Source organism: Xenopus laevis, chromosome 5S (genome assembly GCF_017654675.1).
Source record: "Xenopus laevis strain J_2021 chromosome 5S, Xenopus_laevis_v10.1, whole genome shotgun sequence".
In the NCBI taxonomy this organism is placed as follows: domain Eukaryota; kingdom Metazoa; phylum Chordata; class Amphibia; order Anura; family Pipidae; genus Xenopus; species Xenopus laevis.
The window spans coordinates 17,508,949-17,653,127 of NC_054380.1; the positions used below are offsets into that span (position 1 = coordinate 17,508,949).

Here is a 144,179-nt window from a genome sequence, read left to right on the forward strand (position 1 = left end):
TAACCAGCTGCCCTCTGTAGCCACACGTCCTGGGCCCTAAGTCCCTTCCTTCTAGATATAAAAGGAGAAGTCTTTTGTTAATATAAAATATGGCACATAATGTCGCACTTGTTAAATGTGAGATTAAAGCACCTATAGGAAGGTCCATTTGTTTCTTGCTCAGCCTTTTCCCCCGTGCCTAGTCGCCCTTCAGCTGCAAATTGATCAAACCAGAAAAAACTCTGAAATCTGGTTTCTCTTTCATCTATTTCCAAAGCTTTGTTAGGCATATCCTTAGGCCAATGGCACACTCATTTTTTCCCACCTGTGTTTCTACTGATATTCAAAATGAGCTTTTGAAGGGGTGGAGATCCCCTTTAAGGCCAGCGGCAGACTCAGCATTTAATTGCCCTGTGTAGGAACAAGGATCTACAATAAACTGGCATAACTGTGGGGCAGCAGACCCTGAAGCCTAGTGAGAAACTGCACCCCCTTGCACTGTCTGCTTAACCAACAGATATTGGCCATTAGCGCTGTAAGGGCCGGCCCAATATGTGCGGGTTGGGCAGTTTCAGGCCGTCCTCGCACCCCCCATATGCAGGTGGTGGGCGGGTCCAGGTTAAGCTCTTCTTCCTGCTCTCCCACCTGCCACCTTACACTTTATATAGTTTAAGGCCAATAGTGATGTGTGGGTTGTGTTTTAGCCGAAACCCACCCTCCCACCTCCTGCGCCCACTAGGGTTACCAACTGGCCGGCTGTTCAAAATGATGGTTGATCCCAATGTTATTAATCTGGAAAAAAGATAAATATTCAGGAAGTTCTGTATTTTTTTCCAGAAAAGGTGGCAACCCTAGCGCCCACACAAGCCTGACTTCCAGCTTCCTTTTTTATAGACGCGCACCTGCTCGCCCCGCTCCTTTTGTGACATCATCAGCAGGGTGGGTCGGCGTGGGTCTATAAATGGAAGCCGGAAGTCGGGCTCGTGCGGGCGCGGGTGGAGAGAGGGCGGTTTAGGGTAAAACCCAACCCGTACATCACTATTGGCCTTAAACTTGGTCATATACAGAATCTGAAGTCAGCCTGAAGTCAAGTGAAAAATTGCCAACATCCCCCCTACACTGCCTGCATACACTTGGGGGCAGTTTTATTTCTAAAAACTCCCATCAACTCCCATAAACTTGAAATATGGAAAAAAAAAAAATCCGAAATTGAATCGAAATTTATTGAAGAAAAATAAATTTTAAAATATGGGTGAATAGGATCAAGCTGCAAATTCGAATCGAATTCAAATTGAATCTATTCGAATTTTTTCACCAAAAGAAATTTCAAAATTACACCACACGACTCCAGATTGATTGTAGGTGGTCCCCCATAGCCTAAAACACAAATTCGAAAGGTTTTAGATGGCGAATAGTCAAATTCGAATTCTTAAAGGGACAGTACATGATAAATTTAAAAATTCAGATTTTTTTTAAATTCTAATCAAATTTGGGCTATTCTCCAGTTGAATTACACTAAAATAAACTCGAAATTAGAATTTTCAATTCAACCCTTGATAAATCTGCCCCTTTGTGTAAGGATAATTGGGAGGTGGTGGGGACATAGCCTTCCTCCTACTTGCACACAGTCTTCCATTTTGGGTTTGATGTTCGTGTCTTTTTAGCTTGCTCGCATGATGTCATTGTGAATGGCAGAAAATTCAAATATTTGAAGGCACCTTGTGTTAGATAGTTCCTGGGTGCGCTTATTGTCTGGTTATCTGTCTCAGACCTCTGCTAATTCGCTGCCTGTACCGACCTTTGCTTGTTAATTACCATTCATCCTGATCCTGACCTTGTACTGCGTTACCAGCTTGTGTCCTCGATTCTGATCGTTACTGGCCCCAGCCTGTCCCACAACTACGCTTACCTTTTCCCCGTCCTTTTTGTCACAGGTTTGGTTCCCTTGTCCCTTATGGCATCTGAGTAGCGGAGGGCTCCTCCTGAAGCAAATGATGTTTTTTATAGGCAAAAGTGTGAGCCTTGACCGGAACCTTGGTGTCTGTTCTGGGTATTGGGATGCTGTACATTACACTTGGCCATATATCTATCGGGTAGACAGTAGAGTAGAGTCCTGAAGTGGGTCGAGTACCCACGGGTTACCCGCAAAAACTTGCGGTACCCTTCGGGTTTAAATTCCGGGTGTGGGTCGCAGGTCGGGCCACGGGTCTTCTCAATAGTGATTTTTACTCCTTTTTTCTGATTATGTCTACATCAGATGATGTCACGTCCGGTTTACAATGACAGCACTTCCTGTTTTACTCCTTTTCCTCTGATCACGCCTACTTCTGAAGATGTCACTTCCGGTTTACAATGACAGCACTTCCTGATTCTTGATGGTCAGCGGGTCACGGGTCTGGGTTGTGGATAAGGTACTTTCAGGTCGGGTCGGGTAGCGGGTCCAAGCGGGTAAGAATGTGGGTTGCGGGTCTGGGTTGCGGATTGCAGGTTTGCGGGTACGGGTCGGGTACGAGTTCCAAATAATGGACCACGCCAGACTCTACCGTAGAGCCTAGTAAGAAACTGCATCTGTGAATTGATTCAATCCTTGGTCCCTGCAAGCCTCCGGGACACATGGGTGGCCGATTGGACAATGATAGACTCTTTTGGTGACCTCATCATATGATGGTCTTTACAAGTATGGCCAAGCTTTACTCTACCTGTTAGTGATGTGCGGGCCGACCCGATACCCACGGGACCCACGTGTTTACCCGCGGGTTCAGGTCGACCTTGCAGTGCTCCTCGTGGCCACCTTCAAATGCAGGCATATGACTACCGGTTTTATAGTGTCGCGTCTGCTTGCCCCGCCCCTTTTGTGACATAATTGTGACGTCATTGGTGGGTCGGCGCGGGTCTATAAAAGGACCCCCAGAAGCGAGTGCGGGCGCGGGTATTAGCAGGGCGGGTTGGGGTCGGGAAACCCTGACCCGCACATCACTACTACCTATTGTTTTGGAACTCACCATATCCTTTTAGAGAGAGCTAAGTATATAGATGTTAGTGGTGTTTTTCTACTCACACCAGCATGTCCCTTTGGAGGGAAACTTATGGAACTAATCTGCATAGGGTTATAATGAATGAGACCTGCTTCAAGTCTGATTAATGATCAATTCTTGTGTTTAATGCATGGCTGCATGGGAACCAGTACTACCTGCTTTCTGCATCAGAGTAATCGGAGTAATAATCAGCCCTGTATCATTGGACTTGTATAGTTACTCACTTCTAAATAAGACAGAGAAGGAATTCTTAGGAAGAGCTTTTCTCCATATGATGCCGGTGTCATTCCAGATTAATAAATTTACAATCACACAACCACCGCACTCAATGATTTACTCACTAGAGCTGAAAGATGACAAATGTAACCTCACTTTGTGCTGAGCCAGGGATTGTTGGTTCAGCATGTGCGAGGGTGCGGATCTTTTGGGAAAGGCTGCCTAAGAAAACAAATATGGAAAAATGACTTGGGAAATGGGAATTTTCAATGCCATGGGGTTTATGTACAGGTGGGCCAGTATAGTAATCCTCCCCATACATCAGTTTACATCATTTCTAAGCAGAGAACCTTGCCTGGTTAGAGTGAGACGGGCTAAAATGAGTCAGAAAGCGCTTCACATGCAAAACATGCAACATAAAGCCTTCTGAAAACCTCATTTCTAATAAACCATTTGTATTCTTTATCTTCTATTTGGTCTTTAGCCATTGGGATAAACTTGGATTGAGGCCCAGACAGGCAGTCTGTAGATTCTGCCAAATGCCAGAGCAGCTGCTGTAAGATGCCATAGACAGTTGCTAGGGCTCATTTATATACACTGGGCACATTTGAACCTGGGCAGTTAGCCATGGCAGCCAATCAGATGTTTGCTTTTATTGTTCTCCTTGCAGATGGCTGAAAAAAATCTAATCAATGATTGGTTGCTATGGGTTATTGCCAGGTGCAGATTTACCCAGTGTTTATAATTCAGCCCCTGGGCTTGTGGGCGTCAGTGTACTTAAAAGAACAGTAATACCAAAAAATGAAAGTGTTTTAAAGTAATGAACATATAATGTAGTGTTGCCCTGCACTGATAAAACTGGTGTGTTTGCTTCAGAAACTCTACTATAGTTTATATAAACAAGCTCCTGTGTAGCCATGGGGGCAGCCATTCAAGCACAGGATACACAGTAGATAACAGATACGTACTACTATAGTTTATATAAACAAGCTGCTGTGTAGCCATGGGGCAGCCATTCAAGCACAGGATACACAGTAGATAACAGATAAGTACTACTATAGTTTATATAAACAAGCTGCTGTGTAGCCATGGGGGCAGGCATTCAAGCACAGGATACACAGTAGATAACAGATAAGTACTACTATAGTTTATATAAACAAGCTGCTGTGTAGCCATGGGGGCAGCCATTCAAGCACAGGATACACAGTGGATAACAGATAAGTACTACTATAGTTTATATAAACAAGCTGCTGTGTAGCCATGGGGGCAGGCATTCAAGCACAGGATACACAGTAGATAACAGATAAGTACTACTATAGTTTATATAAACAAGCTGCTGTGTAGCCATGGGGGCAGCCATTCAAGCACAGGATACACAGTGGATAACAGATAAGTACTACTATAGTTTATATAAACAAGCTGCTGTGTAGCCATGGGGGCAGCCATTCAAGCACAGGATACACAGTAGATAACAGATAAGTACTACTATAGTTTATATAAACAATGCCAGGGCCTATTTAGTATTGCAGTCTGGACACGCCTGGATCCTAGCTTTATGAGCAGTTGCTCTGTTGTTTATTTTGCGCTGTGTTAGGAGTGTTCCATCCAAATGATAAAGGTGGCTCCTTAGCTTCACTGGAAGCATTACAAGTAATAATGTAATTATTTTTCCATATCTTAATTGTACTGACCGTTGCCCATTTGAAAGACTTTACAGTTATTCAGCCACATTTTTGGCCTTGGAACTAAAATGAAGATGTGCTCCAGTAGTATTCTTAACATCGGGGTGTAGCTTTAGCCAATCAGAGCACTGAAACTACACTGTTCACAATCACTATCCACAGTGGCATAACTGGAGAGCCGTGGGACACAAGTGCAACTTTGGTCCAGCGACCATTTTTTTCATAATATCCAAAAAAATTTATGGCAACAGAGAAAGCAGAAACCAAAAATTGTGCAGCGAGTTTAGATATTGCGAAAGCACCCGGTGCTGAAAAATATTCTTTCAGGTGTACTTCCCCTTTAAACTTTCCATTTGTAGTAGTGATACATGCAGCTAGATCTTCACATCCAATCAATTACCACCACCTTTGGGCTTAATTTTCTACTCACGAGATGAATATTAGATATATTGCCTGTAGTATTATCAGCAGATCTCAGTCTCCCTCTGGGTCCGCTCTTGTACTCCAATGGAGAGAAATCCAAATCCAAAAATAGTGTAACACCATTTTTTAATTTAAAAAATACTTCAAAACAAGTTTGCACTCACATTTGGTTGTTTGAAGTTAGTCACATATGTATACAGAAGTGTCATGGACCCTGCCGGCGTGTATGTTTCCCCTCGTAGATGAAGATCATCCCATATGGACAACTCTAGAGCTCTCAGAGAAGTCAGATAAAGTGATTCCCAGAATGAACTGCGGGCAAGTGCCCAGTATACAAAATACACCATTTCTGGCTATATTCATATTAGGATTTAGTTCTCCTTTAGGTCCTTTAGGAGTGACAATAATATATACTGATGTGATTGCTACACCATCTCTCTTGAAAGAATTAACATCAGACTAAATTGCAACTCCATTGTGATTAAGACGGCAATCCTCAAGTATACATGGGTATCATATTACAAGGATATCATATTATGGAGCTTATGGTCGCCATCTTTCGGCTCTTCGGTATTCTTTGGGGGCGCATGTGCAGTTGGAGCAGTCTTCCGGTTAGTAGCAATTGCACATGCACTAAAAATGCTGGAAAATTCCAAAGGGAAGGAAGAGGACCCAAAGAATACAGAAGAGCCGGAAGATGGCGCCCATGAGCTCCGCTGCGCTCATTCTGCAACTATAGGTGATTAATGAAATAGGGGCACTGTCACCTATGTGGGGGGGAAGCAGAGATGGGGGACTATGTTGAGTAGTGGGTAGCGGTTTTTATTATAAAGTGGGTTTATTTCTCCTTTAAGGGTTTTTATTTTGGGTTGTGACGAGTGGTACCCAATGGGTCTCTGTTTTTGTTTCTTTGTATTTAGGTAGTTGGTTCCTGGTGGTCTTGGTGACTCTTGGGATGTATATAGAAGGCACCTATTTTATGATGTTTTGGCACGAAGTCTGTTTGGTTTGACTGTGTTGCTGGGAATGCTTTGATTTAGTTTTTGAGTTCTTAGGTATAGGCCCCTTTGGGGGTCACTGTCTAATTCGGTGTATTGGCTGGTGTTAAGGTGGCCATACACGGGCAGATAAAGCTTCCGATATCAGTCGTTTGGACCACTTTGACAGCTTATCTGCCCATGTATGGGGGCTTCCGACGGGTCTTCCCGATCGATATCTGGCCACGATATCGATCAGGAAGGTTTGATTTTTAACCAACCGAACCGTCGGAGCCCCTTGGCGTATCGTAATTCGATCGTTCGGCCATACGGCCGAACATTCGAATTACCCCCGATATAGCCATGCCGTTAGTGGCATATCAGGGAAAGATCCGCTCGTTTGGCGAGTCTATGGCCAGCTTTAGACAGCTGTCTGTGGGCCTCTGTGAAGTTGTCTGTGATATTCATTATGACAACTGTGTCTCCTTTGGCTGTCGATTTTATTACTATATTCTTTTGTACTCGAGGGACTAATCCATTTGTGGGGCAAAATGTCAATCCTTATGCAAGTGCTGTTAGTTCCTTTCGGGCTGGAGTATCATCTGACAGGTTTACCACATGTTGTTTTTGTGGCAGTTTAGAATTTCTATTGTGTTCTTTGTGGAGTCTTAGCCTCTGTAGTTTTTTTTATTCTTGTTCTTTACCAGCAGTGTTTCTTTTTCTACAATTTAAGTCTATACTTCACATCCTTTGTCCCTGTTCTGTTTAATTGATCATTGATAGTGGTGATTTCCTGCTGATGAGATGGGTCCACAGTTTTTTGGGGTTCTGTTGCATAGTTGTTGTGCAAAGTGGGTGTTCTAGGTGTTTCATGCACTTAGGGGCCGATTCAGTAACTTCGAGTGAAGGATTCGAAGGTAAAAAACGTCGAATTTCGAAGTTTTTTTTGGGCTACTTCGACCATCGAATGGGCTTCTTCGACCTTCGACTATGACTACGACATCGAATCGAAGGATTCGTAGTAAAAATCGTTCGACTATTCGATAGTCGAAGTACTGTCTCTTTAAAAAAAACTTCGACCCCCTAGTTCGCCATATAAAAGCTACCGAACTCAATGTTAGCCTATGGGGAAGATCCACATTGGCTTGCCTAACTTTTTTTGATCGAAGGATATTCCTTCGATCGTTGGATTAAAATCCTTCGAATCGTTCGATTCGAAGGATTTTATCGTTCGATCTAAGGAATTATCCTTCGATCGTTCCATCGAACTATCTGCGCTAAATCCTTCGACTTCGATATTCGAAGTCGAAGGATTTTAATTCCTAGTCGAATATCGAGGGTTAATTAACCCTCGATATTCGACCCATAGTGAATCGGCCCCTTAAAGTGGCCATAGACGCACAAATAATATCGTACAAAACTAATTTTCATATGAAATTCAGCGCGTGTATGGTGGGAGACAAGCCGACTAATATCGGCAGAAGACTTGGATTGCGGTCGGCTAATCGACTGGGCCAGCTAAAAAATTTTGATCGGGCATCTTTGAAGGCAATTGAACATCAGCCATTTTTTGTGCTGAATCATCAGATAGAGTTACAATTCTATTGTTTCTACCTGTATATCTGACGATTCAGCTCTACACGTGTGTATTGAAACTAATGATCTTTCTTGGAAAGATCTTTTCCAGGAAAGATCGTAATTGTAATGTCTATGGCCACCATTACACTTACTTTAGAGTGAGACCTTTGTGGATAGGTTTTTATTTTTTTCTATTTAAAGATGTTGCTGTCCAGAAAATGCCCTTAAAGCTTTTATAACTATTATTGCCAAGAATCTTCTCCCCTAGCTCAAGTTTATCATAGGTATCCATTATAAGAATTTATCAGTGGGAGTAGAAAAGTTCTTGTATCTATTCTTCGGTTCCACAATTTTTTTTTTTAAATCACAGATCTCAGACCTGCACAAACATTTTGTTAGGAAAATCCAGTGGTGCAATATCAATAATGCTTTAGTACACAGAGAGAAAATATGAAATAAAAGCCTATGTTGTAAGCCAGGGCACTATCTGAAGTCTGACCAAGGTCACACTGGATCACAGAAAATTCAGGAGAATCCCAGTAGGCCCTTGTCCAAGTGGATTCCTCCACCCTTGGTCTGTGAGGTTGGCACAGGTGTGTGTGTTGGGCAGCTTTGTTCGCAGCAGGAGGCAGGTGGATTTCATGATGTCCCTGTGGAGGTTCAGATCCTCCGTTGGGCACACACAAGGGTCCCCACTCCAGTCAACTGGTCTTTTTTAGGGTTTTTGATGTATCTGTCTAATCTGCTTCTTTAAGACCTACAATGTTGCTAGAGTCTCTACACTGGCGACTACAATGTTGCCAGATAAAATATTTTTATTATTATTACCTATTCTCTTCTGACCGCATCTATTCTCATTTAAAGGCACAGGTTTCCTTAAAGAGATACTGTCATGGGAAAACATGTTTTTTTCAAAACGCATCAGTTAATAGTGCTACTCCAGCAGAATTCTGCACTGAAATCCATTTCTCAAAAGAGCAAACAGATTTTTTTTATATTCAATTTTGAAATCTGACATAGGGCTAGACATTTTGTCAATTTCCCAGCTGCCCCTGGTCATGTGACTTGTGCCTGCACTTTAGGAGAGAAATGCTTTCTGGCAGACTGCTGTCAGACTCCTTCTCAATGTAACTGAATGTATTTCAGTGGGACATGGGTTTTTACTATTGAGTTTTGTTCTTAGATCTACCAGGCAGCTGTTATCTTGTGTTAGGGAGCTGCTATCTGGTTACCTTCCCATTGTTCTTTTGTTTGGCTGCTGGGGGGGGGAAAGGGAGGGGGTGATATCACTCCAATTTGCAGTACAGCAGTAAAGAGTGATTGAAGTTTATCAGAGAACAAGTCACATGACTTGGGGCAGCTGGGAAATTGACAATATGTCTAGCCCTATGTCAGATTTCAAAATTGAATATAAAAAAATCTGTTTGCTCTTTTGAGAAATTGATTTCAGTGCAGAATTCTGCTGGAGCAGCACTATTAACTAATTAATTTTGAAAAAACCTTTTTCCCCATGACAGTATCCCTTTAAAGTGAACTTGCAGCAGAATGTAGACAGCAATATTTGTAAATTCTGCTACAATAGAGTACTGTGACTTATTAAGGTGCTTGTTCAGATATGTAATACTAAAAGGCCACACTGGCTGTGGATATGATTTGTGGCTGACAGATCTGCGTGAGACCCTTATGAGGGGAGGCCGGGAGTTGTCATTTAACATGTGAAGGATAGCAGCTGCTTTGCTTGATTGGGATGGTCTAAACACTCAATATGTGATATGCCAGGGTTCTTCATCCTTTCATTGCTTTAACATTCATCGACTGAGCGATGCAGATACTTAAAAAACCTGTAATGGACCACTTACTGTATATTTCTATAGAAACGCCAAAATGATGATCCTTCAATGCATTTAAATCATTAAATGGGTCTGCCTAGAAAGACCTTCATGTTCATGAGATTGTTCATTTTCATGGGAGACGCGGAGGCTTTGTTCCATATTCGTGCTTCCCGCGGTTAAACAAGTGGCCTGTGCAAGGTATGCAATCTAAAAATAAATGTGCTTGTTATACAAATGGTATTCATTTCTGTAGGGAGCAAGAGACATGGCTGTGCTATATCTAAGAAGATTATTGCATTCATGCAGAAGGAAATTGATTGGCCAGTTCATATTCAGTGCACTGGTGGGGGTCAGGCAGCCATGAATGATAAATGGAGACTTTCATTTGGATAAAAAAAAATTATTATATTATATTTACTCTTTTTTGACCATTGTGAAGAAATGTAATGAGTAATTTGAGTTCCTCAATCTGACATATATCCTGCTACAAACTGCTTACCCTGAGTCACACCCCAGTACAGCAAGCGGATTACGTTCTGTCATGAATCACACATTTGGAATGTTCAGCTGCCAAACCACAAAAAAAAAACAGTTAAGTGAGGAAATAAGTCATTTTAATCTGAAAAAAGTTAAACTTTGCAAAATATATTAAATTACCTATAATTGTGAAAAAAAAGTTAAGGAGAACTTATACCTCAACAAAAAAATTAGGCTAGAATGATTTCTCACAATCCCTAAGTACAACAGCAGCCCAGAGCTCACTGGGCATGTGCATTGCCACTGACTCACAAAAGATGGCCTAACAAGATCCAAGATGAGAACAATTTTGGGGTTATAGGGCAGATGAACCTCTGGGTTGTTACAGTAAGCACAGTATATATATTTTTTTAGGGTATAGTTATTTAGTAAGTTTTATTTTCAATGTATTTTACATAAGGAATTGAAGATAGTATGAGCCTATAACTAGTTATCTGCACAGGCTTTTATTTCCCTCGCACATTGCCTACTTCTTGTCACGTACGGCTCCCTAAATTCAGAACAACTGCTAAGCTCCCTGGTCATGGCTCAATCTTCAGCCTGTAGCAGCCGCCTTTGGCCTCGGGAGGAGCCCTCAGCGACTCAGATGCCACCAGGTCTTAACTTGAGAGGAGCAAAGCAGATGTTATAAACGAGCAAAGGGGCATGTGTGTTTCCAAGTAAGGTTTTGGACAGAAGGCAACAGTTCAGGGAATAGATGAAAAGCGTAGTCAGGCAGGCAATGGTCAATACAGGCGGAGTTCAAGCAAGGTCAATCAGGACAGGGTTGGTAAAGGCAGCGTTCAAAGAACAGGCAGGCAAGGGTCGGGATTGGCAGAGTAAAGAATAGTCAGAAAACTGGAATTAAAAAGACAGAAAATTGCACCCAGATACTAAGCAAGTTAGACCTAACAACGGGCAATGATTACCAGCCAAAAGCCCCTTTAAATATTCAAAATTCATAAAACCCTGGAAGTGAGCGCCGCGCATGCCATAGAGGAATGAAGATGATGACCGTGGCGGGCGTCCCGCCAGCCCACTAGGGTGAGTCCTCACACTTCTGTTGAGATAATCTAAATAGATGTTGATGATGTTTTTTAAAAAAAATGTATTATATCTAGGGGTGTCTGTTATATGACGACATTTCAGACAAGGCTTTTGCGGAGGCAAACAATCTGGCAACTCCCACTGTCTCTACTGTAAATTGCTGACAAATTGATTTAGGACAAAGGAGCTAGAAGTTGACATTGGCACAATAAACTGGATACGTTTAAAGGAAAAGGAAAGGTCTTTTAACTTAGAGGTGCCAAAAGTTAGGCACCTCCAAGTGATCGCATGTACTTACCTGAAACTCCATGCTGGTGTTCCTATCAGAAGAAAACTGCACCGGCCCAGGATTCTTCCAGCAAGCACTATAAGCGATCCTCTTGGGCAGTAGAGCAAAAAGCTGAACTTTAATGAAAAAATGGGCTATTTCGTTCTACTCAGCATGCGTCTGCACGGGGTATTTGAAGATAGAAGAAGCCTGAAAACAATTGATCCGTGGTGCTTGCTGGAAGAATCCCGGCCCTGTGCAGTTTTCTCCTAATAGGTGCACTGGCTCAGGGTTTCAGGTAAGAACAAGCAATCACTTATGGGTACCTAACTTTTGGCACCGCAAGTTAAAAGACCTTTCCCTCCTTTAAGCTTATGATTTGTAAACAGTTTTCATAGTAACCCAAGTTAAAGGACAGGAGGCAAATGGTTTTTTTTTTCAGCTATTTTATTAATTTTCAAATACAAAGCAGAAATTCAACAACTGACAGGTTGTTACTAAATTAACTTTTCTGATATTGTAGCAGTTCTGGCGGTGCCACATAATCATATTAGGATTAATTGTGATAGTAAGGGGTTTATTTATTAAAGTCTGACTTTTAAAGGGGAAAACCACGATTTATTTATAGAAAAAAAAATGTAAACCCAGAAGTCTGAATAAAAAAGTACTCCAACTTAGACCTGCTGAGTTCATGTACAAGTCAATGGCAGATGTTCCATTGACATTTTGAAGATATCCTGATCTGCACTGGGTTTCGATCAATAATCCGAAGATCTTGTGGTTTCTGAAAAAGTTGCAGTTTATGGCAACAAATCGGAGAAATTCGTATGATCTGGATTTTTTCAGTCTTTTCCCACACAAGAAATTTTTGGGAAAATGTATTGATAAATAGGGAGGAAAGTCCGTGCAGATTTGGCCAGAGTGGTTAGATAATAAGAAAATTTCAGATTTTGATAAATAACCCCACAAGTTGAACAACATTCTAACATTATACAAAACAAAACAATTTAAATGAAAAAGTTTAAACAAAAGGGAAAGAATGGAAAGAAGAGGAGAGAAAGAAAGAGTAGTATAAAAGGAGAGGGGAGGTGGTAATATAATACTAATATACCAGACAACATATTTGATTGTGTCTCAGAATTTTTCCTCGTTAGGGCCAATGAGGCAAATAGTTTCTAAATGACAACATTATAGATTTCAAATTGTATTGTCACATGCTGAGGGCAATCTGCAAGGATCCAAAGTTTCAAAGAAAAACCAGCGCTCACAGCACGAGGTCAGGCTCACGGAGAAAAGAAAAAGAGAATAAAAAAGAAGAGAGAAATTTTCGCCAATATGGTGTAGTATTTTCCAAATGTGTTCACACACCTTTTGTGATTAACTTATACAATAAATAAAGTGTCCCTTGTATCCACTCCAGCGTATTTTTGTGCTTTATTATCCACTATCTCAACCTTTGTCCCGTGCGGATTTATATAGAGGGGTACTCACAAACGTTTAAGTGATACTGCACATTAAAGAAGCGTAGATATCAGCAGCGGATTTTACATGCGGCTCCAAAACTTCATCCCACTATAAGAATTCACTAACATAGTGTAAAATTGTAGACATTTTTAATAAAAAATCGATAAAAATACACTCACAATGTTCCAGTGATAAGTTCACATATAGTATAATGTTTCCCATAGTCACCGCTTCAGCGTTCCCAAGAGTCTCCAAACTATTGGTGTATGTGCGAAAAGTCGCTGCCATCTTTTCCCACCGCGTGTAGACCTCAGGCGCTTAGCAATGGCGTATTAGCCTTGACGCGTTTCGTCCTTCGACTTTTTCAAAAGGCTTCCGAGGGTAATCTGCAGCTCAGGGCGACAAAAAAAGTCCAAATTCGATCAGTCTATTTAAACTGAAAAACTTAAATGGCTTTTGAGGTTGTATGGTGCATCAGCACACGGGTCTCTGGGAGGTGCCTCAGTCTAATCATTCAGGCAATTTGAACATCCATGAAGATGTTGGGGATCAGACCTGGTTCAGAGTTGGCATCTCAATTGATTCCGCAGGGGTTCAGTTGGGTTTACGTCAGGGCTCTGTTCAGGCCAGTCATGTTTCCCACTACCATGTCATCAAAACCATCCTGTACAGACCTTGCGTTGAACATGGGGACATTATGGTGCTGAAAAAGGAAAGGGCCTTCCTAAAACTGTTGCCAAAAAGTAGGAATCAGAATTTTAAAAAATGTCACTGTATTATGTAGTCATAAGATTTGCTTTCAGTTTGGGTTGTAGCCCAAACCAAGAACAACAGCCATTGACCATTATCTCTCCTGCATCAAACTTTACAGTCAATAGTATACATTGAGGCAGGTAGTGTTTTGGCATCCGCCAACCCCTAACTTTTCTGTCTAACTGCCAGGTGGTGAAATGCCATTTATAGCTCAGAGGGTTGCATTTCCACTGAGCCATAGATTTTAAAATTCATGGATATTAGTCATTTTTTGACATCACAGAGTGACAATAAAAGCTCCAGTCGTCCTTCCGAAAATCAGTGCTTCTCCAAACATAACAAAATTCATAGAGTTAAACCAAAATATAACAAAGAACTGAAAACGATGAAGCACAATAATACATACAACTGATTTAATGACCCCATTAATTCCTTTCATACTATATAAAATACAACCCCCCCCGAGCTATAAAATAGAAGAATATAATGTATTATTTGTTGGTCAGAAAATGATCAGATAGAACTAATGTTTCGACTAATGAAGTCAGTCCTGGAATGTAAACGAGCTGCCTCATGTACTTGTTGTTCTGAATTGTAGATAACCTATCGAAACAGACATGACACCGGGACTATCATTTTACCAATTCTGTTAAGGATAAAGTTCTGTGCATCCGTTCCAACTTTAATATCTGTACACACGAATGACAGATCAGTTAAGAAGACGCCTGGTTCTTATTATTTAGGAACTCATCGTTTCAAACAACACTTACCCATCTATTTTAAGGGGCAAATTCACGAAAGAGCGAATTTTTGCCAGTGAACTATCCGCCACACTTTGCTACCACTGCGCTAATTCACTAAAATGCAAATTAGCATCTCAGCAGCCGAACGCTGGTGAAGTTTCGCTAGCATTAATTTATCAATGCAAGCATTTTATAGCGATCTTTTGCCAACATTTAATTTGCCTAGCGAAACTTCATTAATACTCTTTCGCTTAGGGCAATTTGAATAGGGCAGGTACATATATGTTTGCAAAACTACTAGGGATGCACCGAACCCACTTTTTTAGATTCGGCCGAACCAGGCCCGGACTGGGAATCTGTGGGTTCTGACAAATGCCAGAGGGGCTGCTATAAGGTGCCATAGAAAGTCACTATTTAGTGGGCTGGTGGGGGCTGTTTTGGACCTCTGTGTTGGCTGAGTGGGCCTCTATGTACCTGAAATGCCAGGGCCTATTTTGATTCTCAGTCTGGACCTGGGCCGAACCCCCGAATCCTTCGTGAAAGATTCAGCCGAATACCGAACCGAATCTGAATCCTAATGAGGGGAAAACATTTTTTACTTCCTTGTTTTGTGACAAAAAGTCATGCAATTTCCCTCCCGCCCCTAATTTGCGAATGCAAATTAGGATTCGGATTCGGCCAGGCAGAAGGATTCGGCCGAATCTGAATCCTGCTGAAAAAGGCCGAATCCCAAACCGAATCCTGGATTAGGTGCATCCCTAAAAACTACGCTAGCGACGGTCTCTTTTGAGATAGGTGGTCTCTTTCACTAGCAAATGGTTCTCTATGTCTGTTAGGAAATTGGTGATGTCCCTGGGATTTCTGGCTAATTTACACGAAAGACGGCCACTTCCCCCTTTAGTAAATCTGCCCCTAAGTTGGGTACGTTAAAGGAGAATTACTGTTTCTATTTCAGGGAATTTTTCCTATAGGTATTTGCCTATGCCTAGATATAAATGATACTTGTTGTGGAGCATCCATCAGTGGACAAATAGATTGATTAAAAGTCAATGATAAACACTTACACCATGGTGAGCAATATTGGCTTCACTAAAACGATCAATTATTTGTAGGACGAGTTAGATATGTTTGTGTATGTGTCAGGAATTTCTGACATGGGGCCCTCCAGCAGTTACTAAACAACTTAACAAGAGTTGAAGAACTACTAGAGGGCCACAGGATGAAGATGGCTGCCACAGAGCTTAGGTGTTGATCCATGTACTCTTCATGATACACTGAATAATAGAACCACCTATTGCAAAATACAAGGATATTATATCATCATGGAACCCCTCGGTGACTTATAAAGGTACAAGGTGTGAGTGTATTTTTATTTGCTTGTATAATACAGCACAACACACTGTCACTGAGCTAAAAGAGATAATGGAGAACAAGTCAGATAATAATGATGCCACTAAGATCTGAAAATTCCTGTGCATTGTAACTATAGAGCCAACCTCATGGGACTACATCCAGTTTGTACTATGCAATCTCTCAATTTCTACACCTTCCTACAAAATCTCCCACTGAGTTTTTAGGCCTAAAGCTGGCCATGGATGCAAAGATTTGGTTTTTGGGCTGTGTGAGGAGTGTCCCGACATTTTTCATGAAATGGCGATCGGTTGTTCAGTTGATCGGACAGGTTAGAACATTTCTGACAGTTACCGATAATATCTCTGCATGTGTTGCCGATTTGACGATAGTGGGAGACTGTCACCAGCGTTTGTCGGACATAACTTTTGTACGAATGCCGTCAGCGGCAGAACATCGCCTGATCTGTTCTTTGACTACTTTATTTGATCTGAATGGTTATTAGCAGGTCAGGAGATGGCACAGAACGGTCGTTATTCCGATATGAAGGTAAATCTACACGTCTATGGCCAGCTTAAGGCACAAACCTCCCAGTCAGATACACACACTGGAACCAGTATGCTGCTCCCATTCAGTTTCATACTTCACACTGATATACACACACTGGGCCCAGTAAGAAATTCCAGTTAAGCCCGTCTCCTCACAAGTCACTGGTTCCAGTAAGAGTCTCCAGTTCTAGCTCAGCACTTTCAGTCAGTCACAAACACTGGTCCCAGTAAGAATCTCCAGTTCAAGCTCAGCACTCTCAGTCACACACACACTGGTCCCAGTAAGAACCTGCAGTTCAGGCTCAGCACTCTCAGTCACACACACACTGGTCCCAGTAAGAACCTGCAGTTCAGGCTCAGCACTCTCAGTCACACACACTGGTCCCAGTAAGAACCTCCAGTTCAAGCTCAGCACTCTCAGTCACACACACTGGTCCCAGTAAGAACCTCCAGTTCAAGCTCAGCACTGTCAGTCACACACACTGGTCCCAGTAAGAACCTCCAGTTCAAGCTCAGCACTGTCAGTCACACACACTGGTCCCAGTAAGAACCTCCAGTTCAGGCTCAGCACTCTCAGTAACACACACTGGTCCCAGTAAGAACCTCCAGTTCAAGCTCAGCACTCTCAGTAACACACACTGGTCCCAGTAAGAACCTCCAGTTCAGGCTCAGCACTCTCAGTCACACACACTGGTCCCAGTAAGAACCTCCAGTTCAGCCCCACTCCTCTCAGCCAGTCAGATCCAGACACTGGTCCCATAAAGAGTTCTAGTTCGGTCAGACTGACACCAGTTCCAGTAGAATCAGCTGCAGTCAGTGTACCTCACAGTAAGCAGAGCAGCAGCTCCAGTTCAGACAGACACACATTTCCGGTCCCAGGGGGAGCATCTCCACTCTGGCCCCACAGCTCTGCCTGTTTCTGACACTCACAGACCCACACACTGACACACAACGCCTGTGCTCTCCTAAGAAGACTCATTAGGGCCCAGCAGTCGGTGTAAATCCCTGTCAGCGGTCACACCCCCCAGCTATGGAAAAGTGCAACCCCACCCACTCACTGACCACGCCCCCTCGCCAATCCCCGACGCTAACATCTCTTTCAGCTGTGTGAGAGTCCAGAGCCGCCATTGTCCCCTTTCGTCGGAGGAGAGGCGGGGCTTCCGAGCGGCGACTGGACGATCCCTCATCCGTTTCGTCCAATCAGGAGGCAGCCTTCTCCGAATGCGAATAGCGCTGGACGGGGATCTCAGTCAGCGCTGCTGGGAGGAGGGGGTGGAGGAGGAGGAAGGCCGTCCTACCCCAGCTCCTCCGACCGACTCTGTCACACACCGGGAAACGGGGGCCCCGCAGGTGAGACGCCGGGATTGTGGGTGGAAGTTATTGGGGTAGAGCGGGATGCGGCTGAGCCGTTACATGTATATGTAGCACTGTGTGCGCATGCGCAATGCCATACACTGTCTTCCAGTGCATCCTCCATCCGCTTGTCTGTAGCCCATTGCTCTCTGGTACAACGGGGCATCTGTGCCCTTGTCTCTGCCCATTGCTGTGCGGACAGCGCTGCTTCTGACGCCCCAGTCGTGCCGGGCTGCGCACTCTACAACTACAACTCACACCTCATCCTGACAATCACGCCTGAGCACCGGGGCATGTGGGAGTTGTAGTTGTACAGCTGCTGAGGCGCACGAGCCTCCCTGTCCTGGCACGTGATCAGACCTATACATAGAAGGATGGATCGCTGCAAGGATTCTTTTTTTGGGCTGGTCACGTGCTGTTCTGTAGCCTCATCATTGCATGCCTGGCATTGTCTCATTAGCAGCACTCTGTGTCTGTCTGTCTGTCTGTAGAGTCACACGTGAGCTGGGCTTGATTGTCAGCTCTTGGGGGCAGGACTGGTTATAGGTAGGGCCGAGAGGTCATTGATTTTGAACCCCTTGTGTGTTAGGGGTACCTTCAGTGACGTAACTACGTGTTACTGGTCCCCACAGCAAATTTATTTTAGGGCCCCCCACTTATACCAATAAATATTGGAATGGCTCATTGAGTAGGGCCTCACGGGGCCCCCTATACCTCCTGGTCCCCCCTGCAACCGCAGGGTCTGCTTCCTCTGTGTTTCAGATTGGGCAACAGCTGCCCCCCAACACGACTGCTATGAATTAGAAAGCACTGCCCACCAGGCCCGGACTGGCAATCTGTGGGTTTTGGCAAATGCCAGAGGGGCTGCTGTATGGTTCCATAAAAAGTTACCATATAGTGGGCTGGTAGGGGCTGTTTTGACCCCCCAGTCCTGGCCTGCTGCCCACTGGAGAAGCATAGCAGGCGCTTCTTTATAAATCAGAGCAAGTTAGGGTCTCTACACGGCCGATATAAGCTGCCGATGGGTTAATTCAGGGGTGTATGGGGCTGGATCTACATAGCAGGAGCCCCTAGGCCTTTTGCCGTTCATCGTCCCCTCATCTTCCTTTGTGCAAATTTTCAGCATCAGGTCCGGAGTACTGGGGATTGGGGCACAGGAAATACTTAAAACTATTGTGTCACCTGCGAATCCAGTGTCAGACTGGCCCACCGGGGAACCAGGAAAAGTCCCGGTAGGCCCAGGTGTCGGTGGTCCCTCAGGCTGCTAAACATTTGGCCTATTTCATGGCCATTCCCTATTTCTATGAGAACGAAGTGGCTAAATAGATGGAATAACAGATTATAGTATGTAAAGAAAAGAGACTAGGAGTATAGAGTTTGAGTGAGGAGTATAATAGTAGTGCGAGTGGGCCCCTGGTCTAAGATTACTTGGTGGGCCCTTGGTCAAAGGTTTTTGGGTGGGCCCATGGTGTCCCAGTTCGACTCTGTGCAAATCCCCAGTGCTTCCGAACCAATGTGGGTGAAGTTGGGCGGCAAATCTTGGCCTGGGCCCTCCGACGGGCTTCCCCAATCGATATTTGACCAAAACTGGGCCAGATGTCGATCAGCAGGTTTAAAAATCCTGTCTGATCAATGACCGCATCAGTTGGTTGTGCATATCCAGATTCTCCTTGATGTGATCCGATCATTGGGCCCTATATCCAATATCGACCACCTCGCCACAGGGTCGCCAAACAAGCGAATCTCTAAAAGTGTGGTTTGCGCCTGTCAGGAACCCAACCAGGTGTGCATTTTTTTGGGTCCGGCCCGTTAAATGCTATTAATGACCCTAGTGAACAGGCAGCATTTAGAAAGTCGGACTGTACAGTGTTGTAATTGAGCCCTAATATACACTATTCCTATGTCTCTGTGTGCTTGTAATCTATAAAAGGTGGCCATACACGGGCCGATAAAAGCTACCGACAGACCGTGTCGGCAGTTTATTGGCCCGTGTATGGGGCCCCCCGACGGGCTTCACCAATCGAGATCTGGCCGAAAGTCGGGCAGATCTCGATCGGATGGGACAAAAAATCCCGTTGGATCGCGGCCGCATCTATTCGTTGATGCGGTCCCGCGATCCGACCACCCGTTAGGCATCGTTAGGATCAGCCCGATCAAGGTGGGCATATCGGAGGGAGATCCGCTCGTTTGGCGACATTGCCAAACGAGCGTATCTCTCAGTGTATGGCCACCTTAAGAATAGTTTGTATAATAATAATCTATTTCCCAGAGCCTCCAACCCAGCCTAGATACCCTTTCTAGTTGTTATTATTATGCCCTTGCTATTGTGGTTGCAGCTTCGTTTGCTTCTTCGCATTGTACAGCAAATGCAATTTTTGGTTGCCGGGGTCAGTGACCCCTTGCAGCCGGTTTGCATTTTTCATTACCCACTAGTCCGAATAAAATAATTGAAGACCAACTGTAAAGTCACCTAAAATAAGTAAATCGCTAACTTATTTCAGGTGACCATTTATGTAAAGGCATACTGTATTTCCCCTTTACAAAATGTTAATATTTATCTTAAAAACCATCACTTGCCTAAAAAAATATATAAAGGTATATAACCCCAAAAATACATTTTGCTAATGATAAAAACTGCCGTTCTAAGCATCTTCCCAATATTCATTCAGTATCTTGTAATAGAAAGTGCAACTGAAAGCGGTGTGTGTGTCTGTCCCTTTCTGCACTGCTGGTTCCGTCTCTTAAACAACGTAGCAGCCTTGCATGTTTCTTCATTGGTCTGTAAATCAGCTGGCTGCTGCTACATTGTTTCAATAGTTAACCTACAGGACAGACGGGTAACTGCTTTCAACAGCAATTCCGTTACAGATACATGTGTCATGAGTGCACGGTGGAAAGTTTTTTGAAAAAGACATTTTCTTTCATTAGGCAAAATTGAACGTTTGGCTTTGCATCCCCTTTAATTCCTTCCCTGCACATTCTACAAATCTTTATAGAAAGGACTCTGCCTCTGCTGCCATATTTCTCTTGTCTATGCACAATATCTTTTAGATAGAGTAAGGGATTTCCCCGGCGACCCTTAACTGGCAGTTGGAGCAGCACAATTGTGCAATCATGCCCGGCAATGTCATACTGGGGATTAAAGTGTTTTTATTTGCACAATCCCCATTATAAATCCTGTTAAAGTGTCAGAGCTAATGAGCATCATAAAAAAAACTCTGTCCCTTTATTTGTTCCTAGGAATCAGGTAGCAGCGGGACATTGTTGCAGTTATACAGCATTCCTGTACCACATGATGCCTGCTGGCAGTTGAGAAGCCACTGATGTTTTATTGACATTGTTTTATGTTCCTTATACATGTTACAAGGTTATTTAATATTTATGTTATTTCGTGAAATTAACACCCATAATCATCTGTATTATAGGACTGGGAGGGGCTTTAGCCAATCATAAGTTGCTTATTGTTCCTGAACAGCAGTACCCACTAGCTGTCGGGGGATGCTGGGATATGTAGTCCAGCAACAGCTGGCTGTGGGTTTCAGACATAGGAAACCTTTCGACCTTTCCTGTCCTGTTGTTATAAACATTATCTATTGCTTTATGCCCAGCCGGACTATAGATCAGAGACTCTGAGAAGCCGGCGGCACATTCCAAAACACTGAATGTCATTCTTATGGTACCCGGGGCAAATGCCCTTGGGGAAAAGGAATGTCTGAATGCCTGTCCATGGAGTTTTGACTGTAGATGTCTTGGGATTTATTCCTGCGCTTACTCGCCTCCCTCTGCCTCAGGCATCAGTGTTAGAGTGTAAGCTCTGGGGGCAGGGTTTTTTCTGAGTGTGCATTTTATAAATAGCAGCAGCAGAGTATTGATAATAAACTGACCGCGTGCAGCAGGCAACATGCTTAAAGGTATGGAACCTGCTATCAGTTAAAGGGGTTAATTAGTGTCCTGAGATTGGCTCGTTTAGCAACCCCAGCACATTTCCTCATGATTTCAGCATGTTCCTGCCCCGTGATGTATAGGGACTGATGGAATAACACAAGTGATAAATTGCACCAGTGGGGAGACCTACAGCAACCAATCAGCTCTTTGCTTTCATTTTCCAACTAGTAGTAGACTGAAAAATTGCTTTTGGGTTGCTAATGGTAACTGTATCGGTGCTGTTTTGCACCTGTGTTAGGAAATGAATGCCATACTGTTCCGGGTAGTGGGATCACCATTTATTTACATGGTTAAAGTTGAGCCGTACCAAAAAAAAAAAAGCTGCTAACTTGGCCTATCCAGACACAGGGTCGGCCTGGGTCACCGGAACACTGGAGAAAAAAAAAAAGACAGTTGGCCCCGCCTACTCATGTCTGCTCCCCGGAACTGTGGGCACATTCCATCAGCTCAAATTGCGGGTGAAAGGAGAAGTAAAAGGCACACTGGGAGGGTTGCTGGGTGCATGTAGGAGGCAGGTTGGGTCAAGTTTGGCTTCTGAAGGAGCTTGGCTGAGGTGGGGGGGGATTCTTGAGGGAGTCCCTGAGCTGGCAGCTCCAGTGGGCCCCAGATACCCCGGTCCAAAACTTTCTGGATGGCAGCTTAGCAGCCCATGTTTGAGGCCCTTGGAAGGTTCTGATCCATCGATATCTGGGTGAAAAAAACATTCAGATTTTGAATATTAGAAATCCCATTGGGTAAGGGCTGAATTAGTACATTGATGTGGGTCTCTATAGGCCCCAGTTATTATTTTACCAATGGACTGAATGAGCTGCATCAATGGACTGAATGAGCTGCATTGTAGTTAGGGAGGCACCCAACCTTGCATTTTAGGATTCATCCGAATCGAGGGTTATAGATTCCACCCCGAATCTGAAACCTTCTGCACCTCCGGAAAAGCACTCAATATTGTCTCTATCGTCTCATTCTCTAATCTTCAGCCATACATATGTATGATGGTCTGCAGTCTGGGAGTTGTAGTTCTGCTTCATCTTGTAAACGTTCTGTTCTCTGGTTCTGACTCCTGTAACAATGTTGCAGCTAATTCACCTAAGGACAAACTGCCATCTGCACCATTGTCAAGATTTAGAGCTAGCGACCAAATACCTATTTTCACAAGCAAATCCATTTCCTAACAATTTGAATATTTTAAGTAACAATTTTGTACATTGATTTTGTCATTCAAAGAAAACCTTTTTTTTTTTTTTAAGATTTTTTTTTTTTTTTATACCTCTTAAATGTGACTCATGGACGTACATTGGAAAGTTGCTAAGAATTCTATTTTCTTTCTTTGTGCCATACAAGAAAATCTGCCCTTTCATTTCCTGCGTAATAGTCCTATTGGATTTGCGTGTTCTCGCTACTTTCTGCTCTTTAAGTGATGGACAGTTGATAGAGGGAAGCCATTGTGACAGTACAGCTCCTGTTAGCAGGTTTTGGCAGGAGCTGCCTGACACCCATTGATTTGGGAATCTGCATTGATCTTTTTGCATCCTGCTGGGAAGTGTTTCATCCCCACCCCAGTAACTTTAACCCCTCAAAGCCAGCGCAGCTACGAATGTTAAACTTTATTTTATACTCAATAATTTTTATTTTTGTTTCTAGGGGTTGCTGACGTTCGGCACAGGGAAGATGGCGATCACAGCGGACAGTACCGGCAGGATGGGATTTCTAATACTTAGAATGGCTCTCCGATTCACCTTCATGGTCGTTAACAACATGGTCGCTATCCCGTCCTACGTATTATATTTAATAGCTCTGCAGCCGGTCAGAGTTATAGACAGAAAACTGTTCTGGCATATTGAAGGAGTCATGTTTAAATGGCTTTTAGCGATGGTTGCATCCTGGGGCTGGTCCGCTGGGTATACAGGTAAGTGGCCATGTAATAGTTATACCTCTCTCTTGTAACGAGTGCAGTTTCTTTGGCACTAACAGCTGAAATGTACATGTGGCAGAAGCTCAAAAATAACATGGTTTTTCTTTTTAGAATCACATTGACCATAGGGCTTTATTCCAACCCCTGCCAGAATTCAGCATCGGCTCCTGTCCCCGGGGTACGAGCAGAATACATGCAAATCAGTCAGGTTTTAGGCAGAAAAGCTCCAAATCATGTTGGTGGTTCATGGGTACCCTTCCTGGGTATCCAGGTAGATTGCAGGCTGTTACCCCCCTGAGTTAAAGGAGACTTTTGTAGGCAATTATGAGTAATATATGGTGTTGCTTTTACAGGGTTCTAAAAATGAATATTATCCTTAAAAATAACCACTTTATTGGAGCTCCTTATAGATGTTCACTGGTCCCTGTTTCAAATGAGTGGTGGGTGTGTCCTACCAGTCCCTACGGAATCACAGCAGGAGGGGGACAGCCAATCACAGCCCCGCAGTTACACAAGCAAAGACATGCTTCAGTTCCCTATCCAGTCCTGCTAGGTGCTGATTGGTTCAGTGAGCTGAGTGCCGCCGGCTGCCCTGGGAATTCTGGGAGCAGGAAGAGAAGGGAGGGATTATTAGGGTTTTTGTAGAAATATTTAATAAATCAGCCTGAAAGCTAGCAAAGCCGTTTATTGCCAATAGATTAGCCACAATAGTGCAAGCTATAACACTATTTATTCTGTAGAATGCTTTACCATACCTGAGTAAACAGCTCTAGAAGCTCTCTTGGTTTCTTTAGGATAGCAGCTGCCATATTTTCTTGGTGTGACATCACTTCCTGAGTGTGTTTCCCTGCTCACTCATAGCTCTGGGCTCATATTACAGCAGGAAGGGGAGGAGGGAGGGGGAGAGAGGAGCAAACTGAGCATGCTCAAGCCCTGCCCTTTAGGTTTAAGCTTAAAACAGGAAGTCTGATACAGAAGCCCATGAGTACACAATAAAAGGAAAGAAATGTGGTTTCTTTTGACAGAGGACTCAGAGCAATATTACTTTAAAGAGTAAGGCCACACGAGGTGATTCGGGGAGATTTTGTCGCCTGGCGATAAATTGAAAACGCATCGCCGCGTGTGCATTAGCGCAGGCGACTTTGCGCTGTAGCCTATGGGGAAAAACACTGAGGCAGTTCGGGGAGATAGTCGCGCAAAAGACGAGGCGTTTAGTCGCCAGGCGACAAAATCTCCCAGAATCTCCTCGTGTGGCCTTACCCAAAGGGTTTACTGGTGTATTTATATAGACCTTTCTGATAAAACTTACTTAATTTTAGCCTTTCCTTCTCCTTTGAGCACAATTTATCTAAATTAGTATAACGCACTGGTACATTCTTATTTTTTAAACAAAATGTCTCCTTTAAAAGATTGTTTGCCACCCACCAACTTGGTTGATCTGCCTCCAGAATGACACTTCCAGTTTTGCAAGTCCTGGGTTCGGATTAGAAGTAAACACCTTGCAGGTAGGGTTGGCATGGGGGCAGTGAAGGAGTATAGCAGGTCGGGTTGAGGGTCCAAAGTGAGTTCTTCAAGAATATTTCCATTGAAGCCTGTCTTCTCTGTGATCTTCAGGGTGTCATGTCAGGGCTTATTACTCATGGATGGTACTGAGGTATAGATATCTGAACATCTGGGCAATGCCTCCTGTATGTCACGGCTAAGAACAGCCAGTAAGCAGTGCCCCTTCTTAACCTGACATCCTGGAGAAGACATATTTGTCATCTAAGACTACATGATCTCTGGTGAATTCATTTGTGCAGGCTCTTGTATTTTATATGTACAAATGAACCTGTATTGGTGCCGTCATGCTCAAACCTACTTTATTTAGAGAAGTGGCACGCGACAATCGTATTGCATTGCTCTGTCCCCGTTCGGAGGTAACGGATCTATATCTCACATGCAGCCGGTTTCCTCATTCATCGATTATTCCTGAAATCTGGTGTGGTTGTGTTTAACCCCCGGGCTGAATCATTACTGTAAGGACAAGCATTTGGTGTAAGTGTCCATGATTATGAAAGTGGGTGGGGGGCATAGCGTTTGCCTCATGTTTTAGTTTCAGGAAAGGGTGTGACCGCTGGCGGGTATTTTTAGAGCCGATAAATACAGAGCAGTTTGCAGTTCATGCCTTTTCCTTTCTTGAGTTTTACAGCCTTTCATTTGAATGAGAAGGAAGCTCAGGTTGGTATCAGGTTGCCGAGCCCACTGTGTTGGCACAGAGGGTTCATTTGTTTGTCTGCTGGATTTCCTGTTTTTTTTTTCCATAGTATGTTGCAAGTAACCCAAGTTTGGTTCAGAAAAATGTACGGTTTTTATTTTATGTTTTTTCATGAGTAAAACATTGATGCTCCCTTTATAATAAAATTATAAAATGTAACTTTTTTTTAAAGTCAAGCATTTCCATTACAGGCTGGCCGCTGACAAAGTGTGACAGCTTTGTAAGATGAATAAAAGGAAGCCCGCACTGCTGCTTAGATAGGCTTTTCGTAGCACTGGAGGGCAGTGTTTCATTAGTAGGGGTTCTCCAACCTTTTTTTTTACCCGGGAGCCACATTCAGATGTGAACAGATTTGGGGAGCAACACAAGCATAAAATATGTTCCTGGTGGTACAAAATAAGGGCTATAATTGGCTATTTGGTAGCCCCTATGTGGACTGGCAGGCTGCAGGAGGTTCTGTTTTGCAGTACAACTGGTTTTTATACAACCAAATCTTGCCTCCAAGCCAGGAATTGAAAAATAAGCTCCTGCTTTAAGGCCACTGGGAGCAACATTCAAGCAGTTGGTGAGCAACATGTTGGTCACAAACTACTGGCTGGGGATCACTGCATTAGAGACTTGTTTGTTCTATTCATAAGACACTACCTCTACAGAGAATTTGTACGGTTAAACCTGCTTTAGGCTGGGGCTTCATGGGCACTTAGGGATAGTGCTTTTGGAGTCAGGGTTGGTTGAGCCATCACAATATCATTGTAGATGGTAACTGAAGGGTCTGCATCGCCAATTGGACTGCTAGTAGTGTCCATCTGTTTTATGTACAGAGTTTGGTGGGCAGAAAGATGTTTATAGACTTAAGTGGGAATCGCCCTCCCTGAATGCCTGGTGATTATTTCACGCTAGGTGATCTTTTTACCCATGCATCGCCTGACCTGTGGATTAGCCAGCACAGTCCAAGCAATCACTAATGAAGTCTCACCTACTGTCTTGACTCATGGTTGCCTGTGAATAGGCAAAATTTGCCACCAAAATAAGATTGGCACGTGTCTAAATGCTCAAATAAATAAAATCCGAAAATATCTAATTTATTTCTGAAATATACTCCGACCAAATCCACACAGGTTATTTCCCCTTATTTATCAATAAATTTTCCCGTAAATTTCCTGTCCGGGAAAAAAAATAGTGAAAAATTTAGATTGTACAAATTTTTCCGTTTTTTTTTTTTTTTTGCCTGAAAACTGATTTATTTTTTTTCATACTTTTGACCGAAAACCACAAAATCTTCGGATTATTGCACGAAACCCAGCGCAGATCAGGAAATCTTCGGGACTTCTCCCATTGACTTATAAGATGGTGGATTTTTGGATTCTGACTTTTTCCATCCTCAGAGTATAATGAATCCCAAAATCTAGAACTAGAATCTAGAAACTTTTTGGCATTCGGACTTTAATAAATAACTAGGGATGCACCGAATCCACTATTTTGGATTTGGCCGAACCCCCGAATCCTTCGCGAAAGATTCAGCCAAATACCAAACCAAATCATAATTTGCAGAAGGGGAAAACATTTTTTACTTAATTGTTTTGTGACAAAAAGTCATGCAATTTCCCTTCCACCCCTAATTTGCATATGCAAAGATTTGGTTCGGTCAGGGCAGAAGGATTCGGCCGAATCCTGCTGGAAAATGCTGAATCCTGGATTCGGTGCATCCCTATAAATAACCTCCCCAAGTGTCCCCAACCTTTGGCCATTTTGTAGCCCCTATGTGGATTGTCAACCTACATTGAGGCTCTGTTTGGCAGTGCACCTGGTTTTTATACAACCAAAACTTGCCTCCAAGCCTTGAATTCAAAAATAAGCTCCTGCTTTGAGGCCACTGGGAGCAACATCCAAGGGGTCTGAGAGCAACATGTTGCTCTCGAGCTACTGGTTGGGGATCACTGCCTTAAAGCATACTGTATCTTTCCCAGAGTGGCTGGCACCTACCCATATGACTTGTGCTTAGCTTCGCCCTTTCATTTTACTGGACTTTTTCTAACCCAACAATCAACAGCTCTGAGCACACAACTCTGGTGGGTTCTTTTTTGCATCTCTTGGGGAAAATGGGCACATTTCATCTTACTGAAATGTTTAATATCTAGAACCAGCACTAATATGTTTCAAAGCTTGTCCACAAAACTGTAGCTGGAACATCTGAGGATGACACCAGGGGGTACAATTTGGCTGCATGTCCATAGGCAGAATGAGTCGATCGTATCAGTCTGATTGTTAAATGGGCTTTATTCCCACAGTGATCTCCTACTATGGGCAATATATCACCTTGTTTTACCTTTGTGTTGATCATTACAATCCCATGTCAGTTTGATGGGACTCATGGCACTGAAGAGGATTCAACACCTAGTCCATCAGTCATGCAATTTGGTCAGAAAATTACTAAATTGAAAATTTAATGGAAAATAGAAAATTGTCAATCTTTAGTATTTCTAGATTGAACCCTCTCATGCCAATGTTATTTCCTACTTTATGTTGAAATTGATGTGGCAATTGATTGTCTCAGGGCCTGATCAAATTGAATTTTGCGTTTGTTTGCCATTTGTTTCTATCTTTGTTGTATTCTCTAAAGATTTGTTTCAAATTGTTTTCATAGGAAGGTCCCCAGCAAGCAAGCAAATGTGCACTAATTCCCTTGCTGACGAGCTGCCTCCGAGGACAATTTAATCAGTGTTTCTTTGCAGCAAGCTGAACATTTCCCATGTGCTTTAATATAAGGTGTGGAAGGAGCAGAGAACAGATTTGGTTACACCATTGCTGATCCTTGTGTTATGTTTTTAGGGGTAGTAGTGAGAACTGGAATGGACTTGCGTTTGGACATTGCTTCTGTGGTCTCAAAGCAGGAGCTTATTTTTGAGTTCCTGGCTTGGAGGCAAGTTTTTGTAGTATATAAACCAGATGTACTGCCAAACAGAGCCTCCTGTAGCAAATTACAGCCCATATTTGGTACCCCCACAAATTGTTTTTGCTTCTCCAACTTTTTCTTTACATTGAAATGTGGATCATAATTTTGGGGACCCCTGTTCTAGAAGAAGGGTTCTTGTTGGACACCTGGGTGTTGAGTCATGGCTTGGACCGCGGCCATTGAATGCAAATGACACAACTGCTGTTCATGGCCGCGGGCTTATCATTCCACGTAGTTTGGGATGGAGACCTTCTCTAGTCTCCAGAAGTAAGAAACTGAATCTTCCCTCTGTTTGAAACGTCTCACAAATGACGTCTCGTCTTTTATGGTTACTTGGGCATTTGTGAAGCAAACGATAAGGAGGGACTTGTGGGACATTCTGTTCCCTTTTTGGATGCCCGGGGCACAAGGAGAACCCTCCAGATGTGACTATAATTATATGTAGGTTTTACAGGACAACGTAGATGAAGGTCTGTCTCAAAGGACTTTTGGTGGCAAAAAAAGGACTTTTAACCTGCATTCCATAGTTCTTCCTCAATTAGTGTATGAGATGAAAAGATATAGGATATGCCTCCACTTGCTTTCTGCCACATTCCTTTGTCTTGGATTGTTTGGGCTAATTGAGCCTTTCTTTGCCCCAGGGTTATCTGGCCAGTGTAAATGGACAATTTAGTTGATGACGGTATAAGCAGGGTTGCCCTGTGGCAAAACACATATTTTGTGTTTTGTTGACAGTTGGGTTGGGATCTAGCATGTGGGCACGTGTCTGTAGCATGGATAATTACCTGAAGGAAAGGCCGTGTCCATCTGTCTTGCGCTGTCATTTTATTACTTATATTCCACCTTGCCCACTGCTCCTCACTGCTTCTTGTAGTTTGGAACTTGCCGGAGAATAGGTTTGTGGATCCCATACCTTTACTTTTAGAATAGATCAAGCTAGACCTAGCTTTCACTGTATCCATACTGTGCAGATCATGCTAGGCCTCATGCTCTTATGTATTTAACCATTGCTGGTTGTGTTGGGCCTAACCTTCCATGGAGTAAACATGGCTAACCAGCATATATGTTGTTAGCCGTTCAGATGACTCCATGCCTGGGTATAGTCCGCTACAGTAGGAAACGGGAGACTCGCTAGAACTGAACCTGACACAACAGGTGCCACTATAGAAAGGGAAGGAGGTTGCAGTTTCCATAACAAGTAATAATAATAATAGCACATAGGGGCTGCTAGAGCAAATCTTTTGATCCCTCTGAACTTTTCTGCTGAGCTCCTTCCCTCCTTAGGAATGAACTGACAGGTCTCCCTGCATAACATAATTTTAGTGCCTCGTGGGTAGAGGCCTTCTGTCCTTGGGGATAGAATAATGATTGTATTGTAATGTACAGTGGGCACAAGCTTGGTACCTGCCGCCTTCATTCCCTGGCTGGGATTTAGTTAATTGTATATCTGTATAACAGAGTATTCTGTCCCAGTGGCTGCACAGATCCTATCTGATCCCCATTGGAAGCAGCAGTCCTGCCCTGCTTTATGGCAGCTGAGATTCTAGCTATTTTTAAAAAGTATGTTGTATGTTTGATCATCATGGTGGTCACAAGGGAGAGAGTGAGGGGTTAAAATCCTCACTAGTTTGAGTATTCTTGAGGGCTCTCATATGTGGCATGTTCTCAGTTCAAAAAGTGGGAAGTGGCTGCTTATTTGTAGAGTGTTTGAAAGACACTGGTTCTCTCCAATTCTAGGGCATTGTTTGCAAATTAGGGGTGGGAAGCAGAAAACATTTTTTACTTCCTTGTATTGTGACAAAAAGTCACGTGATTTCCCTCCCCACCCCTAATTTGCATATGCAAATTAGGATTCGGTTTGGCCGGGCACAAGGATTCGGCCGAATCCTGCTGAAAAAGGCCGAATCCCGAACCGAATCCTGGATTCGGTGCATCCCTACTGATAACCACTGTTTTCATCACTGGATTAATTAGAAGGAATGATTGAGGATTTGGGTCAGTTGTAATAAAATTTCCATATGAACAAATATCTGCTAATAGTTACACAATATGATTAAAGGGGTTGTTCACCTTTAAATTAACTTTTAGTATGTCAGAGAGTCATATTCTTAGACAATTTGCAATTGGTTTTCCTTTTTTTTTATTATTTGTGTTTTTTAGTTATTTAGCTTTTTATTCAGCAGCTCTCCAGTTTGCAATTTCAGCCATCTGGTTGCTAGGGTCCAAATTCCCCTAACAACCATGCACTGATTTGAATAAGAGACTGGATTATGAATAGGAGAGGCCTGAAAAGAAAGGTGAATAATAAAAACAATAAATGTCTAGCCTTACGGAGCATTTGCTGTTTTGATGGCCCCCCCATTTTAAAGCTGGAAAGAGTCAGTAGAAGAAGGCAAATAATTAAAAAATTATAAAAAATAAACAATGAAGACCAAGATGCTTAGACTTGGCTATTCTATAACATACTTAAAGTTAACCTAAAGGTGACCCACCCCTTTAATTGTTTTTACACCATTATTATGAGGGCCCTGGGCTCATGCCCTTTCTGCTTTGCCCTAAACCTGACCCAGTTGCCGAGGGCACTTTGGATTTTCCCAGGTTACAGGCTGAGCTGCTGCTGGAATGAATGATCTGATTGTGACTGGGGGATTAGGCTGAAGATATGTTCCATAACGCTGCTTTGTGATTGGCCGACGAGCCATCAGATTTCAATACTATTAGTGACTGGTGCTGGGATTTTCCATTCTCAGTAGTACAGGTATGGGACCTGTTATCAGGAAAGATCAGGACCTGGGGTTTTCCGCATAACTGATCTTTCTGTAATTTGGATCTTCATGCCTTAAAGGGGTGGTTTACCTTCAAGTTAACTTGTAGTATGTTATAGAATGACTAATTCTGAGCAACTTTTCAATTGGTCTTCATTTTTTATTTTTTATCGTTTGTGAATGATTTGCCTTCTTCTTCGGAATCTTTCCAGCTTTCAAATGGGGGTCTAATAACAAATGTTCTGTAAGGCCACAAATATATTGTTATTGTTACTTTTTATTACTCATCTTTCTATTCAGGCCTTTCCTATTCATATTCAAGTCTCTCATTCAAATCAATGCATGGTTGCTAGGGGAATTTGTCCCCTAGCAACCAGATTGCTGAAATTGCAAACTGTAGAGCTGCTGAATAAAAAGCTAAATAACTCAAAAACCACAGATAATAAAAAATGACAACCGATTGAAAATTATCTCACAATATCACTCTCTACACCATATTAAAAGTTAAATTAAAGGGGTGGTTCACCTTCCGGTTAACTTTTAGTATGTTATAGAATGGCCAATTCTAAGCACATTTTCAATTGATCTTCATTATTTTTTTTTTTTTTATGACTTATTTTCCTTTTTTTCCTGACTCTTTCCAGCTTTCAAAAGGGGGTCACTGACGCCATCTAAAAACAAGTCCTCTCTAAGGCTACACATTTATAGTTACTGCTACTTTTTATTACTCCTCTTTCTGTTCCGACCCTTCCCTATTAATATCCCATATTCTCATTCAAAGCAATGCATGGTTGCTGGGGTAACTTGGACCCTAGGAACCAGATGGTTGACACTGCAAAACTGGAGAGCTGCTGAAGAAAAAGCTAAATAACTCAAAAAACACAAATAATAAAAAATGAAAACCAATTGCAAATTGTGGATGCAACGCGACACGACTTTCGGCTGCAGGTGCAGCGTCTGCATCCGACAGTCGTGTTGCGTTGCATCAATGCTGCGACACGATCGACAATTGAATTACTTACCTTATTTCCGTCGCATGCGACGCCTGAGATTTTGCGCATTGCGACAGAATCGCCCGTGTAGTCCTGCCCTATATCATACTAAAAGTTAACACAGCGGTGAACAACCCCTTTAAAGATGAACCCCTTTAAGTCTACTAGAAAATCATGTAATTATTAAATAAACCCAATAGGCTGGTTTTGCTTCCAATAAGGATTAATTATATCTTAGTTTGGATTAAGTACAAGGTACTGTTCTATTATTACAGAGAAAAAGGAAATCATTTTTAAAAATTTGAATAATTTGATTGTAATGATGTCTTTTCCATAATTCTGAGCTTTCTGGATAATGGGTTTCCGGATCCCATAAGGGCCTCCTGCGTAGCTGCTGTTTGCCGGCACGGAGGCCGACCCAGCCTGGGTTTCAATATTCACGTTATCTGCTCCAGTTACTTGATTCTTGGCATGTTAGTCCCAATGAGGGAAGGCACTTTCTTTAGCGAGACTTGACTTACATCCTTCATGTACCGACCTGAGTAATAGGACTAACATACCATGTATACAGGTACAGCCAGGGAAACGACTACCGACACCCAAACTGCTACTTACTTAAGCTTGCCTTTAATACCGAGATTATAATTGATTTTAAAGGGCTAACCAACTTTGCAGTATGCACTCATTACATATTTCCATTGGCTTTAAAGGCAAACTAAAGCTTAAAGGAGTGTCTTCCAAAGACTTTTTTTAATTCAGTTGTTTTTAAATTGTTCCCCAGAAATAGACTTTTTTCAGTTACTTTTGAATATTTATTTTTTTACTGTTTTTCCAAAATGTTTAGTTTAAAGTTGAATGTCCCTGTCTCTGGTGTTAAGTCTGGCAGCTCAGTAATTCAGGCGCAGACTTTAAACTGTTACAATTTTACAACATTTAGTTGATCCATTTCTCAGCAGCATCTCTGGAGCATTAGCATCTATTGTATCAATTCTAACAGCTGCCTGTAATGAATCCCAGAGATTCTGTTCAGCAGGGACAAAGATAAGAAATGTATCAACTAAATGTACCCATTAGGGCAGGGGCACACTGGTTGATTGGGGGGATTTAGTCGCCTGGCGCCTAATCGCCTCTTCTGCGTGGCAAACCCCCAGTGCATTGGCGCTGGCGTTTTTTCATTATAGCAGGCGGAAGGCAGTTTGGGGAGATTGTCGCCACTCAGAAGAGGCGATTAGTCGCCAGGCGACTAAATCCCCCCGAATCAGCCCGTGTGCCCCTGCCCTTAAGAACAGTTTACAGGGTCGGCGACCCCCCCCTCCCAGGGCTGCTTCAGAAGGTGGAAAAATGACACTTTACTCTTCAATATTAGAAAAACCGTCACACATACAAAATAGAAAGTAATTGGAAAAAGTTATTTCTGGTGATCTATCTGAAAACAACTAGTTGTTTGAAGGTGAACCACCCCTTTGAATGAACTTTCAGTATGATGTAGACTAGAGAGTGATATTCTGAGACAATTGGTTTTCATTTCTTATTATTTGTGGGTTTTTTCAGTTATTTAGCTTTTATATTCAGCAGCTCTCCAGTTTACAGTTTCAGCAGTCTGATTGCTATTCAGCCTACCTGCCCCCCTGGGCAAATGCCCCTAACATTTTACTCAACCCTCCGTGCAGATTCTGGCCTCTGAGTTCACGGCAGCCATCTTCTTTCTTCTGAAGTTTTGGTGCATGCGCAGTTGGAATAAATTTCTGGTCCCGAACCACTGCGCATGCGCCTAAAGTCCCGATCTTTCTGAAATCTTTGTGACTTTCATCGCATGCGCAGTTTTTTAACTCCCAACTGCGCATGCGACGGTACCGAAGATTACCGGAGAACAAGATGGCTGCCGTGAACTCCGAGGCCAGAATCTGCACGGAGGGGTGAGTAAAATATTAGGGGCATTTGCCCTGGGGGGGGGGGGGGGTAGGTAGGCTGGGGGAGGGGGGTCTACCCAGGGTAGAGGGGAGGGTTTTTTTTAAACTACGGGTTGAATTCTCCTTTGAATGAAGTTTTATTATGATGTAGACAGTGATGTTATCAGGCAATTAGTCTTCATTGTTACGGTCTTGTAATTATTTAGCTTTTAGCTCAGTATCTCTAATTTGGAATTAAAATGGTGATCTGGTTGCTAGGACCTAGTTTACTCTAGCAACCAGAAAATGGCTTGTTTGTCTTTTTAACCATTGCGCTGGAAGATAGCGAGCGCCATATCACCTGCCTAACTCTGCATTCAGACTTTTGCTGCTGAGTTTTTTTTCTGCCAACCTGCTCACTATATTTCATCTATGGCATGTGTGGCACACTGATTTACTAGCGCCAAGGTGTGTGTATAAATGTTATTACTGGAGTTAATGAACTGGGAAATTTCACTTAACGCTTGTGGGCATGTGCATATATTTAGGAAAATTAAATAAGATTAGGTTGAGGTTTTTTTTATTACATGTTTGGAATGCCCTGAGCTGGATGTGACCCTTTAAAAACTATTAGGGGGTCCCAGGCCCGGACTGGCAATCTGTGGGTTCTGGCAAATGCCAGAGGGGCTGTTATAAGGTGCCATAGAAAGTCAGTATTTAATGGGCTGGTGGTGGCTGTTTGGGCCTCTGTGTGGGCTGAGTGGGCCTCTGTGTACCTGAAATGCCAGGGCCTATTTTAATTCTCAGTCCAGGCCTGGGGGGTCCCCATTGCTTTCCTGGACTCTTCTTTGTAGGAACACTAAATAAGATCAAAGGAGTGGTTCATTTTTATTAGTGGAAAAAAAAACCTCAAATTTTTCAAGATTTATTATACCCCGAGGCTGCAAAAAGTTTTCAAAAAAATCTCCATCTTCAACCTGTCAAGGTCCAGTAGAAGTCAATGGCAGAGGTCCTGTTAATAATTTGAAGATATTATATGTATGCGACGACTTTTCGGCTGGTTTTCGTGTGACAATCTGATTTTCTCTATTTTTTTTTTAATGATTCTGAGCTTTGAGAAGGAGCCAGCACTTCATGATGGAACTGCTTTGGGACATCTATTGTTTCTCCCCTTCTCATTGTATTTAACCACTACCCAAGTCGTGCTCCATAGCCCTACCTAGTGATAGACGTGAGAATAGCAGCAAAGCAGGAAAAAGCAGGGTTTTAGCATTAGCAATGCAAACACTTCCTGCCCATTGTTCTGTTGATAGGCTACTGGGGCCAACTTGCAGTGTAGCAGTAAAGATTGACTGACGTTTATCAGAGCACAAGTCACATGGTTTGGGGCACTTGGGAAACTGACTCAAGTCTAGCCAATGGCAAATTTCTAAATTAAATATATAAAAATCAGTTTGCTCTCTTAAAAACAGATTTCAATGCAGAAGTCTGCTGGAGCGGCACTATTAACGGATACATTTTGAAAAAAATACATGTTTTCCCACGACAGTATCCCTTTAAATCAACCAAAAGCTCAATTGAAAGAGTGCCCCCTAGTGACCAAATTATGTAGATGTTATGTGTTGCTTAAACCACTTGCCAGTGTTCCAGACCCATTGTGACATCGCACGCACGTGTATGAGAGCTTTGTGCGCAGCGGTTACCATGGGAGCCCGGGGAATCCTACATTAGGAGGGCGTGTGATTAAGCAACAGGGAGTTTCTGATGTTCTTCTGAGGTGTAAGATGTTTGAATTCCAAGGTTGGCGTCATTGTGTGCCATCAACACATTCGACATGGCCTTGAAAAGCCACATGGGTCTCTCTTCCCATAAGAAATTTATGAAGCTGCATAAATTCTCCCTTCATCTGCCGAAGAGATCCTGCGTTAAAGAGCAGGGGCTGCCAGCCAAGCAAATGTATTGTCGTGTTACATCTCTGGAATCAAAGTAATCAAATTGTAATTTTTAGAAACTATAATAATCTGCTGTTGAAAGCTGTGTCTGTTGGTTCCTTCATATTCTCTGCTTTGATGGTTCTGACTCCTGAAACAAAGTAGCAGAAGCCAGCTCGATGACCATTGGTCCTTAGAACTAGAGCTGGAGATGATCATATTTATAACTGTGCTCCCTCTTGGACTGGAGCTGAAAGAGGATGATAGTGGAGCAGTTCTCAGAGGTTGAAGCTGGATTAATGTGGAGCCTTTCTAGAGTCACTGGAGCAGAGAATTTTTTTTGGCCCGGGAACCTGGAGAACTGCCAATCCTTGTGTTGAGTCCTTGTTGTGTCTACACCTTTGTATGTAGTGGCGCAGTATCAAGTGTCTTGGTACAAACTGTAGCCTCTGACTTCTACTGATAAATGCAATTATCCACTTGTTTCTCCTAATAATGAGAGTCTGGGGCTTTAATGGGGCTGTGAACGAAAGACATTTTAACCTTAAGTGTCTTTCCGGTATATATTTGTTACAATGTTTTCAATATTTTTATGTAGCTATCTGTAGATAGAATTGAAAGAAGTGTTTTTTTTCCCCCCCTTTCCGCACTGCTGGTTCTGTGGACTGTGTTGCAGAAACCAGTAGTGATGGGAGAATAAATTTGTCTGTCTCGAATTCACAGCAAATTGACGCAATTCACCACCGGCAAATAAATTTGCGATTCGCCTGTGTCAAAAAAATTTAGACGCGCGTCCGAAAAGTCTCTCGCATCAAAATTGGCGCACATCAACGCTATTAAGACACCCATTGACTTTAATGCCAGTGTCAAAATTGACACAAGTTATTTTTCGGACGCGCGTCCAAAATTGGACACGGGCGTCAATTTCCGATTTTCATGATTCATGACGAATTTTTGCAGTTTCACGAATTTTGCGGGAAATCTGCAAATTATTCGAGGAAGCGAAATGGGAGAAATTCACCCATCACTGGAAACCAGCCAAGACTTAATGGTTCAATTACAGATGCCTGGGGTATAATGTGACCACACACACATCGATTTTGGCGTACTAACCACATTTTTGTATGATACTCGGTGAGTGTATGGTGGGAGATGAGCCGACTGATATCGGCAGAAGACTCGGATATTGGTGAGCTTGTCGTTCGGTCCAGGCAGAAAATTTTGATTGGGCGCCTTTGAAGGCATCTGAACATCGGGCACTGTTTAGTGCTGAATTGTCAGATACAGGTAGAATTCTGTTGTTTCTACATCAATATTGGCCAATTCACACGTGTATTGAAACAAACCATGATTCTTGGAAAAATCTTTTTTTCAGGAAAGATTGTAATCGTCTTGTGTCAGGGAGCTGTTATCTGGTTACCTTCCCATTGTTCTGTTGTTAGGCTGCTGGGCAGGGAAGGTAGGGGGTGATATCACTAAAACTTGCAGTAAAGAGTGGCTGTAGTTTTTCAGAGCACAAGTCACATGACTGTGGGCACCCTGGAAACTGACAATATATCTAGCCCCATGTCAGATTATAAAATTAAATATTAAAAAAACCTGTTTGCTCTTTTGAGAAATGGTTTTCAGTTCAAAATACAATGTCCACAAAATGGCTCCTGCCTGCTTGCTATAATTACGGGGTTTCCAGACTGCTGGAAACAAAGATCCAAATAATTTCAACAGTGTAATTAGTTAATTTTGCTTGACTGCCATGATAAAATAGGATTTGGAATACTTTTTTTGGGCGACGGGTCCCCTTTAAATCCCAGTTGTTTTGGTATTTATGGTTGGTTGATTAGTCAGTGAGTTGCATAAAAATCAGTATTAATCTTTATATATGTTGCTATATGTGGGAGCTGCTGTGAAACTGAAAATGCTGCAAGGAAAGCGTTCCAGGTAGTGGGCAGATCAACAGGTAAAATATCTGTTGTGATCAATGAACAAAGTATCTCTTTCTCTCTGTGATATAATGGGAATGTGGTGGGTAGATGTGGAAGATTGCATTTAGTGCCGCATTGGCAAGGTACTTATATATGTGGCACTTTTGCTCCTGTGCTGCATGGATTAGACTTAACCATAACTGCCCACAAGCTGCAACTTTATTGAATAAAGAAAAGGTGTTCAGTACAGTATTCAAACTCCTGATGTTGTTGAACAGCCACTCGCTGGTATGGCATGATAGCTCTGATTTGTTGGGGTAGGGATGCACCGAATCCAGGATTCGGTCCGGGATTTGGCCAGGATTCTGCCTTTTTCAGCCGAATCCTTCTGCCCGGCTGAACCGAATCAAGGAGGGGAGGGAAACAAGGAGGTAAAAATGGTTTCCCATCCCTAATTTGCATGTGCAAATTCGGGTTTGGTAATCGCCCGAATCTTTCGCAAAGGAATCTTTCTGCCGAATCCAAAATAGTGGATTTGTGCATCCCTAGTCGGGAGTCAAATATTTTGCCACATTTCGCTGCGAAAAAACACCCATGTACAGTAATGTCCATTACAAATACTGAAAGAGTAAAAGTCAATGAAACGCCCATTGACAAAGTGTATAACAAATTTTTTGCAAGTTTGCAAATTTTCCGCCAAACAGGTCAGATTCGCCCATCACTATTTGGGATCACTGTGTGAGATCACAGCCGAATATCCACTGGCCTACTTTCCTAATTTAAATGATCAATGTTCTATCCAACCTTCAGAATGTATGAACCCATTGAAAAGGAATATAAAACACTGTTTAACCTTAAAGGTTATAATATATTATCCCCAACCAAAGGTGCGGGTCCGGAGGGAGATCCTGGTGCGCGCAGCCATGTTGGGGCATGAGCAAATGCTGCAACTTGCTCATTATGCGCATGCATGTGACGTCAGAAGTACATTTGTGCATGTACTGACTGACATGGCTGCTCGCACCAGGAGCTCCCTCCCAGTAAAATTGCCTAAAGCTGGCGGGGGGCAATTTGTAAAAAAAAAAAAAATCTACTGTAACCCCCACTGGAATGTAGGCTCCATTTGCCCGCACCTTTGGTTGGGGATAATATATTCAGCCAGCAGGTGCCCTTTAAAGGGAAACTATATCCAAACACCTAACATGTGACTGTAACTGTACAGCTGTTTTTATTCAGTCCGGTGGTCCCAGATTGGTGTGACTTCACTGCCTTTGGTTTATGGTTTGTACTATAGGACAGATTGGTGTCGTATCTGAGTAATTACCAGGGTGGCTTCTATGCCCGGCTAGTGCTGCCAAGGGAAAGGCCTGGAGACCTGCATCATTGGGCACCTATTGCTTAAGTGTGCAGTAGAGCAAGAAGATCAATTGCTTAGCAGCATGTGCCATCAGTGTTCTGCGTGGGCAGTGCCAGGCAACTCAGAGCTGCTCACCCAGTGCAGTTATTTTCCAGCTAATGGAAGAGCAATGTTACTTACCCTTAGTTGTACTTCTCTAAATATCCTCCTAAATGTACGAGCAGAGTGTGGGATCTGCAAGAGAAACAAGTATTGGTCATTAATCCAGAGATGCTTCTTCCCTTAGTGGTTGGATTAAAAATGTAGGGATGTACAGAATCCTGGATTTGTTTTTGGGTTCGGCTGAATCTAAGAGTCTGGCTTAACCTACTATGAACCCTGTATAACTGAAGAAATTGAGTATTTTCCCCAATGCCACAGCTTTTCTGGTGCAGAAGAAGGGTTTGGTATTCGGCCAAATCCCTAACGCTGGATTCGGGCACTCAATACTGAAAAAATGCACTCTGGATTCTGATCAGGTCTAGCTAGTGGCCTGTGTAATCGGATCATTGCCCTGTGGTCCAAATAATTGGATCAGCATGATTTGGGCCACCATATTGGTGACCCAAAGACACTTGTCATTTGGAGAGGTTGCCACTGGACTTCAGCTTTTTCAGTTCCCTGTACTCGTTATTATTATCAGATCCTTATCTCTCCCATTAGTCATGCCTTTTTAGACTGTAAGCCTGCAGGCAAGCCCATCTCCCTTATCTACACATCTGAACTTGCACTACAGCAGAAATACTGTCTAACAGTGGGTTAATGTGAGTAGTGACAATATTTAATATTATTCGGGGTGAATACGAGTTTGACGGCAGTAAAACCCTCTGTAGAGCAGCCCATTAAGGCGTTTTATTATATTTAAATCAGAAAAATATAATTTTCAGCGCTGCCTTTATTCTCCCAAAATGAATTTCATATTTCTGTACATGAATGTTGGAATGTTGTGTGTAGGTGCATCTCAATGAATGAAGCACTTTGACTGGTGTTGGTGCCCAGCTCCTGGGTGTGTAGAACGATTTTAATCATTCAGAGGCGTATGGCTCGCTGCCTCTCATTGTTCCACTAACATTTATGTCTGGGGTAACAGAGTAGGGCAACTACAGAGTTTAGGGTCTGGCCACACGGGCAGATTCAGGGAGATTAGTCACTGCGAAGAAGAGAAGATTTGTCACATGGCAACTAATCTCCCCAAACTGCTCCCATGCCTTCCCAGCCACTAAAATGTAAATCACCTGGGGGCAGGCACATGGAGTGGTTCGTTTTCCGAAGTCGCCCGAAGTTTCCTGGTGAGGCAATTATAGGCAACTTTAGAAAATGCATCACTCCATGTGCCTGCCCCCAGGCGATTACCATTTTAGCCAGGGGAAGGCAGATCGGGGAGATTACTTGCCGCGAAGAAGAGTAGATTTGTCGCTTGGCGACTAATCTCCCCGAATCTGTCTATGTGGCTAGACCCTTAGGGTTCATTTTAGTATGTTCTAGAATGTCCACTTCCTAGCAACTATCCAATTGGGCTTCATTATTTATGATTTATAGTGTTTATGACTGACCCCTTCTTAACACAAATGCTCTGTAAGGCTACACATTTATTGTTATTGCTACTTTGTATTACTACTTCTTATTTCTACTCAAACCCTCTTCTATTCATATTCCAGTATTTTATTCAAATCACTGCATGGTTGCCAGGGTAATTTGGACCCTAGCAACCGGATTGCTGAAATTGCAAACTGAAGAGTTACTGAATAAAAAGCTAAATAACTCAAAAACCAAAAATAATAATAAATGAAAACCAATTGCAAATTGTCTCGGAATATCACTCTCCACATCATACTGAGAGTTCATTTAATTTAATTTCTCAGTGAGGCAATTTAAGGCAACTATTGAAAACGCATCGCCGTGTGTGCATTAACGCAGGCAACTTTTCATTGTAGCCTATGGGGAAAAACGCTGAGGCAGTTCAGGGAGATAGTTGCTCAAAAGACGAGGCGATTAGTAGCCAGGCGACAAAATCTCCCTGAATCTCCTCGTGTGTCCTTACCCTAAAGCAAGTCTTTCGACAAACTGGGCAAAATGGTGCAAATTGCCTTCTTCTGTTGGGCAGAGCCGCCATGGTGATGAATGACCAGTCTACATATATAAGGTCTAACTGACCTGTAAGTGCCCCAGTCTGTTTTTATTTCAGCAGTCAGAACCCATACACTGAATTAAAGTGATAACCGACTGCCAGCTCCAACAGAGATCCAGTCATACGCAATTGCCACCGTGACTTCCACCGTGACTTCCCAAAGGCTGTGCTTTGTTTGGTTAAATGTCATGACATGAACTCTTGTCAAGGCTGGACAGGGCAGACCTCATGGTAACACAATTTCTAAATATTTTCCTGTTCATTAGATTAAATGTGGTAATCAAATCTCATTTGTAGATTGTGCCTTTCTGTGGTCGCTGATCTCTTTGGTAACATCTAATAGCCTTGTCAATTACAGGGGATACCTAATACTCTATATAGCATAATCCTAATGAGATATATAATGAGAAATTGGGATCTGCTAGCGACAGGTCATTTCCTCCTTTGCAGGGCTAGACTCGTGCAATCTAATGACATAGAATGGCACCCATATTGGAAGATATGTATGGTTCTTATGTGTCTGTGCATGGCCATGTTGTGAACTAGGAGATGTGAATGCAAGTCAATTATCAGATGTTCAGCTCATGCTGATACCTCTTATATCAAAAGACTATTTCTATAGGTTATGAGCAAAATTAAGGATTTTTAGTAGTAGTGTATGTGCTGAAACCTGCGGGACCCATTGATCGAGTAGGTTCGGGACAACATTTTGGGGCAAGTGGCAAACCCAGGATCCCTCAAATGTATTGTCCTGTCTCATCTCCCACAGCCATTTGTAATTTCTATACTTGCACCCCACCACCATCGGAAATGGCCAGCGAGGGCACAGTTGTATAAGTAAGCATGTCTGGCCAGGTTGGTAGAAGGCAGGTTATTGGTGCGTGTGAGTCGACCCATGCATCACCGTGTATCCGCTTGTGTTGAAGCTGTGGCTGTATCTTAGTGAACATCTAGTGATCTCACATTCACCATGGCCTCTTGCTGGTTTGGGAGTCTTAATGTGGTCAAAGACACACCGATAATACTGTAGAAAATACATTTTCGTATGATATTGGGTGCGTGTATGGTGGGAGACAGGCCGTCGGAAATTGTCAGAAGATTTGGATATCGGTCGGCTCGTCAATTGGCCCAGGAGGAAAATGGTAGCGCCCAGTTATCAGGGGCGGCAAAAAGCCGCCTTGTCTGTAAGAGAAGAATTTCTGGTTTCTAAACCAGAAATTCTGGCTCCACTAGTGATGCGGCCCCCCTTTAAGATGCTCCAATGCAAAGTTTTGTTGGGTGGTCCATCTTCATTGATATGTTAGGAAATTGATCAGATGCTGATGCACCATATTGTCAGTCGGGTTGTGGGTAAGAAATCCCTAATTCCCTGATCATGAGGGTAGTCCGCGGGTAACTCGCCTGGGAACCCGGCAAAATGTGCAGAACTGGTACCCCCATCCCCTCCTTGTTGCTGCTAAGAATTTTTTTTTACCTTTCCGGATGAATTGGCAGCAGAGTGACGTCACTTCCGATTTCAAGGATCCCGGGTCGGGTAGTGGCTCAGGGTAGGGGGATGTGTTGGATGGCAGGTCAGGTTAGAGGTCAGCGGATTTGGGTCGGGCACGGGTCCTTCAAATTGGACCTGCGCAAGACTCTACCATATCAGCCAGTCCAGCATGAATTAGAAGATGATTCTTGCTGTTACAACTGTTTTGGCCGACCTTGTATATGGCCACTTGTACAGTCAATTCAGTCTACATGCAGATCGGTTGGATACCCATAAGTATTGGCCATTGTGTGGCCACCTTTACTACTAACCATAGCACCCACTTTTTACATGTATGTCACTTTCCTCTTGATGCAAATGGCTTATATGAGGAAATATAGATTGTAAGCTCCGCTGGGTACATTGTTCGCGCTACCGTATATTGTGAAAATAGCACTGCCTGCATTACATTGCCTTACAGAATCTTACACCCCCTTCTTTTAATGCACTTGGTGTCTTTCGACATCTAAAAATAAAAGTTTTTTCAGTTTTCCGTGAGAGTCCGAGCATGCCTAGACTTGCAAGGGTTTAATAGCTATATTTATATATATATATATATATACAGCCACAGCCAGGGATTGTGGTACAATGAGGGGGTAAGCTGCAATTAGCCATCTAGTCTGCTCCTGCCAACGGGAGCCTGGAATTTTAAGTGGTGGCTTTCTTAAAGGTACACTCGTTCTCTTGGGATATAATGTCAAACTAAGTATTATGTTGTACCGTTGTATCACTGCACTAGGGTGCTGCCCATTGTATGCTGATAATATCATTTATATCCAGATGTATAGGAGATATACAGTACAACCCTCATTTTCAGGAGACCAGAGGGAAAGTTTAAAATAAGGTAGCTTTTATGTTATAGAATGGTTAATTCTAAGACATTTTTCTATTGGTCTTTATTGTTTCTTTTTTTAATTTTTTTTTTTTTTTTAAATGACTTGCCTTCCTCTTCTGACTCTTTCCAAAAATGCTCTCTAAAGTTATAAATGTATTATTATTATTGCTACTTTTTATTACTCATTTTTCTATTCTGACCCTCCCCTAATTATATTCCAGTCTCTTATTCAAACCATTGTATGGATGCTAGGGTAATTTGGACCCTAGCAACCAGACTACTGCAATTGCAAACTGGAGAGCTGCTGAATAAAAAGCCAAATAACTCAAAAACCACAAATAATCAAAAATGAAAACCACTGCAATTTGTTTTAAAATATCACTCTCTCTCTACATCACACTAAAAGTTAATTCAAAGATGAACAGTGTTTTAAAGGTTGAAAGTTAACTTTTAGTATGTAGGGGGCTGATATTCTTAGTCAGTTTGCAATTGGTTTTAATTTTTTATTAATTGTGGGTTTTTTTTCAGTTATTTAGCTTTTTATTCAAGAGCTCTCCAGTTTGCAGTTTCAGCAATCTGGTTTCTATGGTCCAAATTACCCTAGCAACCTCTTTGAATAAGAGCCTGGAATATGAATAGGAGAGGCCTAAATAGAAAGATCAATAATGAAAAGTATCTGTAGCATCTGTTTTTAGATGGGGTCAGTGACCCCCATTTGAAAGCCGTCAGAAGAAAAAGGTAAATAATTAAACTTTAAAAAAAAAAAAAAAACATAACGAAGACCAATTGAAAAGTTACTTAGAACTGGCCATTCTATAACATAACAAAAGTTAACTTTAAGGTGAACCACCCCTTTAATATGTAGGTAGGGTCACAAAAAAAAATGTAAAATGAGGGAAAGATTAGTTAAGTTTTATTGTACAGGAATAGGATCAATTATGCAGAAAGCTCCAAATTATTTGTAGTTCATCTCCCATAGGCTTCCTTTTAATCAAATAATTCAGTTTTTTTAAATTGATTTCCTTTTTCTCTGTAATAATAACAGTCGCTTGTACTGGATCCAAACTAAGATATAATTAATCCTTATTGGAAGCAGAACCGGCCTATTGAGTTTATTTCATGTTGAAGGTTTTTTTAGTAGACTTTTGATTGTGGAGATCCAAATTACCGTAAAACCACTCCACACAAAAACTCCGGTCTTCAGCTTTCTGGCTAAAAGGTCCCATACCTGTACTAAAAAAGTTTTATATGTTTAATAATCGCTAAAGAATGGACGTCAGATTAATTCCAAACTTACAGTAGGCATCCCATTTACTCTGCCCATATCTGTGCAGCTCTCCCATTAGATAATGTTGTTTTTTATTGGTTAGAATGGGGCCACATACATGATTTATTAGCAGCAGCCAGATGCACTGCTGTTTCCCAGATGGACATTTTGGTAAATGCTATTTTTTTTTTTTTTGGCCTTCAGTAAACATTGAACCTTTCCGGATCAGCATCTAAGTTAATCAGGCACAGCAGGCAGGCTTTTAGTTATTACTGGCCAGTAGCCACTGTTATAAATTGCCAAACTGAAATTAATGTCCGGATCTCTCTTGCAATTGCAGTTGTTGAATGGGGAGATGATGTCCATTCGATTTCAGAAGATGAAGCGGTGATGTTGGTGAACCATCAATCAACAGGAGATGTCTGCACCCTCATGATGTGCCTTCAGGACAAGGGAATGGTATGGTTGCATTTTTTGGATCCTTGTTGAGTTGACATGTTCCTTTTTAAAGGAGTATGAGATATATAGATATACATATATAGATATATAGATATATAGATATATATATATATATATATATATATATATATAGATATATATATATATACCGGTAAATGCTCACACTCTAATCCAGTCTTAGGTTACTGTGGGTGCTGGGTCAAAATTCAAGCATGTAGCAATAAGACAAGGACCCAAACTCCAATTTTCAGTGAAGAAAATTTATATTTATTCCTACTTGTGCATCCAACGTTTCGGCCCATGCCTGGGCCTTTATCAAGGATCGTTGGATGCACAAGTATGAATAAATATTAATTTTCTTCACTGAACATTGGAGTGCAGGTCCCTGTCTAATTGCTAAAGACGGCTCATGTGACTGGGCCGAAACGTTGAATAAACGACCAACTTATTTTCTCACTCAAGTCCTGTGTGTGCGGACCCTTTTTGTTACTTCCTATATATATATATATATATAAAACTGGTCCCATACTTGAACTGCATTTCTTTGCTTTATAATCTGAATCCTTGAGGTACTAATTAGCCATAGTAATTCTTATATCTGCATTGGTAGCTATTGGCATCTCTGTAAAGACAATACAGTGAAACGCGGAATCAATGTAATGTATTGGAAGATATATGAGGAAGAGCTGATACAGGCAGAGACATAACAAGTGAATTAGTGGCTAGACAGGGAGAGTCTGGCCGCCCGCTAGAAGGCATTTATTGCTCCGTGAAAAAGAAATGGGTTGGAGCCCCCTTTTATAAGAATGTGCACTTTAAAGGTCACCGGCAATAAACAAAGCAGTGTCACACATGTGGAAGGAATTCACTCAATCTTCACAAAGTCAGAATCCACTTATAACATTGGAGGAGACACTGGCACATACTGAAAGGTTAAGTTCACCTTAAAATATTGATCTTTTTTTTTTATAGTGCCAATAAAACGTTGAATTATGTTCAGAAACCACTGCTCATGTGTCAGCCACTGGCATTGAGAGGGTGGAGGTGAAATCAGAGGAAAAGAATGTATTGATGGAGCACATAAACCAATCAGATTTCTTTCTTTCATTATTCAGAATTTAATCTCATATCCATAGGGAACTTTGCACTAGTTCAGCTTTGTTTGTAATCATGAAATCCATCATAAGCTTAAAGGCAGGAGCTTCACTTTACTAGTAACGTTTCTTTCTCTGTTGCAGGTTGTACGACAGATGATGTGGCTTATGGACCATATATTTAAATATACAAATTTTGGTATTGTATCGCTAGTACACGGAGATTTCTTTATTCGACAGGTAAGGCTACAGAGAGCGTAATAACCATAACTGGTCAAATGTATGCTAATGATCGTCGTACATATGGGTAAATCTGGCTTAAGCTGGCCTTAAAGTGATACTGAAACTAAAAAACTACTTTTTAAAATATGAATGTATGTTAAAAGTTACCTACAGGTCATGTTGATGGTTTTTTGCTGAGAGGTTTGTTTTTGTAAGCAGTTGTTAGTTGAAGTTTCTAAACCTGACTCTTTTGCCAACCTGACTGTCCCATCTCAACCTGACAGTTAAAGTTTATAATGCTAACAGACTCCTGCTGCACAAATATGTCGCTAAACAAGCGGATCTCTACCTGATATGCCCACATTGAGGTGGTCGATATTGGACTGATCCAATCGTGTATCCTAGGGCCCAACGATTGGATCATAATGTAGGACTATAGGCGGTCGGATCGCTGGACCGCATCAACGGACAGATTCGGTCCTCGATCCAAGGGATTTTTAAACCTGCCGATCGATATCTGGCCGACTTTCAGCCAAATATAGATCGGGGGAAGCCAGTTGGAGGGCCCCATAAACAGGCTAATAAGCTGCGACTCAGTCTGTCGACAGATTTTATTGGCCCATGTATGGCCACCTTTAGACATGCAGACTTTATTCTTTGTGCAATGAAAGATCATTTGTTTCAATCTAACAATATACAACTTACCATTAAATGAATAGGAAAATGACAAATCAGACAATGTTCTGGCCATTAATTGACAGACCTCAATCAGTCGCCCCATGATAACGTCAGATAGGCAATACATGCAGAGATACTATCATTAGCCAATATCAATCTTCTAACCTGTCCTATTGACTAAACGGCCAATCGATGTGGTACGAAAGTGTTGGGACCATTATTTTGAGTCTACAGACAGTCCGAAAATCACTTTGTACGACTATTTATTAGCGTCTATGGGCAGCTTTAATCTCAGGAAATATGAAATGAGGCAATTTCCCACCATTAAGCCAGATCACCACTATTCATAGGTTTTACTTGCAGTAGTCGTAGGGGGTAATTTATTAAGGCATGTTTTTTTTGCAATAAAAAAATACTTTTTTTTCATGATTTATTATACCCCGAAGCTGTTCCAAAAACCTGCCAAATTCATGTAAAAGTCAATGGCAGATGTCCCCTTTACCATTTGAAGATGTTTTAAAACCTCACAAAATGTTTCGAGTTCTCACGGTTTGACACTTCGAAAACTCAAATTTTTGTGTCAAACTCCAAAAATTCTGTTTTTTTGCTTAACAATGCAAAAAAGTTGTGGTTTTTCCCGAAATAAGGGGAAATTGTAGATTCTAGTTTGGTCTGACTTGGTCTGACTTTTTTTATTTAAAAAATTAGAAAAATTCAGATTTTGATAAACAACCCCCTTAATGATATACTATGGAAAGTCTTTTTTTGGGAGATTTGTCAGCCACTGTAGTGCAGATGTAACTGCAGCAACAAATCTCCCTGTGTGACGTGGCCCTAACGGTCAGAACGTACAGGGAGATTCGGGGGAAATTAGTTGCCCGGCGATAAATCTCCTCTTCTTCGGGGCAGCTAATCTCCCTGAACTGCCTCTCCTGCCTTCCCGTCAACTTAAATGTAAATTGCCGGCAGGATAGCACTTGGAGCGATTCGTTTTCCGAAGTCGACTTCGGGCGACTTCGGAAATCTGCCTGTGTGCCCTGACCCTAAAAAGGGGATTGTGACACGTTGCAGTGCTAGTCACTTCTTGCAGTGGCCCCTCTACATTTCTCTGCTTCCCCGCAGCTCCTGATTTGTAACCTGCGTCAGTCACCAACACTGCTTCAAGCAGAGCGGACAAAAATAGGATTGAGGACAAATTCAAACCGTATTTCAGCCTAATAGGATTTCACCCTGCCACCCCAATCCCAGTGTCACTCGCATGGCTGCTCGACATGAAACTGTGTCGGTGACTTAACACGGTCTAGTAACTGGCGGCTAGAGAAGGCAGAGGAAGGCGTGGGGGAGGGGGATAGCTTTTGTAAGGAGAGATTAGGCCTGTGCAGGTTTAAATTAGCATGGTGACATCTTCCTGTTAAAACCTTGAATGTGTAACTATCCCTTTAAAGGAATTGTTCTGTATAAAAATAAAAACTGGGTAAATATTTAGCCAAAAATGTAATGTATAAAGACTGCAGTGATTGGATGTCTAACATAATAGTCAGATAACTACTTCCTGCTTTTCAGCTCTCTTGCTTTCCGCTGATTGGTTACCAGGCAATAACCAATCAGTGACTTGAGGGGGGGGCACATAGGTCATATCTGTTGCTTTTGAATCTGAGCTGAATGCTGAGGATCAATTGCAAACTCACTTAAGTTATGTCCTATATGGCCCCCCTTATAGTCACTGACTAACTCAGAGTTAGAGAGCTGAAAAGCAGGAAGTAGAGTTCTGGCTGTTATGTTACACATCCAGTCACTCCAGCCTTTATACATTACGTTTCTATATTAGAAACATTTTTTATTATGCACAGCCTATCTATTTACCCAGTTTTTATTTGTACATTGATCTGTTCCTTTAAAGCAAAGGTCTATGGATAAGCTCTATGGAAAAGTGGCAGCAACCAGACAACTTTTGCTTGTTAAAGGGAATCCAGTATATAAGTGCTGTTGTTAGTGTCATAATTTGACTAATAATTTACATCTTTGAGCCTATTGGGAAAACCTACGGCTTATTCCGAACACAGAACATTTTTAGGCTATCACAAAAAAAGGCTATATGGAAAATCAGTTGCTTCTGTTATGGAGCCTTCTATTTGTAACACCTTTTTATTTGGTTGTGGCTCCTTAAAAACAAATATAACATCAGTTATACCAACGAGTGAAGCAGACGGAAGACACGGGGAAGCAGTTTGGGGAGTTCAGTCGCCCCAAAGAAGAGGCAATTCGTCCCCGGGTGACTAAATCTCCCCGAATCTCCAGGTGCGCCCTTACAACTTCAGTCAACTTCGGAAACCGAAACATCGCGAGTGCATTGGCGCAGGCGTTTTTTTTCATTAAAGCAGACAGAAGACACGGGGAAGCAGTTCGGGGAAATTAGTTGCCCCCAAAGAAGAGGCGATTAGTCGCTGGGGTGACTAAATCTCCCCTAATCTCCAGGTGTGCCGTTACCCTAAGAGTAACAAAATATTGCCTTCAATGCTCTCTGTTTTACTCTTAGAAGCGCTTAAAAATGTATCCATCCCCCATACACACTCCATTATCAGCATGTTTCTGGCCCTAAGCTTTTGGGAGTTTTGCATAATTAATATAATTAACGCTTGAAGGATATTTCAGATTTGCAACGCTACACTAATTACAAATTTAAAAGCAAATAACCTTGGAGGAAAACAAATGTCCTTGGCCATCATCTGGCTTGAAACGCAGCAGAGGGAATGAAATATGTAATATGTGTGTTTTCCTTTGAATAGTACAAAGCACAAACTTTACTTTGAGGCTCCTCCATGATTAATTACAAGCGTTGATGAGATCTAATCTCTCTCTCACTCTTTTGCTGCCAGAGAATATCCAGATTAGGTTTCTTGATTTTGGATCCTGTATCAGCAAATGTCACAATGAATAAACGTTTTCAGGCGGCTGTATGGGAAATCCTAGCACAAATACACTATCCAAGACTCTTGTTTTTGTCACTGATTTTAAAAAAAAACAAAAAAAAAACCTATGTGATTTGTCTCCAGTTAACTTAAAAAAGGGATACAATACTGAAAGGTTTTAGGTTGTTTTTTTTGTTTTTTTTTTTAACACCAAAATATTCTTGTTTTAAGATTTCTGCAGTCTATGTTGGCATCATAATCTGCATTTGTAGTAGAAGTTTTGTAGTCCTCATTGACTGGTCTTACGTGAAAGTGCTAACATGTACCAGACAGCCAACAGGTTATGGATCAGCATTAAATCTTGAAAATTGTGAGCGGGGGCCTATTTCCTTTTAGGAGCTATTAAGTTGGATTGCAATAAATCACAGTGGTTCCATCTGTATCAAAACACATGTAGCAAACAAAGATGTTGCTCATTTGTCAACAGCCATATGTTGCTCTCCACATATCTTAGTCCAAAGGTGGCTTTACACAGGGAGAACCGCTCGTTTGATGTGGCCAAACGAGTGGATCTCTCCCCGATATGCCTACATTGAGATGGGTAATAGGCTGATAATATCGGGCATTCTAATCAGAATGGAGGCCGTACGGGTGGTCGGATCGCGGGACCACATCAACGAAAAGATGCGGGCGTGATCTGACGGGATTTTTTTCTCTGCCCAACTTTCGACCAGATATCGATCAGGGACGCCCGTCGGATGTCCCCGCACACGGGCCAGTAAGCTGGCAACTTTTATTAGCCTATGTATGTGGCCTTCAAGTGGATGTATCTACAAGAATATATCCCTGCTAGGGTGGGACCTCTTCCATAGTCTGTGCTAAAACCAGAGAGAACTTTAAAAATACTGTTCCCACCTATAACCTTTTACTATGCCCATACAGTAAAATACTTCTAAATTCCTGTATTTTAGAACATTCCATATATATTTATCTTGAAACATTCTAATAACTTAATTGTTCTGGTTCCAATGTAATTGGTCAGTGGGCTTTTATGTCCATAGGAGACCCTTTCCATATTCTTGGAAAGTGAGACATGAGACCGTTCCTTATCTAATCCCTCTCTCTCTCCTTGGATCTGATTGCAGGGCAAAGCCTATCGTGATCAACAGCTTGTGTTGCTCAAAGACCATCTTGAGAAATACTACAGGAGCCGGGATCGTAAATGGATCATTTTGTTCCCAGAAGGAGGCTTTCTCAGGAAAAGAAGGGAAACCAGTCAGTTGTATGCCAAGAAAAATAGCCTTCCGCATATTACCCACGTTACCCTGCCAAGACTGGGAGCTACGCAAATTATACTGAATACACTACTTGCTCAGCAGGAAAATGGAACCCCTGCAGCAGGAAACACAGAGGTAAAAGGTAAGGGTTCAGCAGCCTAAAGCAATTGCAGTGCAGGACTAGTACACCCAGCTGTTATTGGTGGTGACATTGTAGGTCTGTAGCTGGGGCTTTATAGGTTGCCCATTTGTATTCTTAGGATACATTTGTGTTTGGTGCATGCAATACTGAATTATGGTTGCGTTTTCTCACTCTCTGTAGAGCACCCACTCAGTGTTTGCTCTACAGAAAACGCACCCATAATTCAGTATTGCATGCACCAAACACAAAGGAATTGTAAAGTCACAAAAAATGTTCTACAGAGCAAACACTACAAAGCAAACAAAACCGCAACACTATATAAAAATATGTTACCTTGTAAAAATCACATTGCTTATAAAACACAAAATGACGCAGGATATATCTAAATCTTAATATTAGTAAAGGTGTATAGATCTGTTGGAGAGAATATTAATTACAAAACTGAGCTAAACAAAATCAGAATTGTCGGTTTTGTTACCCATATCACCCTTTTAAAAACCTCACCTTTCTTGGGAACTGTTCCCTGACATCTGCTCCTTAAAGGGGTTGTTCACCTTCAATGTACAAATCTTATGAAACCACTAACAATGCTCTCAATGTGTTAGAAAAACCATTTTCCATAACGAAAAGAAAAAATGCCATTGTAAAAGCTAATTTTTATACCTATTAACTCAGTCCTTCTCCTGTCTCTCAGACCAGTTTTCTGAAGTGATGGGAGTGGCCTATTTTGAACCTGACACACCAAGAACTTCCTATATGATGACATCATCATGCCCAGGCTTTGCCCTTACTTGTTTCCTATTGGATGTTGATACTGCCCTCCTCCTAGTAATTTATTGGGTGCTTGTGAACTGTAACCGGTCACATAATTTGAATGGTCATTGGTTGATTATCCAATTGTAATGGCAGAGGTTAACAGACACAGCATATAAACAAACCTGCCTTGCAACAAACAATCACACAGCCATGCAGACAAATACTGCAGAAAAGGAAGGAGCAACATTGTTTGGCAACCTTTGGCATTAAGCATAATGTCAGTTATTTACAAAATTGCAACAAAACCAGCACTGACTTGCTTAGAAACATATGTAACTTACACATCTAGCAGGGACAGTAGGGTTGCCACCTCTCCCTTTTAAAACCAAACACATATGAAATCCACAGGCTGCATGGCTAATTATCAACTCATTTAGATGCTGCAGACTGAACTGATTTCTGTGCAGCCATGTATCATGCATCTAAATGAATTGCTAATTAGCCATGCAGGCTGTGGATTTCATGTGTGTTTGGTTTTAAAAGGGTGAGGTGGCAGCCCTAAGTGACAGGCAGAGCAGTGATGAGGGCAGGTACGTTTTTTGAACATTTTGTGCGCTCTCCCGGGGGGGGGGGGGGGCGGTAATTTACCTAAGAAAACGATACCTTTTTTAAGTGTTCCACTTCTGGAACAAGATTTAGAGCTCTAAATACCAAAAAATGAAAAAGTTATATTTTTCATGATATATCTATACCAGAAAAATATTTTACCTTTTTTATGAGGTAAATACACAAAATAATACATGGACCTCCCCCCCCCCTAAAAAAAATAATATATTTCTGGAAAGTACAAGTGTCATCTCCCATAGTAGCCATTATAATCCAATAATTCAAATTTTTTAAAATGATTTCTTTTTCCTGTGTAATAATAAAACAGTAGTGTGTACTTGATCCCAACTAAGATATAATTAATCCTTATTGGAAGCAAAACCAGCCTATTGGCTTTATTTAGTGTTTACACCATTTTCTAGTACTAAGATCCAAATTACAGAAAAGCTCTGCTATCCGGAAGACCCCAGGTCGCAAGCATTCTGTATAACAGATGCCATACCTGTACTTTGTACTTGATCCCAACTAAGATATAATTCATCCTTATTGGAAGCAAAACGAGCCTATTGGGTTTATTTAATGTTTACATGATTTTCTAGTAGACTTAAGGTATGAAGATCCAAATTATGGAAAGATCCATTATCCAGAAAACTCCAGGTCCCGAGCACCTTGATCCCCCCATCTGCACAGTTGAAGTCTCTGCAGCACACAGCCCACACTCCTGAGTTTCTCTTCAGTACCTGAATGCTGCTCAAATTCCCCAGCACAGGAAGCAGTGGCAGATTGACAGCAGACATAGCCAATAGGAGTTAAGTTAGCTGCCAGTACAATGTGTGATGTCATATAAGGAAGAGGAAGTGAACACTGTAGTGTTTTTGGGGGTCAGTGACCCCCTCCCAGCACAGGGTCTGTGTGGAACTGAAGGATTAGTTCAGGGACACTTCTGAGGTGAATATCTCTTGAACTGTACTTTTTCTGTTAACTATTTCTATGGAAAAGTTTGTTCTATTCATGTGAACTGTTAGATTTGTCAATTTGTTACAAAGGTGAACAACCCCTTTAAAGCGATACTGTCATGTTTTTTTCAAACTGCATCAGTTAATAGTGCTGCTCCAGCAGAACTCTGCACTGAAATCCGTTTTTCATGAGAGCAAACAGATTTTTAAATATTTAATTTTATAATCTGACATGGGGCTTGTCACAAAAACGACTCACTCAACCACACTTAACTCTTGGGTTTGGCTACAAGGGGTTACAATCAGTCTCTCAATCACCTTACACACAGGTTAGACTAACATCAGACACCCCAAAAACACACCAACACCCACAAAGTTCATTCGCTGCCACCATCTATCATTAACAGGCGATAGAAACCTGATATGACTATTCCTATGCATGAGGTAGGAGTGCCCAGGAACATGTCATTTATGACCCCCTGCAGGGGGTTTGCTACTCTCAGGCAATATTCCCCAATACCCCTTAATATAATATGGGTACTTGCCAGTACCCAATACTATAATAAAAACATGGGCAGGCTGTGATCCATATGTGGGCAAGAAGAACAATACCAAACACTAATAGGTTCCCACTTTCCAGTTCCAGTCCAGGAAGCATGTGACCTCCTCATAACCAATATGTAAGTTATGAGGTTGTGAATCCTATGACACAAGAGATATGGATACTTTCCTATAATCCATAATTTTTACTAGCTATCCCCCCCTGCTGCTCTAGGTCCACAGCTCTGTTCTTTGATCAGCCGATCAAAGAACAGACTGGCCCAGCTTCCTTGCCCAAATGGTGTGGCTCCAGACCGTCTCAGATAACAAATATGGATGTCACCTTTCCACAGCCCCCTGGTGAGATATACAATTAAGGGTCTTTGTGTGAGCCTGAGACTGAGTAATTAAAGTATTAACTTTTAAAATGCCAGTGCAAGGTGGCCCTGGCATGACAGGGCTAGACATATTGTCAGTTTCCCAGGTGCCCCTATTCATGTGCTCTGATAAACTTCAGTTTCTCTCTTTACTGCTGCACTGCAAGTTGGAGCGATTTCGCTGTCCTCCCTTCCCCCCAGCAGCCCATCAGTAGAACAATGGGAAGGTAACAAGATAACAGCTCCCTAATAGATATAACAACAGCACTCAATAGTAAAAGTCCACGTCCCACTGTGACTCCGTCAGTTGAGTAGGAGAAACAATAGCCTGTCAGAAAGCAGTTCCATAGTGCAGCACTGGCTCTTTCTGAAAGCACATGGCCAGGCTAAATTACCTGAGATGCACCTACACACCAATATTACAACTAAAAAACTGTTTCACTAAATGACACAGATCAAATAGTGTTTTTGCACTTTACAAGATCATTACTCAATAAAACCCAGGCTGGTGCAATTGGCAGGGAAGGATTAAATGTTAATTCAATAGAAATGGTTGGGTTTCCATTGTCTGTAAGGTTAATGAAGAGCACTGAGCCAAAATAAAAGCCCTTTCCAACTGGTCCTTTTCTCTGAAATATTAATGCCCTGGGCTTAATGCTTAAATTTTAATAGCTGGTACAGTACTTAGGTCGCTGAGAAATAAGCTTTGAGGATGTTCCACAGGGAAAGCCCACAAGTCGGTGTTTGTTTAGAGGAGACTGCCAGGATACTGATTGATTGGAGGATAGGGTAATAGCATGGTTACGGCTACTAAAGATAATTGCCCAGTGCTCACAATAACAACTTGTGGCCGGCAACTGTGCCAAACACCTAGTTATAAAGCACTGGTATCTTGTATTTGAGTTAATCATCAGTGGGGCTAGCATTTCTTGCCTTACCAGCATATGTTAGCATAATTGGAGTAGTTGCTGACCATCAAGCTGTCACACTGGGCGTTTCGGGGAGATTTAGTCGCCTGGCGACTAATCTCCCAGAACGCCTTCCCTCACTCTTGCACTGGCTAAAATGAAAAATCGCAGGAGCTAAGCACACGCAGCGATTTGTTTTCCGAAGTCGCCTGAAGTTGCCTCACAAGGAAACTTAGGGCGACTTCAGAAAACGAATCGCCGTGTGTGCTTACCGTCGGCGATTTTTAATTTTAGCCAGCGCAAGAGTGAGGGAAGGTATTCGGGGAAATTGGTCGCCGCAAAGACGAGGCGATTAATCGCCAGGCGACTAAATCTCCCCGAAACGCGTGTGACCTTACCCTAAAGAATACTTAAATTAATGTGAAATTGCTTAAACACATTTGTAGTTTTATCTTTGTTTAATTTTTTTTCAGTTTCAGAGCTACTGAAGCTTTTATTAACAGCAAATATAATTCCATTTGCTACAACAGCGCCACCTGCAGTTCCTGTATTTGTACAGTCAAAGACAAATACCTTCAGAAGGAAAACAGAGTAGTGTTCTGATGTTGCTTTACTCAGGAAAGAGCTCAGAAGCCTCAGGTGCCCTTTCCCATTTCTTTCCTGAGCAGAACAAGATCAGAACTCTTCTCTGTTTTCCTTCTGATGGTATTTGTCTTTGACTGTACAGTTACAGGAACTGACCAGCAGGTAGCACTGTTGTAAGTAAATTAAATACATAGGCAGTTAAAGGGGGAACTATGGCGAAAATGAAAATGTAATATTAGTTCTGCATACTGAAATAAGAAACTTTCTATATATAATCAATTAAAAACTCTGTACTGTTTCTGAAATAATCACGTGTATCTTTTTTTTTCATGAGTTGGGTGTTAGATGAATGAGCCAATATATATTTTAGGGGGGCTCCTTTTACCTAGAAGATGTATTAAAGCTCACTCTAGTAAAATGACCAGACATCAAGTCTCTCTACATGCAGGATTTGTCCAAAAGGCAGTTATTTTGTTTGTACTGGAATCAGTTATTTGAGTGAGCTCTAATACATCTGCTAGGAAAGGAAGCCCCCCCCCATTAGATATATTGGATCATTCACCTGACATCCAACTGCTGCATGAAGATAGAATGAAGAGAAACAGATGCTGAGAGAGGAATAGTGAAAATAAACTTGTATATTTCAGAAACAATGCAGAATTTTTAATTGATTGTATTTTTGTTACATCCGTATGAGGAAGATTATATTAAATTTTCATTTTTCGTGGTAGTTCCCTTTTAATAAAAACAAAATAAAGTCATTTGAATTGCAAACGTGCTTCAAAAAGCACCCTGAGCTATTTTACAGTACATTCTTTAAAGGTTTACTCTGCTGTATTTAGCAGTGACAATGGGTGCAGATCCCTCCTATTCATGTTGTGTTCCTCTATTTAGTCAATCATGTGGGTGCCTATTCAATCCCTTATGCATAAGAGGTCTCTGGATTAGGCAAGTAATTGACCCGAGTGCTGTTTGCATTGTGAAACTTGAGAGCTGAAGGATGCTAAGTATATCTTGTTTAAAATCTGATATAACACTCAAACTTTTTTTTTTTTTTTTTTGCAGAAAGAAAACAAAAAGGCCTGCAGTGGGTGATAGATACAACCATCGGCTACCCTAATGCCCACCCCATTGACATCCAAACCTGGATTCTGGGCTACAGGCAACCCACAGTCACACATGTCTATTACAGGTAGGATGCAATTCTATTGGTTGCTTTGCTTCCTAACTGACGGGGAAGATAGATTGGAAAACATTAAGCGGATCAGCATACAGTATATACCCCATATATTCACCACACATATACCCACTACAGTACACTAAAATCTGGTTTGCAATTCTTGTGACTCTTGTAGTTGGCAACAGCTTGAAGGTCCTTGGTTAGACATCCCTGAAATTTTGCCTTCATAGTATTGAGATGTATTAGATCTATCATTTAGCTTACACTTGCCAAGCCTCAGACTCTACATTTCCCATGATGTGGGCAGCAGTGAGCTGGCATCTGAGCCAATAGGCTACTTACTCTGATACATTTCAAAGGGGGGCGCAGGTTTTTATTATGTGGCTGACTCCCCTAATTAAGTGCTGAGGAATAGTTGTCATGTGCACTACCATTATCAACATGATGTCTCAGCATCAGGGAAAAGGGTTTCAGGCCACATATGTGGTCTGCTAGATGTATTAGACCTCACTCTATTAAAATCCCCAGACATCATGTCTCTCTACATGCAGGATTTGTACAAAAAGGCAGTTATTTTGTTAGATTTTGTACTGGAATTAGTAGAGTGAGCTCTAAAACATCTGCTAGGAAAGGAAGCTCCCCCCCCCTATAAGAAATGTTGGATCTAGAATATCTGACACCCAACTGCTGAATGAAGAGAGAGGAATAGTGAACATAAACTTGATTATTTTGGAAACAATGCAGAATTTTTAACCGATTGTATTTAGAAAGTTTCTCATTTCAGTATGAGAGAGCTTATATTGCATTTTCATTTTCACAATAGTTCCTCTTTGACATGCACAGAAAAATCAAAATGGCATTGCTGAAAAGGCTCCGGACATCATCACCAGCAACTATATTCTAATAATACTGTCATTCCCTCTACATAAACGAAGTATTCCTTGGAGCAGTTTGTCTTCATAGGCTTCTTTAGAATTGCAAAATTAGAATGACCTACTTGTTGAGTTTACAGTCAGGCTTCAGCCTTTCCCTTCCTTTCAAGCAAAAAGCCTTTAGTGAGAATAAGAGGTAATTTTAATATCCGCACATGCTTTATGTTTATGTTGAATGAAAGCTAGAGCTAAAGAACACAATCTTTTTGCATTGAAGTGTCCTAGAACAATTGGAAAACGGCCAGTTGCCTATCCCTTATTCTATGGAACAATTAAAAAGTGTTATTTAGAGGAGAAGGAAAGGTTAAAACTAAGTAAGCCTTATCAGAAAGGTTCACCTAAATACACCAGGAAACCCTCAAAGTAATGCTGCTCTGAGTCCTCTGCCAAAAGAAACACAGCATTTCTTTCCTTCTATTGTGTACACATGGGCTTCTCTATCAGACTTCCTTCAGCTTAAACCGCCTTGTCCTGAGCGTGAGCATGCTCAGTTTGCTCCTCTCTCCCCCCTCCCTTCTCTACTGTAATCTGAGCCCAGATCTATGAGTGAGCAGGGAGAGACTCAGGCAGGAAGTGATGTCACACCAAGCTAATACTGCAGCTGCTATCCTAAACAAACAGAAAGCTTCTAGAACTGTTTACTCAGGCATGGTAAAACATTCTACAGAATAAATATAACATTCTAGCTTGCACTATTACAGCTAATCTATTGGCAATAAAATGCCTCTGTAGCTTTCCTTCTCCTTTAAAGGGATACTGTTATGGGGAAAAAATATTTTTGTAAAATGAATCAGTTAATAGTGCTGCTCCAGCAGAATTCTGCACTGAAATCCATTTCTCAAAAGAGCAAACAGATTTTTTTACGGTATATTCAATTTTAAAAACTGACATGGGGCTAGACATTTTGTCAATTTCCCAGCTGCCCCTGGTCATGTGACTTGTAACTGAATGTGTCTCAGTGGGACAAGGGATTTTACTATTGAGTGTTGTTCTTAGATCTACCAGGCAGCTGTTATCTTGTGTTAGGGAGCGGTTATCTTGTGTTAGGGAGCGGTTATCTGGTTACCTTCCCATTGTTCGTTGTTTGGCTGCTGGGGGGGGGAGGGAAGGGGTGATATCACTCCAACTTGCAGTACAGCAGTAAAGAGTGATTGAAGTTTATCAGAGCACAAGTCACATGACTGGGGGCAATTGGAAAACTGACAATATGTCTAGCTCCATGTCAGATTTCAAAATTGAATATAAAAAAATCTGTTTGCTCTTTTGAGAAATGGATTTCAGTGCAGAATTCTGCTGGAGTAGCACTATTAACTGATTCATTTAAATAAAAAAAAAAAAAATTCTCACAACAGTATCCCTTTAAGTGAAACATAATAATAATGAAATCCCTTTAAAGTGGAACTGTAGGACAGTAGCTTTATTTTCAGTGCAAATGTGGTGTAACTGGGTGATTTATTTTCATGGCTACAAGCAGGTTTAGCAATGTCACCACAATGGGCTGGATCAGGGCTTCCAAGCCACAAGACCTCGTCGCTATACGCAGGCAAATGGACAAAATCTTTAAAAAGAAGATTCAAGTGATGAAGGCTGAACAAGGAAGCTTCAAAAACCAATCAGGGCAAAGTAATGCCAGAATAATTGGATTAGAGAAATCTCTGACTAAGACATTGATTTCTCTGTGTTATTGTTACAGTAGTGGTGCAGCTACGGGTAGATAAAGCGGAGAATTCCATTACAGTGGAGGCAATATGGAGCATTTGTACAGGCAGGATGAGCTGGAACTTGTCTCCCCAAGGAAAATCTTGCCAGGCAGCACTCGGGATCTTCATAGAGACACAACTGCTGAGCATTGTCACTCGCAACAATAATGTTTCTTTCTGGAAACCTTTTTTCTGGGTAGATAGGTTAAGACCGTTTCCTATTTTTCCGGTCAGAAGTCTGGTCATGGCTCCCTGCTTTGATGCACTATAATATCACTATTATTATTCAATCTTTGTATAACGCTAACGTATTTCACGGTGCAGAGATTAGTACTTCACATCAGTTCATGCCCCAATGGAGTTTACTGTCTAGGTCCCTATCAAGTGCATAGACTCTTAAGTTCGAATTGATCAATTTTTAACCTGCCTGTATTAGATTGAAGGAGAACACGCACAATCATAGGGGAAAGTACAAGCTCCTTGCAGATAGTGTCGTGGTTGGAATTGAACCTAGGACCCTAGCCTGTTAAGGTAGCAGTGCTACGTAATGTGCTGCTTAAAGGGATTCTGTCATGATTTTTATGGTGTTGTTTTTATGTCTAAATTACACTGTTTACACTGCAAATAATTCACTCTACCATATAAAATTTCATTCCTAACCCAACAAGTGTATTTTTTTTTTTTTAGTTATAATATTGGTGTGTAGGTGCATCTCAGGTCATTTTGCCTGGTCATGTGCTTTCAGAAAGAGCCAGTGCTGGTTTCTGAAAGGCTGTTGTTTCTCCTACTCAATGTAACTGAAGGAGTCACAGTGGGACATGGAATTTTACTATTGAGTGCTGTATCTACCAGGGAGCTGTTATCTGGTTACCTTCCCATTGTTCTGCTGATGGGCTGCTGGTAGGAAAGGGAGGGGAGTTGCATCACTCCAACTTGCAGTGCAGCAGTAAAGAGTGACTGAAGTTTATCAGAGCACAAGTCACATGACTAGGGCACCTGTGAAACTGACAATATGCCAGACTTCAAAATTAAATATAAAGAAATCCGTTTGCTCTTTTGAAAAACAGATTTCAGTGCAGAAGTCTGCTGGAGCAGCACTATTAACTGATGCATTTTGAAAAAAACATGTTTTCCCATGACAACGGGGCTCATTTATCAACGCTGGGCAAATTTGCCCATGGGCAGTTACCTATAGCAACCAATCAGTGATTAGCTTTTTAAAGCCAGCTGCAAGTAGAACAATGTATGCAGCAATTTGATTGGTTGCCATGTTACTGCCCACGGGCAAATTTGCCCAGTGTTGATAAATGACCCCCAGTAAGGCTAGCGGCACTTGTCTGTCCAACATTACGTTCCAAAACCAAGGGGGTTATTATCAAACTAGTTCTGTATTTGCTGCTTTAAGAGCCTTCACCCTCTATTTTTCATGGAAGGCTTTCCACTAGATGTTGAAACACCGTTGGTGGGATTTGCCCACCAATAGGTTGGCCCTGATGCTAGGGATCAAGCCTGGCTCACAGTAGGCGTTGCAATTAATTTCTGTTCTATTGAGATAATGTCTTCTACACCCATATCTGCAAACCCATTCTGAATGATTCTTATTTTCTGCAAAAGGTTCTTACCAGGGGTTTAAATACAGGGGAAGCTGACCCGGTACCCTGGAGTGTAGGGGCACACTAGGCCCTAATTAATGAATCATTTCTGTATATCATGTTAGAATAGGTCAATGTACCAATGTTGCATTGAATTTGATGTGGTGGACATCTAGTGCCACTGGTTATTATCCTTCTGGCGCAGTACAGAACCTTCCTCAGACTGTCCTTGTGCCAAATAGAAGAATATCCTTCCACAGGATTATATTAAAGTCAATCCGTTTATGAGCATTTTAACAGTTCAGACTGCTTGCAGCTGATCATCTAGGCTAAGGCTCTGAGTTGCCCATCATTCAGCCTCGGCTAAAGGAAATCACGGTGGTTTACCCTCCTCAACCCAAAATAATAATTAAGGAAACAATATTGTTAAAATATTCGTACAGAGGATAGTGTATGTTTTGCTCAGCATTCCCGGGACTGCAGAACAAAGGTGCTGCTTTATCAGAGGCACTTTCTTCGAATATGATTTCTCATTCAGATATTTTAGGGCTTTTTTTTTCATGACACTTTTTATTAGAGATGCTTTGGGGCACAAAATCCAGGAAACTTTATAGGGGATATTGTACCCACTTTAATGTATAAGGCTGCAGTTCCAGGACCATATAAAAGGCCACAGGCTGAACATTTTTCATGGAACCAAAAAAAAAAATGGTTTAAAATCTAAAAAATTCATTATGCATAATATATTGCATGATGCAATAATTTAACATTTATATAAATAAGGGTAATGATGTAATGCAACATTGGGTGGAACCCTAGTAGAAAACAGTGACAAGTTTGTATTGTTCTGGCTGTAACCTTGGATCACTTCTTATAAATCCGGCTAAAACCATCCCAGGCTAATCTAATCCTCCAGTGTATGGATTATGACTAGGCATGTGCGTGAGGTGTAAATACTTCCAGGTGGGGGTGTAGAGAAGTTCTGGGTTCTAATGAGATCACCTCCTGCTATGAGAGATGTTTTCATTCTTTCATATAAATCTGTAAAACTTTCCTTTACAGGAGGGATCCCCAACTTTTTTTTTTTTTTACCTGTGAGCCACATTCAAATGTAAAAACAATTTATGAGCAACACAAACATGATAAACTCCCTGGAGGTGCCAAATAAGGAATGTGATTGGCTATTTTGGAAGCCTCTACATGGACTGGCAGCCTACAGGAGGTACATCTGATTTTTATACAACCAAAAATTGCCTCCAAACCAGGAATTCAAAAATAAGCACCTGCTTTGAGGTCACTGGGAGCAACATCGGATGGGTTGGTGAGCAACATGTCGCTCATGAGCCACTGGTTGGGGACCACTGCTTTATAGTATGGTTGCTAAAATCTATAATGTTTTCTATAATTTAACCTTTTAGAATTTAGAACCTTACATTGCTATATAGCACCTTACATTACTCTCATTATATTGTAGATGTAAGCGACTTTGCAATTTCTCTGCAATGTTATTTGTAAGAACATGGGATCCACCTAGGGTTGCCACCTTTTCAGAAAAAAAAAATTACCGGTCAGTGGGGGGGGGGGGCGGGAACAAAAGGGGCGGGCTGTGATGCAAAAGGGGCGTAGCCATATACGCAATGGCCAGAAGGTGAAGAAAAGGTAAGTTTGGAGCAGAGGGCCAAAGGCGCTTGTTAAGGGTATTACAAATTTACCGGCAACTACATTGCCGGTAAATTTGTAATACCGGCCTGGGTAGGTGTTTTACCGGCTAAGCCTGTAAAATACCGGCCTGGAGCAACCCTAGATACACCGCAGAATGTTTGAGCGCCACCTTGGCCATATCAACATAATCTGATGGTTTGTCCCAGGCCAAGTCATTATATATGCTTAGGGGAGACTATTGGGAGAGGAAAGCATCAATGTATTTTTGTGGTCCTTATCTGAACGGATCTTCTAACACATCATCATTTATTTATATAGCACCGACGAGACGCAGTGCTTACAATAGATATCAGTTGGGAAGTCCCCATACACAGGCCAATAAACTGCCAACTTGGTCTGGAGGTGTTGAGACAAAATGTATCTCCTTGTATGGGCAGCTTTACCGATGCTTTCTGCACATTCCGTTCTTGACAGCACAGAGTAAAGCTAAACCATACAGCTAAATAGCCACTTGTTTGGTGAGGTCATGTGCTGGGCCAGATCAGGCTGATCCAGTAGTTTGGCCCATGTTTACTGATTTATGCGGTTCAAACACTGTTTTGGGCACAATAACCTAAAAGTAGGTTCCAGGGGCGCGCCGCCAATGAGGCGATTTGAGAAACTCGCCTCAGGCAGCACGGCGGAGAGGTTTCCAGGGGCGGCAAAGAGCCTAATTTAAAGGTACCTTTAAGAGCCTCATTTCCGATTTTCATTTCCGGAAATTCAGCTTTACTAATGCGAGAGAGCACAATTGCGCTCACTGCATTAGTGTTCCTGCCTCCCCTCCCGACAGGTAAGCCGCGAGGGGGCGGCATTGCAGGAGCCGCCTCAGACGGCACTTTCCTTAGAATCGGCACTGGTAGGTTCCGTTCCATAGTTTCTATGGGGAACTTACATCATGGGCAGAAACCCCTTAACTTTTTAACTATCTGGAGAAAAGCGATCATTGTTTGATGCCCAGGAGTGCGCTGCCTCCAAATCTACTACTTTGCTGTTGGCGTTCCCCCTAGTGACGGACTCGGGGCTGGCTGCACCCGGGTCACTACCTTTGCATGGTAAGAATTTCAGCTTTTTTGTCATCGTTGGTTACATGAACAAAAGACTTTAAAACCCCAGTGTTTCTACTTAAGAGTGGGGTCCGGGGCATTTAGCACCTGGACCAACCGGTTTTTACGGTGAGCAAGGTTCAGTCTGTGATTAATCAAACAGCTGCAATTAATACCCGCAAAATTGTTTTACTTTGTAACAGATTTAAGCCAATTTGTGGAGCCGGATTTGTTTCTCCTTAATGTAAACAGAAACCCCGTAAGACTTGCTGTCCCAAATGTTGTATCCATGCTCTCCTATTTAACACTTATTCTGACAAACAAACCAGAAAGTAGCTCAAACTAGAACTGAAAATATATATTTTTTTATTCTATGCAAAAATTGATTGGTTTCCTTTAATACAGTAACATTACAAAACATTACAATAACCTACAAAAATAATTCAACTAAGGTGAGTAATGAATTCTGAACTAATCTTAGGTCACTAATTACAGTAGCAATTGGAGTCCCCCCTGGGTAAATGGTTACGAAACCCTGATGTAATAATACTCATTATTAACAGGCAGTTTCAGGTTGTAGTATCCACATTCTGGTGTAATCCGATGAGATCAACACAAATAATCTGCTGCTTTGTTTCTAGTAATGTTTCAGTTGAAAGCCTTGGTAACTGGCAATGAGGAGCACGGGTCAGTCCATTGTCATGTGCCCTCAGCTCTTGTTTATTTTTTATGGCTCTGTACTTGAGATATTGACAGTTATCTCTCCATGTTTTGTTATTGCAACTGTAACTTTTTATTTACTTTGGACTCCTGGCCATGATTCTCTGTGTCTCTTTCCAACAGAATCTACCCAATCAAAGATGTGCCCATGGAAACAGAAGCCCTGACAGACTGGTTATACAAACGATTTATTGAAAAGGAGGATCTCTTGGCACATTTCTACGAAACAGGTATTTGGGTGGATTCCTTGTGTTTTAAAAAACTTTCATTTTGTCTGGATTTCCATTTCCCTGCCAACGCTGGTTCATTTGGATCAGAGCACGACTTTTATGAAGGGAAATGGTGATCTCCGTCCTTCAGTTCCATATTATTAGAACATAAATGCAGCTGGCTAAGGCCTTCGCCCCCCACAGAATTTAAACTAGGTGGCAGCAATGTGTATATCCTGTGTTGTTGCTGATAATTTAACGGTTTTTACAATTTCTGAGATGAGGTGGCAGATGCATTTACTGCTCTACATCATAGAGGGTCCATGTTGGTATTATATGAGGCTCATAACTTTCTTGCCAACTGAACTCAATTATTTGAATGGTTTAGTCGAGCTCCTCGTATGTGCAGCCCAGTTCCACGTTCTTATTCCATGGCTCTTCTCCCTGTGGACTTCTTTAACTTTTGGTATAAGCGCAGCATACCCTGGGGTGCAGAAAACTTGAGGCACATGAGCAACACCGTCCTGCACCACAGACTAGCATGCGCACTACTGTCCAAAAGTAGATTAAGAACAAGGCTGTGAAAGAAGAAGGCAACCATCATAGGCCATTTGCACAAAAAAGCTTAATAATGTATGTCATTTTATTCTCTCAATGGGAAAAGCCATATAATCCATAGACTCCAATTAACCAGTGGCCCCACAAAGTGGGAGGAAACGTGCTTCCCTATGTATATCAAGCAATTACTCCAGGAAATGCCTTCAAAGATGGGATTGCTTCCAAAACCCTACTGCAAACAACCTCCCCTCCATTCCAGAAGGCCTTTCGTAAATGGCTGACTGATAGCCCAGACTTCACAGAGGAAGACTGGGAGGAGGCAACAGATAGAAGCTACTACGTTCTATACTCTATAATAGATAAACGAATCCAGTTTAAATGGCTTCACCATCTCACACCTGTACGACTAAGATCTATGGGACGTAATCCCAGGGCAAGATGCCACAGGTGTGGGTCAAAAAGATCAAACTTCCTGCACATGGCCTGGTCCTGCCCACAGGGGGCCAAGTTTTGGATGGAAGTCATGAATCTACTGGCAGACAAATTAGACTTTCCTAAACTGCTAACACCACATGTGTGTATATTAGGGGTCCTAGATGATTGTATAAATCCTAACCAAGCCACAATCAGATACAGAACACTCCTATTCTACGTTAGGAAAATAATTGGAATGGCATGGATGGAACCCAAACCGCCGGTGGTGCAAAACTGGATCTCACTAGTGAACCAGACTCTACACCTTATTAAGCTCACCCTATTAGCTAAAGGTTTGACAAGATCTAGAGTCCATAGTGTGAGGCAGGGCTAGGTGGTCACGGTTCCTTAACATTACCTGGAATACTCAAAGCTGCATCAGTTAACGTGACTGCTTGGTAAAAACTCAGAAGAGGTAAAACCTTATTCGTTAGTAAGTATTGGGAAATGCAGGACCCCTCACACATGAATAGGCACCTGCCCAGGGATCAAGTCGACTGATAAACCAACCAATAGTATGGAGCCAAATACTACTACAATGCATATTTCATAAATATTTTGGCATGTGTTTTGCTCTATGTTTTATGTTCATCTATGAAAAGATGGGATTGCTTCCTCTTCTCCATATCACTATTTAATACAAGTTTGTACTGTGAAAGCGAAATCATTATGAGATTGAACCTTTCTTTGAGTAATCTGTTTTTCTTCCTCTTTGTGCAGGTACTTTCCCCCCTTTGAAGGGCCAAAGCAAAGCCAGCTCAAGGGAGATGACCCTCAGCAACACATGGCTTTTCCTTATACAGTCTCTGGCCTTCTTGTCGGGCTACATGTGGTACTGCCTTCTCCAATATTTGTATCGATCTCTATTTTAAAGCTGGACGGGAATTAAGGACTCAAATGTAGGAAGTTCTGAGCTCTTGCGGGAGAGCGCCACGTTATCTGTGTGAATGTGAATACGCCACAGTCGAGAAAATATCGGATTTTTTTGTTTTGTTTCTAGATTATTTTTAATTTGCTTTTTACATCCTTATTGGGTCTGTTTTAAATGAAGAAACCTATGGATCAGTGTCGGCGACTTGCTCATTTTAAGGAAAGAAGGAAGATCTTGTGGATCAGTAATGGAACGGAACATGTCTAAAGCTTTCATTTTAGGCAAAGGACATCTACAATTGATGTTACCATTAGCAAGACATACTTTAGGGGGACAGAAGGCTCCCCAAGCTCATCATGGTCAGATATCACAAATCATGGTGAAGATGTGAGTCAGGTAGGTGGAACCTGGCTGTACATGGAGACATTGGACTATTGACCATTCATATCCACACATGTGCCCAGCAGGGTCCAGAAGCTGAGATCACTAGCGCTCGTCACTAAGAAATCACGCAACCAATTGAAATGAGACAGGAAGTTCGTTGCCATTTTTATGTTTACACAAAGCACCTAGTTTACCTGTCTCCTGCTTCACGAGGATAAATGTCAGCTCACTTGTCAAGATTCATCATCGTATATATATTTTTTTTTGTTCATTTTTGTATGTGAATTTTAACAGTGTATTTTTTTTTTTTTATTAATTTCCTCTAATTGCACTTTTTAAGATGTAGTTAAAAACTGTAAACAATTTTGTGCTAAATCTTAAGCCCCCAGAAGATGTCGGATTTGCTGATAGTGAGAAAAGGCACTGGTGAAAAGCCGAGTCTAATGTCTGCTCTGTTACAAGGTTCTTTAATCTGCACTTTTCCAGCTGCTGCAGAACTGAATGGCGCTCGGGATGGGAGCTGATGTTCAGCAGCAGCTTGGGGGAGTATAGGTTGGTAGATTGCTGCCCCGTTAGCTGGTTCATTATTCCACATTGGAGACCACTACCCTATGATCTGGTTGGAGATCCCTGCCCACTCTCCTTAGACCAGCTTGGAGGCCTTTGCCCTATTGCCCAGTTGAAAGCCACTGCCATATAAACCTTTGGAAGTAACTGCCCTGTGACTGGTTAGAAGAATTTTAAGAAATCTAATGCCAAATCTAAACAGCCGAGGTGCAAAGAGCTCATCTATAGACAATAGAATCTGCTTCTCACTCATTGTAGGCACTGCCCATTGGTTAAAGCACCATGTGTGCCATAATCCTGACGCTGCTTTCTTGAGATGGGGCAGGTAAAAGACTGAGGGCGAGTGGTTACGGGTGTGTTAGAGAGTATTTGTACATTATAAAGATAAAAAAGCCAAACGTTGCGTAGAGCTGGTCCTACATGAAAGGATCTGGTTGAGTAGATCAGAAACCTAATTGTCCAATTATCTCTCCATGTGTAGGCAGTGGCAGACCAGAATGCAGGTATGGGATCCGTTATCCAGAAACCCATTATCCAGACAGCTCAGAATGGCCGTCTCCCTTAGACTAAATTTTATCCAAATAATCCACATCGTTTTAAAAAACGATTTCCTTTTTCTCTGTAAAAGTACCTTGTACTTGATCCCAACTAAGATATAATTCATCTTTTATTGGAAGCAAAACCAGCCTATTGGGTTAATTTAATGTTTATATGACTTTCTAGTAGATAGGATATTAAGATCCATATTACGGTAAGATACGTTATCTGGAAAGCCCCAGGTCCCCAGCATTCTGGATAAAAGGTCCCATACCTGTACTGAAAATACAGTCTGCCAACTGGTCGGTGCCCATTTTGCTCACCGTCCAATCAAATCTGCTGCCTCACTGGAGAGTAGTCGGGCATCTATAGGTGTGGCCAGATTTCATTTCAGATCTCACTGCCAAACAGATACGATTGCACGGGAATTGGCTTGGCAAGCATAGGTTTAACCAAAATATTCTGAAAAGTGTTCGGTGTCTCAGCAATGGAATGAGAGGCTTATCTACAAAATAAGATGTTTAAATAACATGGCACTGTGGATTAATTGCTTTTGCACGAATGAGTGGGACCCTGCTGAGTTCTCTGGAGAAGTAACCAATACACAGCTTCCATAGGCTTAGTTTTCCCAAGTCGCCCAAAGTTTCCTCGTGAGGAAATTACGGGCGACTTCGGAAAACAAAGCGCTCCATGTGCCTGCCCCCAGGCGATTTTCATTTTAGCCGGCAGAAGGCTGTTAGGGAAGATTAGTCACGTGTGTGGCCAGACCCTTATAGCAGAGATTCCCAAACTGTGGGACCAGCCACCCTATCTGTTGGGGGTTTGGGGTAGTGACTAATTCCTTTTCTGTGTTCCCAGGGTACTATAGCAGGGCGACTCTTAGAACAATGTGTATATATGTATTTTGTAACCTTATTATCAGCTGATAATGGGCCAGGCAACCTGAGACTGCAAAGGGGACGTGAACCCAAAAATCCTTGTAATCCTTTGCTTTGGGATCTTTTCAAGGAAAAATAATATATTATCCCGGTGTTATATGGCACGCCAGACAAATGCAAGCTGTAATGATGTCCGCTCTTATGGACTTGCTATGGACGGATGAAAGGGAAGAATTTATTTTTGTATCTATTTGCTGTTGCCAGAGAGATTTTGTCCTGTTAATATATTTGATGGATTTCCGGGTTCTTTTTCGTCCCTAGTAGGGACTCGGCACTGATTCCGCAACAATGTCTGTGCTTCACCCCTGAGAGCGAAGATGGGAACATGGAGTAACGGGTAATAAGTCTGCTTCCAGGTCCAGCATTTTACTGAATAAAGCAAACATCTGATTTGTTACTAGACCTGGATCAGCCTTTGTGCCTGATACTTCATTGTCGCTTAGTAAGTAGGGATTAATTCCTATAGGCCGTATCTCCTTTTCGGTACTTATGCCTCCCCAACAAGGGGGGAGATCTCTTTCGATAACCCTGGATTTAATGTGCAGGACTATGTCCCAACACTGCACCCCGTAGTTGAGGCCTGGAGCGGAGAAGCACTATAACCCACCCTGCACGCACAGTATAGCAAAGAACTTGATAGAATGTTTAACGATGAAACCGTCCGTTACGGAGATTTTAATGAGAGATATCGGAGATGATTGTCCTGTAAATGCAAACAATTTACTAAATGAATACATTTATACACAAACAAAACTGGATTCTTTAGCCTCCTCCTCTAGCGCTGATTGTTCAGGCCTCATTCACACTCGTGGTCTGGCTGGACTGGCCGACTGCTCTGAATAAATGAAAGCAATGGAAACGAGATCTTCTATCGCTTCTTCAGACTAAACTGCCCCATATTTGCCTATGTCTTGGCCTAGCCAAATATTTGCATCACACGCAACAACTCTTGGGGGGTTATTAGTCCGAATGCTCAAAACTCAAAAGATTTTTAAAAAAATTGTGATTTATTCTACCCCAAAGCTGCTTAAAGTCCAAATCTGAAAATACTCCATCTCCGAGCTGTCGGGGGTCTGTAGAAGTCAATGGCAAAGGTCATATTTCAAATGTGAAGAAATCATGGTCCTGCGCTGAGTTTCGGACAAAAAAAATAAAAAATCGTGGGTCTTGCAGCAAACACTTTTTAGAGCGATTTCACGAAAAATTTGTGTTTGGCAAAAACCTGAATTTTTCGATTTTTTTTCTGAACTGATTTTATTAGGGATGCACCGAATCCACTATTTTGGATTCGGCCGAACCCCCGAATCCTTCGTGAAAGATTCGGCCGGATACCAAACCGAATCCAAATACTAATTTGCATATGCAAATTAGGGATGAGAAGGGGAAAACCATTTTTACTCCCTTGTTTTGCCACAAAAAGTCACCAAACTTCCCTCCCCGCCCCTAATTTGCATATGCAAATTAGGATTTAGATCCGGTTTGGCCCGGGAAGAAGGATTCGGCCGAATTCTGCTGAAAACGGCCGAATCCAGAACCAAATCCTGGATTAGATACATCCCTAGATTTTATCAAGTTTTTTCAATGACAAATAAGGTCAAATCATGGATTCTTGTTTGTTCAGACTTTTTTTTTACTTTGATAAATAACCCCTTGAGGAGAGTTGCTAGTGTGTACAAGCCCATAGACTTCAGCGTGTTTCAGTTCTTTCATCCTGTGACACGAGCTTTGCCAGTCCTAGCACGTCACTAGTGTTAAAGAGGCCTGCATGTTTCTATGTGGACTAAAGAGAATGACAGTTTTCCCTTAACTTTCTACTTTCTTTCGACCATTGTTGAACTACAACTGCCATGTTTTCGGGGAGTTATGGTTGTGCAATTGATGAAAGACTATATATCGCATTTCCCTGACTTTTGTAAGCAAAAGAGCAATTGAAGAAACCAGGTATTTGCCATATGAAAAGAATATATGAGAACGTCTGTTTTAATTTTTTTCTTATTTTTGCCAACCATGATTGTGTTTATGGATCGTAAGCCAAATGCCAATGTGTATCTGATCATATGTTTTGGAAGTGTGACCTACTCTTTTGTACTTAAGAAATTAAAGACTTATTGTACACAAGTTAATTTATTGATAGGAAACCAAAAGCAAATACATGACTTTTTCCTTGCCTTTAGAAGAGTCGTATGTCTTCTTAGACCTGCCGCGTTGGTTGGTCCGGCCAAGATGGGGGCGCAGAGATGGAATATCCTATGAGAACTCCCATCTGAGTTCTAATCCTACAAAATGAAATCAGTGCAAAAAAAAGGTTGTATTTTCCACTTACAGGTTTTACATGAAACCGTATCCAATTCCATTATATTGGGAACAGCATCAATTGCAGATGCTTATAGATAGAACAGATCAGATGGGTGGCTCAAGCCTTATAACAAGACAAATTATTCTTTACCTGGGGTGGGGGTAGAGTCATAAGGCAGATAAACAAAAAAAACATCTCAAGTTAGATGCGGTTTGATATTCCCTACAATGCCTCAAAATGAGTGGCCGCTATAAAGGGATACTGTCATGGGGAAAAAACATTTTTTTTCGAAATGAATCAGTTGATAGTGCTGCTCCAGCAGAATTCTGCACTGAAATCCATTTCTCAAAAGAGCAAACAGATTTTTTTATATTCAATTTTGAAATCTGACATGGGGCTAGACATATTGTCAATTTCCCAGCTGCCCCAAGTCATGTGTTACTGGTCCTTTAAAGGGGACACATTCTACTTGGTTAGCAGGGGGGGGGGTCCACTAACCAGGAGTCCTAATTGGGTACTGGGTAATAACTTGGGCCCATCTGAAGGAGAGAAAACTTTCTAGAAGACAAGCCCTCTGCAAAAAAAACTCCATCAGAAATGAAGGCCTATATTGTTCCTGTTACATGTGTGTTTACCAATTTTAATTTTATTGTCTGCAAACAACCAGTTATAGAAGGTGTGGGAGCACAAACAAATAGATGGATAAGGTGAATCTGCCAGATGCTTATCTTAGGAAGTCCATGTACAGGTATAACTGCTGTTCCCTATTGGAGTAGATTCAAAATTTGAAAAGTACAAAATATTTGTCTCTTTGCCAGCTATACTCGGAGTTAATAGCAAGAGTAACACCTCCTATACTATATGCAGTTGGAGTGTAGAAAATGCTCCATGGAGTAGACACCCTGATCATCTTCAAGCATAGCTGGATGCTTCGCTAGGGCATTTGGCACCCCTCTATCAATAGACCAAAAAACAGAAATTGTGAGTTCCTCCAAAAAAGTAGACTGCAAGTAAATAAGACGTAACACGTTTCGTGCCTGTTGGGGAACGCGTTAGGTCTTATTTTAAACATGACCTAATAAACTGTTTTGCATTTTTTTTTTCTTGCCGTCTACTTTTTTGGAGGAACTCACAATTTCTGTTTTTTGGTCTTTTGCATATGCGCCCATGGACTGGGGCGAACTGGATCTCCTCCTATTTTTTCCACTTGACTCTAATAATTATATTGACTTTGGTAGTGCTTATACTGTTTGGAAGCACCATCTCGCCCCTTCTTTTTGCACCCCTCTATCAATATACACAAACATTATCAGGGTGCGGAGCTTCCCTTGTGTTTATTGTGTTAATACATTTTGGGAGCAAACCCCCTTGTGTATCTGCCAGGACTACCACTAGAAGCCACGTTTTTCCAAGTGCCAGATTGCTGATAGCTACCCAGCCATCTCCTGTATTATATACATATATATGATAGAGGCCCCACAAAATAATGTTCCGTTGCTGCGCCCTGGTATTATGGATGGGGGTGGGGTTATAGGTTATAATATACAAATAAACCCCACGCACATACAACCTGATTTGAATCATTCTAAAATTCTGTTTCCATGTTTAAAGGGCAACTTTTTTTCTCTGATAAAAACAGCATTTTATTGTATTGTACAAGCTTTACTGACTCCATATTGAACGAGTCCTGCATTTTCCTCAGAAGCCCATATATCATTCAAATCCTTTTTAGGACAGTCCGATAAATCAAATCACAAGAGCTTTCTCTAATACAAATGGATGTGCCATCTCACTGCATCCATTATTAAGTCAGAGAGGACAACAGGCGTATTGATGTACAGGTTCTGGACATAAAAGATTCCATTGCATACAAATGACTTCCTTGGCTTCTCCTTGAACACAAGCCAGGAATCCTTTTATTGTGCTGCCTCTTAGGATTGTGCTCTTAGCCAGGAGTGTTTCAGCCAAACACATGTATGAAAGTAGCGCCATCTTTTATAGGGGCAATGGCGATGTTGGATCCCTTTATATTGAGTACAACTGTCCAACCAAGGACAGATGTTCGGACATGAGAGGGAACTATGTCCATGTAATGAATTAAGAAATGTATTCTTCACCAGCAACCTCTGCCTTCAACTAGTATTTCTACTACTCAACAAGGTTGTGTCCTTATCGTTTATTTTCTAGTATGATCTTGAATCTTACAATTCTGGTTCTACTGCATCACACTTAAAGGGGTGGTTCACCTTCAAGAAAACTATACCATTAAGGGTAAGGCCAGACGAGGAGATTCAGGGAGATTTTGTCGCCTGGCAACTTATCGCCATGTCTTTTGCGCGACTATCTCCCCGAACTGCCTCAGTGTTTTTTTCCCCATAGGCTCGTATGAAAAGTCGCCTGCACTAATGCAAACGCGGCGATGCGTTTTCAATAGTCACACAAAGTTGCCTCACTGAGGCAACTTTGGGCGACTATTGAAAACGCATCGCTGCGTGTGCATTAGCGCAGGCGATTTTGCGATGTAGCCTATGGGGAAAAGACGCTGAGGCAGTTCGGGGCGATAGTCGCGCAAAAGACGACAAAATCTACCCGAATCTCCTTATCTGGCCTTACCCTAAACAATGTAGGTCTCTATAAAAAGATATTGCATAAAACAGCTCATATGTAAAACTCTGCTTCATGTTAATAAACCATTTTCATAATATTATACTTTTTAGTAGTAAGTGCCATTGGATAATCATAAATAGAAAATTGCCATTTTAAAAAAATAAGGGCCGCCCCCTGGGATCGTATGATTCACGGTGCACACAAACAAACCATACTTGTTAGGTCACATGAGCCAATTAACAGACAGAGTTCTGTCTTTTGCTTCCACACTTACAGTTAGAGCTGCAGTATTTCTGGTCAGGTGATCTCTAAGGCAACACAGAGACCATTACAAAATGGTGGTGCAAGGCAATAGATGTAAAAGGGCAATATTTATATTATATACCGTTTGGTAATATTCTTTAATTTGTCACTTAATATGATATAAATATCTGTTGCTCAAGTAGTCATTTTTCTCCTGACTCTTTCCAACTTTCAAATGGGGGTCACTGACCCCGTGTAAAAACAAATTCTCTGTAAGGCTACACATTTATTTATATTGCTACTTTTTATTATTCATCTTTCTATTTAGGCCTCTCCTATTCATATCCAAGTCCCTTTTTCAAATCAATGCATGGATGCTAGGGTAATTTGGATCCTAGCAACCAGATTGCTGAAATTGCAAACTGGAGAGCTGCTGAATAAAAAGCTAAATAACTCAAAAGCCACAAATAAAAAAAAACTACAATTACTAAACGTTAATTTAAAGGTGAATTCAACCCATAACATAAAAAACCCCTACCTCCCTACCCTACGTAAACCCCCTTCCCCCCCCAGCCTACCTGGTACCCGGGGGAAAATGCCCTTAATTTTTTAATTACCCCTCGGTGCAGATTCTGTCCTCGAGAGTTCACAGCAGCCATCTTTTTTTCTTCATTTAAACTTTTCGGCGCATGCGCAGTTGGAGTAATATTCCGGTCCTGAACAACTGTGCACGCACCGAAAGTCACGAAAAATGTTGAAGAATTTCTGGAAATAATAAAACAGTACTTTGTACTTGATCCAAACTAAGATATCATTAATCCTTATTGGAAGCAAAATCAGCCTATTGGGTTTAGTTAATGTTTACATGATTTTCTTGTAGACTTAAGTTATGAAGATCCAAATTACAGAAAGATCCGTTATCTAGAAAACCCCAGGTCCTGAGCATTCTGGATAAAAGGTCCCATACCTGTAATAGCTTTTTACTAACAAAAGCATTGGGAACACTGCACAGTCTATTCCAATGTTTAACAAAGAAAAGAAGATGGCGGCCGTCAATTTCCGAGGATAGAATCTGCACCGAGTAAGTAAAAAGTTAGGGGTACCAGGTAGGCAGGTAGGCTGGGGGGAGGAGGGAGGTGGGTCTACGTAGGGTAGGGTTTTTTTATGTTATGGGTTGAATTCTCCTTTAAAGGTGAACTACTCATTTAAAGACAAGACAGAAACCTGGTTGGTTGATGCCATATGCACTAGCATGAGGTTTCTTGGTGGCTACATAGGCCTGTATTTATTAGCTTAGGAATTGGGGAATTTTACTTTTTATTTTTAAATAAATGACAGTATTTAAGGGAAGGGCCTTCTCCCTCCAAAACGATGGAGTCCCTTCATGCTGCATTCTCCATGAATGACCAAAATTGTGGAAATATAACTCTATTCCTTTAATGGACTCTTAAATTATGAACTATTCTCCTTGCGCATTGCTGCAAAAGAGGCAGAGGAAGAGTGTGTTCAGTCAGTACATTAAGTGTTGTCCCAAGAGCAGTGTCCTACAAAGCCTAAAGGTGCCCTACACATATACTCACACAGTTAATATGTAATGTGATGGACAGTAATAACATGCATGATTCAGGACAGGGGTGGGGAATTAGCACAGCCCCTTGTGATTGGGGGGATTGGCCCTTAAGTGGAAGAGCTGTGTTAGGGCTCTTTTACTCACGAGCGGTTGTAGCTGCGCTCCCCTGTGTTCCGTTTTTCTGCGTTCAGCCGCAGGGGAGCGCAGGAATAGACGCATTACGTTTTTTCTAATGGGGCTGTACTCACACAGGCACATGTAGGCGCCGAACGCAGGTTGAGACGCAACATGCTGCATTTTTCCTGCGTTCGGCGCCTACAGGCGCCTGTGTGAGTACAGCCCCATTGGAAAAATGTCATGCGTCTATTCCTGCGCTCCCCTGCGGCTGAACGCAGAAAAACGGAACGCAGGGGAGCGCAGCTACAACCGCTCGTGAGTAAGAGCCCTTAGAGCCAGAGGATTTGTGAAAACAGGCAGCGGCTATGAGAGGCAAGGATGAGACAATACTTCATGTAGTTCATGCAACGTGGGTTCATGGTTTCTGTTTTTCTTCTTAAGACATTAGCCAACTTCCTGGGCTGTATTATAGTCTAACACTATTTGGAATTCCAGGGCTTCAGCTCATTGCACCGTGTGCTATATACAAAGCTTTTTGCACAGCCTCTGCCCCCACCCACACATACTGCTGCAATTTCGGCAACAGGTTAAGACTTAGGAGAACAAACAGGGATCTTTGTCCTGCACCCCACTACTGTCACTAAGTGAATAATGCTCAAAATACTTATACAGGTATGGGATCCATTATACCGAAACCCATTATCCAGAAAGCTCTGAATTATGGAAAGTCTGTCTCCCATAGACTCCACTATAATCAAATAATGCAAAATTTTAAAAATGATTCCCCTTTTCTCTGTAATAATAAAACAGTACTTTGTACTTGATCCAAACAGAGATATACTTAATCCTTATTGGAAGCAAAATCAGGGTTTATTTAATGTTTACATGATTTTCTTGATCCAAATTACAGAAAGATCCGTTATCTAGAAAACCCCAGGTCCCAGGCATTCTGGATAACAGGTCCTATGCCTGTAATAGCTTTTTACACACAAAAGCATTGGGGACACTCCACAGTCTATTTCAAATCAAAACATAAATAAAATGTATCAATTATTATGTAAGTGAAGAAAAAGGAATATTTCCAGTGTCTGCTTTCTTCTTTCCAAACTCAAACATTCACTGTATAAACTAAAAAAAAGTTTCAAGATTTTGCTTTCCTTTAATGACTGAACTAATATTTAGTTGTACTGTATAACAGTGTTTCTGAGAACTGCTGCACATCGGTGTTACATGGAGTCCACCAACTTCCAACAACCTGTTACATTTCACAATTCTTCTGCATCTTGATAGCTGAGCAGTCTATCATTTTCTGCACTCCTTTATGTTTTCCCCAACTTATTAATCAAAGTACACTGGTTTTCTGGAACTCAGATTTTCAGAGAGAAATGCACTTTAACCAGCAGCCATAACATTTGCTTCTTTCTTCCTTAAAGGATAAGCAAATGTTAAAAATAAGCAAATGCAAAATTGATGAGGGTGCTATTCTAAGCACTTTTGCAATGTACAGTCATTATTTATTTATTTTTAATCCCAAGATATGAAGGGATACATATACTGTTAATAAGAAAGAATTTTATTTCAACAGCGCCACCTGCTGGTTAGTTTCCCACCAGTCTGACCACCAAGTAGTCAAGGAAGAAAGAAAGAGGCTGCTCTGGTGTTCTTCTGCTTAGGAAAGATGTGAGAAAGGTTTATAGTTTTTTTTTCCTAAGCAGAAGAACATCAGAGCAGTCTCTTTCTCCTGACAACTTCTTGACTACTGGGTGGTCAGAATGGTCAGAAAATGACCAGCAGGTGATGCTGTTGTAACAAAATTCAACAGTACATGTATCCATTAATATCTTGGAATTAAAAAAAATAATAATGAATGTACATTTCACAGTCCCCTCATCAATTTCACATTCATTTATTTTAAAGGTTTACTTATCCTTTAAATAAAGGCCCGAATTGACACCTGTTTTTCCACACAATGAATGAGCTCACTAATTGAACTCCACACTGCTATTATTTGGAACAGCCCTCAATTAATGATTCAATAATTCAATGAATCAGAATCAGCAGCATGTCATGACTGCTGGGTCTTCTATTACTCTGCTACACCTAATAGTAAATTATGTGCCATGTACAAATATAATTTCTACCAAAAACAGTGATTGATCAGGTTAGTGATGTTGGACTGCTATTATTCTGAGCTCAACCTTATATGTCAGGTAAGCCCAACCTTCAGACCTCTAGGTGTTGTTGCAACTCACAGGCAGGGCCACCATCAGAAATCACAGGGCCCCATACGACAAAATTTCCTGGGCCTCCTGGGCTGCGCCCACTGCAAGCCCAACCTACAGGTCCGCCCCCCACCACGCAGTAAAAAAACAAAAAAAATATTGGTGGCTAGGGTTCCCACATGTTAATAAAAAATAAAAAGATATTGGTGGTCAGGGCCCCCCATAAAAAAACATTTGTGTCCAGGCCCCCCCCATTAAAAAATATTGGTGGCTAGGACCCCACATGAGAAAAAAAAATTGGTGGCCAATATTGGTGGCCAGGGCCCCCCCACATTATAAGAAAATTGGTGGCCAGGGCCCCTTAAACGTCCATGCCTTCCTGAAGTCAGCAGCTCTCAGAAAGATGGGGGGCTCAGCTAATCAAGTAAGTGTGGCGTGGCCGAGCCCCCCTTACCCTCGGGGCCCCCTATAACTCTCCCCCCTGTCCCCCCCCTGATGGCTGCCCTGCTCACAGGTCCCACTAAAAGAGAGAGTGTTGCTGGTGGCCTGCAACCCAGTTAATAAGGATAAAGAATAGGGCCTTTGTTACTAAATAAGGCAAAGCAAAAAATGGATATGATTACTCAGTTTTTTTTTTTTATCCCAGAATTCCAGCATACCTACACCCACTGAAAACCAGCATAAACCACTGCATCAGACAATGCAGAATCTGTTAGACAAAATGCACATAATTGTGTCTGTTGTGGCAGGGTATGGGTGAATATTTACAATTTTACATGATCCTCAATTGACCAAGATCAGTGTGGTGCACAAAATCATGTACATGGGCTCAATGCAACAAGGCAGCCCTGTATTATTTCCCTGGTTCACGGCAGGAGTCAAACACAGACACATGCGCCTATACATGCTACTCTTATGCATCATTTATAGTAAAGAGCACAACTAGCAAATTGGTGTTAGCTTAGCAGAACCTCTTTGTGCACAGCCATAGTATAAAGTGTAGAAACATGTAATATAATGATGCCTTCAGCGCACTAAGGGACATTCTCGCTAACGTCAAGGCACAATCTTACCGAGCAAACCCCATGGAGCAGATGTACTGAAGGATGAAGTGACTAACGCTAGCGAAAATTAATAGCGTGACATCATTTCGTAACTACGCTATTCCCTAACAGGCGCAGGCGTCACTTCCCTAGGAGATAGACGCTAGCGTTACTTTGCACTCTAACGCCAGATGAATTATCGCTCTGGTCGAACGGACGGAGCTCTGCAAATTTGGTAAGATGTGGATTTTAATGAACGTTACCTCTTGCGCCAGACTTGCCTTTCACCACCTCAGGCCAGACGAAGTGCAATGGAGTGCATAGGGCTTCATTTCCGAAGCCCCAAAAAATGCTGGCGTCTTTTCCCCTTTTTTTTGCAAAAGACCGTAAACTAAACACTGGGCTCATGTGTAGGGCATTATAACAACTTGATTTTATTAAGGTTCCCTGGGTTTGTGTAGTGTAATGTATTTGCTGCAACATAAACATCCATTCAACTTCACTTCCCGCCGTATGCAAATTAGGCGCTAGTGCAACTTCGCTTTGCTTGGCGAAGTAACCATAGCGCAACTTCCCCAGCGTTCGGTGCTCTGGACGCAACTTCGCATTTTAGAGAATTAGCGTTGTCCTGGCGAATTTACGCCTGGCGAAGTGTGGCAAAGTGTTGTGATGTGGGCAAAGCGGTCGCTAGTGAATTTGCACCGCTTAGGGAATTTGCCTCCATGAAACCTTGATCTAGGTATGTCACAAAGAGGTATATATGTTTTGTATTATCTGAGGACAGTTGAGTGTAGCTAAATTAACAAAATGTGTTACCTTCGTCAGTAAATAATAGCAAACACTCAACACTCATACCGTTATTTTGCCAGTATAAGCCAACTGCTCATTTGATTTCTATCCGTTGTGTTTGTGTAAATATATGCACTTGCATAGATACTAAACTCACTATTGAGTGATCAATTCACTCTTTTTTCAGTTGTGTAGTACTATGACCACAGGATGAGGGTCACCAACCTATAATACCCATGAGCCACATTCAATTGTAAAAAGAGTTGGAGAGCAACACAAGCATGAAAATAGCTCCAAGGGGGTACCAAATAAGGGATGCCATTGGCTATTTGTTAGCCCCTATGAGCACTGGCAGTCTAAAGGACACTCTAGTTGAGATTATATCTAGTTTTATACAACCAAAAAGAGTTTGAAAGTAAGCAGCTGCTTTGAGGCCACTGGGAGCAACATCCAAGGGGAAGGTGAGTAACATGTTGTTCATGAGTAGGGTTGCCACCTGGCAGGTAAAATGATGGTTGATTCCAATGTTATTAATAGGATGAAAAAAAGATAAATACATCGGAAGGCCGGTATTTTTTTCCAGAAAGGGTGGCAACCCTATTCATGGGCCTATGGTTGGAGATCACTGTCATAGGAGAACCCTTCTCATTGGCCTCAAACACTTATGCTCCTAATCAACTCCAGGACCAGTTTATGAATCCCACTTCTTATATCTAATCATACAATCTTACTTGTCTACCCTTGATTTTGGTTTTGGCTATTACAAACCCCAACCTCTTTCCATGCCCTTATAAAACAGAAAATTGAGGGAACAGCATGGGTTGCTAACCTTTACTGTAGCGTGTGTTCTCTATATAAGGTGTCTCCCTCTCTTCTCTGGGCCAATGGAGTAGTCTGGTTCAACCATGATTCAATTATTGCTGAGGAAAGCACTGTTTTTTTTTCAGCCATCACAATGACCTCTCCTGCTCCAGATAAAGATCTCTGCATTAGATTACTCACAATATATTGCTTTCAAAGTGCCCTTCAGGCTCATTTTAAATCGAGTTTAGGCTGTGACGTAATAAAATATGCAAAAATGAGAGCTACAAGTGACACATAAGTAATGATCTATATTCATTTGTTTAGCACAGGATGTGTTAAAGGGGTTGTACACCTTAAAACAACTAGTTGTTTTCAGATAGGTCACCAGAAATAACGACTTTTTCCAATTACTTTCTATTTTCTATGTCTGACCGTTTTTCTAATATTTAAGTGTAAAATGTAATTTTTCACCTTCTAAAGCAGCTCTGGGAAGGGGGGTCGCCGACCCTGTAAACTGTTCTAAATTGATACATATAGCGGATACATTTCTTATCTTTTTCCCTGCTGAGCAGAATCCCTGAGCTTCATTAAAGGGCATGTAAAGGCAAAAAAATAAAATCCCATTTTTACTTTCTTTAATGAAAAAGAAACCTATCTCCAATATACTTTAATTAAAAAATGTGTACCGTTTTTATAAGAAACCTGACTGTATGCAGTGAAATTCTCCCTTCATTTACTGCTGTGGATAGGAATTGTCAGACGGCCCCTAACTGCTGAGCAGGGAAACAATCATACTTATGAACAGCAGGGGGAGCAGCTTTGTTTATGACAATCCCTAAGCAGCCCAGACCACACTGAGCATGTGCACAGTCTTAGTCTTGCAAAGATGTTTAACAAAGTTGGTGACCCCCTGTAGCCAACTTTGAAAGCATAAATTATTTGTTTGATTAGGCTTGTGGTGCAGTAAGTTCATGTTTATATTTAGTATACAAAATACAGCATTTCTAGCCTTATTCTATTTTAGACTTTACATGCCCTTTAAAGGCAGCTGTTAGAATTGATACAATAGTTGCTACTATTCCAGAGATGCTGCTGAGAAATATATCAACTCAATGTTGCAAAATTGTAACAGTTCAAAGTCTGCACCTGAATTACTGAGCGGCCAGACTGAACCCCCAGAGACAGGGACATTCAACTTTAAACTTAGATTTTGGAAAAACAGTAAAAAAATAAATAATGGAAAGTAATTGAAAAAAGTCTTTATTTCTGGGAAAAAATCTAAAAACCACTGAACTGAAAAAAGTGTTTGGAAGCTGAACAACCCCTTTAACAGATAGCAGAGCTAATACAGGTATAGCGTGGGGTTTCAGTAGAGGGCCCACAAACTTTCTGATTAAGCAAAGTATGACTGTAGCGTGTAACAGCCTCAATAGAAATGTTTCTCTGTGTAAAACAGGGGTTTGATCATCTCATAAGCCTCCTGTTGGGCTGCACTCCCTCCTTTGTACTGTGCAATAAGGACGGCCAATGGTACAGCTTTACATTGGTTTCGTTGACCACCAAACATACAGTAATTGCAATAGAGAATGTGCTGGCGGGACTCTCTGCCGGACCATGATGAAAAGAGAAGCCCAGGGATAGAAAACATCGACAATCTTACACACAACACAGATATATACACATATTATTGAGTGACCTGATCAGTTACACCTCACAAAAATGGCCTAATGAGTGTAGAAAATAGAACAGTTACGCAAGACCAAACATGCATGCAATACCCTTGGACTGTTTCTGGCTTATAGAGAAAAGAAATCCTCTTAAATCAGGTATTACCAAACTGCACAACAGGTTGCACTAAGGGGATTCTGAGCCTTGGCTATGGTGCCCAGGCTTAAAGGAACAGTAACACCAACAAATGAAAGTGTTTTCATGTAATGACAATATAATGTAGTGTTACCCTGCACTGGTAAATCTGGTGTGTTTGCTTCATAAACTCTGCTAAATTTTATATAAACAAGCTGCTGTGTAGCCATGGGGCAGCCATCCAGGCACAGGATACACAGTAGATAACAGATAAGTACTACTATAGTTTATATAAACAAGCTGTTGTGTAGCCATGGAGGCAGCCATTCAAGCACAGGATATACAGTAGATAACAGATAAGTACTACTATAGTTTATATAAACAAGCTGTTGTGTAGCCATGGAGGCAGCCATTCAAGCACAGGATACACAGTAGATAACAGATAAGTACTACTATAGTTTATATAAACAAGCTGCTGTGTAGCCATGGGGGCAGCCACTCGAGCACAGGATACACAGTAGATAACAGATAAGTACTAGTATAGTTGATATAAACAAGCTGCTGTTTAGCTATGGGGGCAGCCATTCAAGCACAGGATACACAGTAGATAACAGATAAGTACTACTATAGTTTATATAAACAAGCTGCTGTGTAGCCATGGGGGCAGCCAGTCAAGCACAGGTTACATAGCAGATAACAAATGCAGAATTGTATACCATTACAGAGTTATCTGTTATCTGCTAAGTAGCCTGTGCCCTTTCAGGCATGAGATCTGTTGTCTAGTAACCCATTATGCAGAAAGTTTCAAATTACCGGAAGGCCGTCTCCCACAGACTTTCTTTTTCTCTGTAATAATAAAACAGTACCTTGGACTTGATCCCCACTAAGATATAATTAATCCTTATTGAAGGTAAAACAATTCCATTGGGTTTAATGTTTAAATATTTTTTTAATACACTTAAGGTATGAAGATCTGAATTACAGAAAGATCTGGAAAACCCCAGGACCCAAGCATTCTGTATAGCAGGTCCCATACCTGTAACTTGTAACCTTGTTATGTACTAAGGGGAAGGCTTGTCAAATACTGGGCCTCAAAGGGGTGGCCTGACCAGAAAAAAATTGAAAACGCCTGCCCTAAACCCACTGGTTCATTTATATGAAATCAAGAGAATCAAAAGTGCAGTATTATTTCTAGACAGCAAGCTGTTTTGGGCAGGGTCCCCTTTAAATCTTGTATCGGTTATCAGCTGTATTTTTGCATGTAATCTGTATGTTCAGTGTATTCACCCATTTATTTATCAGAGCTGTGGAATATGTTGGTGCTTTATAAATACAAACAAAGCACATAACATTGTAGGATGAAACGAAACTGAAGGCTATTAGGAAACCCTCACTTACCTATGACTGCCACCTATAGGTAAGTAGGGAAATTTGCTAATTGAAAAACCATACCTCCCAACATGTGAAAAATGTAAAGAGGGACAAAAACAACAGCCTTGCGTACCGAAAAAACAATTGACCACTCCCATGTATGGCCACACCCACTAATTACCACGTTCATTTTACAAAATGTTGTGGGTTATCAAAGTTTGAACACATTTCTGAGAGTTTTAGGCCATGTTTTATGACTGTGTTATAACAGTTTTGCTAATTAAGTTGAAATTGCCCTTTAAGCTGTGAGTCAGTTTCCTCAAGAGTCTTGCTTATCTTAAATAGTTACAATTGTATCCTTGCTTCAATCAAAGTTTGAACACATTTCTGAGAGTTTTAGGCCATGTTTTATGTGTTATAACAGTTTTGCTAATTAAGTTGAAATTGCCCTTTAAGCTGTGAGTCAGTTTCCTCAAGAGTCTTGCTTATCTTAAATAGTTACAATTGTATCCTTGCTTCAATCAAAGTTTGAACACATTTCTGAGAGTTTTAGGCCATGTTTTATGTGTTATAACAGTTTTGCTAATTAAGTTGAAATTGCCCTTTAAGCTGTGAGTCAGTTTCCTCAAGAGTCTTGCTTATCTTAAATAGTTACAATTGTATCCTTGCTTCAATCAAAGTTTGAACACATTTCTGAGAGTTTTAGGCCATGTTTTATGTGTTATAACAGTTTTGCTAATTAAGTTGAAATTGCCCTTTAAGCTGTGAGTCAGTTTCCTCAAGAGTCTTGCTTATCTTAAATAGTTACAATTGTATCCTTGCTTATCTTAAATTGTTACACATGTATCAAAGTGCAGCCAAATAGTGTGCTGGGTTTTCTACCAAAAAGCCTCTTCTTTTAATTAAGTTTCACAAACGTTTTATCTTCTGGCGTTAGTGCAGGAGATCAAAGAGAAACGCAGGATATTTCAGTAAGAAACCCGGGACTGCAGGCTGAGCTGTCAAAATCAGGACTGTCCTGCAGAAAACGGGACAGTTAGGAGGTATGGAAAAAGCACATTGGTAACTCTGGCAGCCAGGAGCTTAGTAATTAGAGATCAGCACTAGGAGAGGGGTGATTGCCTTGGGCACCATAGCGTTTGGCCTAGCCTTGATGCAACTGGCACTCCCATTACCCCCAATCTCAAGCTTCCTACCTCTTGCCTTTTGGTGCATACTAAGAAACTGAAATAAATAGATTGTTGTTTTTTCATAGTTTACAGAAAAGTATAAAAGCAAGTCTAGGATCCAATGCCTGTGTCCTTCTCTTTCTGGCCCCTCCCACCTATTTTTTCATCCTGCCCTAAAAGAAAATGCATTCCAGTTTGTGAATTAATTTTTTGGTGAAGTAAAATGTTTTGCTCATGACTATTGCTTGGAAACCCCAATTCAAAATCATTTAGGGCTGTAGGGCTGTTGCTGTTACTCAGGCCTAGCCTGAGGGCCAATTTGCCTGACCTGAATACTTAGTTGGTGTCCCAAATTATCCTGAAATTCCTGCTTTTTCACCAGTTAGGTTGGTATCTGGGGGTAAGTGCTTCTAGTTCTTTATTGTTCTTTATGCCAGAAAATCAGCAAATAATGAATTCACAATCATCTGAACAACATTTTTTTTACACCACACTAAGTCAAAATGTTTTTTCTGTCAAAAAGCATTTTTGATAATTTATCTATTATATTCTATCAGGCTGAACTCATGAAAGATCTGAGTTGCGTTTTGCTCCGCTTGCATTTGAGTGTGTTTGTTTAGGTTTCAATAATTTTTATTGAAAAATTTTTCCAGGAAAATAACAATCATCATAATGACATATCATCAATATTAGTAAGATTTTTACATCAACATATAAACTTGACTGTTTTAATCAATGAGACCTTAACAAATATCATTTGCTAACATATAAAGATACATAGATAAAAATATAAAGTTGTCTTCTGTTGAGAGCAATCTATGTTTAATTATCTATTGTAGTTTCTTAAACTTATCTAATGCGTACTTTGCGTATTCTTACGCGTAATACTAAGTTGAATCAAAGAGTGAGAGTTGAAGTAACTTACGCGTTACTCGTTAATTATGCGAAACATTTTATTTTTACACGTATGTTGTTGATGCGGAATGCGTATTTATCATATGCTCCATTCTCGTATATCAATTTCTTGATTCTTTTATTTCTCTTGCGGAATTTAACTTAGTTTTAATACACAGTACGTATGCTGTAATTTACGCGTTAAATCCGATTATGCGGATGAACATGCGTATAAATCACCAAGTTGGTGCAATTGATAGAGTTGATGCAATAAACGCGGATGAGTGTGTTTGTTTAGACGCAGCATGCTGCATTTTCTTGCGCTTGCTGCACGTTCAGCTATCAATAGAATAGAGGGTTGCATTTGGAATGGAAAAAAAACTCACTTAGCTACGTAAAAGTGTTTAAGCGCTGTATATACGTTTTCTGCTCTCACTGTAGTTTGAAAAACGTGTAAATAAGTGCCCGTGTGTAAGAGCCCTAAAGATCAACCAGCCCTTTAAGGGCAGAGACACACGCTGCTATTTCAGGAGATTAGTCGCCCAGCAACAAAATGCTTCTTCTTCGGGTGAATAATCTCCCCGAACTGCCTTCCTGCTGGCTAGAATGTAAACTGCTGGTGGGATGGCAACTTCGGAAAACAAATCTTTCCAAGTACCATCCCGCCGATTTACATTCTAGCCGCAGGAAGGCAGTTCAGGGGGGTTAGTTGCCCAAAGAAGTGATTTGTCGCTGGGCGACTAATCTCCCGAAATAGCAGCATGTGTCTCTGACCTAAAAACGAACCCCCCTCACCCCACTGATTCCATACTCAAAATGGCCTCAGTGTCAACTATGGGATTTGTGTTAAACTGAAGCCTACATTGTCACATAAAATCCATTGGCTTCCTGGCTCTTCCCCAAGTCCCCATACAGACTCATTAGAATAAACTCCACACAAATAGTAGCTTTTCCAGTATTTCAGTGATTCTCCCACTCCGCATAGGTACAATACCAATAGACACTTAGGTGTGTATCTTAAACGGGACTAATCCATTAATTAACTCCTAACACATCAAAAGCCTCAGACACTAAAGTCTTATATGAATTCATCAATACAGATTTAACAGTGATTTTATATCTAACTTGTGTTTACACAATTATAACTCCCATTGTGTCTGCACTCGGCCAGTTGGTATTTGGCACCTGCCAGGCTGGTTTGCGCCTCATCATGTTCATACATATGCTAAATACCTGCACTATCTGGGGTAATGAGGAACACAAGGATATCCCCCTGTTCCCTGCTGGGTATCACTTGTATCCACTCAATGGAAGTGACTGAAGGGTTGTTACTTCAAACGCATCTGATGCACTTTCCCCACAGGTGGTTATTACTTTACAGGGGTACGTTAAATGCAGACCTTTCGCTGTTAGAGGGGTAGTTCACCTTTAGGGCTCTTCCACACAATCGTTTTGGGCTGTGTTTACTTGTGTTCCGTTAAAAGCTGTTTGACAGTAGGGAAGCACAGGCCCAAACGCACTCAATTCTCACCTATGGTGCTGTCCTCACAACACAGGTAAGCAACGAACGCAGGTGGAACGAAATGTTGCATTCCACCTCTGTTCAATTGGCCTTCATTTTTTTTTATATCATTTTGAATTATTTGCCTTCTTCTGACTGTTTCCATCTTCCAAATGGGGGTCACTGACCCCATCTAAAAAAAACAAATGCTCTGTAAGGCTACAAATGTATTGTTATTGCTACTTTTTATTACACATCTTTCTATTCAGGCCTCTCCTATTCATATTCCAGTATTATTCAAATCAATGCATGGTTGCTATGATAATTTGGCCACTATTAACTAGATTGCTGAGATTACAAACCGGAGAGCTGCTGAATAAAAAGCTAAATAGCATAAAAAACACAAGTAATAAAAAATCAATTGCAAATTGTCTGGAATATCACTCAGCAGCAGGCTAAAAGTTAATTCAAAGGCGAACAACCCCTTTAATGGACTACAACTCCCAGCAACCTCACACAGACAGTAGTTCCACAGCAGCTGAGGCTGAGCAGGTCTGACATCAGGTAACACATTATTGTATAGAAGTTGGTTACATTTTACCAGAAGGACCCCACTTCTTCCCTCTAATCCCAGCCCCTAACTTTCAACTACCTCAAAAATCCCCAGTATTTGCTAATGAATCTTGTGGAGTATAAACTACAATTCCCAGCCTCGGGGCCTAAGGCATTGTGGGAGCTGTAGTGCAACTTCCGGTTGTGTTTTCGCGCCCTCCCCTGGCGCCGCGTCAGTTCCCAGGAGACGAGGCACGCACCCCTCATAGGTTACAAACGGCAGTTATTGAAGTCGCGCGTCGTAGTCTTGTTTTCCCTACCCTCAGCCAATCATCGAGGACAAACCTGTTCCACTTTGGCCAATCAGCGTGGTGGATAGATAAACGCCTACCGCCATTGGTCTACCAAAGGGAGTCTTCCCGCGGACAGCCAATCAGCGTACCGAGTATCTGGAAACCACGGAGTTTAAAAACGTCCTTATGCTGGTGAAAGAAGGGTTTGCTTCCGCATGGTTTGATCTTGATACTGGTCGGTGATAGGCGGTGGGATAATACAGCCGGTGGGTTTGTTTTGTGCGCGGTGTGAGGATGCCGTCACGGGTCGAGGATTATGAAGTCTTGTACACGATCGGCTCCGGCTCCTACGGGAAATGCCAGAAGATTCGCAGGAGGTCGGACGGGAAGGTGAGGGAAGCGAACCCGCTCTGAGGGGGAGGAATAAAGCCCCAATTAATCAATATATCTTGGTGAAAAGATGAAAGAATCAGAGTTTCTGGGCCTCATTTTTTAATTAGTAACGTCTAATGAGAGAGTGAGTCAGGCGCCTCTGTTAAATGGCAGTGGAAGTGCTTGTGTGTCCAAGATGTTCTGCAGCGGCTGGTCTGGCCGTTTTGTGAGTTCTAGGCCTGGCGGAGTCTCAGTGCCAGATATAACTGCCAGTTCCCCTACAAATGGCATGTTGGTGTCTCCCCCAGCAGCAGTGGGTGTTAGTGCTCAGGCCTGGGGAGCTGTACATAGGAGGTGCCCCTCCCTTTTATTTGCACACATTTTCATTGGGACCAGAGAAATGGGGATAGGTGCAGGGGAAATTAAAAAAAGCCGATCCTATTCTGCTCATCCCCAGTGTTTCTGAATCAATGTGCTTGTGGTTGGGCAGCAACTTGCCCCCTAAAATCCTGTCGCGAACGGCCTTGGTGACCTTTCCATGCCTGCAGATGTACCCCCTCTACTTTCTTGTCTTACACCTACGAACATAGAGACTAAACCTTTCAGTTCTTGCTGATCAATGCAAGAAATTAAATTAGAAATGACAGCTCATAATGAAACCGATAAGCAGGACAATTGTTAATGCGAGACTTAGAATTAAATAGGGATGCACCGAATCCAGGGCAGGGAGATAAAGCGCATGACTTTGTCACAAAACAAGGAAGTAAAAATGTTTTCCACTTCCCAGCCCTAATTTGCATATGCAAATTAGGATGTGGGTTCAGTGTTCGGCCGAATCTTTCCCGAAGGATTTGGGGGTTCGGCCGAATCCAAAATAGTGTCACGGGGTCACCATCTTGGAAAGTGTCTGTGACACTCACATGCTCAGTGGGCTCTGAGCAGCTGTTGAGAAGCTAAGCTTAGGGCTCGTCACTAATTATCCAGCAGAAAATGAGGTTGGTCTGTAATATAAACTGATGCTACAGGTTTGCTGATTATTAAATTCTGATGCTAATTGCACTGGTTTCTGTGCTGCCATGTAGTAATTATCTGTATTAATTACTAATCAGCCTTATATTGTGACATTTCTATTCTATGTGTACTGTATATTGTGAGTGGGTCCCTAAGCTCAGTAAGTGACAGCAGCACAGAGCATGTGCAGTGAATCAGCAGAAAAGAAGATGGGGAGCTACTGGGGCATCTTTGGAGACACAGATCTTTACTGCTAAAGGGCTGTGGTGGCCTTGGGCTGGTACAGAAGCACAAAACGTAATGTACAACATTTCTAGTTACTTCTTTAGTTAGGCTTTAGTTCTCCTTAAAAAAAAAAAGTTGGCGTCATACTGCTTATTGCCAGTGAACACACAAGATCAAAGTGCTTTAGCAAAGGCAGTAGGTTTGTTATTGTAGGGCACCAGCAATGATCACCCTCCCCACCCCTTTCCCATGGATTAGCAGGTTCCGGGGGAATTCTGTTCAAGTCAATGTATGGGTAATGTCGGCTATTTTGCTAGCCTTTGAGTTGGAAACAGAGGAGATGCCAGGGATCCTCCCATACTGCCTGGAGGGGTTTGCTTATTCTGTGAATTGATAACTTCTTTTAATCATCTTCTGAGACGCTGGGATCAGACTTTCAGTTTTAGTCTTTGATCTGGTTCATGTAAGAAATATGAAAATCCAGTTACTAGTTCAATTAAACATTAGACAAAAGCTATCAGCACCAGCCCTAGTAACTGAGCTCCTGTTAAAAAAAAAAAAAAAAAAAAAAAAAAGTTTGCTTCCCCTTTAATGCCCCTCCACTTAATATTTTAACTATGTGGCAACACACTGTAGGAGTCATAGGCCAACTTTCTAACATCTGCTGATGGGAACAATCGGCTCTTCTATGTAGGCCTGTTGTCAGGCCATGTAATTTGTTCTGCAGGGTGCTCATATAGACGTGAGCAAGTGGGTTTTTTTTTTGGAAAATGGCAGATGTTCTCATAACACGTACTTTATCCCTCTCCCCACTCAATTCTAGCTGTTGGTATGGAAAGAACTGGACTATGGAACAATGACGGAGGCAGAGAAACAGATGCTGGTCTCTGAAGTGAACCTGCTGCGAGAACTCAAGCACCCAAACATCGTCCGCTATTATGACCGCATCATCGATCGGACAAACACTACTCTGTACATAGTGATGGAGTACTGCGAGGGGGGGGACCTGGCCAGCCTCATTGCTAAATGCACTAAAGAAAGGTACATGCATCTTCTATCAGCACCGTGTGCATTCTCCTATAATGACTAGCACATGCAATGGCATTTATATGCTCGGGCATTTGTTTCTCTCACTATTTCTATGGATACAGACATTAAAAACCTTTTGTCCGCTGCTGCTAAACTTTGTTCACTGTAAAAACCTGATATGTTTGTGCTTAATTCTCACAGCACAATGCTGCTATTACTTATGGTTTTGTTTCTATGCAAACGGGAGTTGCAGGGAGACTGACTTCATCCCATTCAGATGAAATCATAGGAAAGTAACTCTGCTTGCATTATGTTGATGATCTGGTTTTAAAGGAACAGTAACACAATAAATTAGTGTTTTAAAGTAATGAAAATATATACTGTTGTCCTGCACTGATGCAACTGATCTGTTTGCTTCAGAAACACTACTATAGTTCATGAAAAAAGCCTATATGGCACAGTTTTAATAGTGGATAACGGAAACACCATTATGTTCTACAGAGTTTATCTGCTGTGTAAACTGAGGCTTTTCTCATTTGAATGGCTGCCCCCATGGCTACACGGCAGCTTGTTTATATAAACTATAGTAGTGTTTCTGAAGCAAACACACCAGTGGAGGACAACTCTTCATAATATTTTTATTAAATGAAGACAATTTACATTTTTTGATGGTGGTGTCTTTTAAAGGAACAGTGACAAGTTCACTGGGGAGGTGCATATTTGTCAGGTATCCACAAGTGAACCTAACAACTATGCTGGGACCCCAGATAAACACTCCTCTTCTGGCTTGGTATATTCCAGCTCTGTATTTAACAGCCATGTTTCTTTATTTTCCCATGGATTCTTTGCACAGTGCAAGCAAAACATAGTAAATGTCTGTCTTTAGCATGCTATACAAGCAGCAGTCCAGGGAGAATGCACAGATATTGTGGGGCAATACCCATGGCATGTAAGCTATGGGCACAGAGGCTGAAGACTCCGGATCTGCAGCCCGCTCCATTGATTTGAAGCCAATCCGCCTGTGTGAGCGCATACACAGCTGAGCAAATCGGAAGTCAGCATGGAGATGTCTCCTTTCACATATTTGGACTGACCAAGGCATGCAGGCTGGGAGCAGCTGGAACTTTCAGCCCGTGTGTCCATAGCATTGTTATTTTTGCAGAAAATAAGCCTCCCCTTAGTGTCCAACGTTGATGATTAGATTCACGGGGGGTGGTGCGCTAAAATGATGGCAGCTTTATTTCAGTGGATGTTTTAAAAGCATATCACCCACTTATCAAAGGCACCCTTAAAAAAAATTATTTTTCCTTTTTAAGGCAATATTTAGAAGAAGACTTTATCCTACGTATGTTTTGCCAACTGGCCCTGGCCCTTAAAGATTGCCATAAAAGGAGTGATGGTGGCCACACTGTGTTGCATCGAGACCTGAAACCTGCCAACATATTTCTAGATGCCAAAAACAATGTGAAGCTTGGAGACTTTGGACTGGCCAGAATACTGCATCATGACTCGAGTTTCGCAAAGACTTTTGTCGGCACCCCATATTACATGTCCCCAGTGAGTATCTGGCTGCAGTGTTAAGAATGGTTTGCTGCTGTTTGAATATCGAATAGTGGTCTGTAGTGGGATTATTCAGGTCTGAGCAAGTTGGGAAAGGGCATGGTTTTCCCTGAAGGTTTCATGTGCTGAATTACTGGATGAGCCGTTCCAGTTTGGGCACATTCTGTTCAGTTCCACTACTGCCCTGAGCAGCTGGTTGCTAGGTGGTCTCATTTGAGGCCATTTTGGAAACTATCTCTGACAGATTTCTCCTTGAAGATACATAGTTAAATTGGGTTGAAAAAAATACAAAAGTACATTAAATTCAACCCCTCATAATTTAAAGGGATACTGTCATGGGAAAACATGTTTTTTCCCAAAATGCATCAGTTAATAGTGCTACTCCAGCAGAATTCTGCACTGGAATCCAATTCTCAAAAGAGCAAATAGATTTTATTTATATTTAATTTTGAAATCTGACATAGGGCTAGACATATTGTCAGTTTCCCAGCTGCCCACAGTCATGTGACTTGTGCCTGCACTTTAGGATGGAACTACTTACTGGCAGGCTGTTATTTCTCCTACGTAATGTAACTGAATCCGTCTCAGTGGGACTTGGCTTTTGAGTGTTGTTTTTAGATCTACCAGGGAGCGGTTATCTTATATTAGGGAGCTGCTTTCTGGTTACCTTCCCATTGTTCAGTTGTTAGGCTGCTGGGGGGGGGTGGTGATATCACTCCAACTTGCAGTAAAGAGTGACTAAAGTTTATGAGGGCAAAAGTCACATGACTGGGGGCAGCTGTGAAACTGACAATATGTCCAGCCCCATGTCAGATTTCAAAATTGAATAAAAAAAAAATCTGTTTGCTCTTCTGAAAAATGGATTTCAGTGCAGAATTCTGCTGGAGCAGCACTATTAACTGATGTGTTTTGAAAAAAACATGTTTTCCCATGACAGTATCACTTTAAGTCTTCCATCCCTCTAACCAATTTAGTTGCACTTAGTCTCTGCACTCTCTCCAGCTCATTTATATCCCTCTTAAGGACTGGAGTCCAAAACTGCACTACAAACTCCAGATGAGGCCTCACCAGGGACCTATAAAGAGGCAAAATTATATTTTCATCCCTTTATTTGCTTTAGTGGCCACAGAATGACACTGCCCAGGATTAGACCATTTGTTATTTACAAAAAAACTCTAGATCCTTCTCAGTTAAGGAAACTGTCTCCACACACTGCCATTTAGTGTATAACTTGCATTTATATTTTTGCCAAAGTGCATAACCTGCATTTAACAACATTGCACCTCATTAAACCTCAAGTTACACATATTTATCTGTAAAAGTCTGTAACCTGTCAATGGGTCAGATATTTACACCACTGTCCTCTATGAAGTGTGTTTTTTTGCAAGAGTGGGGACTCCATGTTTTGGATGAGCAGTTTTCATAGGAAAAACACAAGTGAAAATGTCCTTTATAATAGAAAGCTACCAGAGTTGAATGTAAGGGAATGGCAGGGAGTATGATGCATTGTGATACCTATGCCATTAGCGTTGAAATTATATAGACAATATCATGTTAATTAATGATTAACAATGTGTAAAGTTGGTTTATCTGTATCCTGTTTCAGTTAATCCTAATGATTTGGTGGCATGCTTAAAGGGGTGGTTCACCTTTAGGTTAACTTTTAATATGTTCTAAAATGGCCTAGTATAAGCAACATTTCAATTGGCCTTCAGTATTTAATTTTTATAGTTTTTGAATTATTTGACTTCTGACTCCAGCTTTTCAAAAGGCACTGACCTTGTCTAAAACAAATGCTATGTAAGGCTACAATGTATTGTTATTGCTACTTTTTACTACTCCTTTTTCTATTTAGACCCTCCCCTATTAATATTCCACATTATTTAAATCAATGTGTGGTTGCTAGGGTAATTTTGACCAGGTTGCTGACATTGCACACGCGAGACCTGTTGAATAAAGAGCTAAATAACTCAAAAACCACAAATAATAATAAATGAAAACGAAATTTTAAATTGTCTCAGAATATCCCTCTACATCATACTCATTTAAAGCAAAGGTCAACCACCCCTTTAAGACTGTAGTTTAAGAAAGAGTTGTTTCTGTTCTATGAGCATATCCGCTACAAAACCTGAAAAGTTAAATAGAAATACTTCTACCGAATGTACACTAATTGCAGCTTTTTCTTTTTTTACATTGAAGGAACAGATGAACAGAATGTCGTACAATGAGAAATCCGATATCTGGTCGTTGGGATGCCTCCTGTATGAACTCTGTGCTCTCTCGTAAGTAACTCCCTGTTTTATTTGAGTTTATCTGGGTCTAGTTCTCGCAATAAGAAGAAACCAACATTGCAATTAAGTTGCTTATTTGCGGCCTGTTCATACGGCGACCCTGTTTTATTTAAGGCCTCCGTTTACGGCTTACAATCAAAAGGAGCTGGCAGAAAAGATCAGAGAAGGACGGTTTAGGCGCATTCCATATCGCTATTCAGAAGAGCTTAATCAAGTAATCACGAACATGCTACATCTAAAGGTAAACATTCCATATCTTCTGTCATGCTTTATTAATTGGCACCACATGAGACTGCAATGTAATTAGTGTATAAAGGCTTCATTAATAGAATATGTTGTTCTGAAGAAATGGCATGTTTACAACTGTTCCCTCATTTTAACACTTCCCAGTGTAACACAATGTCAGGGGGGCACTGCATTGTAAAGTCAATGGGGCAGATTCGCTAAAGGGCGAATTTTCACCTGCGAAGGTTCCGCCACACTTTGCACCAGTTCACCAGACGCAAATTCGTTATTCGCAATTCACTAAAATGCAAAGTGTTCTCAGCAGCCTAATTCTGGTGACGTTTTGTTAGCGTAAATTCGTCTATGGGAGTATTTCATAATGAACTTTCGCCAACGTTCATTTCTGCCTAGCGAAACTTTGTTAGTACACTTATGCTTAGGTCAATTTGAATAGGGCGGGTACATATAGATCATATATATGTCTTTATTACAGATGTTGGTGCAAATGCTTGAAGTGGCCACTTATTAAAAATGTCCAAGAAAGCAAAATAAGGATAAAAAGAGATCCTCTAATGCCCTAGACATGAGCCCACCCTAAAGCAAATGTGGCATGCCCCTCAAATGGTTAAAAAAAAAAAAGTTAACACAAAAATATTTAATAGTTAGGACTTTTGAAGACAATCCCACTTTAAAATATGAACTTTTTTAGAACTTTTATGACTTTTCAGCATACAGGATATGATGTCACTGACATAAGATTGAGGAGGATGTAGCTTTGGCTTATCAGTTCGTCAGGTCTAAGGTGGCGAAGGAAACTCTGGCGCAAGGGCTTAAGTTCTGTAAAATTTGCACTTTAGTGAATTTGCGAAGTTAACGATCGTTCACCTGTGTGAAAATTTGCCTGGTGATAGAGAGCAGAAATTCTCTAGCGATGTACTCTTAATGCTAGCGAATTGTCCTCTACGCCTGTAAATTGGCGATGTCCCTGCGGATGGGATTTCTGACGAATTTTCACTAGCGACGGCCACTTAGTAAATCTGCCCCAATGTCTCTAGGAGCTATGTCCAAATATTTCCATGTAGTTCTCAGAACATTGAAAGTTCCCAAACCTTTTCAGCAGTTCAAGGCAGTCCAAACCCAAATCTACCAGTATAGGGTTAACTTTTTAGAACTAGGCCCCCGGGGCAACAGCTGTTGGGAGAAGTGTTCCAGCAGTGACAGTACTGAGACAGAAGGAGCGACTTATACAGGAATCTTCTGATTAGAGACACCTTATGCACAAGCCATTATAGGGGTTGTTCACATTTCTGTTAATGTTTTTTGTATGATGTAGAGAGGGATATTCTGAGACATTTTGCAATTGCTTTTGATTTTTTTTAATTTGTGGTTTATCTTTTTATTCAGCAGCTCTCCAGTTTGCAGTTTCAGCAATCTAGTTACTAATGTCCAAATTACCCTAGCAACCAGGCATTGATTTGAAGAAGGGTATGTGAATAGGGGAGGGTCTGAATAGTACGTAGTAATCCAAAGTAGCAATAACAATATTTACAGAGAATTTGGTGTTAAGATGGGGTCAATGACCCCCACCCCCTTTTTTTAATAGCTGTAAAGAGTCAGAAAAAGGTGGCACATAGTTTAGTTCAAAAACTTTCAAAAAGAAATAATGAAGACCAAATTGAAAGCTGTTTAGGATTAGCCATTCTATAACATACTAAAAACATAAAGGTGAACTGCCCCTTGGCTTAAAGCAATTTAGGAAATCAGCTGTTTAAAAGTACATTTCTCAAGGAATATATGTATATTTTATACATATTGTTTTTTCTTTTGACCCTTTTATTACTTTTACATGGATTTATTACTTTTATGTGGATTTCTCAAGAGTTGTGCAGACTTCTAGCGTTTTCTCAACTGCCTGTTCTGCTGTCCCCATGTGTTAGGACTATTTAAGGCCTTCTATAGAAGAAATTTTGCAGCATCACTTATTAGCAGAGTTTGTCAGGGAAGAGCAAAAGAAAACTGAAAAGAAGGTATGGAAAGCCACAGAGCAGGAAAAGCTCTCGACGCCAGACCCTGTTCCCTCAGAGCTCCGGTTAAAGGAACAGCAACTGCAATCAAGAGAGCGGGCCTTAAAGGAAAGGGAAGATCGTCTGGAGCGTAAGTGTAAAAAAAAATAATAATTTGTGGTTTTGGTTTTGTTATAAATATCTGCAGTGTTAGTCGTAACAACTATATTGAGTATAATTTTGGTCCTGTGATAAACCACTAACCTGAAATCCTCTGGCCACCCTCTTATACTTCCATAGTTGTCCTGTTGTATGCAAATGGACTTCCAATAAACAGATTGTTTCTTTGGTTGGTATAATTAGGCAGGGGTCATTGCCTTATAAAAAATAAACAGGGGGATATCAGGCAATTCCCCCTCTACCAAGCACAATTCTGCATTTTAGTGGGGCCTTTGTTTTTCACTAGGAATGCACTGAATCCAGGATTCGTTTGGGGATTCGGCCTTTTTCAGCAAGATTCGGATTTGGCTAAATCCTTCTGCCTGGCCGAACCGAATCCTATTTTGCATGTGCAAATTAGGGGCGGGGAGGGAAATCATGTGACTTTTTGTCACAATACAAGGAAGTAAAAAATGTTTTCCCCTTCCCACCCCTAATTTGCATATGTAAATAGTGGATTCGGTGCATCCCTATTTTGCACATAACCTTAGCACTTACCTTGACATGTATTTATTCTCCTAGAAAGGGAACGAGAACTCTGCGTGCGCGAAAGGATGGCAGAAGATAAAATTGCCAGGTAATCTGTATTCCTAATCTGTAATTTTAGCTCCGTGCTACATTTACAGGAGATACTCCCTCTAGAATGATCCATACTGTCCTACTTATTACCTGTAGTGGGACGGTTATTTCTCATGGCATGGTCAAGGGCCAGATTAAATTAGTGTCATGGACTGAAGTCTGTGGAGCCTTTGAGTAGAATGAGGTCCACATCTCCAGTTGGACAGCCTCTTCTGGATCGAAGTTAAAAATAATTCATAGCAATTATCACCGGAGTCCTTTAAATCTCTTTGCAATGAGCCAAGTGAGAGCTGAAAACACAGCATTTCTAGTTCCCATGTGGCTCATTGCAGGAACATTCCAAGACTTTATCCCTGTAGGGATAAAGAAGATGTTTGTGTCTAATAGTAAATATTGGTGCAGAAGGTGACGGCTTTGGTCTGTAACATGTAGGGTTTCTTTTGTCACCTGGCCTGCTCTATATGCCCAATATCTATAATAGAAGCCATTTGTAATTAAACTTTACAGTATATGTTTGATACATTATTTGTCTTTATCACTTACAGGGCAGAAAGCCTGGTGAAGAATTTTAACTTGATGAAGGAACAGCACCTGTTTCAAGCCGCCCTAGAAAATGGCATAGGTATGAGAGCCAACAGAAGGCCTTTGGAGCCCCGGAATGAATGGAGCAAATTCTAATGTTTTTTGTTTCTGTGGGTAACTCTGCATGTTGGCCTTACTACTGGATGAGTATATGTGGTGATCCCCAAGTCCCAATGATGCACTTTTATTTGTTGTGTTTTTTTAAAGTGAAATAAATTAATTTGTTGTTCTGCTGCGTTTTTATTTGCCCTATGTTCAGGGTAGTAAGAGACTTTTTTTTTCCCCCCCCTCTCTCCTACCAGTTCAGCAGCTGGCAACCTTTTATAGATTATATTTTCTTGTCCTGTATCAGATTTCCCTCCTTATTCCTATATCCTGAGCTATGACACCTGGAAACATTTGTCTTATTTATTTTTAAGAGGCGTCAACATCCCATTAACTTTTTTCATCTGTCTCAAATCTTATGTAATGTTTAAAGTTTTCATTTTTTGTTTTTTTGCATTCTATCGAGGTAAGGGTTCAAACTTCCCCCTAAAAGGTTGATGCACAAGTGCTCTTGATTCATTTTTATATTCACTACTTTCACAAAGTCTGGTTTTGTGCTGCTGCTCATGCGCTACACTTCTGTGCTATAATTATATACCAATGTAAATAGACTTTTCCAGCCCAAATTTGCTAAGCATACTTACAATGTTCTATTGACACAAATTGTCCAAAACTGGTGGTTACGTCTTAGTACATAAAAGGCATTCAAATTCTTCTTAACTAAACCTTTAGTATTTAATAGAATAACCAATTCTAAGCAACGTTTCCATTGGTTTTCATTATATCGTTTTAGAATTATTTGCCTCTTTCTTCTGACTTTCCAGCTTTCAAACAGGCGTTGCTGATCCCATCTAAAAAGCAAATGCTCTGCAAGGCTACAGATCTATAGTTGTTGGCGAATTTTTATTTCTCCTTTATAGAAAGGATATCTCCTATTCATATTCCAGTCTTTTCAAATCAGTGCATAGTTGCTAGGGTAATTTGTATCCTAGTAACCAGATGGCTGAAATTGGAAACCTGGAGAGCTGCTGAATAAAAAGCAAAATAACTCCAAAACCACAAATAATAAAAAAAATGAAAACCAGTTGCAAATTGTCTCAGAATTTCTTTTTCTGCATCACACTAAAAGTTAATGCAAAGGTGAATAAAACCCTTTAAGGAAGTTATTATTAGACCTAGTGCTGGTTATGGTAAAGGCATTTAAAATCTGAGGCTATACATTAACCCTTCTTGCATTATTTTAGCTTTAACTGCACTTTTATTAGTTATGTAGACTTTGTATCAGAGTGCGATGCTTATCTGCTTCCCTGTATATTCCAGATGCCTACACAGAGAGTTCCTCTACGCGGAGCAGACGCCATGTTCATTTTGGGAGTAACAGTAAAGAGAATCGCAGTTCAGATCGCTATCTGGAGCAAGAGAAGTGCAGCGACTTGCAGAAACGGCTGCAGGCTGCAAACCTACGTGCCAAAGCTTTGTCTGAGCTGGAAAAGAATTATCAGCTGAAGAGCCGGCAGATACTGGGCATGCGCTGAGTCTTACTTGCTTATGTAACGCTACATAATATGGGGAGGGGAAAAAGAAAAACTGTTTTGTTCTAGAAATTGCTGTTATTGCTCAGTTCTTCCTTATAAGCAGATATCACCGAGTGCACCTTTCTCTAATTTATTGCTGAGTGTAATATTGAGCCAGTAGGATAAGCTGTAATGAATCAAACACTACTTCTCTATAGTGTTATCAACAGAACATATCCACCTACTGGGAGAGGGGATTCAAACAGAATGGAAGGGTGTGATGAATGGTTCTCTATATGGCAGGTGCATTCAGATTTTTCTCGATCAACCTTTAAGTGGGGTTTACATGTTAAATGATGCAGAGCCAACGAATGAGACTAAACTGTCACCTAAAAGACTCAAAATGCATCTGAGAAAGAGAGATAATGCTCTAGCCACAACCTTCTTGTGATGAGTGAGCTGTGACTGCCCAGCTATATACTACTGTAAGATACAGGGCCCTGTTGGGGTCAGAGGCTTTTCACCCATCATGAGGTGAGAATTCCGTACACACAATCATACCAATTAATGAGCCCCAGTGACTTTTTGTATAGAAATGATTTCCGCAGGGGAGTGGTTTCCCTTGTGCTACTGTACCGCTGACAATTCGACTGGGAATGTTTGGACATTTTACGGTGGTTCAGTGCTATTTATAGTCATGTTTTATTATTTTATATAAAAAAAAAGTTTTATTTCATCCCGTGGTGTGTTTATTGTTCAAGGAGGGTGTGAGACTGCAGAGTTGAGTGCAGGGAGACTGTTGTAATAAGGAAATTCCCTTTGGTAAAAAGGCAAAATGGCTCCTGTTCATCTCCGGACGGCATATTTTATGAAGGGGGGGGCTGTTTTGCAAGAATGGTCCTAGAAGAACGATATAGGGATGCACCGAATCCAAGATTCAGTTCGGGATTCCGCCAGGATTCAGCCTTTTTCAGCAGGATTCCTTCTGACTTCTTCTGCCTGGCCAATCCGATCTTAATTTGCATATACAAATTAGGGGCGGGGAGGAAAATGGTGTGACTTTTTGTCACAAAAGAAGGAAGTAAAACATGTTTTCTCTTTCCCACCACTAATTTGCATATACGAATTAGGAGTCGGTTCGGTATTCAGCCGAATCTTTCGCAAAGGATTCGTGGGTTCGGTCTAATCCCAAATAGTGGATTCGGTGCATCCCTAGATGTGTTGCGCTATAACTTATTAAGCCCTTACAGCTATCAGGGGTACGGAAAGTTGTGCAACATTTAGCGCATTGATCCCCAACCAGTGACTCACAAGCGTTCACCAGTGTTCACCAACCCCTTGGATGTTACTCCCAGTGGTCTCAAAACAGGTGCTTATTTTTCAATTCCTGGCTTGGAGGCAAGTTTTGGTGCATAAAAACACATTTGCCAAACAGAACCTCCTGTCGGCTGCCAGGACACATAGGGGCTACCAAATAGCCAATCACGGCCCTTATTTGGCACCACCAAGGAACATTTGTTACTCGCCAATTCTTTTTACATCTGAATGTTGCTCACAGGTAAAATAAAATTTGGGTACCCCTGACCTAGAGGGACCCTGTTTGACCATTACTGTTCAAGAGGAGGCATCACAACAATTTAGCAGTGATTTGGACAAATCCGGATTTTCAGCGCTCTGTCATTGCTTTGTGTCACCAGTAGGGCTACACTTGGGAACTTCCAATCTCTAGAACGTCACACATTAATGCCTCTATACTCTTGGGCACTTCTCTATGTAATGCAATAAACAGATACTGTAATATTAAACATTGGCATAAGGCAGTGGTTGTCAGAATTATTGCAGTCTATAACCCTTTGAGGCCAAACATTTGTTTAGAGCCAACTTTGATTATACCAAGAAAGCTACATTGGTGTATCAGCCATAGTTGCAATGATATGTAGGACAGCAAGTAAGTGCCCGCCCCCAAATCTTGCTCTAATTGACCTTCAAGATGGGCCACTTGGGGTATATCTATGAGAACAAGAAGTCTTTCTTTCTAAATACAGTATGTCTCAGGCTGGGCAACCTCGGCCAAGGCTCCCCCGAGGGGCTTACCCCCATGCTTTTATAACCACTGGCCTAAGGGGAAATTCTGACAATGTGAAAAAACATTTCACTGTGGCCTTGAAAGCATTTTTCTGAATCCAGTGCCACATTATAATACAACAAAATGGAACACTATACATTACAATTGCCACTATCAACTGATTCAATTTTAAGGGGTGGCTCGCCTTTCTGTTAACTGTTAGTATGTCGTAGAATAGCCAGTTCTAAGCAACTTTTCAGTTGGTCTTCATTATTTTTTTTTAAATAGTTTTTAAATTATTTGCCTTCTGACTCTTTCCAGCTTTCGAATGTGGGTCATTGACCCCATCTAAAAACAAATGCTCAGTAAGGCTACAAATGTATTGTTATTGCTACTTTTTAATAATCATATTTCTATTTAGACCTCTCCTGTTCATACTCCAGTCTCCTATTCAAATCAATGCATGGTTGCTAGGATGATTTGGAACCTAGCAACCAGATGGCTGAAATTGCAATTGGAGAACTGCTAAATAAAAAGGGAAATAAATGAGACAAATTGTCTCAGAATACCACTCTACATAATACTAAAAGTTAACTCAAAGGAGAACAATCCCTTTAATAGGCAGCTATCTTTTCTCATGTCTCTATGAAAGTTGAAGTTTTGCTCAGACTGTTCAACTGAACATGAAATACTTGTAACGATCCTGCTGAAATGTAGGCTTCTAATAAATACAGGTGTGAGTGTTTGGATCAGGGTTATATGGTGTGATAGGAGTTCTACAACCAGCCAGGACAAAGGGAAAATAAATCACATACATAGACAGAACTGTTTGCTTTTTGCAGGCGCATGTGCTCGGCTGGCATAGTAACATAGTAAGTAAGGTTGAAAAAAAACACATGTCCATCGAGTTCAACCTTTTTTTTTTTTAACTACCTATCTGCCAGTTGATCCAGAGGAAGGCAAAAAACCCATCTGAAGCCTCTCCAATTTGCCTTAGAGGGGGAAAAATTCCTTCCTGACTCCAAAATGGCAATCGGACTAGTCCCTGGATCAACTTGGACCATGAGCTATCTCCCATAACCCTGTATTCCCTCACTTGCTAAACACCATCCAACCCCTTCTTAAAGCTATCTAATGTATCAGCCTGTACCACTGATTCAGGGAGACAATTCCACATCTTCACAGCTCTCACTGTAAAAACCCCCTTCCGAATATTTAGGCGGAACCTCTTTTCTTCTAATCGGAATGGGTGACCTTGTGTCAGCTGGAAAGACCTACTGGTAAATAAAGCATTAGAGAGATTGTTATATGATCCCCTTATATATTTATACATAGTTATCATATCACCCCTTAAGCGCCTCTTCTCCAACGTGAACATCCCCAATTTGGCCAGTCTTTCCTCATAGCTAAGATTTTCAATACCTTTTACCAGCTTAGTTGCCCTTCTCTGTACCCTCTCTAATACAATAATGTCCTGTTTGAGTGATGGAGACCAAAACTGTACGGCATATTCTAGATGGGGCCTTACCAGTGCTCTATACAGTGGAAGAATGACCCCCTCCTCCCGTGACTCTCTGCCCCTTTTAATACAACTCAAGACCTTATTTGCCCTTGATGCTGCTGACTGGCATTGCTTGCTACAGCCAAGTTTATCATCTACAAGGACTCCAAGGTCCTTTTCCATAATGGATTTGCCTAGTGCAGTCCCATTAAGGGTATAAGTGGATATTTTTACATCCCAGGTGCATGACTTTACATTTATCAACATTGAATCTCATTTGCCACTTAGCTGCCCAGATTGCCAGTTTGTCAAGATCATGTTGCAAGGATGCCACATCTTGGATGGTATTAATTGGGCTGGATAGTTTTGTGTCATCTGCAAACACTGATACATTACTTACAAAACCCTCCCCTAAGTCATTAATGAACAAGTTAAATAAAAGTGGACCCAATACTGAGCCCTGGGGGACCCCACTAAGAACCTTACTCCAAGTAGAGAATGTCCCATTAACAACCACCCTCTGTACCCGATCCTGTAGCCAGTTTCCTATCCATGTGCAAACGACTTCATTAAGCCCAACAGACCTTAGTTGAGAAAGCAGTCGTTTGTGGGGCACAGTATCAAACGCTTTGGCAAAATCCAAATAGATCACATCTACTGCCCCCCCCACTATCCAGAATCTTACTTACCACATCATAAAATGCAATCAAATTTGTCTGACGACCTATCCTTCATAAAGCCATGCTGATTGTTGCTCATAATGCCATTCATTAGGACAAAATTTTGAATGTGATCCCTTAACAAGCCTTCAAATAATTTGCCCACCACAGATGTCAAACTTACTGGCCTATAATTGCCAGGCTGAGATCATAATCCCTTTTTAAATATTGGATTAACATCAGCTTTTCTCCAATCCATAGGCACCATACCAGATGACAGTGAATCTGAGAAAATCAGAAATAAGGGCTGGTCTAAAACTGAACTAAGCTCACTTAGAACCCGGGGGTGTATGCCATCAGGCCCTGGAGCCTTGTTTATATTAATTTGTATTAAAGCTTTTTGAATCATATCCTGAGTCAGCCACTGACTAGATTGAGCTGAACCATTCGTGCAGTTATAAAGTGAGCCTGTGAACCCAGACTCCTCTATTGTATACACTGAAGAAAAGAACTGATTCAACACATTTGCCTTTTCTGTATCTGTTACAACCATACTGGTACCATTATTTAATGGAGCAACACTCTCAACCTGCAACTTTTTAGGGTTAGTTTTTTACCTCCACCGCAATTAACTCTTCATTTATTTTCTTAACCTTCCGTATTGCTGATTTACAACATTTACAGTGTTTATATTCATTAAATGCAGCTTCTGTCCCTACAGATTTGTAGTTTTTAAATGCCTTTCTCTTCTTTCCCATTAACTTCTTTACTTCTGTATTAAGCCACACAGGATGATTCTTAGAGCTTCTACGTTTAGTCCTTAAGGGAATAAATTGAGAACAGTAATGATTTAATATCATTTTAAAGGACAACCATTTCTGTTCTTTGTTTTTAGCTGAAAACCTAATGCCCCAATCAATGCTCTGTAGGGCAGCCCTCAAGGCACTAAAATAAGCTTTTCCAAAATTCATGGTTTTTGTTGCCCCAGTATATTTTTGTTTTTTGCACTAGACATTAAAAGATATAACATTATGGTCACTATTACCCAGGGGTTCAATGACTTGTACATTTGCTATAAGTTCTGGGTCATTTGAGATCACTAAATCAAGAATAGCATTTGCAGTTGCATTTGGCAGTTGCAGTGCATTGTCCTTTGTCAGAGGAACAGCTGGGAATGTGCCCTTAGTGACTGCCCTGGGGCTGCTGACACTGCAGTACTTTGTGCAATGAGGTGCCACGAGGAGGCTCTTATCTGTGAGCTGATAGATATCATATCATCAAATCTCCAATCAGCCAATTGCTTTGATAGAGTTTTATATCCCAGTGGTTGGAAAGCAAGAGATGATCTTGATGCCTCCTAGGGTTATGCCAACTGTACCTAGTGTCCATAATTTATCCCTGGAAATGTCAACTTGTTTTTAAACAGACTAACTGGAGAAGGATTGCAACATGTAGGAGTAATAACCCTGCACAGCCAGGCACATGAACAAACAGCTCTGCTGCAGAAAGGGTGAGGCCACGTAGGTGTGTGGGGCCCTGCAATTCTTTGTGCCTACCCTGTAGCTAGGTGTCAGATGAAATACTTGCCTGAAGCTGGGATTCAGGGTGGCTATGAAGCCCCTAGGTTTTGCAATGTACCAGAGGCTTATTTTTTGGAGGCAGAAGAGATCTGGGAACACACTCAAGGAAGCCATACACGGGCCGATAAAAGCTGCCGACAGATCGAGTTGGCAGTTTATTGGCCCATGTGTGGGGCTCTCTGACGGGCCGGATGTCGATGCCATCTGTTCGTAGATGCGGCCCCATGATTCGATCAGTATTGGCAGCAATTATGATCAGCCCGATATTGCCCACCTTAATGTGGGCATATTGGGGAGAGATCCGCTCGTTTGGCGAAAACGCTTAACAAGCGGATCTCTACGTGTATGGCCACCTTTAGTATGGGATTCCCTTGATATTTTCAGTTTTTAATGTCCCAGAGGCTCATGTGGAGCCACTCCAGTAGTAGCAGTTGTAACTGCCAGTACGTATCTATGGTTACTGATCCCTGTGATACCCACAAGACCTTTTTACTTTCAGCAGTGAATTCCCAGCCATGTCCCTCTTTCAGGTTTGCCCAGATGCCAGGAAGTAGGGCAAGATGATGGCAATAATATGTGTTTGCCCGGCCTGTGACCATTTCTTTTTAAGCTACACCTCCAGCACCTACCCCAGTCAGGCATGCTTTATATAAATATCTTAGATGCTCTATCATGAAACCCCTGGTCAAGATGAATGTGAAGGCTTCACAGTAGACTTCCCTAGGCCCAGAGAGTTAGATGATGGGGATGGGGCCAAAGAAGCTGCAGGGGAAGGAGAAACACATGAGTTGCTGATGGTGCAGCTGTCTGACTATATGGGAAACTGGCAGAAGGTATGAGGGATTCAGTCAGAGCCTGAAGAAGGCAGCAGTTGTCAATGAAGACACTATGGCTGGCTTTGTTAGTCAATGTTGGTTTGGAGAATCAGTTATGGCTCCACACGACTCCGATTTTAGAGGGAAAAACCAGCTGTGCACAAATGTCTCCCAATCTGCACAAGTGGACAAACAATATGGCAGTTTTAGGGCAGGAATATATGTCAGCAGAGAATGCTTCCCGTGTGTATACAGTGAGAACATGTCAGAGATATACTCACTAGGCAGAATCCCGCCAGGAAACTTAATCCTAATTTACTCACAGTCTGATTATCTTGTTGTCTCTCTAATTCCATTTTCTTTCCTAAATCACCTCAGTTTTCTCTGTCCCATTTTATTTTCTCCTTTCACAAGGCGGTCAAGTAGATTTACATTAAAGATCCTAAGTGTTAAGCCATTGACGTGCAGATTTTGTATCCGACGAACCATCGGACGTCGCAATCTCCCGACCTGCCACTAACCATTCAGATTAAATAAAGTAGTAAAATAACAAATCAGAACAAATAGTAATGACAGTCACCCATTGATATTGTCAGATACATGCATACACATCGTTAGCCGACAGAAATCTTCTAACCTGTTCGATCGACTAAACGATCAATGGCCATGGACAAAAACGTCTGGACGATCCACACAGTCTGAAAATTGTACAAACCTTTGATTTGCACGACTTTATCTTTGCATCTATGGCCAGCTTTAAAGACACAAAAGGGAGGCGGTCCCTACCCTGTAGAGCTTACAATCCATTAGGCAGAGCTTATTTTTTTATATCTGGATGAAAAGAAAAAGTAGATTTAAGATGTTAGTGGGGAAATGCAGCATATAGTCAGGTAAACAGGCTCTGTATATATATACATATCTTATGTTCCTCCTTTCAACACTGATGGGTTGATAGAGGTCCCACTGGAGGTGTTCATCTGAGTTATACCATGGCTGCTATAAAGTGTACCACTAGATGGAGTTACTGCACAATAATTCAGCCAGTGAAGCCTAGTCCTGAGCCAGTAGACATAAACATTCTCCTTTTAGAGATTAGAAGACTTACAAATGCAAGAGGGAAGTGCTAATTTGCACGTAGACACTGAAGGCCATTAATGGTACTTGAAATGTCCAGCCTGCCCAGTTGAACAGTGTGCAAGTGCATGCATTCACTCTTGAAGACCCTGCAGTTACCACCAGCCTGGATTTGGGGGGTAATTAATTTCCAGGATTCCCTTAGAAGGTTCCGTCAATCGCTGCAACTGAACTGAATCTGTTGTTAATGCCATTATTAATGCCTCGTGCCAGAAGTTCCAACACAAATACAGGGGAAACAGAATGCAAACAGGGCCGGATTGGCGCATGGGAAATATAAAAATAACGATCTTATTTCCTGTGCATCGCCAGTGTTTCCAAACCAAGTGCTGGTGGTTGGTCACGGTGCCGCCCCCTAAAATCTTGCCACCCTAGGCCCCTGCTTTTGTGGCCTTTCCACAAATCCAGGGCTGCATATAAAATTGCCAAAACATGTTATATAATATATAGTGGTGCAACATACTCATGGCAAAAATTTGCATCTGAAAACTGCATCTCCCACATTGCACTTGCTTCATTAATGTGGCCCCTGGTTACGATATTTGTGCTCATCTGAGATTATGGACACAGAGGGCCCCTCGTCTCAGAAAGGTCTGAAATGCCAGGGCATATTGACAACTGATTTGTGCAATTGTTTGATATTTTTGTATTTACATCAGTGCAAGCTGTACTCCTGCAGAGGCTGTATTTTGGGGGAGACCATCCAGACCCTTCAGTAAGCTTTATCCATAGGCCTGATGGCTACATATGCTGGGTTTTCATTTGGAGGGGTTGAACTTGATGTCTTTTTTCAACCCTATTTAACTATGTAACTATGTAAATATGTAACATAGCATGACACAAGGCATATACTGTGGTGGTTTGGGGTTCTGACATATTTAGCCCTCATTTACCTCTGCGTTCTCCCTTGTTAGTACAAATGGATACACAGCTTGGATGAAAAATCAGATCTAACCAGGGACCCTCAGTACTATTATTCTTCCTCTCCTCACTCAACTTCTATTCTCCTAGTCTCTTTCCTTTACATACTGTAATCTATTATTCCATCTATTTAGCCTCTTTTTTTCTCATAGAAATAGGGAATGGCCATGAAATAGGCCAAATGTTTAGCAGCCTGACGGACCACCGACACCTGGGCCCACCGGGAGTTTTCCTGGTATCCCGGTGGGCCAGTCCGACACTGTCTGTCTCAACCTGCACCCCTGGATCACATCTATTGGCTGTGGTTTCTAAGTTCCACATTCCCTCTCCTTCTCGCTCCTCTGTCAGACACAATGGCCCCGGTTCACCTCTGACACTCACAGATCCCTGCTAATAAGCCACAGCCCGGCAGCACCGTATTGATTTCTGTAGACTTTCACTGAATTTATCAGCCTTAATTGATGTAGGTTGAGGTGCCATAAATGAATTTATCACTCTTATCTGCAATATACATATAGTGCAGTTCTTTAGGGTGTACATAGGACACTGGAACCTGCCTAAATGATTGATCCTTTGCTCTTCCAAGGAATGGTTGCACCTCCAAGCATCTTCGGACTGGGGAGCCACTGGGGCTGCTGCCTCAGGCCCACTACCACCTCCTGGGCCCCCCACCCCAGGTGCAAAGTGCCCACTCCTGATTTACCTTGAAGCAGATGTCCATTTTGCTGGATCAGAGGCAAAATACAGTAGGCACTTGCACATTCGTAAAAACATTGCCATGGGAATATGTTACCTTGTACTTTACTCCCAACCATACTACTCTAGATTAGAGATCCTCAAATTATAGTGCTAGCCACTCTTGGGGAAACCAAAGTAGGGTATGGCGCTCATCTTAAAGGGATCCTGTCATCGGAAAACATGTTTTTTTCAAAACGCATCAGTCAATAGTGCTACTCCAGCAGAATTCTGCACTGAAATCCATTTCTCAAAAGAGCAAACAGATTTTTTTATATTCAATTTTGAAATCTGACATGGGGCTAGACATTTTGTCAATTTCCCAGCTGCCCCTGGTCATGTGACTTGTGCCTGCACTTTAGGAGAGAAATGCTTTCTGGCAGGCTGCTGTTTTTCCTGAATGTAACTGAATGTGTCTCAGTGAGACATGGATTTTTACTATTGAGTGCTGTTCTTAGATCTACCAGGCACCGGTTATCTTGTGTTAGGGAGCTGTTATCTGGTTACCTTCCCATTGTTCTTTTGTTTGGCTGCTGTGGGGGGGGGGAGGGAGGGGGTGATATCACTCCAACTTGCAGTACAGCAGTAAAGAGTGATTGAAGTTTATCAGAGCACAAGTCACATGACTTGGGCAGCTGGGAAATTGACAATATGTCTAGCCCAATGTCAGATTTCAAAATTGAATATACAAAAATCTGTTTGCTCTTTTGAGAAATGGATTTCAGTGCAGAATTCTGCTGGAGCAGCACTATTAACTGATTCATTTTGAAATTTTGTTTTTCCCATGACAGTATCCCTTTAAGGACCTGCTAAAGTGAGGTTTATAGTGAGTGCTTATTTGTGTCCTGGGTACCCCTGGAACTATAGCAGGGTGACTGTTACCCCAATGTTTCTATATATCTGTAACCTTGTTATGAGCTAAGGGTGCCTCGTCTGAAGGCCAGTTAGGGGGAGATTTGGGGTGAGTGCTTATTTGTGCCCTGGGTACCCCTGGAACTATAGCAGGATGACTGTTACCCCAGTGTTTCTATATATCTGTAGAGCTGTAAATGAAATGGGGGCTGGTCAACCCTAAAAGCCTCAAAAGCAGTTCCCTTTCCCTTGTTGCTTTTGAATCATTTGTCCCTTTTGCAGGGTTGGCAAATATTGTCCAAGATGGATTATGTTTAAATATTCTCGTTCTTGAATGTAGCAGATAGGGTTGCCACCTTTCCTGGAAATAAATACCGGCCCTCCTATGTATTTTTCTTTTTTCCTTATTAATAACATTGGGATCAACCATCACTTTTACCGGCCGATAAAATACCAGCTAGGCGGCAACTCTAGTTGCAGTGTATACTTGTGTCAACATCTATTAGTTTTTAGAAGTAAACAATAGTATCTAGCCAGAATGTTCCTTTTACCCCGATTTTGATGAATCAAGTGACCCAATTCTTGCAGATGAACAACATTTAAATGGATTTATGGAATGTATCTGTACAAATAGCGTGATGTATTCATTCCACCCTGTCTCAGCTCAAAACACTTTGAAAATGTGAGACTGAACATAAATAGTGACTTGGGCTGACATTCTCCACTGTCCTGCAAACAAGGAGGCAGTGTGATCTTGTATGTGCACTAAATGTCACACCCGAGTGCCTCCGATATATTGTCACATTTTGCTGCACTCGCAGTGATTTCTCCAAGTCGGTGTGTATGAATCGAGCAGCTGCCCTTTGGCCAGACTTATTTTGTATTGAGAATATACCTATAATTGTGGGGCTGTAGAAACAGGGATACTGCATTCCAGTTGCACTGACACAATCAACTCCTTTCCTCCACAGGACCCTCACAGATAATAAGCAGAAATGGTCTTGACCTGGTTCTGAAACAGAAGATATAATGAAGAACAAAATAAGTAGAAAGAGCACTTCACGTGATACACTGAATAATTATGGCAGATTATCACATCATCAGAGTATCACACGGGTAAAACATTCACTACGCATCCGAGCAGCTTCATCAGTTAAACTACTGAAGCTTCTTCAGTTGAATTACCTATACTAGATATGTAATGACCTGGATGAATGAAAATCTTCATAGTCATACTCTAAAGGTCAGGGCATACGGGCAGATTCGGGGAGATTAATTGCCCAGCAAAAAATCTCCTCTTCTTCGGGGCGACTAATTTGACCCCTAATTTCAGAGCAATTTGTTTTCCGAAGTCACCCGAAGTTGCCTCACGAGGAAATTTCGGAAAACGAATAGCGCTGAGTGCCATCCCGTCTGTGATTTGCATTTTAGCAGGAAAATAGGGGAGGCAGTTTGGGGGGATTAGTCGCCCCGAAGAAGAGGAGATTTGTTGCCGGGTGACTAATCTCCCTGAGTTTGCCTAGACCCTAACCCAGAACAAACCCAGAACCTTCTTATCTCAGCTTCACCTTTTCCTCCTCACCCAAAGAGACAGGGGCACGAGTTGGAAAAATCCAAGTGCAAGTGAGACTGACCCAACAATTGCACTGAGATAACCAGGTCACAGATATGTTTTGCTTTCAAATACAATTGCCCTGGGTACTTACTGATAACACTTCTTCTTATCACTTCTCTCTTCTTATAGATATGACTTTTCCTGGAAATTGTGTACTCTGTGTTCTGCTCATGATATTTGTCCTTTATTAATCTGTTTCTAATATATAAAATTGCCAGAGATAGAGATTGCCAGCAAATGAGCCAGCAATTGCCGCCCTCTTGTTTTCCCCTTTGTCCCCTCCGCTCCCCCCGTCTTGCCGTCTGCTAGTTGCACATTCAAACAGCCGAAGTCGCACATGTACACGGGGGAGCGGGGTGTCCGGCCGGGTTGCCTAGGGTGCTCGGACAGCTTGGCCCGGCCCTGTGGTTCACCATTTATTTTTCTGAAAATATGTTGGCAGTGGCACTGATAGAACTCCTGTGCCTCCATGTAGCTTGTACCCACCCTTCCATCTTGCTCACAATCTTAACTGATATGCACTTTTCTGCCTTATAATTGTATAGCATTTTTAGTTAGATACTATACAGAGGGATAGATAGTGAAACAGACAGATAAAAAGACAGACAGATAATCTGTCTGTCTTTTTATCTGTCTGTCTGTTTAAATATTGATAGCCAATTGACTAAAATATTGTGTGGATAACTTGGATTTCACAATAATTGCAGACTTGTGAGATAGTACACTATATACTACAGAGTTCATATACATGGGATGTGTGCTGTGTGATCATCATGTGAATTGAAATACTACAAACAATCATATGAAGAACAGAAATGTTTGCACTGATATCCTGCTTGTACTATGGTTATTTAAGAAATAGCAGTGAGGCTGACGGCCTCAGGAGGTATAGTAGGGAGAGATGGTGTCTATAGTAACAGTGGGATAATAGTCTCTGGGAAGGGAGTGTGACTGTGGGATAGCAGGTATAGTAGGGAGAGATGGTGTCTATAGTAACAGTGGATAATAGTCTCTGGGAAGGGAGTGTGACTGTGGGGTAGCAGGTATAGTAGGGAGAGATGGTGCCTATAGTAACAGTGGGATAATAGTCTCTGGGAAGGGAGTGTGACTGTGGGATAGCAGGTATAGTAGGGAGAGATGGTGCCTATAGTAACAGTGGATAATAGTCTCTGGGAAAGGAGTGTGACTGTGGGATAGCAGGTATAGTAGGGAGAGATGGTGCCTATAGTAACAGTGGATAATAGTCTCTGGGAAGGGAGTGTGACTGTGGGATAGCAGGTATAGTAGGGAGAGATGGTGCCTATAGTAACAGTGGGATAATAGTCTCTGGGAAGGGAGTGTGACTGTGGGATAGCAGGTATAGTAGGGAGAGATGGTGCCTATAGTAACAGTGGATAATAGTCTCTGGGAAGGGAGTGTGACTGTGGGATAGCAGGTATAGTAGGGAGAGATGGTGCCTATAGTAACAGTGGATAATAGTCTCTGGGAAGGGAATGTGACTGTGGGATAGCAGGTATAGTAGGGAGAGATGGTGCCTATAGTAACCATGGGATAATAGTCTCTGGGAAGGGAGTGTGACTGTGGGATAGCAGGTATAGTAGGGAGAGATGGTGCCTATAGTAACAGTGGATAATAGTCTCTGGGAAGGGAGTGTGACTGTGGGATAACAGGTATAGTAGGGAGAGATGATGTCTATAGTAACAGTGGGATAATAGTCTCTGGGAAGGGAGTGTGACTGTGGGATAGCAGGTATAGTAGGGAGAGAAGTTTTATGACAGTACAAGTAAAGACCTTTTAAATTGACACTATCATTACACATTTAAAGGGATACTGTCATGGGAAAATGTTTTTTTTTCAAAATTAATCAGTTAATAGTGCTACTCCATTTCTCAAAAGAGCAAACAGATTTATTTATATTCAATTTTGAAATCTGACATGGGGCTAGACATATTGTCAATTTCCCAGCTGCCCCAAGTCAATCAGTCCTGTCGCATCAGTTTATATCACAGACCAACCTCATTTTCTGCTTCAAAATTTGCAACAACCCCTAAGCTTAGCTTCTCAGTAGCTGCTCAGAGCCCACTGAGCATGTGAGTGTCACTGACACTCCTAACAAAACCCAATATGGGGAGCTCCTGAGGGACAACTTATGAAACTTTGAACACATTGCTGTGGTTTTTGTGTTATTACAGTTTTGCTACTGAAGGTGAATTGCCCTTTATGCTGCAAGGACCTAAAAATAAATTGTTGCAATTGTTTCTTTGCGTCTCTTAAAATGTTACAAATGTATCCAAGTGCACCTGCCACGTATTCTGGGCTCTCTGCCCAAAACCAATTAAGTTTTCGAAACATTGTATCTTTTTCTGGCTGTTCAGTGCAGGAGATCAAAGAGAAAGTCGGGACATTTCAGTAACAATCCGGGACTGTGGGTTGAGCTGTCAAAATCGGGACTGTTCAACTTCTGCAGGAGGTATGCCCCATGGCCCCCCTGTCCCCCAGCTTCCCTTACTCTATATTTCCGTCGCTGCCTTATATACAGGTGTTAAGCTGCACAATGCATCAATATTTCTATACTCACTTGTAGCTTTCAAACATACTGTATGCCAAATACAATTGAGAGGTAAGGGAAATGAAATGCTTGGGAATGGCTATGGTAATCGCTATGGGAATATCTCCAAGTCAGTAAATATTTGTGTTGCAGCTTGCCTCTCTCAGTTTAATGAAGAACAAGTGTTGCTTAACTCAACTGCATTTCTTTACACTCTTACAGACCGCCAGCCCCATCCTTCCAACTTTTATTAAAAAATATTTATAATAATTATTATATTTTTTCACTCAAATAACTGATTCCAGTACAAACAAAATCTAACAAAATAACTGCCTTTTGCACCAATCCTGCATGTAGAGAGACATGATGTCTGGTGATTTTAATAGAGGGAGCTCTAATACATCTTCTAGGCAAAAGGAGCCCCCCTATAAGATATATTGGATCTAACTGTCAATGAATATCTGACACCCAACTGCTGCATTAAGACAGAATGAAGAGAAACAGATGCTGAGAGAGGAATAGTGAAGATAAACTTGATTATTTTAGAAACGGTACAGAATTTTTAATTGATTATGTTTAAAAAACGTCTTATTTCATTGTGCTGAAGCTATTATTAATTTTTCACTATAGTTCCCACGATAGTCTGGTGGCCAAGCACACATTTTTTAAGCTTTTTTAGGAAATATGTCCCTGCCTACAACTGGGCATGTCTCCAATGGCACAAGGTCACTTGCTCTTAGCTGGCAGGCAAACGTCCCATTGTGCTTTGTTGCAAGCAGACAGTAGGGCTTTGGGAAGGAGATAAGAAGAGGAGGGTTAAGAAAACCTGAGAAAACAGCGACAATACAGAATGTGCAACCAGAGCCAGCAACACTTTTATGGAATAGAGGGAAGCCCTGTAATATCATTATATAAATATCTTAATATTTTCCTTGGATAGTCTGGAAGGACTTAGGTGAAATCTCTCTGTGAAGCGCAGTGCAAAACTTACATTATATTAATAATTAGATGTTTTAAAGGGAATACCTACAATAAAAAAAAGGTCCTGTTAAAACAAAGTACAGAAAATGAGATCCCCCTTATCATGTGTGCTGCGTATTTCTCAGTTCTTATTCCTCTTTTTATCTGCTTTACTTAGAAAAACAATGCTGAGAAGGCTTTTTTGGAAGGAAAAACTGCTGCCTATTTCACGCAGATAGTGGTGAGCACAACTTTCCCTTGTTTGTTATAGTTATACAGGAGCAGTGACCAGCTCTATGTTGTAGCTCCCACCCTTCCCAGCTATAGTCAGGTGATCCCACTGGTGTCTAATAAAAGGGCAGCCAAGTTTGGGAGTTTTACTTTGAAAGCAGCAAGTTAAGTTGCAGGTAAAACCTAGTCCCTTTGTAAAATGTATAATGAAGCAACAGAATTCTTAATGAATCAGATAAAATTGAGCATAGGACTGGCCAGATATGGGATGACTTTGACGTAGTTGGCCAGCTTAAATATATTGCAATATATGGACAAACAATCCCTGTTTTGTTTAAAGGGTAAGGCATTTTTTAGTAGCAGTAGCACAAAATGTCGCTGTCTTAAATATATTGATAATGGGTTGAGTGCAGAGGACTTTTGTATTTGACTATATGTATTTTGTGGTCACAGCCTCATTGCACCCCCGCCTAATGGTTTTAAAAAATAGTGGTAAATTCGACCATCGAATTGGAATACTTTGACTTTGAATATCGAAGTCTATGTTTTTTTTACCGAATCGAAGGATTTCAGCGATCGATCAAATGATTTTTCTTCGACTTCAAAAAACAAAGAAAACTGCTCTAGAAGGTCCCCATAGGCTAACTTTGGCGAAGTATTGAAGTCAAAGTTTTTTTTAAAGAGACAGTACTTCGATTATCGAATGGTCGAATATTCAAACTATTTTACTTCGAATCGAAGTCGTAGTATCCTATTCGATGGTCGAAGTATCCAAAAAATTAGTTCAAATTTTTTTACTTCGAAAAATTCCCTCAAATTCACTTTGACCCTTGATAACTCTGCCCCATAATATATATATATATATATATATATATATATATATATATATATACACACACACACACACACACACACACACATGGACAGTGGCATAACAATGGGACCCCTTGCTGACTGGGGGACCCAAAAGGAAAGGTCGGCATCGATTAAACCAGTTATGACAATCTCAGTTCTCTTTTGCCCTAGACTCTGCATTGAGCATCAGATCAGGTGGCTGGGTTTCCTTGAATATGGAGGTCCAGAAATATGTTGGATGGGGGAGTGGGAAGTTAATAAATTAACTCTTCTTCATTTTTACTAATTCATTAAGTAAATACTTCCCTTAGTCACAGAGTACATTTAGCCATACGGGTGTGCCGTACATGATATGATCTATGATATGATAATGATATTTTGATAATTATGCCCTCTGTATTCTGCAGCATAACATCTGTGAGATTCATTGTTGGTCAGCAGCTATTGGGAAATGCCAACATGCCACATTCATTACTATTTTGTGCCAAGCACAGGAGTAATAATTCAAACCCAATCTCGTACAAATATTGATGGAGACGATTTTGCTGCTGAAGAAAAGCTGGATGGATCACTGCGTGGTTTGATTTTGGCAGCATGAAAGAATTCCACTATTTCAGCAAAAAATCCAAAATGGGTGACAGGGGCTCCTCCAATTTTGCCGCACTAGGTGTCAGTATCATAATGCAAACTCTCAGGCCTGGATTTGTGGAGAGGCCACCAAGGCCCGGGCCTAGGGTGGCAGGATTTTAGGGGGCTGCATGCTGCCCAACCACACCCACATTGGTGAAACACTGGGGAGGCACAGGATATCGTTTTTAAAACTTTCTGTATGTCAATCCCCATTGCTCTGGTCTCGATTATGAAAATTTGATTGAATAAAAGGGAGGGGACGGGGCGATGAACGACAGCGGGCCTAGGGACAACTGCTATGTAAATCCGGCCCTGCCAACTCTACCTACTATCTCTCCACCTTTTTGGACCCAGACAGGTCTGTGTTTTCAGCCCACTTTCCTGTTAACAAATGGGAATCTCAGGCACGTGTCCTGAAGCTTCTGGTATGGGCTGCCATATTGTTTTAGGCATTTTGCAAAAAAACAGGCTAAGCCTAAATGACAGAGAAGCTGGAAGTCTGGGAGGTTTTTGGAACATGTCAAGTTAAACAGTTATGCCCACACTGATAACAGTTTTTATACCCAAATCAATTTGTGTACGTTGTGCACTTTTTCTGCCAACAACCAATCTTTTCAGGGTACTATAGATTGTATTCTATGCAAAGCTTCCCTCCCTGTACATATGAACTCACTGTTTATATTGACAAAATGTCGACCGAATGTTTCAAGTGCTTCTTGAGTAAGCACTAATGAACTGGAGGTGTTTTTCATGGTTTGACAATAGTTTTGGCACGGCTTTTCCTTTATTCAGCACATTAATGCCCCCATAGAAGGGTTTTTACTGACTGACCTGGACAGAGCCTTGACCTCAACCCAACTGAATACAATGGGATAATCTGGAATACCAGCTGTAAACCACACCTGATCCCCCAAATCAGTGTCCATCCTCTGCCTCTACTCTTGCCAAAGTTTATTGACAAAATTAATGGTGGAAACACTCTGACCAAACTTAAAGCTACCTACCTGTATAAGTCATGGCATTCCTCATCTGTCGATACACATTGTATTGAGTTTGGAGAGATCCTTTCCATGTTGCTCTGTTCAAACTGGCTCATCTCACTAAGGTGACATAAATATAAAGAAGCTCAGCCTGTATGATTGTAATAAGCAAATGTTGCCTTATTGCTTAACAGTAGAGCTCCAAACCTACAAAAGAAAAGATCAATGACAGATATGGTACTTTGTTGCACAGGGGAGATCATCTCACCCACAGATGACAAAACAACCCAAAAATACCTTTTAATTCAGATGAATGGAGGTCACAGCATGTAAAGCACTTCAGGCCAATGACAGACAGGGCACTTTGTTGACCAAAGGAAGTCGCCTCTTCTGCAGGTGTCGAAAAATACTTTCTAATTTAGATGAAGAACAGACATCTCCATCTTAATTGTAAACATCTTCTTCCACATTTGGAATGCTTTTTCAAAAAGTGCTTTAGATTCAGCTATCTCTATTATTCCACATTTAAAGGTATTTTCAAAGGACTTTGTCGCCCATGGAAGAGGCAATTACCTATGGGTGACAAAGTGCACTGTTTTTCATTTCCCTAGGGGTTCCCTGCAAGCTTTTGTTCTATCCAGTTAGTGTGGAATAAAGAGTTACCCTTCATCTCAGGCCAACATGCTCGTGAAAGAGTAATGAGTATATAAATAGCACTGTACCATAATGAAAAATATATTTGTCAGGGATTGCCTCATTGGTATGACTATTGCCCCTTACATTCCAGTCCTACCCTACGTAAATCATTAACTGAAAAGATATATGCACGCTGCTATTTACAAGGATTGTGTATAATGAGCAAAAACTGCCTGGTGCACTTAGTGCGGATTTAAATTATGTGGCACCAGCCCACAAAACGACTTGCTCCTCTCCCCTGTGTGTCTAAGAAGTAAGGGCGGAACCATCTGTCATCGCTCATGTGCCTGTTATACATTATTTCAATGACAGGCATGGTTGAGGGAGTATCAATTGAAATACCCCAGTGGAGAATCACTATGTCCCAAATTTATTAAAACTCTAGATTGCGTTTTTTCTGTGATTCAAGAAAATGTATTCTCAAATTTATAAGACTTCAAGTTTTTTTAAAATGAAACAACTGAAAGCTCAAGAGTTTCTACATTGTTACTGCCTGATACTGACTTTGACATTTGCTGCCTGTCCTGACCCTGTTGACTTTTCTTGCCTATGATTTTGGATTCTGATTTGTTACCTTGCTGTTATTGACCTCAGCCTGTTCTCTGACTACGCTCTGCTTCTTCCCCGTTCCTTCTGTGTAGGCCGTGTCGGACTGGGGGTACACCAGAAAACCTTAGACCGTTGGCCCACTTGCCAAACTATTATTCCTCCTCTCCTCACTCAACCTCTTTAGTCTCCTAATCTTTTATATCTACTTATTGTTCCATTATTAAGCATTTTTCCCATAAAGTAATAGGGAATGACCATGAAATAGGGTAAATGGTTAGACACAAGATGGCCCACCGGGAGCTTTCCTGGTATCCCGGTGGGCCAGTCTGACAGTGTGTATGCTCTGGTACCCTTGCCTCCCCAGAAACTGTGCTGTACTGGGGGGCCCACCAGGCCCCCCTCTGTGCCCCCACCCCTTCCTTCCCAACCTTCCTCCAGCCTGTTAGCATGCCATCCCCCTCCCTCTCTCCCTTGCGTATACGCACCCACGTGCACACCTTTTTTCTTCGGGAGTCCGGGGCAGGAGAGGGAGGTCAACAAGAGCCAGGGCCCACCGGGTTTTCTCCCAGTGTCCTGTCAGCCCAGTCCGACCCTGCCTGGTTCTCTCACTTTCAGACCTGGTGGCATCCAAGTAGCGGAGGACTCCTTCCAAAGAGAAAGGTGGCTGTTATAGGCAGAAGCGTGAGCTTAAATGGAACCTTGACCCTTGCTCTGGGTTTTGGGAGACCAAGTGTGACTTGAGTTTGTGATCAACTTTAATTCAGTGATTTAACTCAATCGATTGACACATCTGATTTTTTTATACTTCAGGAAGGCTGCTATATTAGTAAAATTTCATTTTCTATATGATTCAGAATTCTACTTTTTTCAATAAAGAGCTCCATAACATTGCTGGAAATGTGTTTCTTACAGTTACTATGGGCAGTACTAGGATTAGCAGAGTGGAGACAAAGAATGGGGAGAATGATGTCTAAAGGGCAGATTTATAAACAAATTAGCACTAGAAATCATCTATTTAATTAATTACTCTAAAACCCAAAAATGTTTATATTTTTAAACTGTAAAAACCATGAAAAACTTTAATACAATACTTTGCCATCTAAAAGCTAGCGAAGTCATGTAGAAGAGCTTTTAAAATTTTTTTAGTAATCACATGAAAAATCTTATCTTATGACAATGAGGACTTTTTAATCATTGGTGCCTTTTATATTGAGATCTTTCAATAAACAAGTAGACATTTGTGCTTTTTTTTTTTTTCAAATGTGTGTTTAGTTGTGGTTGAAAAAAAACCTGTAAAACTACACCAATTCCATATTTGTTAAAAAGGCCTCTATTTTCTTTTTTTTACATATTTACACACGACACATTTTTTGCACTTGTTCTGTGAAAGGAGTTGCTCAATCCAAGCTGCAGGCTATGAATGAGAACATCAGAATTCTAACCACACAGTGCAATGAAGACATGCAAAATATGCTGACGGATCTTATCTAAATAAAAAGAATCTTGTGCCAATGCCTGGGTTTCATTTCCCAATCTAGGAAAATAAGAGGAAACGCTACCCATTTATAGGCTGGTGGTTAACATTTTTGCAGTGTCATGTATGCATGGATTTCACCATTCTTGGCTACCAGCAGAAATCCACTTGTCTCTGTGGGCCCAGTAAATATTAACGTTCAGGATGACGTTTTTCCACTTCTGGGATTGCCCCAATATTGCTGGGTTTCGGGTGGAGTGGTAAACTCCACTCGAGCATTGTCTGTTCATACCATCTGTTAAAACACCAGAAGCCCATCTCCTGGGGTTACTAGAGAACACCGCCCTGGGATGGTGTCGCAATCTCCTGACAATATTACTTTTGTATGCAAGGAAGATGATAGTAATTAAAGGAAGAAGTAGGTTAGAAATGCTGTACATTATGTTTTGTGCTCCCCTACTCGGGAATACTGAAAGGTTTGGGGTCATTTGACAGCAGATCCCACCAGCCAGACTCTTCTGAGAAGTCTTAGAAGGATTTGGGAATATATACTTGGTAGTCTCATTGTAGTGGTAGTTATGCATTGTATATGTGGGGAACACTATGAAGTAGTTATGCTACTATGTATAGTCATAGATACAAAAGGGAAAACAGGGAAACATCTGCACTCCTGGTCTGTTCAGTTAAAAACTAAAGTTTATTTAACATTCTCAAAGTTACTTTGGTACTGCAGTGAGTGCCAATACATTCGTTCAGCCTGTTCTGAAGAATTTAGCAAAGTGCACACGAATGCGTAGAAATTCTGGAATTAATGGAATCTTTGACCTGCTTGCAATTCCAGAGTGAGCTTTAATGGCATGTGCCCATGGTCACAGCTGACTTGTGGCAATTGAATGAGAGGCTGATACCGTTACTGATGCTGCGTGCATTGGCAGAAAAACTAGTGTTACCCCCGACCTGATGAATTGTTTCTTTGTACTGTCCTTGCAGGCAGTGATCCTCCCAAGCAAGAATAGCGAAAGCCTCAGATAAAGCTTGTGCTTTGCCATGTTCCATTCATCTTCCTTGGCACATTGTCATTGCTGACAGCGGGGTTGCATGCAGCATTCTTATCTTTCTCTTAGATTTTAATGCATTTTGGTGAATTTCTACCAGCAGCCAATTATTGGAAAAATGAAACAGGTTAAATTCGCCCATCCCGAGCAACCACATGATATTCTCTTTGTTAATAAAGTGCTCCCCATAGCCCAGCTCAATCACCTGGATGTGAATCACCTTCAAGGATGGCACAGTGCCAATGCTGTAATTGTCGCAACGGTCAGCCATGAACATACTGTAGCTGGTTGATGAAGGTCAATGTTACCCTGCAATGACCACTTCCTACATGGCATGTGATAGACAGAAGAGCAACCTAAAGTCTTTAACCCTTTAAATGTCATAGATTGACGAATCTATAATTCTGCCACCCAGTTTACAGGTGCCACAGTTCAGGTTTTCCATTAATTCAGTGTGAAATCATAAGAAAGTACCCGTTGCAGAAAGGGTTCATCTGTGCAAACTCGGGTCAAGCATAAGTGGATGGGGGTACTGCTGTAATAGAGCTTCCTGTGGAGATGATGGGTATCAATGGTAGAGTCTGCCCCTGGATGGGAAGAATATGCTGAGGGGGTAGATGAAGATGGGGTTGTGCAATTCTAAATTATCTCACAGTTTCTGGGCTCCAGCCAAGATCAGTTCAGAAGAAGAGGAGTTCTGGTGTTGCGCGTGTGACTGACCCAGATGTCTGTTGGTGCTGGTGAGGCCACACAGTCCTGCGGAGACCCTGCACAGCTGAGGGAGGCAGAACCCTGAGCCAAAAGTCTTCAGGCTTGAGGATACCCTTCTTAGTGGTAGAAATGTGGAGATGTTCCAGCCAACATACTACATCCATACAAAGATGTAAAAATGTGGTATATATACACAGTATACAAGAATGTGAAAGACTCTGGTGTATGATCAACACCCTGATGATGCCCCTTGAGGTGAGATTCAATTAAAGGACAGACTTGGCCTCAGTTAAGGCCTGAGCCAGCTGGGTAGGTGGTTGTCATTTCCCTCCAAGACATGAGGAGACTGAGAGTCTGAGTGAAGGACTGGAATAAAAGTGAAACATTACTTGAAATATTTTTGCCAATGTATTTCACTTTTCTAGGTGAATGTTTGTCAGGGGCAGCAAGGGCAGGGGGCGGGTCTGAATGACAAGATCTGGGGCCCACTGTGTTTTTTTCACTGTGTCTATAGTTGCCACCTGGCCGGTAAAAATGATGATTGATTCCAATGTTATGAATAGGAAAAAAAGATAAATATATAGGAAGGCCGGTATTTTTTCCAGAAAGGTGGCAACCCTACCTGTGTCCTGCTGGCCCAGGCCAACCCTGCCTTCTCTAAAGGGGTTGTACCTTTAAGGTCTAACAATTCTGGGGCCTTGTTGACTCCAGGCTCAAAGGAACATCCACCCAGATCAACTGCTACAGGCCAGACAGGAAGTAGCTGCCCCTGACAAGCACTATATGACAGTCAGGCAGGAAATGGTCATCCACCTGAGGGCCAATCAACTTTGGTGCAAAGTAAGTAGAAATGGTTACATGCAGGGCCGGACTGGAGCCTTGGGGGCCCACTGGGGTTGTAAACGAAGGGCCCTCCGCGCAGTCCCCGGGGCCCCCTCCCGACGTCCAATTCCCTGGCCTGTGAATACGCGGACGCAATGTACGCGCAAGCGTTTATACCTCACGCAGCTTTATTTCTTTATAGGGCAGCAGGTGGGGCTTTTTCCCGGTGTCCCCCCGGCCTAGTCCGACACTGGTTACATGGATTTAACTCAGCAGCAAGGACATGAGGATAGGGTTGCCACCGCATCGCTTTAAAACAGAACAATTGTACAAGGCTGCACATAAACCAGTTCAGTCTGCAGCATGCATCTAAATAAATTGCTAGTATGTGTTCAGTTTCACTACATGAGGTACTGGCAGGGAAGCCACAGGGGCCATGTTCCTATGGGTCATTGATTCAGGAGTCACAACCAGCAGCAAAAAAAAAACAACAGAGAAAGAGAGAGATGGGATTGTTTATATAGAATTTTCAGCAGATACAACAAGGCTCCCAATCCTGCAGCCCCTACAGCTCTTGCTGCAGCTCAGTCCCTAAGTTCCCCCAACACTAGATGAAATATGCTCCTCAGGTACTGGCTTGTTTATACCAGCAGCGCTACATTAATTGACAGAGCAGCAAGGAGAGGATTGTTATGTGGGGCCATCTTGTCCACAGCCCATTGCTTCTCCCCAACCAATGAGCGAACAGGACGCGGGACCGGCAATGGCGTCTGTTGCTAGGCTACACGAAGCCTCCGCCAATCAGACCTTAGTAGAGGGGTGTGGCCCTTGCGATGCATCACGCCCCCCCAGGCTTCGCTCCGTGTGGAAAAGACGGGTTTCGGGTGCAAAAGTTGCTGTTATTTTCCTCTTCCGGACGTCAGCGATGCCCAGTGTGAGAGAAGCCGCCTGCGCCGCCGGTCCTCTCGGCTCCCCCATCCTTCTGTCAGGCGGAAGTTACCGTGCGCCGCTACTTCTACACCTTCTACACCACAGCGGCAGCAACAACCTTCCGACTTTAGGGCCGTCGGGTTCCGTAGCGTGAGCAGCAGCATCAGAGAGGAGCGCAATCATGTGGGAGTCTAAGCGGGTGCGGCTGCTGTTCATGTTGGCCCTGACCTTCATCTTCTTCGTGGTGGAGGTGGTGGTGAGCCGAGTGACCGCTTCCCTGGCGATGCTCTCCGACTCCTTCCACATGTTGTCCGACGTCATCGCCCTGTCTGTGGGGCTGGTAGCGGTGCGATTCGCTCAGAAGACTCACTCGACGGACAAGAACACGTTCGGCTGGATCCGGGCCGGGGTGATGGGGGCGCTGGTCAATGCCGTGTTCCTCACCGCCCTGTGCTTCACCATCGTGCTGGAGGCCATCGAGCGATTCACCGAGCCTCAGGCCATCGAGCAGCCGCTGGTAGTGATGGGGGTCGGGGCCGGAGGGCTGCTCATTAACCTCATAGGCCTGTGTATGTTCCGCGACAGCGCGGGGGCAGGACACGGACATTCCCACGGGGGAGGAGGAGGAGGCCACGGACACTCGCACGGGCCCAAGAAGTCGCACCGGGAGCGATCGGCGGCAGAAAGAGCGGCCATAGACCGGGAGGAGACCAACATCCTGGTGGAGAATTACGGCAACTCGCATGCGGCGGGATCGGAGGGGACGCCGAGAAAACACGGTGAGACCTGGTTATACAGGGCATTGCACCCCCATGTCCTCAAGTGGTGCGGTCCAGCTGCCACGCCTCACATTCACCCTAGGGACGCACTTATAGTCACCTGAGGGGTGTCATTTTCATCCATTCATTAAATTTTCATAACTCGCCCAAATCTCAGTACCTGGTAGAACCCCCCCCCCAGTCCTGTTGGGTTCGTCTATCTCTACCCCTTGTAAGTCCTTTTGCCCCTACCTCGCTACCCATGCCAAGTCCTTCAGCTATGGACCCCCCCCCCCCAACTCTGTGCATCTCTTTTTTTATCCACATAACCAGCAGCTCCCACCCATGGCAGGTATAGGTCACGGTGCTGTTCACCTTCAGGCCATGTCTTATTCATAGTCCAGTCTTTTATTCAGGTCAGTGTATGGTTGCTAGGGGGATTTGAATCTTAGCAACTGGATCGCTGAAATTGCAAACTCGTGAGCTGCTGAATAAAAACAACTAAATTAATCCTACTTAAAGTTAACTTAAAGGTGAATAACTACTTTAAACTCCTTACCCAGTTAAGAAAGCCCCAACCAGCTCTTTGAATGCTCACCTGTGGCTCCTACATTTCTTCTATCTTTTAAAGACAAGTCCCTTCAATCTCTTTATGTATCTCTCTTATGGCCGCTGCCTTCTGCTCCTTGTATCCCTTCCCATCCCCCACTGCTATTAAACATGCCTTTCCATGTGCTTCCCTAATGCAAGTCCCACAGCCCATTGGATCTAATAGTTCTTTTAGCTCTGGTTGACACTGTACTTTGCTGCTCCTTTCAGTTACTTCTGTCTCATCCTGCAATATGGTGTCCCTTCTGCATTTTGTATCTCGTTTGTCCTCCTGTTGCAAGTCACATCAGCCCATTTTATCCCACCAAAGGTAAAATCCCTTCAACTTTGCATCCATCCATCTATATCAGTGGCCACCCCATGCCTTCTGCTCCATCCTCCAAAGTTCCAGCCTGATACTGGGCCATTGTATCCACAGACAAGGCAGCAGGCATTGGGCTGTAAAGGCTTAGAAACAATTATTAGATGTGGCTCAGGGGGTCCAAATACTATGAACCCAACATATATCTCATTTGTTGCCAGAAAGGGAATCTCTGCTGTGGGGTCAGGGAGGCTATGGAATCATCCCTAGCAGAGATGTTATTACCCTTAAGGCCCCCATACACCGCTGATAACGGCTGCCACCAGACCGAGTTGGCAGCTTATTGGCCTGTGTGGGGCCATCCAATGGGCTTCCCCGATCGATATCTGGCCAAAAGATGGACAGATCTTGATCAGGTAGGTTAAAAAATCCCGTCGGATCTATGCGTGTATGTGGTCCCGCAATCCGACCGCCCATATCAAATCCATTATGATCCGATCGTTGGGCCCTAAGTCCCACGATCGCAGCAGCCTGATATCGCCCACTTCAAAAGAGCGGATCTGTACGTCTATGGCCACCTTTTAGAGGCACATTTATCAAAAGTCGAATTTCAAGTTTCCCATGAACTCTAACTTCGACCAATCAAAATTTATTTTAATCAAATTTTTAAAACTTGAGTGAATAGGATCGACCCGAATACTCCAATTCAAATTGAATTCAATTCGAGTTTTAAAAAAATCTATTCAATATTAGGAAGGCTGCAAACAACTCCAAATTGATCCCAGGACGTCTTCCATTGACTAAAACAGAAATTCAACAGGTTTTAGGAGGCAAATAGTCAAATTCGAGTTCTTGCAGGGCCAGTGTATAATAAATCTCGAAATTTGAATTTTTAAAAAACCTCTAATCAACCTAGTCGAATTTGACCGTTTTGGCCATAAAAAAAAAACTCAAATGTAAAATTCTAATTTTCACTTCGACCCTTGATAAATCTGCCCTTGGGAGTTGCCACTGTATGGCACCATTGTTCACACACACACACAGCATCTCCTCCCGTAGTAGTGCCCAGTAAAAATAAAGAAATGGCAAGTAATTGAGGCATTAATTAACCCATGCAGCTGTTCGAGGCATGTCATTTTTAGTTGAAAGTATTTGTTTCAGTGAAGTATCCTAGATTAGATTCTATTCCTATGGTTCTTGCGTCAATTCCAGACTATCATGATACATTGGGTGTCCCAGGCGTCTCTAGCTGCTCCTGTATTTTGCTTCTGGAAACTTCTCTGAATCTTGACATTTGTCACGCAAAATAAATAGCGTATTTGCAGAATAAGCGTAAAATGAGCAGATTACAATCCTTTTCTCTTTAGTGCAGTGAATAGGGTTGGACTCTGTGTTGGATTTAACTGAGTGCAAAATGGGCAGAGAGCGTTGGCAACTCCTTAGCTGAGTGCAAAATAGATCTTTCTCCCTCTCTGCAGCCTTTTTGGCTGAGTGCAAAATGACAAATGCTGTTTTGTGCTTGTGACGTTGGCCGGCCAGGTGACTTGTGCAACTCCTGTGTAAGCAAAGCCAGTGTATAATGTTTCCCACATGCCTTCATACCTCCACATTATATCCCAATATGTTGGTTTTCAATGTAATAACTCACATATGGGTTTTTCCCTTTTTTTTTTTTTTTAAACCGTCTTGCTGTATTGTGTGTTCAACAGCGACATGCTCATGTTTACTAAGAGCTTTGTTTCACTCATACGCTGCTCCTGAAATGCAATGTGCCAGCGATTGCTGCTTAAAGATTTAACACTTGTCATTTTGTGGCTAACAAAGCGGTTGTTCACCTTCAATCACGTTTTTCAGTTTAGTTGGTTTCAGATTCTTCACCAGAAAGAAAAAAGAAAGTAATTTGGAAAAAGTTATTATTTCTGGTGAACAATCATGTATCAATTTAGATCAGTTTACAGGGTCAGTGACCCCCCCCCCACCCCTCCTAGAGCTGCTTTAGCAGGAAAAATTAAGCTTTACCTTTACAGTCACACATAGAAAATAGAAAGTAATTGGAAAAAGTCTTTAAATGTGTGACTGTTTTCCTAATATTTAAGTGTAAAGTGTAATTTTTACCCAGTAACGTAACTAGAGAGGAATGGGCCCTGGCGCGGGACACGCAGCCGGGCCCCCCTCTATACCACCGGAACCGCCCGGAAATCATTGCGTACGAGTTGCCGGGGGGCCCAGATGGGGTGCCCCGGCCCAATCGCACCCCCAGCTCCCCCGGTAGTTACGCCACTGTTTTTACCTTCTAAAGCAGCTTTTGGAGGGGTGGGGTCGCTGACCCTGTAAATTGATCTAAATTGATACATTTAGTTGATACATTTGTTATCTTTGTCCCTGCTGAGCAAAATTTCTGGGTATTATTAAAGGCAGTTGTTAGAATTGATACAATAGTTGCTAATATTCCACAGATACTGCAGAGAAATGTATCAACTAAATGTAGCAAATTGTAATGGTTCAGATGCTCCTGGATCACTGAATTTTGGGGGGAAAAAGGGTAAAAAATCGAAAGCATTAGAAACAAGTCTTTATGGTGAACAATCTGAAAACAGCTGAACTGAAAATTGTTTGAAGGTGAACAACCCCTTTAAAAGAAAGTCTTATTCCACTTGGGGGTGCCAAATGTTGGGCAACCCCAAGTAAATGTATTTACTTACCTGTTACCCTAAAACTGTGCTCCTAACAGCAGAAAACTGCTCTGGCCCAGGTTTATTCCAGCGAGTACCACGGAGCAATCCTCTTCTGGCTTCTTCTTTCTTAAATTTTCCCAGGGCCCTTTGTCAAGCCTGAGCCCTGTATAGTCCAAAACGTTGCCACTTTCATATGAGCTAATAAACACCTGTCACCTGTTCAACTGCATCAGTAGTGCCATTGGTGTTTTGTTTTGACCCCATTTATATGTGATTTGTTCCACACGGTGATCAATTTAATTGTGGTTATATTGATAGCGACAGATTCATATTTTACAGAATCTCACGTTGATTACTTGTAGGCGGAGAGTTAATCTGGTGAGTGTGGGTCTCATGCCGCCGGGTGCATAGCAAACCGCTCCTGCTGGTGAATCTTATAAGAGAATCAAATGTCCTTCAACCTTTTAGCTCATGTTTGGCTTAAACGTCCTGCTTCACATCCCAACCACAACCAAAAGCCTTGTATTTTTACATGTCCGCTTCGTCCCTGGCTGCTTTGAAGCCACTGCCTGAAGAGAAATGCCCACTATGCCCTACCCTTTAACCACACCTGCTTGCAGTTCCTAATTCACCCTATAATCTCATTCAGGGAGGCCGATATAATACATATTTATCACCCCAAAGAAGGTTATTCCTAAACTTTAATGTTTGCCTCCTAGTCACTAGTAATGTGCGGGTAGAGATTTCCCCTGCCCCCCCTCCACCCGAGCCCGACTTCCGGGTTCCTTTTATAGCCCCGCCGATGACGTCACAAAAGGGGCAGGCGCAGCGTCTATTAAAGAAGGACCTGGAAGCTGGAATTTGAGGCTGTGCGGAGAGCAGGAGAGGAGCTCAACCCGCACCCGCGAAAAAGAGTGCGAGGTCGGCCTGAACCCGCTTGACCCACGAGTATCGTGCCGGCCCACACATCAATACTAGTTACCCCTCAGGGTGTATGGAAACAGATACTTAGAGCCCAGCACTAATCAACCATGGGTGGCACATTGTCTAATGCCTTTCCATCTGTAACCAGCCTCAAGTCCTAGTGGTTGATGCTGCAGAGAGTTGCAGTTATACCTAGTAAGCATTCTGTAAAGTGTCTGAATTGTCAGCATGCAAAGTTCAACTTTGAGCCTCAACCTTAGTCACACCATATAGTGGTTAATGAGTAACATAAGTGCATTGTCAGCAATTCACATTGCAAACTGGGGAACAATATAATATAGTTGTATTTACTCTACTGTCCAATTATAAACTATACATCGTTCCTTTGTGCATTCTGTGTCATAATGTAGTAATCAGCACTGTAGCATTGGTCCAATTTATAAATAAAGGCTGGGCGTGTCCTAACTGTCCCTGCCAAAAGCAAAGTAGGAGGGGGACAGCCAATCGCAGCCCTGCAGTCAAACCAGCAGAGACAGGGTCCAGTTTCCTATCAGGTCGGGCTAGCTGCTGATCGGTAGATGAAAGATATGGGTGGAATTAGTAGGGTTTTTTTTCTAAAATATTCCATAAATCAGCCTGAAACACTATTTTAGTTTCTTAAGCGAAATCTTTCTGTATTTAAAAGAGTATAAAACATTGGTACATTTTTATCGCTCACACAAAATGTCTCCTTCAAAGGCCTGGATCGTTCCTGTTACAGGGCTCATTCTATAAAGATCAACATTTATATTACTTCAGTTTAATCTTCAGTAACTGACACACACTGCAGTAATAAGGGAAATGTTTAATTTGTATCCCCGTTCTTTCTTCCTCTACAGATGCCTCGGCAGAGAATACGGTAGCCACACGAGTGAATGGAAACGTTGTTGAAAACCACTTGTCAGAATTCCAAGAAGATGGTACTCAGCTTAATATGCGTGGGGTGTTCCTGCACGTGCTTGGAGATGCATTAGGCTCCGTCATCGTGGTGTTTAATGCTTTGATATTTTACTTGGTTTTTAATCCTTGTCAAGATGATGAAAACTGCGTTAATCCTTGTGTAGAGAGCCACTGCGATACAAAAGTCAATGTTTCTTCTGTCTTGACTCCTTCTTCAAATAACAGCTCTCCGCCTCCTGAAATACAAGTTGCGGGACCTTGCTGGGTGCTTTACCTAGATCCATCTCTGTGTGTGATCATGGTGTTTATACTTCTGTACACCACCTACCCGCTTCTGAAAGAGTCCGCTCTGATTCTCTTGCAAACCGTTCCTAAGCAAATCGACATATCGTCCTTGAAGCAGAAACTGAAAAACCTAGACGGCGTCGAAGCCGTCCATGAGCTCCACGTCTGGCAGTTAGCCGAAAGCCGTATCATTGCCACCGCGCACATAAAATGCCACGATCCTGCTGCGTACATGGATGTGGCTAAACGTATTAAAGACTTCTTTCATGATGAAGGCATCCATGCCACCACCATCCAACCGGAATTTTCAAGCGTGGAATCGGGCTCGAGGATTTCCCTGTGTGAGCTGTCCTGCAGAACTCAGTGCGCGCCAAAGCAGTGTTGCGGGAGCACGGAAAATAACGTTTTGGGAAAGAAGCCGGTTTGTGGCTCTGCCTCTTTCTCCAGTCTAGGAATGATCAGTGAATCTCCCGAGCATAATCAAAAAAGGACTAATTCTTCCGAGAATCCTAGCGACGAGCTGCAAATAAATGTAGACCCCAGCGTTTGATGATCCGTATATAAGACTAATGTTGCTTTATTTCATGACATTTTAGTTTTCTTACCTTTTTTGGACACTGATTTACACGCCACGTGAAAGGAAACCTGAACGGGCTAGTTTTTATGATGTAACGTTAAAACCAATTCCGCTTGCCAGGACTGTTCTGCCATTGAATTGACATGCGTAGGCATTTTTATGTCGTTGTTACAATTTTATATTTTGTTTCACCCAGAACCACACACGCCTTACGGTGTAAAAATACGTACTGAATAGTATCTGCAGTCTCTTATTAGAGAGGTTTTTTTTTTTATTTTTTACATATTTACTTAATTTATCTCTAGCTGCTGATCCTTGCTCATCTCTTTGCTGAACAGTGTATGAGTGATTTATAATACGCCTTTGCTTCTCGATGATGATCGCTTATGTTGCCTGAGTACTTGTGCAGCAACTGATTGTATTTTAGCTACATACTACATGGCTGCTGCTGCCTTTCTGGTACAGCAGCTTCTGTCTGCCTGGGAAATCACAAATGACAACTAATTCTGTTGGCTGCTGTACACTCATACCTTTAAAATATAAAACATTTTCCCAAGTTATAGAATGCTTTTGCCTTTTTGGTTAAGAATGTTGTAAATTCTATTCTAAAGTGTAACACATTTTTCAGTTCTTTCAGTCAACTTGATTACCTTATTGCACCACTGAATTGCAACCTTTTTGCATGCGTTGATTGTTGTTTTTTTATTTGTGGCTTGAGTTGCTGCAAAGTAGCCCGGCATAGTCTGGAAACCACATACGAGCTTGATTATTCTCAACATCTTTTAATTGTTGAAAGAATAAGGAAAGCCTAAAGTACAGCTGTCAAAATTATAAGGCAAGCAACTAAAATTACTATCTAAATTTACTCCAGAGAGCCCTGCTTCCATGTATCCCTTGTACAGATACTTTCATCTGAGCATGTTGAACTGCACATGTGCCCAGCTTGAATCTGTGCAAGGGATCTTCCTACAAAAACATGGCACCATTTGTATTCAAGGGTTGGTTCACCTTTAAGTTAACTTTTAGTATGATGTAGAAACTGATATTCTGACACGATTTGTTTTAAAGGAAAACTATACCCCCAAACATATGAGCATAAAACAGCTCATATGTAAAACCCTGCTTCATGTAAGCAATTTTCATAATATATTTTTTTAGTATTATGTGCCATTGGGTAATCATAAATAGAAAACTTAAAAAAAAAAAAATAAGAACCACCCCCTGGGAACCTACGATTCACTGTGCACACAAACAAACCATACATGTTAGGTCACATGAGCCAATTAACAGAGAGTTCTGCCTTTTGCTTCAACACTTCTTCCTGTTACAGTTATAGAGTTGTAGTATTTCTGGTCAGGTGATCTCTGAGGCAGCACACAGACCATCACAAAATGGTGGTTCAAGGCAAGAGATTTAAAAGATCAATATTTACTTTAAATATATATACCAGTTTGGTAAGATTCTTTAATATGCCTCTTAATTTGATATAAACTGATGCTTAAGTATTCATTTTGGGGGTATCGTTTTCCTTTATTTATTTATTTTTTCTTTTTGAGTTACTTGGCTTTTTATTCAGCATCTCTGCAGAAAGTAGCAAAGCCAATAAATGAGTAGCCTTGTAGATAATTTTTTCTTTCCGTTTTAGATGGGGTCACTGACCCCCCATTTTAAAGCTGGCCAAACTCAGAGGAAGGCAAATAATTCAAAAAGTATTAAAAGAAAAAGATCTAGGTGAAATGTTGCTTAAAATTGGCCTTTCTGTAACATACTAAAAGTTAACTTAAAGGTGAACCACTCCTTTAAGCCCAAAAATGGAGTCAATTTGGTCACTTCTGGATGCCACGGCTCCTTCTAGTTTCCCTGTGTCAGCATCGGCCTTGGCTAAAGATTGCAGGTAGGCAGGGGTGATCTGATTGTTACTGCTATTCTGAAGGGCCAGGAGCACAAACATGTGAAAGGACCTCATTAGAATGTTCTATTGCTCTGCCCTTGTACACAATTTTTCAGCAGCTCTGGGCTCTACCACCAATCAAATATCGGAGCAATTTTAGGGTAAAGCCACACTGGGCGTTTTGGGGAGATTTGGTCGCCTGGCAACTAATCGGCTCTTCTTTGCGGCGACCAATCTCCCCAAACGCCTTCCCTCACTCGGCGCCGGCTAAAATGAAAAAACGCTAATCACCGGCTAAAATGAACCGGCGCTAATCACACGCAGCGATTCGTTTTCTGAAGCCGCCAGGCGACCAAATCTCCCCAAAACGCCCAGTGTGGCCTTAAGATTACACAAAATTTTGTGGGAAATTTGGTGATGTTCTACTACTTACCTGGTCAACCATTGACTATCACTGAGGCTTTCCCTGAAGTCTGTATTTTTTTAATGGTTATTCATTAAATCAGTTGGACCCTTAAAGATGAGATATCAAATGAATCTGTACCAATAATACCTATTCAAGCCCCTCCCAAAGTGTTGCCACCGAAGAGCTTAAACATTTTGCACTAAATCATTTGTATATGTACAGATACAGTTGGCCGGTATTTCACACTGCTAAAAAAAAATCTTGTTCATAATCTGCTTTAAGGGGCATATGGGTACGTTTGACTTCTATGCCCCAGTAGCTCCGATGAACAGACCAAAATTGAAACTCGGCCACCTTGAATAAAGAGATGATTTGTTTGACATCGGAGCAGTTTTTAGGATTGTATTTGGTTGTTACAGGGCTCTGGGGGGGAGCGAAACAGAATTTGTTGGGCCCCTCTTATCAGTAGTAGAACTGACCAACATCTGGTTTTTCAATTGTGCACAGACTACAACTTGTAGGGTGCAAGGATTTCTACTGCAACTGCAGTCGTAGGGCTGAATATTGAGCGGCACTGGTCTAAAGAGTAAAGGTAGCCGTAGACACACCGATAATATCGTATGAAACTAATTTTCGTAACGATATTCGGTGTGTGTATGGTGGGAGACAAGCCGACTGATATCAGCAGAAGACATGGAGATTGATCGGCTCATCGATCGATCAATCGGGTTGGCCAGAAAATTTTGATCGGGCGCCTTTGAAGGAACCTGAATATTGTTAGTGCTGAATGGTCAGATACAGGTAGAATTCTATTGTTTCTGTCTGTATATCGGATTATTCAACTCCACACGTGTGTATTGAAATGAACTATCTTTCTTGGAAAGATTGTAATTGTTACTTCTATGGCCACCTTTAGGGCCGATTCACTAAATTCGAGTGAAGGATTCGAAGTAAAAAAACTTTGAATTTCGAAGTATTTTTTGGGCTACTTCGACCATCGAATGGGCTACTTCGACCTTCGACTACGACTTCGAATCGAAGGATACGAACTAAAAATCGAAGTCGAAGGATTTTAATTCCTAGTCGAATATTAAGGGTTAATTAACCCTCGATATTTGACCCTTAGTGAATCAGCCCCTTACTGTTCTCGATCTTCTTTCCACCTGCTAGTGATGTGTGGGTCAGGATTTTCCCGACTCTAACCTGCCCTCCCTTAGCCCGTGCCTGCCCGCATCCGCGCTTCTGGGTTGCTTTTATAGACCTGTGCTGACCCATCCCGCCAATGACATCACAAAAGGGGCGGGGCAAGCAGGCACATCGTCTATAAAAGACGAAGTCGGAAGCAGGCATTTGACGGTGGCAGGCAGGAGAAGAGCCCGCCACCCACAAAGAAGCGTGCAAGGTCAGCCCCTGAGGGTATCTGGTTGGCCCGCACCTCACTACCTGCATCTTCTGTTTTGCAGAGTCTTTGGTACTTACCCTTAATTGGACCCCACTAAAGATGACTCCTGTGATTGGTGCACTGAATGTAATCCGCAGTAATTGTGCCGCCATCGACAAATAAATATGTGCTGAGCCTATTTGAAACTGTCTGGGAGCATGAATAACTATTTGATCCATTTGTGCCTTTGGGTTGCCCCTTCTGTTGCATCACTTGCCTGCTTTGTGTTTGCCTGTATTCTTCTTGATATACATGAATCCACCCAATAACCACAGTCATCCCTTTAGATCACGTCCCCAGCTCACTGGCAGTCTCTCTTGTATTGGATACTGCCAAAAACGGTACATTAAAATTCCATTGATCTGCTGGGGGGACGGGACGTGTTTTGACTTGCCAAATGCCAATTTGTTTATAATCCTCAAAGAAAATGAATCTAAATTGTTTCTCCCCAGTAATAGTCTAATGGTTTGTTCTAGTAATACGGAGGCATTTTGGTGAAGGAAAGCCATTATTATTTAGTTTGCTAGTTAACCCTGTGCTCCAGAAAGGTTATCTTTAACACTGATTGGGTAACTGAGAAGAGGAAAATATTTGTCTAGGGCAATGCAGACTGTTATCACACTGTTAATCTTCCCTTGAGGGTTTTGGGATGGAGCTTCATGTGTGTTCAATAGGGTGCTTTACATTTAGTGCCATCAAATACCATTTTGCCATTAGCCTTAAAGGGATACTGTCATGGGAAAACATGTTTTTTTTTCAAAACACATCAGCTAATAGTGCTGCTCCAGCAGAATTATGCACTGAAATCCAAGTCTCAAAAGAGCAAGCAGTTGTTTTTTTTTTTATATTCAATTTTCAAATCTGACATGGGGCTAGACATATTGTCAGTTTCCCAGCTGCCCCCAGTCATGTGACTTGTGCCTTCACTTAGGATGGAACTATTTTCTGGCTGGCTGTTATCTCTCCTACTTGATATAACTAAATCAGTCTCAGTGGGACTTGGCTTTTACTATTATACCTTATATTGTCATTCCTATAAAATACTTTTTTTGACATTATTGTTCCTTTAAGACTACAGTCACGTGGCATTATTTTTGGATTTATAAATGCAGGCTGAATATACTTTCCTCAGCCTGCTCCTGTGTCTACAGTAACCAGCACTGTGTAGGCCTGTGTGCAGACATGTTTAAGAAGAAAAAAATGCACACGTGTGCGTTTCAGCACCAAAATCCGCACTGTGTGTCTGCATATGTGCTAAAGCCGTGCCTGTTCTTGCACATACAGGAGTGGGCTGAGGAGAGTTGATCAGCTGTTTCTTGGCCGTGTTTACTTGCATAAATGATAATGCACAAAATGGAGAGCTCAACCCAATCCCAAAATAAACACTTGTAATTGCAGGATGCTTACCCGGAAGATCTTTCCCTTGCATAGGGCTCAGTGGAGTAATAAATATAAACTTCGGATGCACAACTGTTAGTTGAAGTTGTGTCCAAAGGTGATTTATTTTAAGGCCATATATACACCACAAAAGGGCCCGGAGAGGTCAGACACGTTGCCCTTTTGTGATGTATATATGGGCTTAAAATAAATCACATTTGGACACAACTTCGACTAACAGTTGTGCATCTGAATTTTTTGCTATTACATGCATAAATGAGTCCCATTTTGCCATAGTCTTAAAGGAGAACTAAACTAATGAACCCTACCCTCTATTGTCCACCCTCCCTGTTCTCACCCGCACAGGTATTAATCCCTGTAAATGCCCCTAACTCTTTAATTACCCCTCGATGCAGAGATGTTGCCCGTGAGCTTTGCTGCACTGATTCTGCATCGAGGGGTAAATAAAGACTTAGGGGCATTTACAGGTATTAACACCTGTGCGGACTATGGAAAGTTGGGGTTTTCATTAGTTTGGGTTTTAGTTCTACTTTAAAGAAGAACAGGACCACGCTAACAAACCAGCCCCCCCCCCATGTCTCCCTCCACCCTCCTGAACTATTGGAAGCTCACCTGATCCCATCAATTGCTAATCCAGACCAGAATATGTAGAATAGTGCATTGGGATTGGTGGGTGCTATCTCGAGGGTCTTCACAATGTCCTTACTTGGAAGCAAATCAGGAGCGGTCCTGTGCTAATTAAATATTGCTGTATATGGGAACACTAATAGGAAAGCTGGTTGTTGTTCTTATAATGAAGGGAAAGTACAGTATACGCAAGTTTCTACAAAGGGATAGTTTTATGATGTGAATATCTAGAAATGACGACTAACAATCTCCTTGGCTCAAGACTACAAGTCGTACCACATCCCTACTCTCACCGTTTATGATGAAAAATATTATTCTTTATTATCATCACAACCTCATTAAACATTGCTTCAAAGATCCCATAATAAAATCCGGCTATTATGTAATATCTTGCTCTTCGAGGTTCCTTTTGGGTTAGGTTATGTCGAGGTTACGTGCCATCTGCTGAATAATCCATTTATTTGGGCAAGAAGGTGACATTCTCAGATACAGCCCATAAAGAAAGTCTAAAGTGCACACTGGCTCATCTATTGGCTGGAGAGTTTACTGATAGGATAAATGCGGCAATCACAGAGAGATCTTGATAAGCAGCGGTTTATTACCTCTTCGTAAATCTGTAGAACTTGATCTGCACAACGTCTGTAGAACACGGACAACTCTGTTGAACTATGTTTCTAATATAAATCATTTTTCAAGTCTGAATTCCCAATTCCCATAAATCATCTCTACCTGGTTCATGTCACATGCCAATATTTACATTTCATATGCTGCTGCCTGTTATTGATGTGAATCGCAATGAACGGCGTGTGGGTCTAGTAATAACTAAACACACCTGCAGGTAACCTATTTATTCAGTAAACATGTAAGAATGAAATAGCTCTGACATCGACGTCCCTTCTGTAACAAGTTTCTGCGCAGGCGTCCGTTTCCAGTGATCCGTAGACGACACGACCGCCTGAGGTCCCGGGTATACGTTTAACACGAACAAATACAGCTGCTTGTTTGTGTGTTAATCCAGGTTTAGGTGCAAGTACAAGGCAAATCAACTTCTCCGTCCAGATTACATCAGAACGTGAAGACTACTTCTGCCCGTAGATTTTATTTCTAGGCCACTGGGGGCGATGTGAAGCCATTTTAAAATATGTGCAAGAACATGGGACATTTTGTCAGCACCGCTTTATCTCTTCTAGTGCAGGTGACGAAAGTTCCCTTCCCATCGGCAGTTACTGTATGTAAATGGTCAACGAACCTGCATCACATTGTAGATACCTTCGGATTACACCAGGAAGCAGAGACGATGCATGTTTCCCACCAGCAACTCAACTTGTGTGGATTATAGTAGGACCTCATGGGGTGGTTTAGTTGCATTTGATGCATAGCGTCAGGGAATGGGGCTTGGGTTGGTAGCGGTTAGTGGAAGAGCTGAGGAATGTGAGGAACCGTCTACGAGCTACGATTAATTTATCTGCTATGTTCGTGGGACCTGCCTCTTGGTGGGGCTTCTTGCCGATAGTTTGGCTTCACAAAGGCGGCATCTAATTGTAACAGTATCCCAGGTAACTTTACACCTTCTTTCCTCTTCCTCGAGCTGATCATTGGCGGAGTCTTTGCCATTTTGGATATTCTACTATACATTCCAACTGTAGTTTTCCGTTATCTTCTGTCTTTCAGGTTTTGGTGCCATTTTAAAGCATTTGAGATCATTTTAGCTGAGCAGCCTATTATTTTGTGCACTACTTTATGGAGCAGATTTATCAAAGGTCGAGGTGAATTTTCAAATGAAAAAAACTTGAATTTCGTGTACTTTGACAAGGGAATAGTCCACATTCGATTCAAATTTGAAAAAAAAATTGAATATCGACATTTATCATGTTCAGCCTATGGGGGACCTCCTAGAACCTATTAGGAGTCAATTGGTGGACTTTGAAAAAATCTAAGTTTTTTTTGGAAAAACTTCAAATCTAATTAGATCGAATTCGCTATTCCTTTGATTCGTACAGTTCGAATTAGAATACGGACCTATTCAACCAAAAAAAAAAAACTTTGACTTAAGTTTGGTTGGTCTTTTTAAATTCGAATTTTGACGTTTTTTTTCAATTCTAAATTCGACCCTTGATAAATATGCCCCTTTATGTATTACCCCGTCCAATCAGCTTTTTATTCAAAGTACTCTGTTCTTCTGAACAATGTCTGGAACGACATTAACTGTAACTGTAACGAACGGATTCCCAAACCCAGAACTAACTCCAAGGTTCCGGTCTAAGCCTGATCTTCTGCCTGTAGCAGCCGCCTTTGGCTTCGGGTGGAGCCCTCTGCTACTCAGTTGCCGCCAGATCTTAATGCGGGAGAATAAGGGAGAGAGTTCTGGGAGAGCACGGGAATCAAACGTGTATGGATGGGACAGGGGGAGCAGTTAGCGAAGTCAGGGAACAGGCCGGGTCATAAAACACATGGGTAGCAAGGTCTCAATGCAGTTATCAGGAGCAAGATTGGGGTCACAGGCCAAGGTCATACACAGATAGAACAACGCAGTACCAAACGGAATCAGAAGAGTAGTCAAAAATGGGCAAAGATTAAACCAGGCAGCTAGAAGTCAGGGACAGGCAAGAGTCCCCGTCGCACCCCCGCTAGACCACCAGGGTGAGTTCTCACAATAACCAGCAGGCACAACATTTGCTCCTTCCTTCCCTAAATAAGGGCCGGCATTGACTCCTGTTTTTCCCCAGAATGAATGAGCTCACTAATTGAACTCCACACTTCTATTATTTGGAACAAGCCTCAATTAGAGATTAAATGACAACGAATCAGCAACATGTCATGACTATTCTGTTGGGTTTCTATTACTCTGTTACACCTACTAGTTAATTATTTGCCATGTAGAAATATAATTTCTACCAAAAACAGTGATTGATCAGGTTAGTGATGTCGGACTGCTATTGTTCTGAACACAACTGTGTCTCATATAAACATGAAAATAATTCAGATTATTAGTTCATGGCAGCTCAGCACAATTGGCATCAGAATTTAATAATCAGCCCTGTAGCATCAGCTTATATTACAGAGGAACCTCATTTTCTGCTGGATAATTAGTGACGACCCCTAAGCTTAGCTTCTCAACAGCTGCTCAGAGCCCACTGAGCATGTGCAGTGCCACTGACTCTTCTAACAAGATGGGCAGCACCTGTGACAACTTTGAAGGACTGGAGGCATTTTCCATAGCACATCACTGTCTGGCCCTCAGAAATATTGTTTTTCCAAAGATTTGTAAAAACTCATTAGCCGATGCAAACATTATGGCATTTCCCATTTTGCAAATCTTTTGAGGGAAAAATGTTATATATATACTCAATATGGCAAGTTTATAAAGAAGAAGCTGATCACAACTTTTAACACCCCAATACTCCAAGTAATCCTGCCTCTTCCTAAAGCCATGTTATCATATTTTATCAAATAAATAATGAAGACCAATTGAAAAGTTGCTTAGAATTAGCCATTTTATAACATACTAAAAGTTAATGTAAAGGTGAACCACCCCTTTAATTATGTGATGGGCAGTAATTGGCAGAGCTCAGAAATCCCGACATCCAGTTTTGCGTCAAACCATCCGACTAATAACAGGACTGTCCAGGCGGCAATCTTAAGTGAAATAGGCCTATTTGAAAATGGTTATTGGGGTGTGGCTGGGGGTTTAACAACCCCATCGCCAGTAAATTTGTAAAACCTGGCTTGGTCCTGGCTAGTGTTTTACTGGCTAATACGCTGCAAAGGATCAAATGTTTCATTTTTTTTCATTGTTCTAATATTTTATTACTTACTTTTCCCTTCAAGCGCTGTTCCCATTTTAACTTCCAAATTTGCTGCCTGGTCGCTAGGGCCATTTAGCCCTAGTAACCAGAAAAAAAAACAACTGAAACCTCATTGAAGACTGAAAACTTCAGAATTATTATTATTTATGTAAATTTTTAAAAAAACTCACCGACCAATTTATCATACTAAAAACTAATTTTAATGTGAACTGTCCCTTTAACATGTAGTATGTTTTAGAATGGGCTTGTGTTATATTTCAGTTTAAAGGGGTGGTTCACCTTCGCACTTTTAGTATGTTATAGAATGGCCAATTCTAAGCAACTTTTCAATTGGTCTTCATTATTTCTTTTATAAAATTTTTGAATTATTTTCCTTCTTATTCTGACTCTTTCCAGCTTTCAAATTGGGTCACTGACTCCACCTAAAAACAAATAGTAGTAGGATGTGGATTTCAGGGGTGAGGTTGCAAATGCAGAACGACAGCTTTCAGCTAAACTAAGGGGTGCCGAGGGTTCCTTGGCTGCTGAAATATTAAAGGCTCAGTATTCCTGAGTCAGAAGCATGCTCAGCACTAACAACATATACTTTACATGAGGATTAAGATTTGCCCTGTGACCACCTTGTGACTTAGTTATGCAACAAAAAAGAAAAAAGAGGTGCTGCTTTCCCAGGAATATTTGCACTAGAGAGCTTGTTTAGTCTCTGTGGCCTTAAAGGAAAACTATACCCCTCAAACAATGTAGGTTTCTATAAAAAGATATTGCATAAAACAGCTCATAAGTAAAACCCTGCTTCATGGATATAAACCATTTTCATAATAATATAATTTTCTAGTAGTATGTGCCATTGGGTAATCATAAATAGAAAATTGCCATTTTAAAAAATAAAATCCGCCCCCTGGGATTGTAGGATTCACGGTGCACACAAACATACCAAACAAACTATAAATGTTAGGTCACATGAGTCAATTAACAGACAGAGTTTTGTCTTTTGCTTCCTCACTTCTTCCTGTTACAGTTGGAGCTGCAGTATTTCTGGTCAGGTGATCTCTGAGGCAACACACAGACCAAGAAAGGTGGTTCAAGTCAAGAGATGTAAAAGGGCAATATTTACTTAAATATATACTAGTTTGCAAGATTCTTTAATATGCCACTTAATATGATATAAATCTGTTGCTCAAGGATTAATTTTGGGGGTATAGTTTTCCTTTAGATATACAGACATGATACAGAACTCTTCCAAATCCTTAAAGCTGCTCAATAAGAGCAATTTAATCAGGGTTCCTACGGCCTTATACAACCAGCTAAATTCTATTACACCAGGGAAATCTGCCCTGGTACTGCCCATACTACACACTCTTCAGTTTGGGTGGAAAAGTGGCTGTATTGGGACTTTCTGATTTGAGTCAGTGGTAGGTGGGATAGGGGGCAAAGATGAACCAGCTCAGTGTGTGCCAGTAGAACAGGATCCGCTCATTTGGAGATGATAGAGGATCTTGGGCTGGTTTGATAACGGCCACATCAGGGTGATTTGATCGCTTGGTCTCATGAGCTAACAGTCTGGGACATGCAACGGCCAATTCTGTGTCACACGCGTGATGAACAAGCTGTGACATTCGCTTATTATGCACATGCTTGTGTCCCAATATGGCCTCTTATGGCATAGCATTCGCAAGGAGGTTTTCTTAAAGAAACACAGTTATGGGATACATTATTCGGAAACCTGTTCTCCAGAATGCTCTGAATTACAGTAAGGTCGTCTCCCATAGACTCCATTATATAGTGAATAAAGTACCCCCTTTTGTAAAATATAGGGATATTATAAGTTACCGAGGTCATGGAACTCCGAGGTAACTTCTAATATCCTCATATTTTACAACTGGGGGTACTTTA

At 41.7% G+C, this 144,179-nt stretch overlaps 3 protein-coding genes across 6 annotated transcripts; all 3 read left to right on the forward strand.

Moving 5' to 3' along the window:
- The first annotated feature begins 17,512 nt into the window (after window positions 1-17,512).
- lpgat1.S (lysophosphatidylglycerol acyltransferase 1 S homeolog) lies at window positions 17,513-72,520 on the forward strand. Of its 3 annotated transcripts, XM_018264289.2 has the most exons (8): window positions 17,517-17,761; window positions 23,351-23,615; window positions 45,825-45,943; window positions 47,182-47,277; window positions 51,992-52,265; window positions 58,059-58,185; window positions 65,988-66,094; window positions 67,826-72,520. In XM_018264289.2, exons 1-8 carry the CDS (start codon window positions 17,633-17,635, stop codon window positions 67,975-67,977), a joined length of 1,269 nt encoding a protein of 422 aa, XP_018119778.1. In that variant the 5' UTR covers window positions 17,517-17,632; the 3' UTR covers window positions 67,978-72,520.
- Window positions 72,521-89,578: 17,058 nt separating this feature from the next.
- Window positions 89,579-102,067, forward strand: nek2.S (NIMA-related kinase 2 S homeolog). 2 transcript variants are annotated; one of them, XM_041563894.1, is made up of 9 exons: window positions 89,579-90,066; window positions 92,108-92,325; window positions 93,630-93,870; window positions 96,073-96,155; window positions 96,279-96,405; window positions 98,327-98,543; window positions 99,134-99,188; window positions 99,736-99,882; window positions 101,138-101,272. In XM_041563894.1, exons 1-8 carry the CDS (start codon window positions 89,971-89,973, stop codon window positions 99,866-99,868), a joined length of 1,170 nt encoding a protein of 389 aa, XP_041419828.1. In that variant the 5' UTR covers window positions 89,579-89,970; the 3' UTR covers window positions 99,869-99,882; window positions 101,138-101,272.
- Window positions 102,068-125,641: 23,574 nt separating this feature from the next.
- On the forward strand, window positions 125,642-133,277 carry slc30a1.S (solute carrier family 30 member 1 S homeolog). Its single transcript, NM_001089958.1, is given in 2 exon segments — window positions 125,642-126,428; window positions 131,795-133,277. Coding segments are annotated over 2 exon segments (1,494 nt in total). The 5' UTR covers window positions 125,642-125,830; the 3' UTR covers window positions 132,691-133,277.
- Window positions 133,278-144,179: the final 10,902 nt, after the last annotated feature.

Excerpts from the sequence above, each read along its gene's own strand:
- nek2.S (XM_041563894.1), top strand. The coding sequence starts at position 89,971 with ATGCCGTCACGGGTCGAGGATTATGAAGTCTTGTACACGATCGGCTCC. Across the intron at positions 98,544-99,133 it reads AAGGGAAGATCGTCTGGAGC|AAAGGGAACGAGAACTCTGC; the intron begins GTAAGTGTAAAA and ends TTATTCTCCTAG. Across the intron at positions 99,189-99,735 it reads GCAGAAGATAAAATTGCCAG|GGCAGAAAGCCTGGTGAAGA; the intron begins GTAATCTGTATT and ends TATCACTTACAG.
- lpgat1.S (XM_018264289.2), top strand. The coding sequence starts at position 17,633 with ATGCGAATAGCGCTGGACGGGGATCTCAGTCAGCGCTGCTGGGAGGAG. Across the intron at positions 52,266-58,058 it reads AGGAAACACAGAGGTAAAAG|AAAGAAAACAAAAAGGCCTG; the intron begins GTAAGGGTTCAG and ends TTTTTTTTGCAG. Across the intron at positions 66,095-67,825 it reads GGCACATTTCTACGAAACAG|GTACTTTCCCCCCTTTGAAG; the intron begins GTATTTGGGTGG and ends CTCTTTGTGCAG.